Below are 111,707 nucleotides of genomic sequence, written 5' to 3'. Positions count from 1 at the left end.
ACTAACTTGACTGCTAAAGACAGGCTATACTAGGATGGGCTATGTAAAGCTGAAGGGGCTAAAAGTCCTTTCCCCTTCCAGAAAGCCAACAGCAGCCAGTGAAAAAGCATACCAAGGAGCATTTTAGTCTCTTGTCTGATTCCAGTTTCTGTGTATTTCCCTCTTGAGACGCAGTGAGCCATCCTCCCTTGCTTCTGTTGTCTTTTACATTGCCATAAAGCAGATTAACATGCTCTCTCCAGTGAGTGTTGTCTTCCCTGACAGTAACTCCAGAATGAGCTGGTGAGTGATACTGGGTGAGACCGAAGCTGCTCCAGGTGCTCGCTTTCCTGGTACTTTCTTCCCAGAAAGCTCCTTGTAACTAAGCCAAAACACCACAAGTGACTTCATTCTGCCCATGGACCCATACCAAAAAATGCCCAGGAAACTTTCCAGAATAGCTAATTTTTTTTTTTTCCTTGGGAATATTTTATTAGCCCCAGAAGTACAGAATGGACAGCCTTGTACCTCCTTCTTAGAGGTTTCTCTCCCCCACCTGCACCCTCCCCAGCCAATACCTTTTGTCTCTTGTAGGATAAGATCTCCAGATCCCTGTCTTTTTGAGGGCAAGTAATTGAACTGCTATTTTTCACAGCTTGCAAGAGAGTCCGGCTTGGACTCCAGGACAGTCTTCACCTGCTGTAGGTACTCTCTGGCACGTATCCCATGTAAATCTCGTTATCACAGTGCTAGAACGTCCCACTCCCTGCTGCCACTTGAGGACTACTTGTTATCTTGTAAAACTTCAGGGGAGACTGAGCGTACCACCTGAAGAGCCCATATTATTGAGTGGTAATGACACTCCGACTCAAACATTTGCTTCGCGGTATGCAGATAGAGAGTGAAGTCAGGTCTCAGATACAGGGTCCTTCCTGAAGGACCACTATTTGGTGATCCTAGCTTGACAAAAACACCTCAAGGGGTTTTCCTTAGGCAGTGGCCATAAAAATCTTTCTTGACACTTCCTTCCACTTTCTGCATTTCTCTTGGTACAATGTACTCTGCTGTTTAAGGTCAACTGAGCCAATTGATGTTTTCTGGGTCTGAGCAGCTACCTTTACACAGTTCTGCTCAAAAAAAAAAAAGAGTTTTGTTCAGGACAGTCCTCAGGTTCCAGCAAATATAGTGATATTAGGGTTTTCATTGCTGCTTAAGACTCTCAATTCTTATTAGTCCCCCAAGTTTAGGCTAGTGCTTCATTGTTTTTTCTCTGGCTCCTGCAGATGCTTGTGGCTTTGCTGTCTGGTTGTTTGATTCATTCTTTGTGATATACAAAAAAAAAAAAAATAGTCTTGTTCCACTTGCTGCTGGATCACACAGCATCTATGTAGCAAACTAGTAGTAGTTAAGTATGGTTAGCAGTTGTATTCAGAGGACTGCTGAAAAGCATGCTGATCCAGTCATCCTGAAGACTACTTTAGTATTGATGTGACTAAAGCACCGCTTGAATATGACGTCCATCCTTGACTGGCGTTAGATGAAAACAGGCACTGGGCAAAAGATTCAGTTTTGAAGCAGAGCCGACTTAAAATGAGGTGACTGAATGCTCTTCCCATCACAGCACACACAGTAGAAGCTGGGTTATTTCCATTCCCAGCGTGTCTCTCTTCTAACAGACTGACTCATTGTGAGCTTAAGTCATCATCGTTTTATGAGGTCGAAACACCGAAGCTCGAAAACTTGCTCATAATTACAGGTTGGGAAAACAGACAAGGCCCAGTCAAAGCTGTATTTAGTGTAAAACATCACTCCGGGTGAAATAGTTTTGTGAAAGATAGCTTCTTACCTCATGAAGATAAACACTTGTGCACTCTTAATTTTACCTCTCATTGGGTTAGGCAGAGAGTTCATGGTCAGCTAGAGTGCAGGGGACAACTTCAGTACAATTTGACTATGATGCTCCAGCGTTGAGAATCTGCTGTTTACTCACATTCTGCAGCCTATGTCACCCTAGAGTTTTCCCCAGTTTGGTGTTTCTCTTGCAGGGCAGTGGCCAAGCTATGGTACATACCGCTGCTGACAGCAGTGGCCAGGGCTAGGCCCAGACCTGTTCATTGGTATGTTGGTTCATTCCAAGCATCTGTATCCATGAAATAAACACTAACTGTCTTTCGACTGGAATTTTATATCATGTTCTGATACAGTCTAATACTTTAACAAAATCTCTAATGCCTTTCAAGAGCTTTTTTGAAATAGAGCTCATGCTAATTAAGCTGATTTCACACGTTAGGGCCATACTTACTTACCTACTTCAGGCTTTCTAATTTTAATAACAGGCCAGAAACATTTCAGGCTTTTAAAGTCTATTTGTTAGAGTTGGCAGAATAGAACTGCCCTTTAGGAGCACCAAAATAATTACCAAAATTAACAGTAATTGTTTCTTTTCCTTACTGGGAACTTTGTGTTCCCAGTAGCTTCCAGGTCTGGAAGAGAAGAGCTGACTCATGGTAGTTTGGCCCTGATGCTACTCTGAAGAAATGTTTTAAATTATCAGAAGGGCTGTGAGCCTTCCTGGTTTCCAGGACAGTCAATCTGAGTACTTTAAGCTGTTTTTTCCTCTGGTCTTTTTACTCCAGATGGAACTTCCCTCCTGGTCTGAGCTTCAGTCTTGTTCATACTGCTTTTGAAAACATAGTCCACCCTTGCTTCTGAGCTTTTGACCTTAGTTCTCCCCATGTTCTTTTATCTTAAGTAAGTTGGCCTTCCAGCAGGCTGCAACATTTTCAACCCCATGTAGATTTTTATTTAAGACTGTATGCTTTTTGCCAAAACCTCGTTTTCTCTTCTTTAACCTCATCATAAGAGGTCTGACCTCATTATTATTCTGTGATGTCTGTGGATGCTTCTGGCTCATCATCTCCCCCCTGCCCATTTTCAGCAATTTTAAAAGCATTTTCAATGAATGTAAAGAGTGACTATACCACAAGAGCTGGCAAGTAGACACTTCAGGGAGAAAGCAGCAAAACCTGTGTTGTATGTGTACTTACCATACACAGATGTTTCTTTAGAAATACCTAAGTCTTGCCCAGATTTTATTTCACCTAAACCCTGTCAATTACAGTTACAACTTTTTAAGGCAGCTCTTTTGCTTTAAGTAGGTAGAACAGAGTGAAGGTGCTCTCTGAAATAACCTTTGAGTAGAGGGAAGGAAGATAGGACACTCAGAAGTAGGAAGTCTTTAGGCCTAGGCCATTTTCCTTATAAATTTTGGGAGAAGGACATGCTTTTTCCTCGCTTAAGAAACTGAAAACTGTGTGTCAAAGATATTGATCATTCAGTTTTTTTCTCCCGTAGAACTTAAGTAATATTTAATTGGTGCTCAAGAGGAAACTCTTCAAAAGGAAGAACTGAGAATATTCTAAAGGTGGCAGAGGTTATTTGCATCAACACAAGGGAATGGCTCACATTTTTGAGGAAGAAAGTCTAAATTACTTGTGTGTTGCCTTGTCTTGTTCAAAGGGAAATGTTTTTAAAGCAGAAAATTTTTCCTGTCCTCACAACTGCTTAAACCACTGAGGACTATTAGTGTCTCAGAATTTGTTTCTGCTCCTATCCTCCATGGAATCAATTCTAATATAAACACCTGCTGGGAAAAAGAGGTGGCACAGTACCTTAAGGTTCTCCTTTCACCTTGAAGTTACTGCTAGTTATCTTCCCAAGTTCCATTTACCGAGCAGCAGGCCCTGGCATGTCAGTAGCTTAACTGCTTATTCTTCATTTTGCATGCAGTAAGAGACTTGTTTGCCCAGTTACTCAGAAGGAAACTGCATACAAATCCAAGTTGAACATTTCATGACCTTGCATGGTTCTAGAAATACCCAAATTTTAAGAACAAAGGAGTTCCAGCAGGTTCTTTTTTCAGAGATCTGTATCTTTAAGCTTCTGCTGGTGGCAGCAAGAAGACAGCAATATGACAGTTGTAGAGATTTTGTTTTTACATAATGCAAGCTGGAAAAGTGGTCACATAGTCTCAATTATTTAACTCTCATATTTTGTTGCATACAACATTCCTTGTAGCATAAAGGTTTTAACTAAAATACAGAGTTCTTTTTTAAAGGATGAATTCTGATAAAAATCTGCTGCTGTAAATTTTAAGCAGTGCCACTGAGTCATAAGTAAATTTATGTTGCTAGTGTCTGTTAATGCTGTCTTGTAATGGAAGGGTTCATTTTTACCTGGCTTTAGCTCAGATGAATATGTAGTCACTGGGGCTTGCCTTACTGTTAACAAAGGGAAACAGGCACCTTAAAGGGACAGATAAATCATATCTAAAAATAGTAATGTTCTTGTTCAGACCTATACAAGAACAGTGTTCAAAGGTATGGGTGTAGCATAAACAGCAGCAGCTGCTACCATGCCTGATACCTGGAAACTTAAACAGTGTAGACATTTTTCCAGCATTTTGCTAGCCAGCAAATTTTCAAGTGGGTAGCACTGTGTGACCCTGAAAACAATTTCTACTTCTCCACTGCTATACAAACCCATGCTGCTCAGAAGCCAGGTTTCACCTGCAGTGAAGTTTCTGTTAACATAGGCTCTATGCACAGTAGATTTTCACCCAAAGGCTACTATTGCCAAGTGGATTCATGCATGCACAAGTTTAGAAAATAGCAGGAGAACAGAATTACAGGAGACAGATCTTGAAAAAAGCAGTATTTATTTTAAAGTACAACCCAAAGTTGTATCCATAAGAAACGCACAAGGTATCTTGTATTTTCCACAAGTCTTGGCTGTGTGCATTTCAGTTCAACTTAAAAATGCATTCAGGTTTACAAATGTACAAACAGCACAGAAAGTGTATTACAGTCTCAACAGAATGCTCTTACATTCAGCCATTTTGCTCTTAAGGTTTTGTGTTGGTTTGGTTGGTTTTTGTTGGTTTTTTTTTTTTTTTTTTTTACATTCTTAGAACCTGTGTTAACAAAGACAGCCTTATTTTAAAAAAATACTCTGCATTTTAGCACAATGTGCCTTTTGATTTTAAATTAGAACTTGGAGGATAATACTGGAAAAATTTAAAAACCCAGACCGGTACTTTTCATAAAAGTATTGCATGCCAGGACTGTTTTATAGTTCAAATTGTTTCCTAAATAATGATGGCAGATAGTAAAACATGAAACCAGTGAAATTGTTCAGATTTACAGGCTTCAGCTGTAGTTGGGATTTGTGACCACACCCAGACTTTTTCAAGCTTATCTGCAATCTCACACTACCATATTGCAGGACAGACTTCAAAAAGGAGCAAGTGATGAAAGCATGACTTTCGGGGGGCGGGGCGGGGGGGCAGGGGGGAGGGAAGCAATGACCAGCAACAGCCTGAAAATGATGTTTCAAAAATTTGCATTCAGAATTGTATCATGACCTGGATAAGAGTTCTTTCCTTTTGCTTAACTTCAGTTTTCGTGAGGATAGTGTGAATTAGACCAAGGATCTGAACTTCTTCTTCCAATTGTTGGGCTCCAAATTCTCCAAGGATTGTAGGTCTGTCCCATGTCTTCAGCAGGATTGGCAACAGTGGCAGCAGTGGGCGGAGGAGGAGCAGTGGAGGAGTTTTCACTACCTATGAGATCAATGCCTGACAATGCATTTGTTGGAGTGGTGAAGGGAAGGCCACTGTTGAGATTACTTGACCAAATGGAACTGCTGAACGGAGTGGTGGACCACAGGCCACTTGGGTTGCCAAGGATCGACTGCAACAAAGACAGAGCCAGGTAAGTAGCAGTTTAGTAACCTCTATTTTCACCTTGTTTACAGCCACCCTGAAAGAAAAGTATCTAAGAAGCAGCAAGCCTGCTGTGGAACCCCTTCCATCTTCACTGCAACAGGGAGTTTAGAACTCCCTTTAACAGAGCTTGCCCCAGAGGAACCACACTACTAATGGTCACCAAACACGTCTGGTAACTGAATGGGCTGCAGAGTGCAATTACATTACAGGCTTTTAAGCTGTTTTCATTTGAGCTTATACATCCCCATACCATTACTAATTTAAGCACTACTAGCATTCAAGCTTTAACACACAAGGGCCAAAAAGCTCAAGCTTAATTAAACTAGTTAGAATGACATAGATAAACATGGTTCAACTCTCAAAAAACCAACAAATTTCAAGTTGTAATGGAAGGTAGCAGCAAAGTCTATTCCTTAATCCTTTTTTGGCTGTTTGCAAACTTATCTCCTTGTATTCAGACATATCTGTTTATAAATTGTACATTTTGGATGAACCTACCTGTGTTCAGTCCCACTGTACCTCCCCATATTCCCAGTATATACTTTTTCCCCCATCCAAAATTCCTCCAGATGAAGGGAGAGGGTATCGGAGAACTGGCCATTTGTCATGGAGTTCCAGTAAGTCTGTCCTGGCTCAAGACATCTGGAAGTCTGACAAATGGTCATGGTGCAGATGCAGGTGTGCTGCAAGCCATGTCACAAATGCATTTGGGATGCATAGGACAGGTACAGCAAGCCTAGAGAACACATGCAGAAATGAACAAGGCCCAGGTTTTGTCAACTGTTTTATTGAAGCCCAAACAGTAGCAAGCAACAAGCAGAGGAATCTAACCCATGGTGTGGTGGAAAGTGATACCCGGAAGCAGCCAAAGATGGAGATGAGAAAGGTTAGCATAACTTTCATGCTAATATTAGCACAGAACCTGCTACATGTAGGCTTAATGCACTACATACCTCAGTGCCAATAGATTTAATGTACATATGCTGTAAATTCAATTTGCAAATATACAGTAAACTTGATACATCCAAAAGGCAGTGGACTTGAGTGTGTGCTGTAAGCTACAAACATCTTTATGTTTGGATTTACTGGGTGGAGATAGGGCATCCCTTCCCAAGATCTCAGCCCTCAGAGAATGCACACTAAAGGTTAACCAGTATTAGTGTACTGTGCATCTGAAGATTAAAATAAAAATCCCTTTAGAAAAGTAAACAAGGTAAACTCTGAAAATGTCTTCATTTCAGGTTTTTATTTTGTCCCCTGGAATGAAGAAGATTTGTTCAGTCTAATCATACCTGAAATTGGTTGGACACCAACACATTACCAAATTGTCCTCAAATAATTTGATATCAAGGGTTGGAGAGGAATTTTGAGCATACTCAGGGGTTAACTGGGCCAACATCATTAGGACTCTCCAATGCCACTGAGAAGTTGAGCCAACTAGGGTCACAGTTTATTACTATTATATAATTAAATGGTTATATTTAAGCTATACAAGCATTAGACTACTAAGCCTACAGCAGGAAACTCATTCTACTGCTCGGACACCAACCCTAACACACTAAAAGTCCACTCTATTTCCTCCTGTGGGCAAAAGCCAGGAACTATTCCTATGTGTCCCAGAAGCATTTGAATGTGATAGAAAGACTCTTGCTGATAAAGTAGAAGCAACGAGGAAAGGAGTGGCAGAGAAGAGTACCTTAGATTAGGCTGCTACTCCCTTTTAAGGCTGGTGGAGGGAGGTACAAAGTGGCTGGCAGACAGAACTACACAAAGGGAAATGGAGGAAAGAGGAATAAGGGACTGTGGTTAGAAAGAAACTTGCAAAGAAGTACCAGCAATGCAGCAAGGCCTGAGGGGATATGGGACCCAGAAGTCAAATGTTATTTAGTACAGAAGCAGAGTTATGCATAAAATGGGAAAGCAAGAGGAATAAGGAAGGAGGATGATCAAAATCAACTCCCCAGAAACCTTCCTAGAAAAGAGGGTAACACAGAAGCCACTATACAAGTGCTGTTTGCAAGAACAGCTTTGGGTCTTGTGCCACAAAGAAGGAAAGGAGAGGGCCCCGGCCTGGTACCTGCTCTCTTATCTAGCACTTGGAGCAAGGAGGTTCAGTGGCAGGAATAGCCAAGTTTTCCTGTTATGGCTCACCATAAGCACTTGAAAATAATCACTATCATTAAAAAGGCTTTGAACATTTCAGTCTGTCTGCTGCTTCTTGTTTATTAAGTGATCTTCTCCTTGAATAAGCTCCTAAAATGCTTTTTTTTCTTTTTTTCTTCCTCAAAATCAAAGTATTTAAAGGGAGAGACTGACAATTCTTCTATACAGTTTCTCTGGCTTCCATCTCGATGCTTCCTGAAGCACACTTCCAAATATTTTTCAGAAGCAGCCAGGAAATAGGTTAGCAGTTAGGAGCTAGAGAGATTGTTCTGGTTGTCCCCAATCCCTCCTTCTATCAAATGCTGAGAAATCTGCTCTCCATGGGACAAAAAGCAAAAATCTCTCCTTATATAGTTTTAGTGAGGTTACAGCTATAGTTGTAACGGCATGACAAGGGTGGGATCAGTGAATGCGTGTCTATAAGAAGCTGTGTGACCTTCTTTGGCTTCCCCTGTCCCCTGCCTTCCCCTACTTCATCTGAACTGCTACCAGGTGAAGTAAACACTGCCTCTTACTCACTACAAAAACATTTTCAGAAGACAAGATGAAGAATGATTTCAGCTGGCACTGAAGACAGCTGTTGCAGTATAAGTTTTATTCTGACAGATAGAGAGGCACAAGGATGAGAGCAGTGCTGCAATCTGTGTAAAAGTTGTTTTTTCTTCTTCTTTGGCTATACTCAAGATGTCCATCAAAATTAGTAGTCAGTTTAAAGGCTTTGCCTTATGCTCAGTCCTTTAGTGTTTTTTCTAAGCTGAAAATAATACATTTGAGGTCTTTTAGATAAGTTTTTTTGACCTTTTGTTAATTTACAAGTAGGTGCAACACTGGATTCAAGAACCAGAATCAAAGTCTGAACATTACCATATTGGCTATTTTGCAACTGTCCATCAAACTGGAAGTGACAGAGGCAGTGTCCAGCCATGGCACAGGAGCAGAACAGCTCCTTCTATAATCCTGACGTACGCAGAAATGGAACACACTTTTGTTAAGTGCTGCAAGATGCTCTCGTGAGAGATATTTTTATGTGAAGCAATTTACATGGATTCATCATCCGCAAGTGAGTGGACTAATCACTCTTTGTCCAACAGCCATGTCAACTTAACTACAGAGAATGATGAATATGTATAGCTTCCCTTTTCCTTTATTCTTCAGTTGATTTTTTTCATCCAAATTTAAAAATCCTCTAAATGAAATTAGATGACAGATACAGAACAGGTTGGTAACAATAATAAAATGCTGTATTTGGACTTAATACTTACTGCAGTTGTATGGGTCGGGGAACTCGAACTTGTTGGCCAGGAGGGTACAGAATCTGTAGCTGAAGGATCCCAGATGGATGATGGAACATTATTGAATTCACTCCAGTTTCTCTGAACATCCTGCCCATAAGCAGATCGAGCTAAACCAAGTTTGCTAAACACCTCTAAAAATAAAATGAAATAAAACTGAGTACATTACTCTTCCTCTTTTTCCAAGAACCACAGCAAACTAATACTCTTCACAGTTATTTCCCATATTTTTCTAGCAGGTCCTGCTGCAGAATTGAGATTAGAAAAGATCACACAGTAATACAGACCTCATCTCACATGCCCTACATCAGACAGCAGCTACAAAGTTAGAATTATGGTTACAGTGGGGAAAAAAGGAGTTACATGCTTACTGTGTATAATTCAGTATCAGCCTATGGGATTTGTGGTTGCTGGTATTATTTACCCAAAAGCAGTTGGGGAACCAGGCAGAAGCACATACTGAGAGTCCTGACAGTTCCTCATAACAAGTTATCTGCAGGTAGAATAAACGACCAGGCTGAAGGAGCCTCTCATAATCACAGCACTTACTTGCCTTGCAGTGCTCCCTTCTAACTCATGGTACAGGCGGCAGCACTGGCTGTGCCCCAGCCCAGACCCCATCTCTGCTATGAGAAGGGGAGGGCGGCACCAGTGCTCATGGTTCACTTGGGCCCCATACACAAAACCGATCCCAGGCATCAGTCACTGGTGCCAAATATTGCTGATGAATATGATAGAACCCCACAGCAGCAGCTGCTCTCGATTGCAGACCCCCAGCATGTTTCAGTAGACATACAATTTTTTCAGTAGACATACAATCTGTTTTGCAAATGCCACAAAAAAAGCTTGCTTTGCTTATCATCTTTTGCAGGCACCTTAAAAACTATTATGCATCCCCAAACACGGTATGCAAATCTACGTAAGTACACAGAGCATCCATGCCCTACAATATAGCCTGCCTGCATCAAGGCCCATCTCAATAGTCAAAATTTGCCTAAATATTTAAATACAGGAATTAATTGCTCGGTTTAGTATGCATTGGTACATCATGCAGCTATACAAACACTAAAGGAGAACACAAGAGGAAAGCAACACAAGGGATAGGCCATTGCCTCATTTATAGAGCAATGATTTTATGCAGGCAGGAGTGCTCAGGAAACCACAGGCCTAGTGGCACACTTTTGAGACCTACAGTAAAGTTCAGGGGGAGGGATGGAGGAGAGGAAGACTAAGGAAAAAAACAAATCTCAAGAAATTTTACTGAAACTAAGAAACTTTAAAAAACAATTATTTCCAGCCCAAACAACACTCTAAGAGTTTCCACTAACTGTCTCTGGGCTGAAACACAGAATACACCACCAAATTTTTATCATGCTTTCCTACGTAGTCATTCTTTTTGGGGGCAGGGATGGGAATGCTGTCTGTACTTAGACCAGTGGAATGGAGACACACCATTTCTTTAACCTGTACTTGAATACAGAAAAATATTTGAAAACAAAAGACTCACCTCCAGTTAAGTTAAAAGAATGTCCAAATGCAGAGAATGAGTTGAGAGGCGTGAAGTCAGGACTGCTGGGATTGCTGATAGGACTCCACAAACCCGAACTAAATATTATAGAGTAATGGGAAAGCAATAGGCAACTCATTAACACAGTACTACTGACAATATTAACTTACTGACCTATATACAAATGTTATGTACAAATGTATATGTGTGTATATATATTTAACTCTCTCTCTATATTTAATGGGGATCAAGAGTTAGGAAATCAGCTTATTTTTGTTTTAACAAAAGATTTCAGTGAAATACCATTTTCTTGTGTATATACCCACCTTGGAGCAAGACACTGCTATAGACATAATGCTTTTTAATCTGTAGACTGACCTCCAACACGAACCTCAGAGTAGCTTTAGTATCAGTTTTTCAGAAAACTTACAGGGTCCAAGCCATGGTGATTTTTTTTTTTTTTTTTTTTCGACAAGCAGATAAAATTTAGAACCACTCAGAAGGGATACACACACTCACACTCTAGCTTGTGGGCAAGCTTCTTGAAAATACAGATGAGTTAACTGGAACCAGTGATAAACATTTACAAAAGCAAACCAAAACTCCACCCACAAACTTTGCTCAGAAAAGCAATTCCTCTGCGTATTGAAACTTGAATTCAAGTCTTTTTCCTATTCCAGAAAGGTTACCAAAAGCTCACTGCTTTTTACAACCAAGACAGACGTGCACTGCCACAACATGTCAGAAAAGACAGTGTGCCTTGGGGAACATGACCGAGCACAGCTATATTCTGCTCCTACTCATAACACAAAGCCCAGTGATAGTTCTGGTCTCAGTGTTAAAACTGGGAGTGAAAGATAGTGTTGTACAACAAGATATTCTGCCTGTAAACTATTTCAAGTGACCTTGGTACGCATTCCTCAATACTTAAAGAGCCAAGCTGATTTCTCATTGTTTGGATGGCGGGGAACACAAAACTGTTGAGTTACTTGGAGCGAGGAGGGGAGGGTGTCCCCATCACATGCAGAAAAAAAAAAAAAGGGGGGGTGGGGTGGGGGAACCAGAATGTATTCTGTCACTACCTTCAAAATGCCATTAACAGATTAACAGCTTAAAATCTTCTTTTCTAGGGGCCTAGGTATTTGCCTAAAGAATATAAAAACTACCTGTCAGAGCCATCACTGTCAACAACTGTGTGGGAAATGCTGACATTACTGGAAACATCCATCTTGCTTGGAGAAACCTTTGGTAAACCACTGCCACCTGCAAGAAAAAAATATATATAAAACAAGTGAAATAAGAAAACAAAATAACAGAATATTCAGGAAATATGCAGAAATATTTAGAACTCCAAACTGGTTCTAGTACCTGGGCTCTTGTCATAACCTGCAGCTACAGCAGCAAATGTGGGGTTACCATTCCTGCCTGGAAGAGAAGCTGCCTTTGCCAGCTTATGTTTGGTACCATTAGGCTGCTTGCTTTTCGTTTCACTTAAGGGGGAAAAAAAAGGTGGGGGGGGGGGAAAAAAAAAAAAAAAAAAAAGAGTAAGGTTTTGGACTTAAACAGTTTGATAAAAAGCAGCAATTTAAGCTAGCATTCATGAAAATGTTAACAACAGCTCAACAGTTCATGTAATTGCGCATTTTTCCAATCTACCAAGTCCTAAGCAACCCCAGGAAAGTATAAATAGCATGGTAAGATATGCACAGTAGTATCTGCAAAAAAGCAGTTTCCATTGGAAGAGGAAATGGGTCTGAGAAAAGGGAGATGCACCATATGAAGCACATGGGTTCCACAATGTTCTGTGCTTAGGAAATCAGTAGGAGGTGCAGATTTGGACTCACTTGCTGCAGCTGCTGTTCACAATGCTGCTGTAAGTGCCTCCTCGTGGCCCAAAAGCAAATGGTGCGGGAGGAAGAGATGGAGAGGCAGGTGTCGGCGAGGGCTGTCGCTGTTTCAGGAAAGCATCTGCATTCAGGGTTTGCAGAGAGAGTTTATAAAGGTTGTCTGTAGCTATAAAGAGAAACACAAACCATCTTCCTATAGTATTTACATTACAACAAGGGGTTCTCAAAATACATTTTGTTTTCAAGCAGTAATTCTCATTTCCTCAATTTCCCCAGCAGCTTCTGAATCCTGTTCATCACTGAAGAACTGCAGAATGGCCCGTGTTCTGCCCAAGTGGTTTTCAAACCTCCCAAATTGTACCCGATGCTATCAATAAGGCCTACAGCAGAAAATGGGAGCACAACCATGCAGTGAGAAAAAGATAGGAAGATCTTTAAACAGACCAAGCCTACCTACGGATATTAGTTGCAGAAGACTAATTCTGTCATCCTCTAGCAATTACTTACAGCTGCCAGCTTTATGAAGAGGCACACAGTCCCACTCTGGTGGTGGAGAATCCTTTTCCCCTTCTGAGCTGCTGGTGTTTCCTAGCTCCTGACCAGAACCACTGGGGAGAAATTTTGCTAATACTGATGGCCTGCTCTCCATTAACTTACTGTTTGGACCTATTAAGACAAAAGAAGAAAAGCAAGTCCATGGATGGTAAACTGAACAGCTTTCTTCGCACACCAGACTTAGAATTAACCACTCAAGAGGGGTTACAAACAACTGAATAAAACTCCTGAGGTATTTATAAAAAATAGCCTCACAGTACCTCTTGTTTTGGGGAGGTTTCTTGATTTAGACCCATTCGCCAAAAGGTGTTGTGTAGATATCTTGGATGGAAAGGTTTTGCGCTGCTTGTTTTCCAGTGGGGGAGTATAAGACAAATCCAAGGAACTAAATGAAAACAGAGATCCATTTATTTTTAAGCTCTCTGAAGTGCTAAAGGAGAATTTTTTTTTTTTTTAAATGTATATATATGCACCATACGGTCTTACAAAATCCTGGTCTCCTGTGGCATTCTATGTCAAACTTGTGCTCATTTTCAAAGCTATTCATAAGCAGAATTTTCTATTTCTCCTATATGCAACTCCATCCTTCCTAGCCCTGGCTCATTTTCTACCCACAGTGCTCCACACATTTATTAGGGCTCACTCACCTTCCAGGAGAAGCTTTCATCCTGGAGTGCCAGGATTACAAAACCTGCTTGATTATACAGAGGCAATAAGAGATGGCAACTGCCGTGTTTCTACTCTGCCCTCACACACTCTTGTTAGATCACATGCTCCTGATAATGCTATTGCCCTGAATGTACAGGATCATCTTTCAGTTGATGACATAAAACTATTCAAACCCACCACCAAATCCATTTGGCTATATATTGTTCTTTTTCTCCAACTATTTGATTATGTCTCTCACACTTTCTATGGAAGAACTATTTTACCCATTTCTTGCAGAAGAATTCCAAACCAGCTCTCATTGTGGCCTTTGAATATTGTCACATGTAATGAACTTGTGATTTATATGATAATGGAAAGTAGATAATGGTAAGAATAAATAGGATAAGGAGGAGACTTTGCCAGGCAATGTTTTCAGGAATATTTTGAAGAAAATAAATTTATACTAACTACTAATCCCAGTTAGTCTAGTATTAATTACAGCAACAGAGAAAACACAAGCCTCAGTTTGGTAGAGTTAACTTTTGTGGCACTTGGATACCGATCTGATTTCAGAATGAACTAGATACAGTAAGACTAAAGTTCTTCATTTTTCTGTTTTCTATCATCTGCAATCAACCACCTGCCAGTAAGGAAAAGGGACTGGCAGCAGCAGCAGCCTCCTTTAATAACATATCCAAGACTCTGATCTTACTCTATGATACAAAAAAGGAAATTGCATGGCTGTAATTTCACCAAGGGCAACTAAAGGCACTCACTCATGTTAGCACTGGCTTACTGTGCTGCCACTAGAAGCTCCTGTAGAAATATTAACCCTACTTTGTGTATGTGATACCTGTTACAGAAAGCTTAACATTGCTTAACCTGGTTTTCTTGTCCAGATTTAGTTCTCATTTACACACTGTACTCCCATTAAATAATTTATTATTTACAAGCTTCAGATATTCCCTGATATCAGGAAGGAAGAGGAAGCTGCTTAAAGGTATCTGCTGTTGGCATTAGACAGACTGGCAGCCACAACAGTTGAAAACACAGATTTTTATCGATCCATCTTCCCTTCAAGCACAATGCCTTCCCTACTAAAAAGCCTTTGTTATGCTTACCTGGTTTTCACATCTACAGGGATTTCTTTCTTGATACTTGTTAGCAGTTTTTTAGTTTTCTGTTTTACTTGGACTATTTCATTCTCAGGTTTTTCTGGCATAACTTTTCCCTTTTGTTTTTCAGGTTCCTATAAAAGACATTATAACAACAAGTTAATATTAATGAAAAGTGAAGTTCTTCTTGCATCACAACATACGTAGTACAAACAGAGCTGAGGAAAGAATGCTGTTTGAAAACATGAGCATTTTTGCAGCATAGAAGGTATCTTTTTACCTCTTAGTGAGTATACCTATAAAACATGGTATCTATTTTTGCTATTAGAGAAGTAGAAATCAAAATATCTAGCAAATTAATGTGCTTCAAGCAGATATGATGTTTGTAAATACACAGCTTCTCAGGCCACAGCCTCCAAATCTACTTAAAAGGATGCTAGGTCTGTACTGGGACCTATACTGCAGCTGTTGTACAGAGTCCCAGCCGTCTAAAACAGACTCTTCAACAAAGCAAAGAATATGAGCAACTTTACCATTCTTGTTTTTTTTCTTTAACCACACTTCTAAGACTTTCTGAATACAAGTATACTGTCAAATAGCCATCCTGAAAAATCAACGGTGACTTTCAAATGAAAACTTACTAAATTGTAACTTTTAAAATATATTAAATGGAATTCTTTTCTTTTTTTCCCCCAGCTAGAATCTCTATATTTTCCAAAGTTCAAATCTGAGACATGTCAAAATTTAGGCTTGGTTTTATTCTCTTTGTGATTACCTTTGCTTTGTTTGGTTCCCTAGCACATGCTTTAGGACAAAATATTTATGACAACCTGACCACTACACAAGTTGCTAGAGCTTTAGTTTATTACCTAGAAGCATGTAAGCCAAATGAGTAAAATAAAGGTAGGGGTATTGTCAAAGGTAATTAAGTTAACTGCCTGCTGACAAGTTACCACCAGTGAATGGATGCTTTGCAACTGATGAAATGCATGGGTTTAGCATACACCTTAATTATTGAGTAAAATTAGTGTCCATACTTTGGCGTTTTATTCTGCAAATAGAATAGGCGAGGGGCGTGCAGAGAGATAATTACCACAAGGCTGCTGACAACCGGTGGCTTATTCAAGCCACAGTCACTCAGGCACTTTCAGTCCTGAGACTCCATGATTCAAGCATATTCACTCAGAGGACCAAATTTTGTAGAGAAGAAGTGAAGGTACGGATTGGGAAAGTTGTTTTTTAATTAACATTCTTCCTTTGTTAGGTATTACAGTGTATATGAAAGCTGCAGGTAGGGTGGGGGGAAAAGAATGTATTCCTACTCTAACAGGTGACCCACCAGCTACACAGTAACCTCATTTTACGAGCAGTGCCGTACCTCTTTGAGAAGTGGTTCTGTATCTGGGTTGGAGGTTTCGGTTGTGGTTGAAGAACTGTCATCATCTGCCAAGGAATCCTTCAGTTCATCCTCCTGTTGCTTTCCTTTCCCTCTTCTATCCTTTTCTTCCCGCTTCTTCTGTGGCTTAGCCTTGCGCTGAAGTGTTTTCCCTTTCCCTAGGGAGATAAGGATGCTTCAGATTCTCAGCAGCAGTAGTCTGAGATGGGCTAGTTCATTTTAGAGGCTAACCCACATGATTAAGCCTCTGAGGTTTGTCATCTGTTATGATACACTGACTATTTGCAGCCACTTCACACCAAACGTGAGCAATAGCATCACACCTGAAGAACCCTGATTGGCACTGTTGCATTTATGCTCCTGAGCCTTACCTCCATTGCCTCTCTGTAGATGGTGGGCACCTGGCTACCTATAATTCTTCTCTGCTCTGTTCCTGGCATTCCTTTTAAATACTTTAGAATCCAGTTTCACAGTTTAACCATGTAAGACTAGATTTAAACATGAACTTCAGAAATTGGTACAAGCTTTATCATCTGAACAAATGAAGAATAATTAGTAGCATACTTGTCTGTTAAAAAAACACAACAAGTTGCAGTAAGACTACAGCAGATGAGAAAAATCACTAATAGTATTTGCCCAGCAAAGATGTAAAAAACCCAAACCCCAAAAACCTGAAATCTCACACCCAAGTATACTTTCTCCCCTTGACATATTCTATTCTTTGGGAGTGTACTATTCTAAAAGGTATGACTAAGCTGAATGTAAAATAACTTGGCATGACGCATTAAAGTGTTACTGCATCTCAAAGTAGGGAAAACAATGCATTAAACGCTGTAGGGGATCTTTAATCAATTTTCTTAAAGCAATCCACATACAAATAAATAATGCTACTTGAACAATTGATTGTTTTTCCTGCAATTCCTATAGGCTAGCTGAAATGTAGCATAGCGTAAGTTCAAAATGTAGAGGTTTAAGAACCTTTGATATCAAGCCAGAGGTCCCGGCTTGCAAAATAGGCAGGATTAGGCTCCTGGGGAGTAAAAAAAGTTATCAAAAAAAGCATCAATACAGAGAAGCTGTGTGTGCGTATATGTCATCAGTACCTTACCATCGCCTCTTGTTATTCTCTTACAGGATGAGAGCATTCACACTATTCTTATGTCTTTCATTCAATGTAATATACACCTTTACCAATAAGATCTTTCTGAGATACTGCCCTTCAGACTAAGCGTTCTCATTTGTAAGCCACACAGTGCCTGCATACAGCTTCCAGGGTGGACGCAATAGTTCACTCAAGTAAAGACTCAATTAACCTGTGCTGAATAAGTGGATTCAGCCCCTGCTGGGATTTGTACCAGCTCGCGTCAGAACCGAGTCTGGAAGCACAATGACAGCTGTCATATTTCATTTGGCAAGTTGTTTCTCAGGGAAAGTTTGTACTGAAACATGAATTTGCCTTCACTATTTTGGCAAATACCAGATACATATCAAAGGGCAGTGCCTTCAAACTTGCCTCAGAAGGTCTCGTTCTAAGATTTGCTTAAAATTTAGTCTACATTCAGGACTGCTAAACAGTTTAATGTTCGTCATTAGAAAATCTATTTAAAATGTTACCATGACATAAAAATACAATGTAAAGCAGCTGTTTAACAAAAACCTGGTGTAGGCTCTGCAGCAGTCTGCTAGGACCCAAGTATTGGGAAGCTGAAACAGAAGACTATAAAGATGGGAATCCTGCACAGGATATTATGCCAGCCAGTTTTAGTCCAGAAGCTGCTGCTTCTGCAAATGTTTGTGACTAGCTCTAGCTATTTATCTAAAGACAAATATTGGTGTGTGTATGTAGATCTAGATAGATAATGGAACTTCCCCTACAGCTTTACATTTTTAAAGAGGGCAAATGGAAACGGGCAAGTTTTATTTGATGCACTGAGCTTTTGACAGTCAAGTTATGGTTTACAGGTAATGTTGTGGGTTTTTTTATAAAGCTTGTCAAAAAAGAAGTCTACATGCCTGAATCTGATTTATTGATCTGAGACAAGGAAGAGGTCAAGAAAACTACCTGGATTGCAAAATATAACATAATATATTTTGCAATACAGAATATGTTTAAATATTCAGTATACCACCATGCCAAAGCACAAATGATGCAAAGCCTCTGTAACAGGAGGAAAAATGTGAATTTTTCCGAAGGAATTTGTAATCAGGAGAAAGTTACAAAACAGGAAAGTAACGCCAAAAAATGGACCCCATGTAAGTGATTAGGAACTAAGTATTTTATCATTTAATCAGCTTTTGAAATTGATAGACAAATCAACACAAGCACCCATCTCAAGAAAATGCATTTAAATATAGTTGAAAAAATGTAATCAAAGGTCTATCAACAGTTAGGAGCAACTGTTTGCTCACTCAATCTCCCAATACATAGACTACTAGAAATTACTATAGGTACAAAAATGTTAACATAGGTACACCATATTATTTGGATCAGGAATGTGCTTTTGAAACCAAGCTCAATGGTCCCCACATGCTGTGTAGCAGCTGCATCGTACAGCAGGACTGGAGCACAAGAGCTGCTTTCTTTTAAGGTTGAACTACAAATGGAAGATGCTCTCCAGAAGCGCTTCCAGCCCTTTCAGGCATTCAGTACAGGGACTGGATCAGTCCACCGTAAATCCACTCAGACATGCCCCATGAAGATGTTGCATCCTTGCTAACAGCCATTTTGCTTTCCAGAGCTCCAATACTGTAATATTTGCTAACATAGATGCTGCCTATGAAACCTACCTACAGTCATGCTGGAGTGTACTTGCTGGAGTACTATTTAGCCTTTATGAAATTAATAACTGACAAACTGGTCATAAATCTCATAGGATTAATTCCTCCAACCACATCCCCTTGTCAAAACTAAAAACAAACAAGCCCAGAAATAAAGTAGTATATTTCAGCAGGATGCCAAAACCTGTTATCACTTTAGAAACTCCACTTTGAAAGTCCAGATGCATCATTGCATCCATTCTGAGCTAATTAAGACCTTCCTGCTCATTACTACTTAACAGAGTGAAGCTTTCCTCTTTGGTGGTGTGTGATCATACAGAAGCTTCAGGGTTTATATGCTTTCCTGCCATTCATTTTCTTAACTTTATCTCTAATAAGCAACACAGGATCAGTACTGTTTATGTACAATGGTGGTGGTAGAAAAAAGTGAAAAATCACTTAGAAATAGACACATTAAGATTAAATTTACAACCATGTAACTGTGGGACACAACTGAAATGGCTAATACAAAAAGCATGATTGGAAGTTCTAATCTAACAAAAATTTTATAAGGAAAATAACTGACATATAATATTAAAAGTCTGAATGTATCTAAATGTATGAAATCCAGTAAGTTATTTTAAGCATTAGACAATCGAAAAGATGCATAAACAATTCAAATTCAACTCCAACCTCATGCAAAGATGAATGCAACTTATAAAGACAGGTGCTATATATTAATTTACTGACCACCTGACATCAAGGATTTTCTACAACTGCAAGTCTGGGCATGAAGAATTCCATTCCCAAACAATCCCACAGGGGTTTACCCATCTCTCTTCCCCTCCTCCCTTCTTCCCCATCTCAGTTTTTGTAACACACCAGGACAACTTCTTTTTCCTTTCCTCAACTCCCAGCCCCAAGTACAAATGACAGAGGTGGTGGGAGGGACGGATGTTAACCCAAAGGCAAAGGGAGTAGCAACCAAAAGCATCTTTCTTCTTCAGAGGGTCAGATGGCTAAATATTCACATGTGCTTCCATCAAAACGTTCCAAAAATTTTTGAGGAAGAATCACAACCTAGCATTGCATGGAGAACCTCACTGCCATAAAACAAATAAAGGAAGTGCTCAAGACACAGGCACATACAGCAGGGTAGGGAACAGCTGAGAAGCTATCACTTTCCATGCTATGAAAACATGACCTTTACAGTTGATTAAATCTTGTTCTGTGGCTTACATAATGAATCATCCTGTTAAAAAAAGCAGAATTGTATTACCTTTGTTTTTTGCTAGTGGAGATGGGGGCTGCTCTGTAAACACATCTGGGGAAGGGGATTCTGGGTGGTCAAAGTCTTTTTCCATAGTTTCTATGAGCCCAGTGAGATCTGAATCCTCCGAGCTGTGCCTTCTGCTGCTGGCACATTCGCCGTGAGGCGGGCTGAGAAGTGGTAGCTGTGGCAAAGCACTTTCAGTCTGTTGCTCTTGCTGCTGGGGCCCTGATGCTGGGGCTTGCTGGAGGGGCTGCTCTGCCAGAGCTGGTGCCTGCTGCTGCGTCGACTGCTGGTTCTGCCTTGTCCCCTTGGCTCTTTTGCCCGCGGCATGAGTCTGAGCTGTGGCACCTGAATCCAAGGTAAAGGGGCCTGCTCTGTTCACTGACTGCATGGAAGCTGCTTGTGCTGAAGTCCTATTAGGTATGTTTGAACTGGTTTTGGATTTGATGTTTTCAACATCAGGTGCATTTCTATTGCTGTGAAGGTGTGCTGTTGCATTGCATTGTTTATGATTCCCTGCACTGGATCGTGAAGACGAACTGCCTGCTCCATAGATCCCTCTGGATGAACTGTGATTAGAATCTGATCCAAGCGCATTCAAGCTGGAAGAACAACAAGTGTTTATACATACTCTACAATGTTTCCATTCTTCCACACAAGAAAAGAATCACTATGTCCAAAAGAATCCTTGAACTACACTGTTACTGGCATATAACCAACAAAAATGCCCCAAACTTGTTTGACAAGCCAGCAGCCTTTACCATTTCCTGTTCACTTGCTCACTGTACATATGAACAAAAACACAGTAAAACGACAGTCAATATATATGTTGGAAGGAACACTGAAAGAAGATGATTCATTTTTCTTTAACTTAAGACACCAAAGGTAGGAACTTCTGGCCTGCAATTTTTCTGCAGTCTATACCTTTCATTCTTGAGAACTTTAACAGGAAACTTGACAGGGTTTGGTTTTGGTTGGGTTTTTTCTTTCTTTCTTTTTTTCCAAAAGATGAATATTCTTCACAATCATAAAATCCATCTTTTTATCCAAGCCATCTTTTTATAAATAACTAGGAGGATCTTTATTCATTCACCTGTTCTAAAGAACAGTATTACTTTCTTACTCGCCTTACAACTAAAGAGGAAAAAAAAGGGGAGAATATCCCACAAAAACTCCAAACTTATACTTACTTTCCATCAGATGAAATTCCAACTATTCTCCTGAGATCAAGTGGCCTTCCCATATCAAAGGGAGGGTTTGAGGCCTCAAAAGACAAGCGTCTCCTAAATGGCTCCCAAATTCCTTGAGCTTCTAGATAGGCTGTTCCAATTACCAAGAGAAAGAGTACACTGCAGAGAAGAGAGGCAGTCATCTCAGTATTCTTAGTTTTGAGCATTTTAAGGTTAATGACTCTAATTGCACAAGACAAAAAGTTTGTATCTTCTACCGAAAAGCTGAAAACTGCATCTAAACCACAGCTTTGTCTGATAGAAACATGAAATACACAAGTCTAGCCTGATATACACATCACTTAACACTGAGAATGGAAGCTAGATGCAAGTCTGACATGCAGTTGCCAAGAATATTAATCCAAAATTAAAAAAAAAGAGGTATAATTAAAATATTAAAATGGCATCCAAGTGGTCACAGCTCTCACAGCTCGTTGGTGCAATTCCATTTTAAAAGCAGAGACCCTCTGCAGAGAATTGTACTGCTGCTCAGAGAAGTAAAAATGAAGAGCATTATTTCAAGGAGTTTTACAACTAACTGCATCTGCTGCAATACCGTGTTTAGGAGTTTCTCCACTTACATAATGCACTGCAGTGAACTATATTTTTGAATGAAGCAATAAAACTACTGCAGAGACCTTCATCGCACTGCTACCGATTTCATCTTCTAACAGGTGGGAGTTTCAGGGGAAGGAGACACAGTGACGATGACTAAAGCTTGCCTTGCCTATTACCCTAGAAAGTTTATGAGAAAAGAACTTTACATTAGTAACTTCAGTTTCTGTTCTCCCCCCTGTTCTGATTGCCAGTTTTTCTAAGCCAAGTGTATGAAAACCAGCATCAATTTACACAAAGGATGAGATACCTCTTGCTTAATTTTACCTAAAAAAATCCAGTCTAGATATCATCTTTTTAACTATCATCAAAAATACAAGCAACTCTGGAGACCAAGTCAGCTGTTGATAGCTGGCTGTCAGTGCTATTTTCCCTGTCGCAGGGATTAAAAAGGATTCTAGATGCATAACCAGATGGCAGAAGGTAGGAAAGGTAATTTTCACCCAAGATGTTAACAAGAAACAGAAAAGTTAAAGAAATAGGGGAGTTCTTCTGACAAGCTTACACAAACTGTTACTCAAAAGAGTAACACTTGCCCTGGGTGCCATGCCATCAAAAATGGAATTACCTTTGGGATGTAAGGAATAAGGTATAATTTCTTTTAATTGTTAATTGTGATCCATGATGCTATTTTAAAGTTTCACAAGACTGATACCAACAAGAGCATCGCATCTCTACACAAACTTGGGATGGAGTGGCAGGGTTTTGGTGGGCTGGGTGGCACCCTTCTCCCTCAGCCCCCCAGCACACCCCTCACAGTATCAATGCGGGGGTCCGCAGAGGTTGTACAGGGCAAGCTGCAGCAAAAGGTCACCTTGGTGGCTTCTCCTCCTCTGCCACTCCCTGGGTAAGGACTCTACTCCCTCTTCGTAAGCCAACTTTGGTGTTTTGATAAACGAATACCAGCTTTGAAATGAAAAACAGAACAAATCTTGTTCTGTGGTCTTTTAAACTGCACTTTCTGGTTTTGGTGTGGTGGGAGCAGTGGTGGTTTGGGTTTTTTGGTTTTTTTTTAAAAAAAATCATTATTAAAAAAAGAGAAATAGAACCAGCCTAAAGTGTTCATGTCATTTAAATTACAGAACAAATTAGTGTGAGGAACACCACATAGTGGGGAGTAACATGGTCTAGACACCCAAGAATGATCTTGGCACATCCCTCTTTCCTCTCACGGTTTTATCCTGGAGCACACACATGCCTAGATAGTAAGTTCTTCATAAAAAGGACTGGCTCCTTTGTCATGTTTGTACAAATCCTATCAAGTTGGACTTCAAAACTTGGAGCCACAAGTATGGTAACAATCCAAACCAATAGTGATTTAGGGAAGGCAACAATAAACACCAGCTTATCAAATTAAAAACATGAACTAGACAAACTCCTAGAGTTGTTCACTCCTAGAAATTAAGGACAGCTTTGCAACAATATAGAAGTATTGTTTTAGTGGCAACTAGCCAACCCCTACGTGATGGCATCCTAAAAGTTAGAGGCTGTCTGTGCACGGGATCCTTAGAATATTATGAAATTGTTACATTCGGACTCTTCTCTAGTTTGCTGCTAAGAAGGATGTTTTGGACTTGTAGGAAAAAGACATAGTGAGGGAAAGGATTAGTATTGTGTATTCTTTTGTATAATTAACAAATAAAGTATATATAACATTATCCATGCAAACTACCCTTAATGAGCTGACAAGCATTATTCACTTTGTCAATATACTGAAGAGAAACTAAGCTTATAAATTTCTAGCAAACATACAGAAGAAAACCACTTCAGTACTTACTCAGCACTTTTCTATGTAATGGAATATTAGTTAGGAAACAAAATTTCTTAAGTAACAGAAATTTTCCTGTTACTTAAGAAAATGCAGTTTCCTAAGTAACACTGCATTACTTAGGAAAGTGCTGAAGAGTCAAAAAAGAAAATGAAGCAGGCTGTAACTTTATCTTCTCTACTTTTTTTATCAATGCCTAGAAGGAAAGACAGCCTAACCAAACTTTTATGTGATATAGTACAGCAAAATGAAGAGCCAGTATCTTAATAAGAAAAAAAAAAAAAAAAAAAAGCAGCAATATTTCACATCTGTGAGAATGCTTTGGATTTGCAGCACACAGAAAGACCACTTTTTCATCACAGGTATCTACAGCAGCAATCCATCTCACACTAAGATATAAGCTTAACATTAATGAAAAACAGCATTTGTTGTTACTGATAAGTAACAACTTACACTGATAAGTTTCTGTGCTAGGGTTTTCTCTGGATAAAGGCAGTGGGGGAAAGTGTCTCACATCCAAGAGGTGAGCACAGGGACACATTGTTTATAACCTCAGATTTCAAATAAATAAAGACAAGTAGAGGTTAGACTAGGAAAACACAGTGGAATTTTCAACTCATATTTCAATCAGTCATAGCTAACACGGGTCTGCTGAGAAAAAAGTGCATTAATATGCTACTATGTAACCTCTGAGTGTGCAGTGTTGCAAACAATGCCCTTCAGGTTCTCAGAAATCCCATTATTAGTATCACCAGTTGTCTGTCACATACAAGTGGCAGCAAAGTTAAATTCATCCAAGGCACCTGCTAAGCTCATTACAGTCACTGCCTCCTATCTCTCTAAAGCACAATACTCCAGAAGGATGCTTAAATTTCTATGGGAATTCACAGTTAGCAGTGCTTTAATACCTAATTTGACTCAAGTTTGGCTTAATTATTTATCAAAAAACTACACATGACCAGGGTTAACAGGAATATGTATCTCACTTAAGGAAATAGGCCCATGCAAGAAGCATATTATTTTGTCCTGAGTTTGAGCAGAAAGTCAGTACTCCTCAGCCTTAAACTGTTTGCACTCAATCCATAGCAGCGTTTATTAATTTGTTCTCCTTTTTCACCTCACCCTATTTTATTTTACAGCAATTACAGCATGTACTGAATACATATATATTTCTCTGTAACCTGTATTCAAGCAGTAGTAGTTCGTGCACATATACCGGTAAGAACAAACATACACACACTACCTCATTATTCCTGAGATGATTATGTACAGTGCCAATTCCCAGTTGGGCCTGGGTAGCGCTTCTGCACATGTTGCTAACATGTGATATGGAAGGGATGCATTCAAGATAAATATGAATTCAGAGCCTCCTGCGGTGATCAATTTTAATTCACGTATGACTCTGGAAGCAGTGAAATCAGGTGTAAACCTGAAAACAAAGTAAAGCACATTAGAACTTTTCATACAAACAGCACGAAAGTTTGAGATAGTTTTTTTAATTTATGAATAATATAAATTAAAACCTTGACCAGTTACTGCCATGACTGGCACCCCAATCAAACATTTAGAACAAATAGCCCTAGTAAGTATGACTAATAATCATCCATGCAATTAACCTAAAAATACTTATGAGTACCTTTCAAATACCTCAGGATGTGTTTGACTAAGTTCATAAACACCTATGCTTAACACATCTGATACTAGATTACCCCTCATACACCATATGAAGATATATTACAACTGAAATTAAGTTTTGACCAAATCTGCTACAAGAAAGCTATGAATGCAGTAAAAAATTAACAGCAGCGGTAAGCAAGCAATGGAACCGACCATTATGTCAGCTATAAAGTTTTTAAACACTTCACCTTTAAGTCACAACTGCATGCCTTTTCAAAAACATCACCACTATGTTCCCATCTCATCACAAACTAAGTTTGTTGCAGAAATACTAGTGAAGTTTCACTGCCTGCAGTACCTCGTACATCCTCTTACAGAACAGAAGCATCTTCTGAACTTCTTAGATACCATTCTGAACAGTTAACTTTACATCCAAGCAGTGTTAAAAGATCAGGTTTTAGTGCAAAGATCTTTTACAATAAAAATTGACAGAATTAAACAATCATTATCATTAAGGCTACAGACAAAATATTCAAAACTAATATGCTGTGCATTATGATAATAATCCTTAGTCTAAAGGCTCTTTTCTACATACTGCAATGCACCAAAAACATATGTAAATCTACATCTCATGTGCATTCACAACCCAAATGAAGGAAATTTATAAAAACCCATATAGTAACACTATTCCAACTCAGTAAGTTATACTTACTGGATAGTAATAAAAGTAATACTATAGTCAGTCATGAAAACTTGAAGTTATTTAAAAATCAAATAGTGTTTGCAAGAAGAGAGAAAAATTTCACGCTTTAAGTTGTATTAAAAAAACCCCCGAAACACTCAAAGCTTAAGTAAAAAACCTCAGAATTTAACCAGAGTTTTCCTCCGAAACAGAATTAGGTATACAGAATTCCTAAGGTAAGACTCCATTTAGATGTAAGAAAAAACACTTACAATATGACAATGTCTTTAGAGGCATTGGCACTTAGTGCAAACTCATTACAGTTAACTACTTTAAATCCATATCCTTCACATGTATAGCCACTGATTTCCATAGTTTTCACATTAATCTGCAGCTGCCCTGTATTTTCCACTTTAAATGTTCTTCTCAGTGTGAAATTCGGTTCTTTGTATTTCATTTCTAGAAACAAACAGCAGAAAGTGGTTAGTGTTATGCTAAACAGATATCCTTCACTGTATTCATATTCTTCAGTAGAAGAGCGTTCTTGTCAGTATTCTAGCAGAAAAGGGGACTAGCGAGGCCCATGGAAATCTTTACGTAACCTGCAGAAAGATCTCTGAAACCAGATTCTCATCACTGTCAAGGAAGGGCACTTGTACAATTCCAGAGTACTCTAACTCATCAGGGAAAAACCACAAACCCCCAGACCTCCAATAGCACTGCTGCCTCACAAAAAATCATTTAAGCTGTAACATTCTTTGATGTACTGCTTAGTGTTGTGGTATTCTGTGAAAAGTCCCAGCATGAGGAGAATTAAAGCTTACTTTTTTGTGTCTTAAAAATAAAATCTGTGGCTGAGCTACACATATCTTATTAGCAAAAAAAAAAAACAAAAACAAACCCAAACCCTAAACCACAACATGTAAGAGGTAATGACTAAGCTTTACTTGAAGTTTTCTTACTCATCCTTCAAAAAAAGCAGAATAATCTCAGATAATAATTAACATGGCACCTTACAAATGTGTCTGGAAATCTGCAAAGGTAACAAAGCAGATTTAATACCAGAAACAACTAAACCTCTCTTACCAGTTCCTTTGGTAATACAGGTACTCTTAGCTCTCCTCTCAGAAGCAAGCCTGGGGCCACAAAGCAGAAAACCTCTGGCCCCAGAATAGAATCCAGCTGGCATTTAATTTTCATCAAGGAACATACACTACCTTTTTCCCTGTTGGCTATGTGCATACAGATTCTGAAGGTGTGAGGGGGAAAGAAAAAAAAAAAATACACAAAGTTCCATCTGTGATCCAATTTGACTTAAATTTAGGAATTAGAGATTATCCTAGTAAATGTACTAGGATCTTCACCTCCTCTATCTTGAATTTTAGTGGATGAAGGGCTTTTGTTTCATCTTTCCTAATTTTCAGGTTAAAATGAAAAAGGTAAAATATTTAATTCTCTGCCTAAATGAAGAAGCAATTTTAATGTATTTAAAGGAATTAAAATTTTGAGGCACTAGAACACGGGAAAAAATACTTCCCCACGTTTCAAGTTGTACATGTAAAATGTAATTTCTTTTCTGTTCAGCATAGTTGCTCATAAAGTACTCACTTTCTGAACAGTCTTTTAATAATGCTTCTGTGATTTTAAATCGTAAAGAACTTCCTGGACCAGGAGGTTTGCCTGCAACCTTCAAGCTCTCAGTCGTTCCTTGTCCTTGTACCATTACGGCATCTATTACAGTCAAATTATTTCTGTGTACAAAGAAAAGGGGGAAACATTCATAAAAGGATTATGCAGTCTACTGCTCCTGCAAGCTTCTCTAGAGACTATGAAGTAATATCTCAAATCTGGAGGACAGAAATATAAGCAGTTCCACGGATAATTCCCCACAATATGAAAGTAAATAGTGGGGGTCTCAAACACAGTGTTTACAAGACAAAAAGCTAAGAAATCACAACATAGTATACAAATAAAAACTCCAATGAGGTACTAGTTAAAGTTTATATTTCATCATCATATGAATGTATCATACCTGACACAAAAGTTGAATAGCTATTCAAACAGAGCTCTTTACTAGAAAGACTGAATTTGCATTGCAGTGTGATCTTGCAAATGGCATCTATAACTACAGTCCCTACTTTCAAGATAGTGTAGTACGTATTTAAGAATTCAAATCTCCAAGTATAATAGTGGATTATATATTTAAATTAGAAAGTATGTACTGAATGGAGTTTAACTACTGTAAAACATATCACAATTACATTTAAATTAAATCTTTCTCCAGACACATATGATTCTACAATTACTCTTGTAAAAGCGATAGTTTCTTATTGGCAGCCCATCACAAGTATGATCTTGTATATAAATAAAAAAAATCAGAAAAACTCACACTCATTTCAGAAATATCTATCATACCTGATAACAATTAACGATGAAACAGTTTTATTAAGAACTGGAGTGAACTTTACTTTGACAGACTTTCTCTCACCAGGTTTTAATATTAGGCTTAAAACTGAATGACGAGCCAGGCCCTTTGTAAGTCCTACAGTGCTCTGTAACGGCTGGACCTTAAGAGAGTGGGGAAAACAAAGTAACACTTTAAAAAATAGGAAATTTTTACATATAATTGACAGAAATTATATTATTTTAGCTAGAAGATTGGTCTTGTCATAAAGAAGTGTACTACCCAATGTTACATACTGGTTTTGTTAACCAGAAAGTCTGACAGCACAGGAATTTTGCCACTTATTAGTAAACCATCTGTGTTTATTTAGAAGCAGAAGAACATAGCAAGACAGAACTGAGCTCAACTATACACATGTGGATTCATAAAGCTCTGGTAGAAGAAAGAGTTCAGAAGTTTTTTAAATGTGTATTTTAAACACCAAATTAGCATTCAGCCATTACGTAACATTTTCTACCCTCAAAATGTTCCATTGTTAAAACATTCTTAGAATATTGTTTTTCCTAAGTAAAGGAAAAAAGGGGGAAAAGCAAACTTAAAACAGTAGAAGTATTGAAAAAAGGGTATTTTGCTAAGTTTGCCTTTAGATACTGTGCAAGCATCAAATCGCTAATCTAAAACTAATTGCAAATGGAGGGAAAAAAAGTATACATATTAGATGAGAAAAGAAAGTGTTCAGGATGTGGCATGCTCTACATGAAAAAGCACACACTTAAAGATGTCCACAAAACTCAAATCATTTAAAATAAAGAACAAAGCAATGGAAAACTCAATATTTTGCTAATTTTAGAACTACCAACCACTACACTGAAAAAAAAAATCCTGTATCAGTTAACAGAATGAATAAATGCATTTTCCTGTAACTTCCACAATCTTATTATAAAGTAAGCATACAGAAAAAGCGACATTTTAACTGTTACATTTGAAGAAATACTACTTTTCCTAATTCCCTGAAAATAGCCAACAGAAGCATCACATTCTTCACACATACTGATACCTAAACTTGAAGACATGTACAACTGAACTCCTAATAAAACATTAAAATATCTAAATTTAAAAATCTAAAGAATGTATCGAAATACTTACACAATTTCTGAAGACCTGGAACTCTAGAGTCCTCAGATTGAAATTAGTTGGCTTACTCAAATTAAACCTGAAACAGACATGTAATTTTTTTCCCCTCACATCAGAGAAGATAACATACTTGCACTTAAGGATTTTAGCACAAATCAAGAGCTTATGGTAGGACTCAAATAATATGCAGCTGAAAGGATCAATCAATTTTTCTTATTTCTCCCCCTTATACTTCAAGTTAAGGAAAGAATGTAAACATCATTTTAGCTTAGCAAAAAATACACATGTGCGTTCAAAGGCAATCAGCCTAGATTTAGTTCTCAACTGGCCTAATGATTCAAATTCTAAAAGTGGCCAAAACTGTAACTACCAACACAGCTGCCAGATATCGCGTGGATTTTTTGTAAAATGTATTTTGCTGTAGAGTGAGAATGGCGTAACTACTCTAAAACAATACTTACCGTTCTAACATTTTATCAACGAAGGTGGATGGGTTAGAATACAGAGCTACAGGAAGGAACTGAACATACACAGGAACGTCAGCTGGATTTTCTAGAAAAATTTCTTCTTCCTATTCAGAAACACCATTTTTGTAAAGTTTACATTGGGGTTAATGTAATTAGAAACAGTTGTTAAAAATGCAGTCCCCACAAAGTAATACTATCAACAAAATAACTTACTGATGAACTGTTTGTATTGGTCAGAGGGAAGCTTAGATGGCGTGGCGAGCTAAGTATGGAAGGCCAGGCCATTTCTGCTGTAATTTTCAACTGGACATCCTTCTGAAGATCTGTGTCTACTTCAAATACAGCATTCAGCCTGGAGAAACAGTTATAAAACTTACTTTACAGGAGTAAAATAGGAAAAGCCTGGAAAAACCAGAGTGCTTAAAAGCACCCTGAAAACAACACTAGTTTGAGAAACAGAAGGGTACATTATATTTATATGCAATTAAGAAAGCCATTGAGCTCTGCCCATATGTACTGCTATTAAAAAGCGCGACAGAAACCACCAAAATGTGCTACGTGAGACCAACCCAAAGATTCTAAATATGTTCTCTACTTAAGTATTGCTGCCAACATCCATCCATTCCAAGTTCTGTTATGGCCTATTTATGGATAAAGGTGAGCAGAAAATGTGCTAGGACTTACGCAATGCATCACGAATCTTTCAGTATTTGCATTTCCCTTAAATCACTGCTCTCTGGACAGAGACACAAATTTTATCTTTCATTAGGAAGTGCCTAGCCCTTACTATTGCAAAAGCAAATTTTGAGAATGTAACTGAAATTCAGAGCACTAAGAAATATAACCCCAAATACATTTCATGATTTGCAAAGGTATGAACAGTATATGCCTATACTCCTATCTAACAAATCTAAAGCAAATCTGGACTAGTCACACTTGGGGCCAGCTACTCTTTCCATCAGTGAATGAAGTTCTTTGCTATTAACCAACTTCTGCAACAGACTTGATTCCTGTTCTCCTACAAGCTCTCCACCATAAGCTGAAACAAGACTAACAGTATTGAGTTCTCCAGTCAGCTGAACAGATGAAACGCTAGACTTCCAACCTAGAGAAGCATTTTGGAGAGACTCCAAATGCCCAAGTCAGAACCCCTCTCTATTCAGAAGGAGCAGTTTCTCCTTTGCTTAATGCTACCTTAGATAGCTGGTTCATTTTAACTCTCTTTAAAAGCATTACAGATTCTAGATTATATATTATATTAAATAATATTAGAGCATTGTATATTCTAGCTAGAACTGCTACTTATTCAGAAGTAGTTTTTAACAGAATTTTCCTTTGCTGTCCTCTTACTGTAGGTGATAGGACGTTCTTGAAAGTTATCGGTGTGACTAAATAGAGGATTCTGTTCACATCAAATTTGTTCAGGAGTTACTAATATATCAGCATTATAACAAAAAAGTAATAAAGGAGGTATGCTTTTGTTACTCTATTTAGCCACATACAGTCATTTTGTTTCTCCACAAATACGCATACCTTTTTTGAAATGATAGTCTGGATGCTATCATCACAAAAGACACATGCACTTGCTGTTAATGCTAACTTAGTCTCTTGGAGATTAAATCACTTCATGTATGAGAAGGCAGATGTTTAAAAGGTATATTAGGAGCCTACAGAGTTTGACTTTTTCTAAATATTGAATAGCAATGATTAATCACCTTCTACTTAGCAAATCTCAAGGAAAAAGACCAGACAATTTGATATTTCACTGAAATGCAATAATCTCAGAATAGTAGCAATAGAAAACCTTATGAAATTGTAAGAGGGATACTGAGGTTAATACTTTAAAACAGATTAAGCAGGGATACTGCACAAAGAGTATAATCTGTTTTTTGGAAATTTCTGCAGAGTAGAGACTGCCTTGCTGTTGCCATCTCTTTAAGAACTGCAGCATATTCTAGTGAATAGTAACTTTGAGTGTTGTGCTTGACTTCAGGAAATTATTACTGGTTTTTAACTTTTAAAATGTTCTCTTTAAAGGTTTTGCAGAGAAGGCCAAGTAACTCCTTCTTGGCCCCCTCACAAAGAGCACTGCAATATTAAGAAATCTTGTATTTTATAACAGCACACAGAACTATTTAGTGATTCAAGGCCTGAGAAAGTAACAGGGATAAAATACTTACCTATGGCTTGAGTTCTCTTTTATTTCTGTCCATTCTTTGAATAAGTTCTCATGCAAATCCCAGTCAGAATCCCACGCATCTTCTTGCATTGCTACGCTGTGCTGAACTTTAGATTCCACTTTAAGAAATAACGTGTTTTTTAAACTCTTCATGCAAAAATCATTGCTTAAGGAGAATTTTTTTTTTTTTAAGATTTTAATTATAAAGTTGAATGTTACTTACGTTTAGATAGAAAAGGCAATCCTACATAACAATGATCTCCACATTGTAAACCGGGATCAAAATAAATATTTGCAATCTGCAAAACAGATAAGAGCAGATCAATTAAGAAACAGCACAGTAACTCTAATGACCAAAAAAAAAAGAAAGAAGATTTCTGATGACCACAGAAACTTAACGTATGCTATATATGAGAGAACTTGTAAACATGTAGAAATAAGGCATAAACAAACCTTTGATTTTTTTCCTGGCTCTAAATCTTCTTTATTACTTCTTAGCCTCTTATAATAAAACCTTACATCCTCTGACAGGGAGCGTATGTGTTGTATTTTCACTTTCTGAGAAAAGGAGTTCATAATGTTCAAGCTGTGGTGAACTACTTTCCCCTAAAGAAAAGAAAGGATGAAAAAACTCTGCAGGATATCCATTTTCCCTAGCATATATATTTATTTATGCAGGCTGGCAAAGACCACAGGAGAGCTGAAATGTTAAATTGAGATTTTTAACTATGCTATCTTAAAAAAATGATGCTTGTAACACTTCAGGGTAAGTTTCTGTGAAGTTGTATTCTTTCCTTCATCTGCTTCCAAACACAGCTCATCCCTCTTTCAAAATTAAGTACACCTTAAGTGTCTTGAAGAGCTAGGACAACAGTTCTGCTTAATCAAATCATTTTAGAAAAGTACCAGAGGAGGAAAGGCAAGAGAAAACTTCAGTTTTCTGAGCCTCCTATTACAAAAGGGAAACAAGCTTCTTGTAAGAGATCTAGTACATAGTAGCTAGTAATTAGAAACAACCTGAAAGGAACAGTAGAGCGAAGCTGCAGATTACAAACACTACACCTCACAGAGGGCATTTAAAAACATAGGTACAACCCTCTTTCTCACCCCCAATGAAATCAAGACACCAGGCATTAAAATTACAACATTTCAAAAGAAAACAGTGCAAGTTTTTTCCCTACACCTCTGCACCCTGCCTCCTCTTCTGTGCCAAACATTATTTTACCTTTTAAGCATAGAACATGTTGTTTAATTGTTTGTCACAATCAGAATCATTACAATGGTCAAGTTCTCCCCCTGCCCTCACTTGTAAATCAATGACTCTGTGGCCATGTTTTTCACCTTATCTCAAAACCCAACCCTGTCAAGTATAGAGTGAACAATAAATAAAAAACCAAACAAACAAAAAAGTGCAACTCAGGACTGGTGACCAATTATCAGATTTATATAAAATAAATGAATACAAACAAATTTAAATACCCAAGACTATCTTCTAATAAACATGACTAGAGTTTTTCATGTTCCCCTTAAATCAATACTTTCAGCTTTTGAAAAAATTCTCTAAGGTAAGGACTGCAGTGGAGAGATGGGAGAGATGCACTTATTGCAGGCTCAAAATTTGACTGTGGCCTCAGGAAAGAGTCACATACTGTAACAGTCTCAACAGTAGCAACTGCAGAGGGAAAGAAACTACAAAAATAAATCTCTAAACAGTATAGTCTTGTTAAACTGAATAGGAGGTATGTCTGAGCTTCATCTATGGAATCCCATGAGTAACAAACTGCCATCAATTGGGCAAGATAAAGGTTTGTTAAACTCTGTATAACAAATGAACAGTATCTTACTAAGACCCTTACACAGCATTTAGACATGAAACAGATAAGGGAAGAAGACTTTGCCCATCAGTAGTAAGAAAAGCAGAACAATGCTATTTAGCATACAAGTCCTCAAAGATGAGCTTTGATCAGGGAATTGTTGAGACGTGGCACTGTGAGCTAAAAAATGCCGTTATGAAGCAGAAGTCAACACAGCTAAGATCTGTTTACATCCAGACACTGATCTTTACAAGGCCTGTATACACTGTTAATGTATTACTGACAAACTTTGACAGAATACCAGAAATCAGACTTAGGTGCAAAAACACTAAAATTATAAACAGACGGCACTGGGAAGCAGGCAGCTGCAGGAGAATTCTGTCCTAGGTATGAACTGGAAAGCAAGTGTTACTAAAATTGTAGCACCTAGTTAGAGCTGTCAAATTTCTTTACCAAACACTGAAACAAGAAGAACTGATGCTATTTTAGGCTTATTTTCATAAGTAATGGAGGCATTACAGAACAACTAGATTTAACAGTATCATGAATTCAGTGATCACAAGTATAGTTTGAAATGAATCCAAGAACAAGGAAAAGTAAGTCTGCTGTCAATGTTCTCAAATATCAGAAGAGCTAAGTGATCAACGAACAGAAGTACTAAGTGAAGCTGACTGCCCTGAAAAGCTTGGGGCTTGAATACAGAAAACAGTCTAGAATCTTGTCAAAGGTGATAATTATATCTGAATCTACAGGTCCAAACAAAATGCAGGAGCCCAAAGGTCCCCTGAATGAGTAATTATAAACAAAAAACAAACAAAAAAAAAAAAAATCAAAGAAACCAACAACCCAAGCTTAGCAAGACCTAAGTACACTAAGATACACTGAGAAGCTCTTTAGCCATTCCAGTTAGAACAAAATAAAGGGAGACTAAAAAAAAATTCCTTCTTTATGGCCCAAAATGGAACAAAGTATTTTAATGTGGCATTCAAGAGGGACAATGATCTTGCCAGCAATTAGGATATACAAATTGGGATACAGAATATAGAAATTGCTTTATCTTTGGTGAAATAAAGGAAAGTGGACCTTTAAGTTATTTCAGTTTATCAAAGGCTTATGGAACAGTTCATAGATGAAGTTACACATACAGTAGTCAGTGTAATAAATATCTATGTAACAGTGAGGCCATATAGTCAAATAGGAAACATAGATCCTAAAGATAAAAAATAACAAGTGATCTTTGCAACTGTAGGCATGACTGTTTGACCTCAAGAGTAGCAAAAGACTTCAGAACAATTTGTGAAGTAGATCAGAAGGAAGACAGAATGTGTAATGGGGCAAATGTAGCAGTGATTTACTGAAGTCCTGATGACTTCCTATCTTCCTCTGATGAGACCTATTGCATCACTTGTTCAAAAATTATCATTTACCTACAAGGCATGAGATAAAGCATTTGATAAAGTGCCAGTGAAAAATTACTATTTAAGAGTACACTAATTGTAAGATAAGCAGGAGATACTAAGGAGCTATCGGAAAAGAAGGTGAGAACAGGCAGTGCTCTATGACAGATTGAGACTATGCAGGACAAGGAAACAAAAACCATTTCCACCAACATGCATGGAGTTAGTTTTATCCTTTCAGAAAACCGCCATCTCTATCTCCTTTTGCTACTTTTTTCCCCCAGTTTTTAATCTCTCTCCCTATGATTTTCCATCATATTACATTCCCCATTCATCAGAAAGTCACATGAAGTTCAGACTTCAATGAAATACCAATTGCAAAGTCAATATGCCTTTACTGCCCATGTTTCTATGGTTATGCTGGATGCCAACTGAGAATAAAGTATTATCTGGTTAATAGCCTGCTGTTTGAGTCTGTAGCCCTGAGCAAAGAAGCTGCTTTCAGCACTCACTGAATGAACACTACTGCAGGAGGAGGGATGAAAACAGCTATTACATACTTCTGCAGAGAGCTGTAGACCCACACAGCTTTCTTGCTTTCCTGTTTATGTACTCCACTTTGTACCCTCAAGAAGATCAACTTTCAGTGTGGAAACAATACAATAATGCTTTCACAGAGATCAAGGGCTTCTTATACTAAAACATCAGTTTATTAGCTGACTTTGTTGTCTTTGGCATTACACTTTAGGAATTTGAAAAACGCATTTGTGCAATTTCATCTCTCTCTTACTCTTGGTGCTAACTCACATGAATTGGTAACAACTAGGTGACCACAGCTACATTAGAATGAAGCTTCAAAGAATCAAGTTTGGGATCATATCAGTATTCCAAAATCCCATTCAAAGGGCCAGTAAAGGAGATGTAGGGATAACTCATGGCTGGGACATGCGGGGAGGCAGGAAGGAACCAAAAAATAGCAACAAACTGAATCATGACAGTTCAGTAGCACAATCTCTCCAGCAATTTAACATGCAACAATTCAAGACAGTGGTTTCTCTTGAAAAGGACAGATAAATAAAAAACACAGCAAGAAAACACTTAGTGCTATGACCCAACTCTTACGGGAAAAGAAGGTGGAAGAAAAACATGTTTTGGGGAGCAGGTCAGCGAGCCTACAGCAATCACTGCCTTCACTGGTATAGTTAAAATCTGGAAAAAAAAGAACAAGAAAAGATTAGAAAAAAAATACTTAAACTTCAGCCTTTAAATGTCTCTTCCACTTTTAAATTTCATAGAATATCCCCCCCCCCCGAAATTCTACAATTAATGTAGTCTAGGTTTATATACACATTTAAGACATGGAGACATGAATTAAGATTTCAACACATCATCATATTCAGAACAGTCACTCCATATTGTCAGGAAGCACACCTTTGCCCAGTCATACTTAGCACCATCTATATGGAACACAAAAGCACAGTTAAAATATAAGCTCTCCAATGGGGCATTATATAGGTCTCACTTGAATGGGGCTTACTTTGTTGGAAAACAGGAGGGTAACAACTTTAAAGTAAATGAGTATGAGGGAAGAAGATATACCAAACTTCTCAAAAACCACTAGAAGTCATGGTAAGACCTCAAGATGGACGTAGACATAGAAAAAGGAGTGTGGCAATGATTTCCTTTCTGTGTATTATTAAAGCTACCAATACAAATCGAGTAACTTGTAAGAACAAACAAGAAAATAAAAGTGCTTCAGAGTCTATAACTGAAGGGTCACATACATGTATGGATGTATTAAAAAAAGCCTAAAATCTCAGATAACTTGCAGAAATTAGCAATTTCTCATTTTCTGTAGCTTCATCAGAATCACACAATAAGCTGTATAATTTCCTGACTTCATAAGCACAGTGTCACATTTTTTTTCCTACATATATCACCCAAAGATATTAAATACAGATGCCATTATGTACTAGAATCTCCCTCTCCTGCAAAACAACTTAACAAGGCATATGAAGTTGAGAATTAACTGGTTGTTCCTTCTCTCCCTTACTAATCTTAGTGTAAGAACTCTGTTTTTTCAACTGCCAGCAAACTGCAATTTCTCCAAAACAACTTTCACATTGGGTTTTGACAAAAAACCCTCTGAAATTATAGCTCGATTTCAGTAACCAACAATGTACCAAAAAGCACGTTGTCAGCATGTGTTATTCCAAAAGATCCATGCATTGATGCTTTGAGAATGTGTCGAGTCATTGAAGAACCCATACCTCAAAGCATTAACTCAGATTTAAATGGGTATTTCTGAAAGCCAGATGAAAATTGTAGTGAAAGTCATTCTTCATTCCTTCAGAGAAGACACAGCACAAGTAGCATCACTGTCATTTGATGCAGAGTTAACTTGCAGAGATAACTTGACCTACAGAGGTCCCTTCCAACCTCAACTTCTCCCCGATATTGCAAATCTGTCCACTAATACAACTCTTAAAACTTCACGCTTAAAAATTTAACATATCATTTGGGCAACACCCATGAACATACAATAAATATACCTCATAATCTGTCGTGATTTGTACAGCTCCATCATGAATTCCTTCAAGTTCTTTCGCTATTAGTTTTACTCTAAACACAGCATAATAACCTGATGCTAGTATCACCTGTAAATGGTAGAAAAAGTCATCCATTTGCATTCCATTAAAAGGAAAGAAATTTCACTGAACAAACATACCCAACACCCTCTTATTTCTTTAAACTGAATCAAAATCCATTTGAAACAATTGTCAGTGGTAAAAAGAAGAATTCAAACACATGTTACTAACACAAAAATTATCTATTCCTTGAGGTGATAAATTCCACTCTTCCCAGATAAATGATGAGCATCATCTGAGGGCACAGAGGTTACTGTTTCTGAAGCTTCCCCTTTCAAAATCTAACAAATCTGAACATAATACTGCTTCTTAAAATAAATTTTAAAAATTATACATGCTTTATCATACTCAAATTCAGACAAAAATCAGGAATTCTTATCCTCCTGCCCCCTGCTAAAGTGAAACTGCAAGAAGTTGCACAGATTTGTCTCTTTTTTCCCCCCTCCTAAATCTAGCTTTAAGCAATGGATTCAAAGGATTACTTACTGAAGACTGATCGGATGCACTAGCATTTTGTAGTTCATGGTGGTTTGCAATTATCATTGTTCTGTTTCCCTTTTCGGTTGTTAGAAGTTCTATGGCCAAACCATCCCCTATAATATGCCAACTTTTTATAGCCAGCTTAAAAAGAACAAAAGGTACTGTTTTCAGTAACAACACTGACGTAAATTTTTTAAAAGGCAAACTAAAAATAAATCCATCCTTACCTCTATCGGATTGCTGTTGATGACTGCAAATAAAATGCTGCTAGCTTCTGTTGCACTCAATATGCCAAAATCTATAAATCGTTCCTCAGTTTTCGGAGGCAGTACAAAGTACTAGAAAGATTGATAAAGGTATTTTAGCATAAGATAAATATAAAATGTGCTGAAACTCTAAGCTCATTAACAAATGCATTAATAAGTCTAATACAGCAGTACCATGACAATCTCAAAATCTATACATTTTCTATGTAAAACTAAAGGGAACAAAAAAGAATTTTTCAGCAGTAACCAAAGCTATTTAAGGGAAGAACCGGTAAAATCATTTTGAAATTTAAAAAGCCATCCTCCCATAGATATAGAATAAAGAATTAAAAACAGTCCTATCAAGTCAGCCTCTAATTAGACTGAAGTAGCAAACCCCCCCCCCCCCCCCAAAAAGGAAAATACTTACATCTAAAAATCCTGTGTATGCTCGGACAGGTAGATGAAATTTAGAAGCATTGGTGATAAGCAAAATATTATTATCTATATGAACAGATGATGTGGAAGGCATAAAATGAAGTGTAAAAATATATCTGGATTCATTCGGTGGAATTAAGACAGGTTTACTGAAGTTCTGGACCTAGATCAGTGAACAGTGAAGATCAATGTTACAATTTAACAAAGTGCAGCACATTTAAACATTTACTATTAGGTAAAAACATTCACTGAAATGGGGCTTACTTTAAACATTGGTTTTGCTTCTGCTGGTAACACAACATCATGAATAAGGACTGCAAAACTGAAAGTGTTTGTTAGATAGATCAGTCTTTCCACAGAATCAGCAGCACTGTCACGGATGTGAAAGAGTGTGGCAGCATGATCAAATCCTAAATATCTATTAAAAGAAAACAGTATGAGAAAAATAAAGACTCTCCTCAAACATAAAGTGTTTTTCTTGCATAAAAAACTAGAATTCATTCAATCCAACAGCAAAAAAGGTACATAGCCCACTGCATGCTGAAACTGTATTATTAGCACTACAGGGACACTGATAATTAAGTAATTCAAACAAGATAAGAAAATAGTATTAAGATAGTTTGCAAATCATGCATATTCCTTATTAACCAAATCAGGCGTCTGCAGCAGAAAAGTTCTGAAAGGTAAGGTTTTTGTTGTTTCCCTTTAAAATACCCTGTCAGTTCTGTTGATAAAGTAGCACCTCATTTCAACAATAATTTTAAAGTCAACTTAGCCAGACATTGTAAATAAATAACAAAAAAATATGGAAGCATTGACAGTTCTTCCAAAATTTTGCTTAAAACCAAAAATATTTTCTCTACCCTTACTTCATATAGTGATAGAACAGCAAATGCAAAACTGGAAAAATTTCCAATACTGCATTTTTAAAATGTCTCATCTGCAGCGTTCAACTGATCTGAAAAACAACTCACTAATGTCACTTTGAACCCAAGCCTTGAAACCAGCTTATGCATTACTACAACTACCTCATCTACTAGTGTAAAAACAGAAAACTTACAACAAGTAATTGTAGTTCTAAATGAGCTCCAGATTCAGAAAACCTGGGTATCACCTCTTTATATCCCCTCTCCCCTAAGAAGGCTAAATTTCCTGCTACATCAGCTAATTTACAGCATTCAGTTTTTGAACTATGTTCAATTAGTGTAAGCTTACCCATCCAACACTTCTGCTTGATACGGTATTTCGAGTTTGGAGTAGCTCTTCTCTTTCGCTTTAACAGTTATTTTCCCAGAAGACTGTGATGCTTTTTTTGCTTTTGATGCTGTACACACAAGAATACAAGAAGTTTGTTAAAGCAGACAAAAAAAATGATCCATTAGGTTAGACTAGCATGAGTGGAAGAATAAAAGCACAGAGCTAGCCCAGAAATGAAGTATCACAGAAAAGAAAAATTGTTCTTAAAGAAATTTCAATAAGCAACTGACATGGAATAAGTCTAGGAAGCAAGAGATCCAAGTTCTGAATTCCTCCCCCTTAACACCAGTTAGTTGACCTGCCTGAGTTAGTCAGCCTATCCGCGATAGGGAAGCCTGGTTGTTCCCATCAAATAAATAACTTGGACACGTCCAGAGGATAATTCAGATCCCAGGTGAGCTGAATTCCCCACTTAAGAGTATGGAATACACCTGTCCCTCCACTAACAGAACAGAAACTTGAGATGGCTGGGCTCCTCACTTAGAACTACCAGTCAAGCAGGACTTTGGGCTAGGAACACAGCAACATTTTAATAACAAAGTAAACAAAGACATGGTAAACTTTACAGAAATAGAATCAGAATCCATGCAAGAACCCAAACTATACAAGCACCAAGAATGACACTCACAGGTCTGCTCCAAGATCACAGAACAAGCAATGTTAGCCTGGTAGCACTATCACCAGAAAAGTCAAGGGATTCAAATACTAGTTAGGAGAAACCACCAGCCCCTAAAGCCGCTGCATGTATTAGGACAGCTGAAATAGCAAATATTTAGGGCTGGCTGCATCACTGAAAAGAATTCACCAAGTCAATCCCTTAAACACATTAAGCACCTTAACTGGGTATTTTTCCCCAACTACCATTCCTTCCACGATGTTAAGTCAGTACGTCCTCATATAACAATTCTGTCCAGCTTCAAAATCTGAACATATTACCACCTCAGGTTGACAGAGTTCAGCTATTTCAGCGTTTATTTAGAGGCTAAAAACATACTTCACTCACCTTACAAGCCATAAGCTATTAAATACCTAAAGTGTTAATCAATAAATAACAATAATAAAAATCAATCCTCTCCTCTTTATCCATACAACTTCTAAAATTATGTCTACCTGAAATGAAAAACATTGCATCTATAAACTTCCATTTTTAAGCAGTCCAGGCAGAAAGACTTACAGCACCAACTAGTATCTTAAAGCAGTAACATCTGAGTAGGTCAACAGCATTCTGACAGTTGATTAAAATCTCTATAAAAATGGAGGTGCCTTTCTACAAATTGTCAGCATAGTGTTTACAGTCACACTATGTAGGAGGAAAATGACCCAACACTTCTTTCATAAAGATATAAATGAAAGTCAGTATTAGCATACATATCTTTGTAGGAAAGGTATCAGTAAAAGTTTTTTTCCACCTTCACCTCCCTTTTTCCATAATATGAATTCAAGATAGTAAAATAAAATAAGCCTGTTTTCCCAGTAAGGTTCTCAAGAGCATGACAAAGCCCTATTTCCATGGGCATCCCAACATAAAATGTATTTTTTTTCAGAAATAAGATTTTGGATTCTTTTTTAAACTTTGGAAGAATCAAAGGGCAATCCAAGGGATATACTCTCCTCTAATATACATTACTGTGAGGAACACGTCCTGGTTTGTTAGGATTTCTCAAAAACAAATGCCTGTTTAGACTAACAATACATTTTAAATAATCAGTGTCTTAACATAAGAATACTGCTTATATTTAATAGAAGAATTAAGAATTCCTTCTCTTCTCACCAGTATTTACCAGTCTAAGGTACTTGCTGATTATGATCAGAGACAATCCCTTCAGAAATAACTGAAGTTAGAAGAACTGTAAGCCTTTTCCAGGTAGGAAAATTCCATTTCCTTCTCAAAATTACAAATAACATTTTGTTAAGAGAGTGAAAATAATTCATGAAGTTTCAGCAAGTTTTAAGAAGCACTTGACAAGTTCTAAAAAGAGAGGAGCAGTACTTACCATCAAAGCTAATACTTGCAACTTTGGTATATTTACTTTCAGAGGCTTTTAACGTAACTGGCTTGAAATGTACTGTTATAGCTTCGTTCTGTGGTGTAGGTCTAACACTCTGCAAACAATCAAAATATGAAGCACTTGTAAATTTACCATTGTTAACACACTGTGCAGCCTTTGCATATCCTTCAAAGTGATACAACTGCAACTAGTTTTGGCTGAGTTCTTACAGGTCTGTCTTTCTTATAACAAAGCAGCATTATAAGAGGCTTTAGAATTTTTTTCAGGTCCTGCAAATTACTCAGTCAGTATGCAGGAAAATGGGCAATAGAGAGTTCTCCTTGGGAATGTTGGATGAAGTGACGGTATGGCCAGAAACATGTTAATACAAGAGAAAACAAGCTTTATTTAAATTAAGATTTATTTTTTATTCTTAATGCTGCGGGGTTACAATAGTTAGACTATTTGTTTCTGGTGCACTCATTAACAAAGCTGTTAAATGACCTGTGTAAATACTGGTGATGATATAGACATCCACCTTGTCTCTGATCTCATGCTAAGACTGCAGAGCTGCCACAGGAAAAAAAAAAATCAAGCGTATAGAGAACCATTTTGTAAATCTGAGATGACACGCATTCTATACCAACATTTTACAAGATCACCTTTGTATCTCAGAATTACTGTTCTAAACTAAACGGACAAGGTAAATTGGGCATTACTGGAATAGCAATTGTGTCAGTTATTAGCCAGAGCTGATTTGTAGAAATACTCATTGCTATGCAACAGGATTATGGATTCCATGTCAACATCTGAAGACTCTATAAAGATTGCTAGTAAACTCTTTATCTAGATTCCATGGAGAGAAACTGCACATGGAGCATTTAAACGCTCTTATTCTTGTTTTGCTTAAAATTAGGATGGCTGCTATGATTCCTCCTCCCCAGCTGTCTTCTGCTGTAAGAACAGCTCAGCTGCTCATGTAGCAGCTGTTAAGCTACTGCAAATTACAGGATGCTGCATTAAGGAAACTGAAATGAGTGCTGGTTTATCTTATGCTGGGCTGCAGAGGTTTAGCACCTGCTTCACAAGCAGCTGAGCCTTTCTTGGTCAGAGAGGAACAAGGCAGACAGCTAGTGGTACAAACCAATTACAGTTCTTCCAAGCTAAGCTGTCCTTGATTGTAAATTAAAGCCATAAAATCGTGCATACATAACTAAGTTCTGCAGACCACGTGATCCTTAGAGGAAACAAGCAGCACTGTTCCTGGAGCTAATGAATAATCTCTGTTAACTCAACTAGAAGTTTTGTATTTTGGATTTATAGTACTGACCTTTGTCAACCATCTGAATACATGTGCTGCAGATATTTGCTATTTCTCTTCACGAGTCAATTCATAATTATAACAATTTTCTTCTAATGAAATCCATACTAAAAAACTGATATCTTGAGGTGTCTTTAAAAAAAAAACAACACCCCTCTTAAAGCAGACAAAACCAAAGCTGTAATCAAGTTCACAACTTTTGCATGGCAGAAAGGATAACCATTTCCAGTACCTCTTTTCATGCAAAAGGCTGGTTTTTAACTACTGAAGTTCAAAATTATGCTGATTTCATTTAATAAATCAAATTGGAAATATTCAAAAGGACAGCCTGTTGCCAGAAAAATGGCAGGTTTCAGAGGTGCATCTCAAACTACAAGTGTAACAAACCTAGATGTATTTACTCAAAATGTCTACAGCTAAGGAATTTAGTTAAGGAAGGAATTTACATTGTTTTGTTGAAAATTTAACTACATCATGCACATTTCTCATTTGTTGCTTAATTACATGCTATAAAAGGAAATAAAGAATTAAGACAACTAAAGGAAAAACAAACATCCTCAAGAATCCTTTCAACTTCACTTTCCTCAAACTTTACCCTATTTCAAATAAAGCCCAAGCAAAACTTGTCCTGAGATGTGCCTTAAGAATCATCAGATATGGACAAGTCATGAGAATACATGCAAAACAAGTTCCATCAAGAACCTAATACCAGCAATTTTCTCAAAATCTCCCAACAGCAACTTCTGTAGGGAAGAAGAATTTAAAATAGACAATGCTTCAGTAACACATGGCTCTCCCATGGAGTGCCCCAGTCAAGATTCCCGACCCTGCTGTATGAAGATACATCCAATATTTAGCATAAGAGCAGAAAATGAGGACCTTAAGTGTTCTCTAGAACACAGAGGGGAGAGTAAGCTTTGTGCTATTGCAGCAGTTACTGGGAAAGACTTCAAAGGTTTACAGACTATCAGACTACACCAATTCTAATAAACTAAAGAGGAGAAGAGTATGAGTTGAAACACTAGCACATGTTCATCCACACTGTTTACCTGTCAACAGGCTCCCAAACATAGTTTTGTCTTGTCCACCTAATATATTGCTCTAAAGACTAAGCAGGCTGTAGACTTTTGCTTAGAGACAGTAAAGACACAGCTACCCTGCTGCAGGAGGAAAAGGCCCCGTGGCTACAGGCAGCAGAGTAAGGCTGGTTCCATTAGTTTCAGAACCACCTCTATACTGTTTTATTTTCTTTTACAGACAATTACTTTGTCAGTAATAACTTGGCCTTCACTTTAAACAGGGACACACCTAACTAACTAAAGTTCACTTTTACCATAAACCATCATCCAGAACAGCCAGGGAATGAACTACTACTAGATTTTAATCCTTTAAGGTAACTTTCCCTTGATAACTTTGAGATGCGTGCACTCAAATGTGCAGACTGAAAACATAACATGGAAGTAAACTACTTCTCCCAGGTTGGTAAGAGAAAAAAAATCTACTCTGAAGTATGTGATTTGTGACAGAAGTAAGTAAATGCTTTCTCATACAAACACTTCTTTTTTCAAACTGATAGAACTCAGCTTCAATATATGTCTGTCCTGAAGTTCCTGGTTCTTTGTGCAGCAAACATGATCAGGAGCTCAAATTTTAAAGCGTGTCTTTGCTTTTAGAAATCAAATGGGCTTAAACTGCCTTAAGGAAACACAAAATTTTCATTCTAGAGACGGGATAAAAAAAAGTGTTCAGCAATCTACATTTACTAGATTTTTGACAGCATGGCTTAATTGTTGCAGCATGACAACAGTTCATCCAGTCATGAAATAAACATGATTCTCCTTAATAATGAAGAAAACCCTACAAAATGTAATGAACAAGCTTTTATAGAGTTTTAGAACTCAAAAAAGAAAGTCAAGTGACTCACTCTTATTTCCTCAACCAATTCATTGGACCACAGCATGAGTAAGTACTTAAAGGCAGAACAACTACAACTCTGGCAACAGTAATAGCAGTCTCTCGTACACAGATGACCTGAAGATATTTAGTTCCTCCAGCACCCGGCTTAAATATATGCTAAATATAGCCTTGGCCTTTTCTTCTGACATTAAGATGAAATCTGTCACATAGCCCTGTCTCACTGCTTTTAAACCCTAGCTCTAAAGGGTCAGAAATCCATTTTTCAAGCTTCCCTAGAAGTAAGCTACTATCAAGTTCCTTCCAAAAGTTCTTTACTCTTGCTTACCACTTTGAAATTCCTTGATTGGCACAGCAGCAGAAATTCACACAGTGCTTCAAATGCTAGAAAGGTTACAAACTTCACAACAAAGCTGTGCCTTAATGAGAAGAACAATTGACTTGATGTGCCATACGTGACACATTGAAAAATACATATCTGGACCTATGTGGTAACTTTATCATTGCAAAAGTGAGTCCTAAAAGCTTTAAGACCACTAAATTTACCGCTTTGATATACCGTAAAAGAATAATTCATCTGGAAAAGTTCTGTCATAATATGTATAATGGTTATTGAATGATAGCCTTCCATTAGACTGGAGTCTATGGTCCAATTACCATAGCTTAAAAAAAATGGGTAGGGTTTTTTTAATGGAGGACTATGAATTAGGTACTACATTATTAGATATTAGAAGTGATACTGATGGTTTCAATATATGGTTATTTGCATTGTACTCACGAAGTATATTACACACTTGAAAAACAAAACAAAACACAAAACTGTCCCTATGCCAAAAACCTGGCAAATCTACAAAGATGGACATAAGACAGCAGACATAACTGGAAAAATAATTCAAGAAGTTTACCAACCCTTTGATTGTAAAAAATCATATACAGGTCTTTTTTTAAATAAAAACCCTCCATGGAAGCTGGTTTATAGTTTACAAGGCCACAAGAGACCTTACAGGATCATCTGACCTCATTAATGCAATAAGCATTAGAACTTTGATGAATTAAATTCTGTTTGCACTATACTGCGAGTTTCTCTCAGCTTGAAAATTATTACCGAAGAACTACTTAGCAAGCATTGCAATGGACTATTAATCACAGTGGAAAGTTATCCTTGTTACTAAACATGTGTACTGTTTCTAGTTTAAATTAATCTAGCTTGTTTCCAGTACCATATTTTAAGTTTTTGTTAGACTTCTACTATTAAAATACTATTCCCTACAGTGACAGCTATAAGCTTTAAAAATACAGAAATGCTCTCCAAGAGCTCAGTAAGAAACCTTTGCCAATCCTTCGGTCATTCTTCTGGCTCCTCTGGTTTCTTTTCAACACTTGAACACTTTTTGAAGTGCACTGGGACAAGGTATAGCTAGCTATACAACTAAATCTGGAAAAAAGGAAGACAGGAACGGGAGAAGGAAGAAGTGAGAAAAATAGTGCGCAATGAGAAAAGTTACAGAGGAAAAAGGTATGAATGAACAAAGGCGGACTACCAGACTAGAGCCAAAATTCTGTAATAAAAATAGAAAGTAGAAAATCCAAAACCTAGAATTCTGAAGCTGGCTGCACTTTACATGCAGCTGCAGTGATCTCACTGGAAAGGGCTCTAGAGCGTTTTCAGGCTTTTTTCTTATTTCAAGCTACAAAGCAGATAACCTCAAGAAAACAAGAGTCATTTTACAGTCTGCTCTTGAAAGCTACTCTGCTCATCTTAAAAGATTGTGTTGGGCAACCACTTTACACACTCATGGAGTGTGTGATGAGGACAATGAATCCCACAGACTCTGCATTAATCTCTCGTTCACTGAACAGGAGTTACTGTTCTCAAGTATAAAAGCATCCAGAGGCTCAGATATTGCAGGCACAGCCTATAAATGCTGAAACAGCCTTTCAAAGAAGGCTATAAAGCAAATGAATTTTACCATGCATATAGATTATTTGTCTTACTATTAAGTTACGTTTTCAGTCACACATCACCTAGCTTCTAATTCTGAACACTACAATAGTGAACCTGTGAATGATCAATTTTTATGAGAGAAAGTAAATCCAAGTAGAAAGTTTCAAATTGAAAGGAAATAAAACTTACTGTAATTGGCACATCTTTTGTTCCTGAATTTAATAAATGCAGATTTAAAATTTTTGGCAGATCTGTTAAAGAACAAAAAACACACCTGGCTATTAGGCTATTTTAACATAAGAACCTTATACAAAGTCATCTGCACTAGCTGGTTTCTCATATAAATCCACTGTTGTTCAGTGTTAAAAAGTTAGACTAACATGACAGTACAGCCAGTCAAAATAGCTTGTCCCAAGAATGACACACTTAACTACATTTTTGTGTATTAGTAGGTATTACATGCTTCAGCTAACCACTCGTATTTCTAACACATTAAGAAATGAACAGGCTAAAAATACTACAATGAATGATTTTGCCAGATGCACCAGTATTCAGCAGAAACTAATCTTATTTAAAAATCTTTATGTTAAGTTAAGTTGCAAGGAAAAGTATTTCAGAAGCTACCTTTTTTTAGTTGAAAGAAGATATATACTGTTTTTCTTTAGTAACGAGTCCCTTTTACAGTTTCAAAAGATACCTTCAGTTTTACTGCTTTCTGCCATATATATTTTTTTTTTCATTTCACTAAACAGTATTAATTTAAAATGTAAAGTGTTAGGCACAAATGTGTAAGTGGCACTTAAAAAAAAATATCTTATCATAAGTAACAGATTTGATTAAGTTTGCACACTTTTACTACTCCCTGTGTCTGAAAATTATTAAAACTTATGCAGATGTAAAGCAATCTTTCAAAATAAGTTCACAAATTAAGTAAACTGATAGTGGTTTTCAGACTAAGCCACGCACAACTGCGTAAGACTAATTTTATTACTAGACTTATAACTGGATGTGCAAACTACTGTTTGCTTGTACACATCTCAAGTATACTTGCAGGTGAATACATTTGTGCATTGTTATAACACATTGTTATTCTGCTTTTGAAACTCTGGCTTTTAAAAAGCATCATTCCACCAGCAACCCTAAATAGTACAAAGATAACTGGGCTTTCCTCTCCCCACCCTAATCCTTATAAATACTTTTGAGACCTGAAGTATAGTTTACCTTGCGTTCGTAGTGTACCAAAATCTAGCATTTCTGTTGATGAATAGATTCCTGGTGCTTTAAGAAAAAAAGAAAAAAAAAAAAAAAAGAAAAGTTACCATTTTCTTATTATACTAAGAGTTAATTAAGCTGAATAACCTAAAAACAGACAAACAAAATAACCCCAAACCAACAAAAAACCAACCACTTTTCTACAAACCTGTTGTAACTTCTACTTCAACAGGGAGAATGATAAATTCTGTGTTGTCTGAGGCATTTGTTTTTATTCTAATGAAGGCCGTATGATTATCTGCTTCTCTTGAAGAAAAGCTGGCTCTCATCACTCCTTTTGTTTCATAGGGAGGTATTTCCTGATAAATAATCAAAGCGCGTCTATGAGAGTGCAATAATTACAAAAAAAGCTGCCACACCAAAAAATTACAATAGAAGCATTGAGTATGACTGTAGTAAGAGAAAAAGCTGCAATAGCAGTAAGAGATAGGCTGCATGTTACTAAAATTACCATTAAATTTAGTAAGGGTAGCTGTAATCATCTAATATGACACTGATTAAAAATAGGTATACACAAGAGGACTTATGTCACATTTTATTAACTTTCGTCTATTAAAATTGTGGTAAAAAGACAGTAGACTAAATTGACAGCATCTACCAATAAACAAAATCTAGTCATAAAAATGTTATTGAGTGCAGTAATATCAAACATTGGTTTTGCATATTCTAATTGTTTTTTCTCCAAAGCAGACACAAGGCATACAGTTTCAGTGCTAAACACAAACTGAAACAGTGGAGAATTGCAAGTAGCCAGAAGCTTGTGGAGCTTCAGGTTTATTAGTCACCAAGCAATTTACAACAAAAAGTCAAAATGTGTTTTAGTTCCTGTACCAAGCCTGTTCCATCAGTTCCAATCTGCATTCGGGGTTTGAAAGAGAACTCTTTCTGTATTTGCTGGACACAGCTGCAGCACAAGACTAGCTTCAGAACCATAGTTGAATTAATAACACTGCATATTCTTCCCCATCACATTACGGAAGGGCTGGGGAACTGGGGTTTTCTTCTTTTTTTTTAAATAGAAGATGAAAACCTTGATTTGAAATTTGGAGCTTCCTCCACTTTAAATGCAAATAAATATGGCACAAAGCAGGAATTTTTGATGAGTAGTCCTTGCATCAGCTGATGTCTTTTCAGTTGACAGCTTCTTTCTTTTGTGTTTTTGATGAAGGAAACTGGACAGGATGTAATCCATATAGGTGCTGATTGTCTCATACATCTCTTCTGTGTGTTCTGTAGTACAAACTCATGCCAACCCATTCTGGACATCAAGCCGGCACGTCCACGGCACAATGACTGTAGATGTATTTTTTGAAAACTGCTGAATATCAAAGTAACTAGTTTCAACTGGTACTACTTGGTGAGTCCCTAAACGAAGAACATTTCAAGTTCTGTTTTCGCACTTATTCACAGACCTGACATAATGCAGCCGTTCATTAACGTTTCAAAGGATGTGATTTGACTCTTCCATATTTGTAACCAGGGATCCAATGTTTATCAGATCCCTGAAGTAACTTTGAACAGTGATTACAAAAATACTCCTGCATATGCAGACTGCTTCATCCATAACCCAAACAACATTTGGCATCAAAACAATTTTAGACGATTATCTACATCCATATGTCAAAGTATCATCCCATATTTCAAATAATTTCTTCTACTTTGCAGCTTTTTTTAACTGCAGTGCAGCTCTTGATGTAGCCAATACGATATAACTGAGTGTTTCCTCCTACTGGTTTAATTTTTTCTAATTGCCTTATTGTTTTGAAATAGCAATGGTTGATATGAAAAACAAAAGGATTAGTGCTGACTAGCATTAACCTGACTGCCTTTCCATGCAATACAGTGGAAGCTTTCACATGCCTGTCATCATTGCTTTAACTGGCAACCTGGCCTAGAGAAGCTGAAGAGCTACATGCTCTGAAAAGCTAGACGCTCAAAAAACAGAACTAGAAATAAACCAGACATTTAAAAATCTTCTATTGTTTGTGGCTCTAACATGTTCGTACTAATACAATACATATCTACCTACAATACATATGTATGTATGTACATACAATACATACCTACTAATGGCTACAGAATTCAACATTCCCCTTGAGTTCTTTTGACAACAAGGAAGGGGCTACCTTTAGAAGCACTGCCATTTGACTAAAACGGTGTCAAAACATTAGGACATTAATTTTTAAAAAATCTATTTCAATGTTTACATCTAACCCTCAGCATTTTTTAAAATGCTTGTGAACTGTATTCATATTCACTTGTTTGCAACTTTTGTATCTAAAACTAAAATACTGCTGTTCTCATGGACTTTCTCCAGAAAAGCCAGGAATTAAGTTTTGTGATCATACTTCTTAGCTCACTTGAAAATATCCTGGCTTTACTCATTACAACAGATGTAACCATCAGTGACTGTAAAGATACACTTGAGCAGGAGACAAGTTTTGGAGCCAAATGACTTTAAAGTCTCTCCTAGACAAAAAACAGTCATCAAAAAAAGGAATAATTCTAATTAAAGAGGAAAATAGGTTTTGTATCTAGTTGGACATTACCAAGTGTGATATACAGCACAGAGCCAATACTGTAGCTTCAGGATGCTTCTAAAATTTATTTCACTTAAAGATATCAGTATGTGTTACTTCAAAACTACATTAAGTGAAGAACACAACAAAACAGATTTAACGGGCCAGACTGTGAGTCCATCCAACCCGCTACCCTGTCTCCAGCAGCAGACATGAAGAGTGAAGAGTAACTGCAGGCCATGCATGTAGGAATATTTTCCAGAACAGTTTCCAGCCACTCTTGACTCATGATCTAGGGATTTATTGCAGCTAGACATACTGCTGTATTATTTAGTAGTTCTTAACAGATTCTTCTTCCTTAAGTTCATTCAGCTGCTTTTTCAACCCACGTAGGCATTCATAGTGATTTGCAGGAATGACTTTCTCAGTTTAAAAAAAAAAAAAAAAATTTGCATTTATTTTTCCTGTGGGTTAGATCCAGCTCACAGGCCATCAAGAGGACTACATTGTCCTGAATGCTTAGGCAGGTGTAATTCATTCTACTGGGAATCATCTTATTCCTCTCATTTCAAAAAAGCACAGCTCAATACAGGTGGCTTCTTTTAAAAAAACCTTTCCTTCAATTCCTATTACCATACAATTAACATACCCTGTTATCATTTCAATTTTTATGGGGTATTTATAATGATTAGATGACAAGAAGAAAAGTTGGTAAAAAAAACCCCAAACCTAAAATCATATAAAAATAAAACCTCCCCAAACAAGTACAATGAATGCTGCAAGACATGACTACTCACCCAGAGTTTCCTTGTACCTCCTTGCTGTCCTGTTGGAAGCTCTAAATGGAGATCACCTCCACTGGAATACATTTCTACCACCTGAGGTGGGTAACGGGAAAATGTTAGCACTCAACTTTAAAGGGATCCTGTTTTAGTTATCAGGTATTGTAATTACACACTAGTGTATACCATAAAGACACCTTATGCTGTGCAAAACAAGCAGAAGGAAGCTAGAAGGCATGCCTGAATTAAAAACACAAGATCTATTTTACTCTGTTTACTTCAGTATTTTTCTTAATTACCAGTGAAGTTTAATTCTTTATTTTGCAGTAATTATGACCATTTTAAAAATGGAAATTTCACAGTAAAACCTCAATTTAGCAAATTAAGATATCTGTGAGCATAAGCTACAATTTTTAGAACAACTGATTTGCATTTAAACAGAAAAACATTTATATAATATGAAAGACTTGGTCTCAAATAGCTTTACAGTTCAAACAGAATTTTAAGAAGTACCGAAATAAAAAAAAAAAAATCAGTTTAATATCATAAATATAAATGAGCATTTAATGGTTTTCTCTTAGGCTCACCTGCAAAGGTTCACTGTGAGGGTTATGTATATTTATTATAGGAGAAAAACTGCTATTTACAGGAACTCGTGCCCCAATAAATGGGCGCAGTCGGTAGGGGTTTGGTACTCCAATGCCAAACACCTAGTTCAGAAAAAGAAAAACAAGCTTAAGTAGCTGTATGTAATTGTTGCAGAGCCTAACGTGTGCCAATTTTAGTAATCTACCAAGTACTCTCTTCGATTAATTTTATGTATACTTCTAACTGACCATGTAAAACCAGTATCATGCTAAAGCACTGAAATAAACTGGTTTAGCGTGCCACTAAAGGGTATTTCTAATAGCTACTACTTACACTGACATATTTAGAACACAAAAAGTCAAAATAACATCTTTTTTTCTGATACTCTGAAACACTTGATACCAGCTAAAGGTTACAAAGATGTGAAATATCCTTTAATCATACCATTATGGAACAGACTATCCATATGGGAAGTGTTTTTGTTGTTCTCAAACTATTACCATGGTAAGAGTCATATTCTTTCAACAAAAGGACTTCTCTCACTTTTCAGACTCTTCTGTCTGGTTTATCTTTCTGAATCTCAGATGAGTACAGAGCTAAAGAATGAGCTAGATCACTGTAATGAGCCACTAAAATAACAAAAAAGTTGTTGGGAGAATTTTAAACCCTACATAATTTCATCAATCTGGCTTACAGTACTGCCCTACAGATATTTACAATGGTATACCTCTGTGTTACAACAAGCAGCAGGAATGGAAACTTCTTCAGCTGGGCTGATAAAAAAACCCCACCACTATTGTGCAAATATCTTGGATTGTTAAGCATGCCATAATAGATACTGCTCTGGTTGATTCACACTTCACAACTTTTTCTGAAAGAGTGTAATTCTCTTACCTGATAAGTAAATACCCCATGATTAGAAGTGTTAATAAATAAAGTGTTCTCTACATTTCCCACTACTCTTGCGAGGAAAACTACATCAAAGGATGTATTCCCTCCTGGAAGAATTTTCTGGAAAAAAAAACAAGCAAGCAAGCAGAGGAATAAACAAAACTGTTTATTGAAGACATTCCACCCTGCAGATGAACATAGCTTTTGTGCTACGGAAGATCTCCGTGTGTTCCTTATGGAAAACTGAAGTTAGAAAGTCTACTGTGGATTTGGAAAAAAAGAATAGAAGTTTTAGACAAATTAAAATGTGTAACAAAATAATAAAAATACCAATACTTTACAACCATTATCTAGTGCAGGATCATATTTAATTTAATTTTTATGTTGAATTCTGAAGAGTTCAGCTTATCACAGAAATATTTTGGACTGGCAGTTTACAGAACATTGGAGAAAGGCAATTCCTACAAGACTTCCATAAGTGAGAAAGGTTGCTTATAGACAGGTTTTCTGAAGTTTTTAGTGTTTGCATGGTCCCTGTTAAACCACAGGCCCTGCAGACAAAACTGAAACTAGAGGACTGTATCTGACAGCAATGTGGTTAAGAGTTAACCCTGCTGACACCATGCTTTTTAACTTGCAAGTTCCTGTAACATAATTGCAGTAGTCATAAGTGCATTAGAGTGACTGCTTCACACTAACACAATTTTCCAAAAACTTGTAAGAACAGCTTGTTCCTGTATGTGCTTTAAGGCAATGTACACTTGGTCACTTCAGCAACAATGGAGATCTGCTGTTAAACTGTCAGTTACAGTATACACTACCAACATAGTCAGAACTCCTATGCAGTTTTCACTCCTCTTCTAGTAGGGTTTGTGTGTGTTTCTGTGCTCAGTTCAAATTTGCTTGGTAACTGATGTGAGAATCAAGAACTGCAGTATCTTAATACGTTTAGGTACGTAATTATTGCAGTAAGTAGCTCATTTAAAGAAGGGAGGGAAATCAAGCTCCCATTTGGGGTGGGAAGGGGGAAGGAAAAACTAATTTTGAGAAAGCAGAATAACTTACCCTATTTTGAAAAAATGATGCATGAAAATGTGATGTTGTAGCAGATATTGATACTAATGTAATTGTTTCTTCTGAGCTAGGGTTGTGTAGGTAAACTTTTTCCATTTTTGGCATTCCAACTGGCCTGCCGAAACAGAGAGAGAATATTTTTGAAGTGTTAGAATTCTAGAAAATAGAGCATTGGGCTTTGTCCCATTAAACCAGACAGGAACATAACAGTGATAAACACTGACAATAGAACTTTGCATTAAATGTTTTTTCAAGTAACATACGTAAATTCTACCTTGAAGAATTACTTAGTTAACATCTTTTCCATTTTTTTATTCATTACTTTTCCTGAAGGCTTACCTAACATTGTTATCATCCTCTAAGATGACACCTATCCAAAATGAAATTCTATTTTTCAGGTTTTTACTTCAGAGTCAGAAGAGGCAAAGTTTTCTATTCCTGTCCTAGAACTCTACATAATTATCTTAAGAAAGTTGCACACAGCAACTTAAACAGAACACACTCTAGACAAAAGTCTAAGCGCAATTTTTTTCCTGATAGACTGTAAGTAGTCTTACCCAGAAGATAGAATTTTTCTGGTATTCTGTTTTATATGCTCTACAGAATTAAGTACACAGACATGTGCAGCAACAACTATTTTATTTGTATATTGCATTTGAATTCATACCTTAAGGAAAAAAAATAAGAAATGCTTGAGATAAATTCTAGAATTTACAAGTCTAAAACACAGAAGTCAAACAGTTAAACAGCAGCACACTTTTTCAGTAACAAGACATGCTAACAATTTATTCCACACAAGCTTTAGGCTTGTTCCTTTTTGCTTACAACAGCTGACGTGACAATAAATATTTCAGTTTCACCAATTATTTTTCAGACTTTGGTATCTCTTCAGAATTTTTTTCATGCCTTTTATCACATATATGTTAAGTATCAGCACCAAAGCACTAATAAAGCATGTAGATTACAGTTTGCTCCAAATTAAGTTTTGGAATTCAAAAAAGTTAACTCTTAACTTTCAGGCTACACGTATCCATGTAGCACTCCCTCCAATGTCACCTGCTCCAAACATTGCAAGGACCGCAAAACTATTGCTAAGAATTACTATCTGTAGTACCTGAAGTGATGATGACCAGTAACAGGCAGTTGTTCTGCCATCCTCAGTTAACTTTAACAGGCCAAATTAATAAGCACTATTGTAGTTGCACAGGTTTTCAACTTGGAGGGGGGTGTGTCTCAATAGATAGAGCAACATAAGTTTGCTGTAAATTAAAGGTTGCATTGAATGGAGGATTTATTGACAGTAATCAAACTATACCACAATTTACAAAGTGACTGCGGTAACAGACAGAATCTCCTAGTTATGAAACATGGGCTAAACAGATAGATGCTAAAGACCATGATATTAATTCAAAGACACAATTATTAACCTTCAATAAACTGCATCATCACTAACTGTAGAATATATCTGCACTCTACTGCTGTAAATCTCTTTGCTTTGCTTGCTGAGTCCTCCTAATTCCATGTCTCCCTCACACATTTGATCCTTCTTTCACTGTCAAAAAAAAAAAAAAAATCTCATTTTGACTTCTCTAACTTAACTAGTAATGAAGACAACAATTTATCTCCCCACCTTTTAAAACCCATACAAAACCTAACATCCGGGTTAAACCATAACATAAAAGTATTCGTATCTGTTGCCAGTATACATGGGGATATTAGAAAGGGAAATGGTTTATCACCTGTGATGTTTTGCATTAACTGCTGTAACTGCTACACTGTTGATCAATGGAATCAAACAGTAAACCTATACACCTGTTCTCCATTTGCTAGGGAAAAGCTTATCAGACCAGAGGAATTTAAATGAGAGCCAGCCCTCCAAAGTTCCCCATCTCTACCCCACACCCAGCAAAAAAAAAAAAACAAAAAAACCCAAACAAAAAACCCACCACCAAACAAAAACACCACCCACAAAAACACAACTGAGAAAGGCATATCTACTGATATGGAGTTACCCAGCACTCCCTGAATTCTGAACCCACTGCTTCAAACACACCTTCACTGACATCAGTACAGATGGGCTTGAGTATTTTATCTGCTTGGTAACTGTGAAAGGCATAAGCAAGCTTTTATAACAGTCAGCAATTTCGCAGTGAATTTGTTGTTTAGAGAAAGTGGTCATGCCTTAAACAAATACTCTCTGATTCTACCAACACCAAAAAAAAAAAAAGAAAAAAAGAAATAAAATAGTCCAACTCCTCTAACATTGAAGAAAGCTCTTTCAGTCTCTTCTGAGGATCAGCTGTCTGTTCCCTAGTTCTCACTGCAATTTCTCATTCTCCTCAGTGGAAGACGTGCTCCCAGCACCTTGTTGCAACTCTTTTGCTTGCCACAGTACAGTTTCTGGATACTTCTCTTCCCCAGATCAGGTTCAGTAGCTCCCCAAGAAGGGGAAAACATACTCCTCCTCTATTACAATGCACTCCAACCAGTCTTTGTAAGAGGAGCTTAGGAGCTGAAAACAAGAATCAAGCAGAACAGTTCCCACCAACCACAACAGCAGGAAGCAAGAGAAGATGAGGTAGATTTTAAGCACTGTATTACATGTGAGCAAACGACATGAGTAGCTTATCACCTGCAGTCTCTACAGCCAGCCAGCTGTGTACTGAAAACCTAAGATCAGAGTTGACTTAAGTGATACTTTTTATGATGCATAATGTGTAAAACACCACAAAACCAAGAAAACTACGTTGAATGAACCGGCAATACTGAAGTGCCAGCCTGTTCCTGTCAGAAAAGTAGTTTGGAAGTAAAACTCATTATCCCAGGAAAAGTTTCAAATATTAACGATATTTTAAGACTTTCACGCTTTTCCGGCTCTGAAAAGAGGGGAATATAAGACACTATATTTGAGAGGCTAAAGCTTATAAAAAACAACTAGTAGGGAAGCAGCCATGACAGACATCACAGTTCACTAACTTCAGATTCCAGACTAAACCACCACAGTATAATTATAGGTGATAAATGCAGAAGTCACTAAAAAGGAATTCTGTTGCTAGGACTATGGTTTATTTTACTATTTTGTTGACCATTCTGATTTTGAAACAATGAGTCCAGTATTATGTTTTGCTCGGACACAGCTTTCCCTATATTTTTTAAGCTTGATGTTAGCCAAATCTACAGAAATAGGACAAACCTCACTTGCTTTTTCTGCTATCAGACATGGTAAAATCCAGGTAAAGCAGTGTGCACCAGACACCTTTAATGAACCTACATCCCAAGCAATAATCACATAAGGGATGCTCTCCAGGCTGCAGATTATCAAGCCGAAATGATCTGAACAAGTATAGTGTTACCTGGTATCAAATTTTACAGCAGAATTTCCTGGAGCAGTCACAACTAGCATTTTTCATTGCAAGAAGCTGGTGCAGACATACACCTTCAGGCAAACATGAACTGTCAAAGCACTTAAGATTTTGCTCCTGATCTGTTGTCCCTGCATAATGCTAGGTCCACCTACACTGATAAAAACCAGATACCACAACCTAGATGCAAAGATGGTAATTAACAAGGGTGAGGTGCCTGTTCAAATGGGTAAAGACAACTGTGTTCACGTTCTTTACTGCTGCAACTCAACTCTTTCCAAAGTCTGAGTTAGTATCTGCAGTGTATTGTAAGCATGTCCTTGTAATGGAATTCATTCCTGCTCTAGGGATCAAGAGGTGGATTATTTTAAAAAAGGAAACCGCCTCCTGCAAAAAGTTGGGGAGATGAGTCCTTGATTCATTGGCTCAAAACTTGACTTGCAAAAATGTCTAGCTACTCACTGGGAAGCAAATATGGATTGAGAAAATGCCTTTTAAAAGAGCAATTACATTTATTCTTACCACATATACTTTAGACACCTCTGTAAAGTGCTCACTTGATTTATGAAAACTGATACAAATCTATTACTGAAAAGCAAAGGATATAAATTCAGCAGATACATTCTTCCTCTTCTGTCTCCTATTGTTTCTAATGAGACCGGAGAGAGAACTGAAGTCAACCAACAGCTTCCCACTTACATTTTGGAATGCTGGGAATATAGATAAATATACTCAAGATTCAATTCAGGTAAATTCCTCATGAATTTGAGAGTTTAACACATGTTTTTCCCAAGTATTTTTTCCTTTTAGCATCTTTGGCAACTGCTGAAACAATTGTAAGACCAGTTGTCACACAGCATATCAAAAGCTTCACATGGGTTAAATCAGTATCCTGTGTCAGACAGGAGTGAGTAGCAGATGCCTGGAAGGCAGAAGTGTAACAATGTGGAAAGCATACAAAGTCAGGTGCGCAGAAAACTCTCCTAGCCTCTAAATACATGCAGCTTGGGAATTTCCTGAACCAATGCAGATGGTTCTCCAGTCAGAGGATCAGAGAGAGCGAGCTCCATCAATAAGAACTTGGGTGTTGACTTGTAATGTATCCAGCTACTTTTAATGAAATGAAATGAGTTGGTCTTACAAGGTTACCTCTATAGAGACTGAAAGGAAACGCCTTTTGTACCCCATCCTGTAGAAAATGCTAGTCCCTTACGTGAAGGAAGCCTGCATGATGTACAGACTAGAGAATTAGTGACTACAGCATTCTTCCCGTTTCACATGAAACTGTATGCATCACTGGTTGAGTGACACAGGCAAGTTGCTGTTTTAATTGAAGTTAGAGTAACAGAAGCACATAAGTCTGAGAATGCAAATGTGTCTCTAACTCAGAAAAGTGAAAGAAAAGAGAAGGGGTTTGGTTTTGTATATGTACTAGCCTATAGACCAATTGTTTCTCAGCTTCCAGATTTCACTGGCTTTCAACAAATCAAGAAAGTTCTTTTATATTACACTTGACAAAAAGTTAGTGTCCATGTAACATACTAAATGGAGCAAACACCCCATTTTATGTTAGGAATCTAACTTAGATCCCATACAACAAATCACATCTTTTCCAAACAGTTAGCAAAACCCCATATACAAAACACCAGTAGTAGAATCTTATCCAATCATGTCACCAACTGTGATCTGAATGAATCTAAGAAAGTAATAAACTATTATTTGCTTTGGCAGCATTTGCAGTCTAACATGACATGCGACCAAAACCAGAGGTAGATCTGGACTAAATATCAATTTACTGTCAACAGTTGTTACATTTAACAAACTCCAAGGCAAATAAAAATTTCCTTTTGCAACATTTTTTAAAAACACCAACAATCTCAAACTCCCATACATTAGAAGTGTATCAATTGTACTGTGTAAATATTTGGCTGCACATTATAGGTACCTTATAGGTCCTTTCACCGTTTGTGAATATACTTGTTTAAAATGTAAGAAAACTAGAGATTTGGATAAACTCTCCAGTTGCTAAAATTCTCCACTATTTACTGTTAAGAGATTGGAGTTCTTGAAGAAAATAGACCAATTTGCTAAACTTATGCTAACCTTACGTTACTTGAAGTAACATAAGGTCTCAAGACCTGCAAGAAGGTCTCAAATATTTGAACATTACCAAGCAATTGCTTTCAAGGTCAGCTCAAGCTTTCATAGAATATCCTGCCAAATACTAGAGCTCACAAACAAGAAACATGAAAGTGTTACAAAAAATCCCCAAGGAAAACATTTCAAAGGAAATGCAAAGCAAGATTGTTTATCAACAGAAAACCAAAAGACAGATTTTTCAGAATGCTGTCCTACCAACGAGAAAACTTTGACTAGAGAATGGGACCTTGCTCAAATTGAGTGAAGCAAGAACCTCCATTCACCAGAGAAGTATATGTTGATCAAGGATTAAAATATTACTTTTGCTAAAAGTATTTCATACACTACCAATCATTTCTATGAAGCAGGAGTAAGATGTCAGCTTCATCTTTAAAATAATTCCACATTTTAAAATCTTGATGGTAAGCAGCTCTAGCTGATATTGTGTTAGTATCCTAAAATACTCAATACCTGTGCTCCACTACCAAAAGTTACTTCTACCAAAAAAATTGTGAAGTACTTACAAACTTTACTTTTGATATAGTCAGAGTTGAATTAACACAGATGAAGGCAATGTATCAAGATCTATGAAGATTCAAGCTGTCCCACAAGGCAGGTGCAAGAACTGAATATAAACTGCCCTGCAAGAGTATTCTTCAGTCTTCACCCAGATGGGCCACCTGCAAGAGCTCTAATATGAAGACTTGTCTCAAACACAGAAAGCCATATAGGTAATGACTGTTCTGCCAAAATAGCCTCTGAGCAACCAACTCCCAAAGCTATGGATGACGACGTAATGGTTACTGTTTGTATGTTGGAACACCTCAATTATTCCATTCCCATTTAACAACAGGGGAGAGTAACAGATTAAAAGAGATTACAAGGAACAGAACACAGCTAGGAATAAAGGCAGCTAGTTGTGGAGTTGGTTTTGGGTGAAGGTTTTTCTGCTGCTTTGTGTACTTTAAAGCCCCGAATCACCAATATCCAACATGTTGCAGAATTTGTGCCAGAGGAAGACTTTTATTGCTTTAGAAATACAAGCAGGAGGCTTTCACATTAAATAACCAAATGAGTATTCCACTTAGTCCAAGCAGTCCCCTGGAGCAGTGATATGGGAGAACCTGCCTCAGTTCCACCCCATTCCCAGAGGTTTAATGTATACAGAGAACATTTGGGATCTCTTCAAGTGAGCTAAGGATTTGTATATCCTAACATAGAGCATACATTTACATTTCCTTTGACAAATGTGAGATTACCTGGACTGCCTTCAAAGTGGTAGATTATGGTAGTGCTTATTTTATATTAAAACAGCATTAACACCCCCCTCCCCAACTGTTATAAAAAAGATGTATAAGGACACTGTAATCTTGTCCCCAGGTGGAACACAGGAATTGTCTACAGCACCTATTTATCAACTTAATACTGACTTTAATTTTCTGAGATCCCTAGATAAAGTAACTTTTAATAAATATTATTTCTGCTCAAGTTGGCATGTTTTTGAAACATCTGATTAAACCCACACACTCTTAGCAGACCAAAAACGTCACAGGAAGAATGGGCTAGCTTACAACTGAAATTAGATGTTGCAACTTTCTTAAGTGTAGGAATGATACATGTTGATAACTCAGCATAGACATGAACTTTGAATAAGATTGCTCTATTAAATGCTACATGCTACCTGTTAACAAAACACCGTTTAGGTACAATACTTATTCAGAAACTAAATATGCATTTTATGCCTTTCCTAAAAACCATTATTACCAATGAAAGAAAAGCCAGAATTTGAATGTGAAAACCCTATTTTAAAAGGCAAAAAAGCCAAAAGCTTCAATCTGCTTTATTTGACTTCCAAGGAGCTTGGCACCTGCAGTTTGTTCCCACCATAAGGTTGAGTTACTCACCATTTCTCAGAGTTGGTTCACTTTTATTTAAATTCCTAAATACAGGTTTTAAACTGAACTTTGGGGCTCTATATCTAAATCTTTTCTAAAACTGTTTTTGACATCTTACTGAAGTTTAATAAATCAAAAGACAATTTCTGCCTGAGGTTGTGACCTAAACTACAACAGATAAATTATCATATGCTGTTAGAAAAAAAAAATAAATAGAACACATAATGAACCAAGATCTAACACACAGGTTCTCTATTTTAACTGATAGAAGGCAGTGACCCCCACTGCAGTTCTGCACTTATTGTACAGAGCCCTTCTTAAAAGTAAGAGATTTGCACTACTTTAACAGTATACTAGATCTACACTATTTCTTCAATGCTTTCAGCTCTGACAAGAACAGCTTACCTAAAAGCCAAAATATTACGAAGAACAGCTTAAAGTATTTATGATACTGTCTGGGATCTATTTTTAGCAAAACAAAAATTAAAAAAAAGGCATCTTTGGAAATCCACAAAGCAAAGAAGTACATGTAGCTTTCTTCAGATAAGCATGCAAACTATAGATGACCTTTAAAAGCAAGACATTTCAGAGCACTTCAACAAAACACCTTATTCATATTAGAAAAAGGTGTACAAAATACAATGTCAAATTCTGTTATTAGCATGAACTGAAAATTTCTACAATTTTAAGAGAAAAATCACTTAAAACCAAATCAATAGGTAAGTTTACAGTAACTCTAACAAGGAGCAAACTGCTCTACAAGTTTGAGTTTTTACTGCACTCACTAATTTGTTAACTATAACCTAATTTAATTATAGCAAAGATGCAGTACAGCAGGGCTTATCACTAGGTATTTTACTATTCAATTTAGAAGCTAAATATCCTCTTATCTAGGACCAGTTACTGACATTACAAAAAACAAAACAATGAAAATGCACAACATGAAAAGCTAGAGATTCTGAAATTTTGAAGGAATAAGGAAGAGGGGACAGAGTGATTTATTATGTCTTTACATAGTAGTAAAAGTTACAATTTTATTAGACTGTGCACAAATAAATTCTGTAAAATAAGGCATTTTCATAGAGCTTTGCTATTTAGTGGCATTACGTTTGGTTTTTTGTATAAAGGTTATTTCTGGAAAACTACTCTATGCAAACAATATACAGTTACAGCCTCTCTTCTTTCAGAAACACAGAAGTATACACCATGTTGTATCAAACATGCACAGAGGCTGCATCCATGTACACCAACTCCAGAACTGATTTTTGATTTTGACTGTTAACAAGAATGTTTGTAGCTACCTATACAGAGTAACCAGTTACTGGTAAGAAAAGTTAAGACTGAAGTAGTTCTCAGAGGAACTGATTACAAACAGGTACATTGTTGAAATTGTTAAACTCCCTTCCTCCTACCTTTCTTTTATCTTTCAGAGAGAAGTCACAGGTAAGTTTGCTGTAAACCATTACATTCAGCCACTGAGAATCAAAACAGCAACCAGCTGCAAGGTGGAGCACGGAGCTAGGTTCCTGAAGGCTGTTTGTTCTCCTTGAGGCTGTTATTTTCACAACTCTACATTACTGTTCTAATAACTGCAGATCCACTGACAAAGTTTTTTTTCCCCACCAAAGCAATAGTAAAATGGACATACTAGAACAGATGCTGTCTGGACATGGGTTATGAACAAGCAGAAAGGTAATCTCACCTCAGTACATTAAGTTCCAGACTTAAAACTGTTTCCACTCTGCAGAGCATCTGTACAAGTACCTAAAAAGTAAGTACAAGTACCTACACTACTAAAACCATGGCAGCTGATAGGTCACTACATGATGTTTAAGACCGAGTACACTGGCTCTCTGGAACAAGTAGGTCAACTACACTTACGGACAACCTATCAATGCAATTTATGTGTACAACCTTCTCCATCAGTTTTAAACGCTCTTGAGATTTTTTTTTCCATTTGTCTAACTAAACAGATCAAAAGACTTTTCAACTTACTGTTCGTGGAAATCCAGCATTGGTGGCTCAAACCGGAGAGGTCGGCAATTTCCCCGATACAAGGATACACTGCAAGAAAAATTAAAATCCTGTAAAAGATACTGTTAAATGATACATTTTTGCTCCATCCCCATACCAAACTGCCCTTTCTTAGCAAAGTGTTCATTAATACTAATAATAGAACAACTAATTCAAAAGAAGAAACTGCCTGACAAACTTGTCCAGTCAGAATACTGTAATTTTACCAGCCACTTACATGATTATGTGGTCTCTCCAAGAAAGGTTATGCAAGAGTATGTATCTTGGAAATGGACATAATTGAAGTGTTAGTTTTCCTCTATATAGTCATGGCTAAATGAAACAATAAGCTAAATAGGTCTATCTCATCTTTCATAGCAATATCCAAACATCTTCCTCAATGTATAACAGTAATTTACATACACATTATGAGTTTCTATCTACATCTATACTAGTACATGAACAATCTTGGACCCATTTGATGGTACTGAGGCCACAGAGGAGAAAACAGCCCATGTCTGTGCTGTTAAAAACTCATAATCTCCAGTAGACAGCGACTCAGCTCTAGAAACTTTCCTTAGCTTTGCCTATACTAACCTCCCACTGAGAAGTCTTTAGGAGAATGCTAGTAGATGAAAACTAAAACTTAGATACCACTCAAACAATCCAGCAGCGAAGACAACAAAATATCTGGAAACATTCTCTACTACTGTTTATTTTACCAGTACAGTTATATAGAGCACAATCAATAACCCACAACATAAGTTACAAGAAAAAAATACAAAGCAGCTTTGTTGACTGAAACATTTTCTTATTCAGAATAATGTGACTGTGACCACACTTAAGTATCTCTGTAATTCAGTAACACTTTATTTTGGGATGAGTAAAAATCACATTCATACAATAAAACATAAAACAGGGAGACAATAATGTAAAAAGAAATAAACAGGAAAGGCTAAAGAATGGCTCAAGATCAATGGCTCACAAATGGCTCAAGACCAATGGCTTGCTTTCTTCTTTAAATGCTTCTGTTTCTGATACTAAAATAGCACTCTTGGTTTAGATCATTGTTTTCTGACTTTGTATCAATCCTAGACACCCAAAACCAGAGCTGCAGCCACATGCAGCTCCACAAACCCAGCCAGGGCTGCAGAACCACCCAGCTCTGCCTCAACAGAGGGAGAAGCCAGGAGAGGGAAGATGCCCTCGGACAGGCACAGGTGGGTCACCTTATGAAAGCTGAGGCCTTGAACTCAATCTAATTCCATCCAGCATACTTCCAGGAAAACTAATTCTTGATCAAATTCAGATATCTTTCCATATTCCAGAACTACTTCAACAAGGAGGCTATTTACAGGAGTAAAAATTTAAGACTAGGGTATGAAATCTTAACTGTATTCTCTGATAGCACAGATCTGGGCAATGACAACAGTGTAACAAATCAACAGCTTTTTTTATAAAAATAAAATGTCTCAATGACTCACTCTAGTACTCCACAACTGAATCATCACACTTCAAGTATAATACACGTGTAATAGGGAGATCTATGCATGCTGATCAATTTACAGCTCTCTAGGTTTGGATGTTGAAGCCTCTTCAATACCACTTAGAGCTCAGTTGTTAAAAATAGCTTTATCCACACAACAAAAGTAAAACACTATTGAGGCAAGAGTAGGCATAGTACAGTCAGCTTTAGTGTATACTTATATGTGTGTGTGCGCACACACATACATGTGTATATATATGTGTGTGTATATATAGATCACAAAACAGTAGAAGCGAAGGTGTAAGACACTAATAGGAAGAACTGTATTCAGATCTACAGAAAATTACAATTTTTGCTACTATTAAGTGCTGCTGCAACTCATTACAGTTGTCGAATAAGAGAGAACTTGGGTATACTTTCTCAGGCTAAAATCAAACCTCGTGGAAAAAGTGCTCAACAAAATGAAATTTATAGAGACACTGGACATGAGAGAGTAAAGTTGGAAAATCATATTAGCAGTGATATTTTGAAAGGATAAAACAAGTTGATAATAACTGTTCAAAGTGATCACCTCACTTTTCAGAGTTTATGGTCCACTTTTAAAAATCATTTAGAGTGCATTTTTAAACTGAAAAGGACAAAAAACTCACGTACCTCCATTGTCAAGATAACACTAAACAGAGACTACCCTTCTTCAATAATGATTTTTAAAATAGTTCTGTCAGTTTCTTCCAATTTCAAAACTCTGAACAGTCAGCCAGCACCTCTTTTTTTTATTGGTAATTATTGGTAAAAGGACATATCAATTCCTTTTATGGAAAAGTTACCAGAAATATTTACAGTATTTACAAAAGCGATAATGAACATCTTTATTTCAAATGCATTGAGAATACAGTTAAGAGTAATTGACCTAAATTGAACAATCAGGACATACACAATTCTCCACATACATGAAAAGTTTAAGCAACATTTTCTCAGACTGCATAGCTGTATTATCCTGGATAGCCATTTAGACAACACAGTATTTTTAAAAGGCTAAAGGTTGGTAAAGGCAGCTACATCATAATGAATGCCAACTATTAGAATAAAAGCAACAACTGTAATAAGGTTCAAATGGGAACAAGCAATATTGGAATTCCCAAACTTCGCCTACTGAAAGGTCCAACATGAGTCAACTTGCAGCAGACTTACAAAAAGATGTTAATGTCTGCTCTGCTGGGCACTTGCTCACTGAAGGCTGGATACTCCCATGGGTAGGGCAACTTTACAGCATAATGACATTTAAGTTAATTAGTACTGTATGCATGTAGAGCTATGGCTCCTGGTCTTATATCAGAATTTAAACATTTTCCTTTCCCTACCCCTCCAAGTTTTCCAACTTTCAAAGTCAAGAAGAACAACATGAAAAGATGCATGTGCATGAGAGAGGACTACTGACATCTGCTAACAAGCTACAGCAGACCAAGAATTGGCCAGGAGTCATGTGAACCTATGAACCAGGAATGACTAGTTCCTGCTGATGATTTAAGACAGTCCCGACACTTTTCCCCTTCTGCAAGGATTTTGATTTTAAAAATAAGACTTGAGAGTGAACTATACACAGTCCCTGACACAATCATTACCCTCACCATACCATCCACTCTGTCATCCAAGTGAGAGGGGCATTTACCGCAACTACTAACTACTGTACTGCTACTACCCAGAAGCAACCTACTACCAGATGCAATTCACTGAACTGCAACTTCATGTCTTAATAAGGTTAGTCACAGATGCAGTTATAAAGATGGCCAAAATATCAATGCCTGGAAAGACTGTAGGTGATATGGATGTCCATCTGTGCTAAGACACAATTTTCTTCTGTCTAGGGACATTCTACAGCACTTCTATAATGTTTTGCTGTTTATCACAGAGTACTAGGCACTCAATTTTAAATAATCCATGCACATCTCTGCATTTGGAGATTAAGAAAATGCTTGTCAAATATAGTATTTAAAGATTTCTGCAAAGTTGGGCAATAACTGTTTTTCTATAGCCTCACTTTACCTTTCCAGCTGTCTGGGATTTCTAGGGGAGGTCTGTGCTCTGTGGAATCTTATCTTTAATTGCTACCATGGAAGATTCAAGTCTAAGCATTACTCTACATGTATTTTTCCCACGTTACTTTACCAGTTGTTTAAAGGGTTTTATTTCCTCTCCTGTGCCATAAATTGTCAAGAAATAAAGACAATGGCATTAAATCGTCAAACAGCAAGAGATCTCATGATTTTATTTAGCAACACAAACTCTTAGAAAGCCACTACTTTGTTATTTCTATTACCACAAAATTAAATGAAAGTGTGTCCAAAAATAACCACGTGAATTTTTAAAATGACAGGCAAATACCTCACAGTGGGTACTTTTTTGTGCCACAACATCCTTAAAAGAGCCACCTCAAAGACAGAACATTTTTGGCTAAAAGAATTAACCAATCACATTTCCCTGGGTGCATCCCTGACTTGTTAATATTTAAAAATAAGGCTGAGCTGCATATATCAGAAAAAGTATTTAAATTTTTATAGTTATTTTAGAAATATGGGTATTAAACACAGCCTCAGTGAGAAAGTGAACTCCCACAAAACATTTGGCCACTTTTGTATCTGGCAGTAGCCACTGCTGTAAGTGCAGATGAATAAAAAGACTAGCAACAAAAGTTTTTCATAAACTACACCCAGCCAGTGGTTGGCTCGGGTATGCCAACATTAACCCTCTATGAGGAAAACATACTCATGATGTCAGACATTAAACTTCAAAGCTAACACTTCCTGAGGGGGTTGTCTGGGGAAAGGGTGGGGAAAGAACAGAGAGAAGCCTGAATAGATGCACTGTAACCTGACCATGGGCAAGAACAAAACAAATTAAATGGCTAGTTCATTTCCCTCCTTCCAATTAGTGTTAAAAAGCAGATCAAAGAAGTGAATAAACTGTCTAGATAGGGAAGAAATATCTGCAAGCTATACCAAGGAGATATAGTCTCTAATAAGGACAATGAAAGACAAGTCATCTAGAGAAGTTAAGCATGTGGACCATGAACCTTTTTAGCAACATCATTGGGGGGAAAAAAAAAAAATCACCTAGAAAAATACTTAAAAGATCCATGTAAAACCAATAATGACGGAGAGAGAAGGAAACAGACAGACAGCAAATTGGGTATTTACTTTGTAATATGGCACTGAAGAGTTTGCAATGCAGATCTTTATCACATCGTGATTGAACCCCAAATAAGCCAGCGCTCTGAAGTGGAATGGACTATTTTTCAAATCTGTAAACCGGTGTTTTATTAGAACACACTCTAGAACATTGAAATTTCAAACACAGAAAGTGATCCTCTTAGATGATAAATTAAAATAAAAAATCCTGGAAGCATATCTAATCCATGTCTTCAGTCTCATTCTCAGGGACCGCCAAATTCAGTTGTTTCCTGGGAGACAAAAAAATTGCACATAATCCCTATGTCCCAGTAAAGGCACCTTCTTTCTGCCATTGAAATTCAATGATTTAAACAAGATAATATTCCACTTAAACTATCTCCATAAAGTCTGACACCACCCAAGACGCAAAATACACTAATCATGGTTCTCATAAGTTCAATTGTCATTCCTAAATTCAGGTTTTCATACTTGCAATCTGACTGACATACTGCAGCGCTCACCTACAGCCGTTTAAGTTCCTGTCCACAGCTGTGTCCCCTACCATTTTGCAATCCCCTAAGAGCTCATGGAAGAATGCAACAAAAACCCACAGCACACCACCAATCCATGTACAAACCCATCATTGCTGGCAGGGTAAAATAAGTCACTGGACCATGAACTGCAGCAGGTGAACCACAGGCACACATACTCGCTTTCTCTGTCACAGGAGAGAGAATCCTTGGCAAGAAGGACAGGTAAACAACAACGGGGATACTACCATCTTAAACCACTCATGTTGTTTGTGAGTTATGAATGACCAGAAGTTCAGTTGATTTAATATTACAAACCATGACAGGGAAGAACACAATGATCACTTAGCTCTAGGTACTTAGCTTACAGAAATGCAAATTTTGGAAGTTAATATTAGTCGTACTGCTCTGTAACCTATTTGCTTTGATTGTGTTCTTCCGGAAGTATTAAGGATCATATTATTTATCTTTCAATATAGAACAGAAGTCCAATAACGAAATTTAAGAGATTCTTTTACTGCCGTGCAAAGTCTCAGTCCACTACAGGGTAGTGAGCTTCACACAAGCAGTTTAAGATAGCAAAATGGGTAAAATCCTTAGTAAATCAATTATTGAAACTGCATCATTTTAATTTGATCTTTAAAAAACTATTTTATTTTATCTTAACCAAAATGTTATGATTTGTATGATTACATACAGGAGAATTATATTCAAGTAACTCTAAATGCATTGTAACTTTACATGTGGTAATTCATTCTCCTACCACAGTACAGTTACACACATGGAGGTGTGTATATAGTATGTGTAAGCAGTTAACAGAGAAACCAGTACTGAATACATCTTTGGAAGTGATTACTTATGGGAGCAGTTTAGTGAAATGCATATTCTGCTTGCTTAATCCAATGTTAACAGGCAAGTAGAAAACAAATAGTTTAGTAAAAGAATCAGGTCGAAAGTTTAATTAGAGGAACTTCATAGATGAGAAATAAACAGGCAGAAGTCCTGAAGGGCAGAGAGGGGCCTCTACTGCTGGGGAAGGGGAAAGAAGACAGATTCAGGGAAGGTACAGCAATATAAAGTTTCAAGTTGTATGAAGAATGACAAAGTTAAACTTTTTTAATTAAAAAGCAAATGAGAAGTTCGTATAACACAAGATAGACAAAATTCACATTACCATAGTATACAAATTGTCTCAAGCTTCAGATCAAAATATGAAGTAACTACCTCATTTCAATACATAATATTAACTCTTCTCTTTTACATTATCACAATAAAGACAATTTGAATTTATGTTTTAATTTCACCTGGAATGAAAGACCTGCCACATCCTCATAAGATTCTTCAGCACCTTCACGTTCACTCTTTCCCCTAGAACCCTGAATTCCAAGTATACTCAGAAAACTAGTACTAGAAAAGCCAAAGTCTGCAATATTTTCATACAATTCAGGAGATTTACATTGCAAGATTTAGGTCCATATCTAATCAGAGGGCAGCAGAAACTGGTGGCAAGTGATACAAATAGCATCAAGGCTTTTAAGTGTAAAATGAAAAATGTTGCTTTTCTTCCAGAGATTTTTCAAAACTTGTTGCAAAGAGAATGCAACGGACAGACAAGGGGGCAGGGAAGAATCTATCGAATCATAGAATCATAGAATCATTTCGGTTGGAAAAGACCTTCGAGATCATCGAGTCCAACCATTAACCATGCCCCCTAAACCATGCCCTGGAGTACCCTGCCCACTCGCTTTTTGAATACCTCCAGGGATGGTGACTCAACCACTTCCCTGGGCAGCCCATTCCAATGTTTGACAACCCTCTCAGTAAAAAAATTTTTCCTAATATCTAACCTAGATCTCCCGAAAGTAACATCATAAAGTTTTTCTTCAAAAGGACCCCAAGAAATTTTGAAGCAAGTAATCAAACCCACTCATTTCTCAATAAAACTTCTGTAAAATGATAAAAAAAATCTACAAGCAGAGCCTCAGTTTACCCCCTCTTCATTTACACAGAATTACTCTGTGGTATACGTTACAAAGTGAATTAAAGAATTCTTCCATTTCTTTTTCCATATGTGAAGTGATTTAGCTGACCAATATTAAAACTTGTTTTACATTTTAGTTTAAATTTCCTCTCTATGAGACAAATAATTGAAAAATTATACATTTGTATTTGATCTCATTTACGTTAAAACTATTATTCTTATGAAAAATATCACAAATCTCACAATAGGATGGCTGTTTTAAACTTTTAGAAAATCATGCTTACCTTTTCTGTTGATATGAACTGAGGCCTATAGTTGTCTCAGTCTGTAAAAGAAAAAAATAATTTTAACTTTAAGACACTGACAGCATTTTATTACCTGTGGGGAAAAAAACCCCAGCAACTGTAACAAGTTAGTAGATCAGATCTTGAAAGACAAAAGAAGAAGTTCTGATCTGGAGCAGAAAATGCAAATTGGCTTTTTCCAATTACTTAAAAGAAATTAAGCCTCTACCAAAAGACTGTTTGGCCCTGGACAAGAACTGCAGTCAGTTCCAGTGGTAGGAACTCCTACAAACTGTAAGACAAGTAGCAACTTAACAACTTAAAAATTGAGATGAGGAAAAAAGTCCAGGAAATTATAACATTGTAGGGAACAAAAAGAAAACCTAGCATAGATGTAAGAAACAAATTACAAAGAAAAGCATATAAAACAAATAACAGTCAAGCAATTATCTCACCGGTGTAATTTAACGAACTAGAAAAGAAAGAATGCTATAATCTCCGTTGGATTAGGAAACTTCATCTCCTTCCCTACTAATGATCTTCTAGCCTTTATTATTCATACCTTTACTACCACTCAGCTGGACATTACAGCTAATTACCTGAAAACAAAGAGGTTAGGTTGTCTAGGAAATTCCAACTAGTTTACCCTTGTCTAAGAAATCCCAACTGGCTTAAAAGGCTGCGTATGAAATGTCCTCCTGATTCAGCTAATGTTAAAACCTACCTGACTGAAACCTTCTGTCTTCCCACAGGATTTGGGGATCAAATCAAGGATTTCAATCCTCCTCTTAAAAACATTTCACGGCCAAGACAAATATTTATCTTCTGGGAGCAGGAAGAAAGCTTACAGGTCAGATAAAGTCTGTGGTGCACCTTGGCTCATCTGACACAGTTCACCTCTAGTATAAGGATGCTGTTTGTTTGCAAGGGGAATGCGAATTTTTCATATCTCATTTCAGAACTAAAATCAAGTCCCTCGGCTGGGCACTTCACTGATGTTTATTTCAACTACAAATTACACTTTCTTTCCTTGTTTTTCCCAAGATAAAAGTATTTTTTCTAAAAATAAATTTTTAAAAATTATCTTTACTTAAAAATTGGTTTAGTGACCCTCCAATTTGCATCAAACTAAAGAAAGCTGGAAGTCTATTATTTACCATTGTAAAACAAAGCTAATTTGTTTGTAACTTGAGGATTCATTTGCAATTTTAAACGTCTAAGCAGAGCATCAGTTAGCTTTTTTGTTTTAAAACCTCTGAAATAGAGGGGCAGACTGCTGTGCTAAAGGGACATTGCAGGAGGAAGGGGTTCACATGAAATTACACTTTGCTGTACAGCATGATCAGTGCAGTTTTTCCTCACTGAACAGAACGCTAAGAGACAGCGTAAGTTGTTTTATATTGCCAATTTTATTATAATTTAAAAATCAGCAAGTTTTCATTTAAAGTCTGCAAGCTTTCATTTAAACTTAGGTATTACATTTGTACTGTAATTAGGAAAACAGGACATTTCTTATTTTTTTATTAAAATACACTGGCTTGCAAATGTTTCCATTAAGCTTTCCTAGCTAAGGTATACTATGCAGATATTGATAAGCTTTTAGTTCAGCTTCTTAATTTCTGATGTCACCCTCCATTTTCTATTTCCAGTAAGATATAAGTAAATACTTACAACCTGCAGTGAATTGTTTCAGAATAGGAAGAGAAATTCAATTAAAATTAACAAAAAAAAAATTTAAAGTCACTTTTAGTTAACTGATGAATGCTTAAGATATGGAATGTTTTGTATCTAAAACTTCCTAGGAAGTACTGCATAACGAGTTAATTGATTAACTCCAAAATCTAAAGAATTTAATCAGAAAAAACTGATCTCTGCCTTCCATACCTTATTTTTTCCTCAGACTGAAAAGCTGAGAGCAAACCTTCCAGCTTTAAACTGCCACCCATTAATTTCTCAACTTAAGAAAATAGATAGGAAACGGAATCAAAGTGAATCAGCTGAAAGTATCTTCCCTCCATCCAAAGAGGACTTGTGCTGTCAAAAGCTCATTCAACATTTCATAGAAGCACTTGTTCAAAACATTAAGCCAGTTCACAATAGCATGATTTTATAAGCCCTACATAAAATACATATTGCTTGAGTATTTTAAAAATTGTTTTAATAAGCTTCAAACAGCTACTTATAATTACATATGCCTATTCTTATTATCTACTTTTCTATCATAAATCTGACAACCATGAATCACTGTCTATCTGCCTTTCCCATTTTCTTTTTCTTTTTTAATTTTTTATTTTAAACTACGTAACTATTGCCTACAGCTTGCAGATGTACCCATTCTCTCTAAAAGCACACCAGACTACACCTGGCTCTGCAAGAGGTGCTGCACAGCCTACTCAATAGAAACATACTAGTGCTTGCTTATGAGGACTAAACAGCCCGAGTTACTTGACTGCAGCGGAGAGGGATGCTGATCTTCACCACAGCCAGCTACCACTGATATAGGCTAACAGACAAATTGCTCAGTAAGTCTCAGCATTTATGAGCTTTCTCCACATCTCTGATGCATGTAGCAAGTGGTACACTCCAAGTGTTGATAATGAAGTTTTGGATCTGAAGATCTATGCAATACAATCAGTAAGGCAGATGTACCCCAAAATGACCCAAATCCATTTTGAGTGTTTTCTCTACTAACCGAAATCATCTGCTATTCCTCCCTACCAAACAACTGCACATATCCCTCTCTTCTTTACATAGTCATTTAAAGTCATTCTTCTGATTTCACCAGTTCCATTCTTCCATGCTGTGCATTCACACCACTGACTTTCCTGACTACTGGAGGGACACAACAAAAATTGCTAAGACAGTGTTCCTGTGAAATATTGTTACACAACTGTAGTGGTTTGGGCTGGGATAGAGTTCATTTCCTCCATAGTAGCTAGTATGGGGCTATGTTTTGGATTTGTGCGGAAAACAGTGTTGATAACACAAGGATGTTTTTGTTACTGCTGAGCAGTGCTCACACAGAGCCAAGGGCTTTTCTGCTTCTCCCCTCACCCCACCAGCGAGCAGGCTGGGGGGGCACAAGGAGCTGGGGGGGGACACAGCCAGGACAGCTGACCCCAACTGACCCAAGGGATGTCCCAGACCATATCATGTCATGCTCAGCATGTAAAGCTGGGGGAAGAAGAAGGAAGGGGGGGACGTTCGGAGTGATGGCGTTTGTCTTCCCAAGTCACCGTTAGGTGTGATGCAGCCCTGCTTTCCTGGAGATGGCTGGGGAAGCAGTGAATAAATTCCTTATTTTGCTTTGCTTGTGTGCATGGCTTTTGATTTCCCTATTAAACTGTCTTTATCTCAACCCATGAGTTTTCTCACTTTTACCCTTCTGATTCTCTCCCCCATCCCACCGGGGAGGAGCGGGTGAGCAGCTGCATGGGGCTGAGCTGCCGGCTGGGTTTAAACCACAACAACCACCAAACTTACTCTATGAAGCTAACAGGTGTGTAAACTAAACACCCTGCGTTCCTTACCAATGTCCTTTAAAGTGCATTATTTGCTACAATTAAATACAACCTTCCTTTCAGTAACTGATTTTTCTTTAGAAACATAACTAAAGCACATAATTAAACTACCAGCAGTTACCTGACAGTCAGATGATGGAGCTAACAGGTTCAGAACCTATGACAGGGCAACCAAAATAGTCATTACCAACACTGTCCCATCCTTCACAACTAGCTTTGGCTCTAACAAGACAACATGTTCTATTAAGTTTGAAATTATTCAGTAAAGTTTGTCATCTATGCTCTTAAGCATCGTAACTGGCAGTCAATACCCCTAACATCAGCCTTAGTCTAAGACCCCACCCAGGCCAACTTTTAGACAGAGGGCAGTGGAGATCAAATTTAACTCCAGAAACAAATGGAAATACACATCATTGACAATAGCTGAACTACTACATAGCCATGGCTGTAGTTAACTGTTGGGAGTTAAATTCCATGGCTGATCATACACTCAAGTTTTCCCTCCTATGTTCTGAAATTTCAGATTTTCTATGAAAATATTAGTCTAATATCTGTACCTAAAGTTTAAAATCACAAATCACTTTGGTAAGACATCATAGGTCTGAAATATAATTAAGAGCAAAAATCAAAGATCACACTTGTAAGGAAAAGCCTGGTTTTTTGCATTCAGATGTCTGTTAAGTGCAAGCAACATGACAAATTAATTTCAATGACTTTTTGTGTTTTGAGCAGGCGGTTGTTTGCTTTTTGGTTTGTTTGGGGGGTTTTTTTGTGGGTATTTTGTTGTATGGGTTTTGTTTTGGGTTTTGGGGGGTTTTTGTTTGGTTTGTTTTTGTTGTTGTTGGTTTTGGTTTTTTTTTTTTAAATCAGGGTCGATCAAGAGCAAAGAAATAGCATACCAACTTCAGCAGCTCATCAACCATAGCATCATGGAACTAAACCAAAAATAAATCTCATGTGGCAGTTTCTATAATTACCACTCATTTTTATCACACGTCAATCTTTAGAGTCGTGCAGTAAACAAAAACATACAAATGTGTTCAGTTACATGTTCTAAATACTTTTTTTAAATTTGATCTTCAAGTAAAACTGTAGACCTACTGTGCTGCATTCTGGCATGCTATTTTTCCTGTGTGACTGCACAAAACTGTCAAACAAATGCCAAGAACTAAAACCACGTACCAGATCAATCCACTATTTAAAGTGCAGGTTTTGTTGAATACTGCTGGTTTATCAGGTAAAGAGAAATAAAATTATGCTTTTTAATAAATACAGTTGGTTTTTTTCTCCTGTAAAGGATAAATCTCTAATAGAGCAGCATTAGCAAAATATGATTTATAGGAAAATTTTATTAAATCTTATCTGTATGGGAGAAGTATTACAAATAACAAAATACTACCTTGCAATGTACAGATCAGGAAGAAGGCTGCATGTGCACACTATTAATATTTCAAGAGACATAATAAGGTAAGTTACAGGGGAAAAAAATTAAAATGGATTAATTTCCTGATCCAACCAACTGCCTAACAACAAAAACTAAGGTCAGCACAGAATAAACAGTAGAAATATACAACTGAGTGGGGAAAAGAAGCGGGAGAGGAAAAAGTCCTCCCAAAAGGCTGTGTTCAGGTCTTGGAGATAGATGATTTTTAAATTAATGATTTTTTTTAATTTAAAGATAGCATATGCATTTAGGCTGTTGCTACTAACAGTTCCATGTCTTAATTTCTATCTTATATAACCCTATAACCAAAGGGATTTCAGAGTAAAGATCTTGAGACAACTTGCATGCAGTGAGTTAGAAAATTTGAAGGCAGTCAGTCAGCACCAGTTTCAAGACTTGCAACAACTTCTCTCCAGAGGCTCGAGTAAGATTTCACAGAGAATCTGTACCTGAAAGCACACCTTACAGACTCAGTACAGTTGTGGCACGACACAAGACAACAATCTTGTGCACATGGAGAATCAAAAACGGCACCTTACAGTCTGAAGGCGGTCTCTAAAGGCATACCCATGGTTGTTAACTTTAGCCAGAAAACAAAAAATCCCACCGAAAAACCCCTGACCAACCAACAACAACAAAAGAGGTTAATTTTAATGCCTCACCAGTTTGTTTTAATAGCTATTCTTCACTTCTTGGTAAGAGGTCATATTACCTAGCATTACATTCAGTCATCTAAACATAGGCATCTGCCGCCACTTGAGATTAATGTCCTAGGGCAACCTGCCTGGTCTCAGACTGACATCCAGAAGGGCACACAGTTTCTCCTGTGCGCTGTGCCATAACTGCCAGGTCCACGTAGATGTCCAAGACAGTCCAGGACATCTCAAATAGCACTGGTTACCTATGTCTAAGCAACTGATTTAAAGCCCCAAGTCTTAAACAAGGATGGCAGGGCTGGTGTGGGGGGAGCAAAGCAGGGAGGCCCTCTTAATCATGACCTGAGGTTTCTGGACACCAAATACATTTCTTTAATGTTACCAAAATTCTCAACAACCAAAGCTTTCTGTATTCCTACACAAGAGTATCCACACTAATTTAAAAGACTCTTTCAGTCTGAAAGACTCTTTAAGAACATTTTACATACTGTTATTGTATAGTAAGGCTGGCTCCTTCTTGTAGAAAAGCTATGTGCTGCTTGCTACCAAACATTGAGAGACAGCTACAAAACCGATACGTAGATGGCAGCTTAAATCTTCATTGCTGCATTCATGAGCTCTATGCTATAAGTAGGTTAATTAAAAGAAACATAATTAATGATGAATATCTTGCTTAAGGTAATGAAGAAAATGAATGCTGTAATCTGAAAGGTAGCTGAAAGTGGATTTAACTGAGTCATTCTTGCCATGCTCTTTCATGACCCAAACTCACAAAAGGAAACAAAAACATCAGTTGACTTTAGCTGATGCAACACATGCTGTTGACATAGACTTTTCAACAGTCACTTACTCCTGGGCATCAATTAATTATTTTTAAACTAAAGCCTGGTGATGGCAATTCTTCCTGTACAAGAAGAAACTGCCATTTTTTTCTGAGGAGCAGAAGGTCTTCAGCTGCTCACAAGCAATGGCAATGAACTGAGACAGCTTTTATTCTTTTATAAAAATCACACACAGTGGAAAGAAGCTCCAGAGGCCATCTAGTTAACCCTTGCTCAGGGGACGTCTGGTTAGTGCAGGTTGTTCACAGCTTTAGGCCATTGAGTTCTGGATATCTCCAAAGATAGAAATTCTACAACTTCTTTGAGTAACCTGGTCCAGTGTTTGATCACCCTCAAGTTTAAAAGCTTTTTTTCTTACATGGGTTTGGAGTATCCCATGCTGAAATTTGTGTCCCAAAGCCTCTCATACTTCCACTGTGCACAATGAAAAATCTGGCTCTTGTCAACTCTACACTGCCCACAGCAATTAAGTTTTCCCCTTGGTCTTCTCTTCTAAAGGCTGAAGAAACACATCCTAACATGAGAAGCATTCCAGCCCCCTGATCATCCTGGTACCCCTCCACTGTGCTTGCTCCAGTATGTCAGTGCTTTCCTTGTACTGGGTAGCCCAGACCGGACACAGTACTCCAGCTGCAGCCCCACAAATGGGGGGGGAATCTTCCGGCTCCACATTTGTTCATACAGTTCAGTAGGCTGGGGGCCTTCTTTGCTACAAGGGTACACGGCTAACTTATGTTCAACTTGTTGTCCACCAGGACCCCCCAGGTCTTTTCTGCAGTGCTGCTCTATAGCCCATCACTGCCCAGCCTGTCCTGTTACACAGGATTATTCTCTCCCAGGTGCAGGACTTGCATTTGCCTTAGCTGAATGTCATAAGGTTCCTGTCAGCCTGCCAAAGTCCCTCTGAATAGCAGTCTTCCCTTCCAGTGTATCAACTACTTTGCCCAATTTGGTAGCATTTGCAAACTTACTGAGAGCACTCTCTATACCGTCATCCAGGCTGCTAATGAAGACATTAAGCAGTACTGTCCTCAGTACCAAGCTCCATCATGGGTAACAGACTGCCAGCTGAACTTTGTCCTGTAAAGTACACCCGTCAAGGTCAATGGTCCAGCCACTTTATTACTCACTTACGTGGTCTGTATCTTAGCAGTTTGGCTATATGGATATCAATGGAGATCATACCAAACCCCTTTTAAAAGTCAACATAGAATATGAAAATTTGAGGTAATAAACAATCAAAAAAATTTAAACTTTACACCCTGAAAACAGTATTGCTGATACACCAGAACCAAATGGTTGCCACTTCTGTTAAGATACTACTCTACCGTGCCATACAGAATGAAGTACAGATCATGCAGCAAATACTAAAATTCCTCCAGTAAGAAATCAGCATTGCTGATCTGCATATAACTCAGTCCTGTAGCTTCCTTGTGGCAAAGCCACCACAAGTCATGTTAAGGTTCTGTCTATTTGACATTTAGGACCATTGTAATTCTCATTACCAGCTTTTGTGACTAGCAGTTTATGAACAAAGACAGCAAATATGTATTAAGTATATATAATCACACAAGTTTTCTTTTTCCCCTATTTTAGCTATTCTGCAAACCAGTAAATATCAGCAAAATAATTTCTAGGAGCTCACCTGTAAAAAAGCATTTCATATACTTAAGATTATTGCAGCAAGTGTAAGTGTAGTGAGTGATTCATGTTATAAGAGAATTTGACTGAAGAGTCTTACCATTTTCCTTTCTCATTGTAGGAATAAGCTACTTTAAAAATACTACTACATAAGCAGAAGTACTTTCCAAATACTTAGTCTGAATAGAAGATTGCTCGCTCTGGAAAATAGTGGCCCCAACTACATTGTGCAGAACATTCGATACCCAAGGCAAGAGCTCTCACAATAAATAGAATGACCTGCGAAACGGTCCTTTATGAACTAAAAGCAAATGAAAACTTTGCTCTGAAAAATAAATTTTACTTTACTGTTCACTTTTCAAAATAAAGTCCTCAAAAAGTGAGACAGTATGTTGGCTTAACATGAAAGGATAAATTATTAAAAGTAACAGTTGTAGATTATTTCAGCACTCCTAATATTTGCAGATGACATCATCGCTGGGGGCTTGAAGCATCTGTCACGTCTGGACAAGGGTTCAAATAATCAGGACACACGGAGGAGATGGCCTGACACCGACAAGGCAAAGTTCAGCTGAAGGAGAGCTCAAATCTAAAACTGGGAATAACTGACTAAGTGGTACTACACAAAAGAATGTGTCTGGAGAACATAGTGAAATACAAACTATATGAGCAAACAAAATGCTGTCAAAAATTTACAATTCATTTTGGAATTACTAAAACAAGTGTTATTATGCAGGGAAGCAACTACTCCGTCCTTTCTCAAAGCCTCAGAGTACTAATGTCCCAATTAAACGCTACACTTTAAGTAGTGTGCAGACAAAAATCCAGTAAAGAAAGTTACAGGGTGTTTTTAAAAATTTGCATTAAGAAGCTATAGGTGTCTTTTAGTACAAAATTATTGTTATGAAGATGGGAAAAAAAAACCTAACAAAAAAACAACAGGAGAAAAAAAGCAGCAAAACGAGCTTAGGCCTGAAACAAATATGTACATAAGGAAACCTGTGAAAGTTAATTCTCTAGAGGTTTTAAGAACAGAAGAGTCAAGCATCTGCCAAGGGTAGTCCATCTACACACAACACTACCTGAAGTGAGGTCCATTCCAACCAAACCTATGACTCTGAAGTGCCAACCAATTATATAGACATCTGCAAATTGCCTGCTATTGAACAAAAAAACCAAACCCTATATTGCATTGAGCAATGGACAATTTACATTAATACAATTCTTACCCTGTGTTCAGGATCTAAATAAACTATTTGAAGAGTTCAAAAAGTTGTTGAGTCCTTAAGGGGACTGACTCATGTAAAGAACAGACAAAATTAGGAAATTCTCTCATTATTGTTATTTAATCCATGGGCAGAAATAGCACACATTTATTTAGATATAAACCTTTAATCTAAACATCTATGCTAAAGAATAAAATTCTCACTTTTGTTCTGTTAAGACAGAGGGCAAAGCTTCATGGTGTAGCACTTTCTAACCCACGTACCGGAAGTCCACACACAAAAAGTACAGTCTCTACCTCACTACTGTTACCCACCAGCATGAACTAATGAAATTTCCATTGCCAGTTTATTTTTACTAAATGCAAGGGGTTTTGACTTAAATATTTAAAGACTTCTGTTTTTTCAATATATAACTGTTTTAAGTCACTCTGCTCAAACCCAGTTTTCCAACATTTCATTTATCTTTTACAACAAAAGTCCTAAAATGTGATTGAAACGTGTAAGGAGTGTTTCACCAATAGTATGTAGTCCAAGTAAGTACAAAAAACAGTATCAAGAGGATATACTCTAACTGGAGGGAGGTGGCGGGAATCCCTAATGATTAAATTATGTAAGACTCAGCATTTGATTTGCCTTGCTTTGAAAGCAACTCCTTCAAACAAGAAAAGGGCTTGCTTCCACTGTAAAGAGATCACATTCGGGGGGGGGGTGGGGGGTGGGGTGGGGAATAAACCAAGATTCGAGATGGCTTTGATACTTCAGTGATTATTAATTACTTTATGCACTGAATTTTTTTTTAATATTAAAAAAGCAAAAAAAAATCACCTGAAGGCGACATAACATTACACAATACTGAGTTACTACCACATCATCATGTTTGTGCTGTAATGATGGATTACCTAAAATCAAACAAACATTTGTGAAAATTTACAGAAAGCCTGAAAGAGAAACATTCAATGACATTACAGTAGGTTTAAAACTTTAGTAACTGCTGTTCACAACATGTAAATCTAGTTTTACAACTATGTATTTGCTTTGGTTGTATTTTTTAATTGCAGTAAGTAGTCACAAGAGGTCACCATATTAAAATCTACAGGAAAAAAACCTAATAAATTGTAAGCTAGAGAAAACATGCTGTATCATTCTGATTAAAAGGAACTGGTTTCACTTACATAGGTATTTTTGGCTTGAGAGCCACAACCGTAATATAAAACATATAAACCATTTATTAGAAATTTTGTCCCTCTCGCTTTGTTTTAAATCAAATATTCAGCAGTATATTAGGATAACTGGCAGCCAAATGCAATCCAAAGCACTGCAAAGTTTATAGTGCAGCATCCAGAATTGCTTGACTTTGTCCCACCATAATACTTAAACTAATTTTCCTGTATCTGTTGCATCTTGCAATAAAGTTGGAATGATTAAAAATCTGTTTTACTTTTCCATCTTTATATGAATTATTGAGGTGGTTCACAGCAGCACCGTTACTTTCTAGTCCTGAGAACTATAGTGATTAATAGAGTGCTAAAATAAATAAATAAGTTAACTTCAGATTTGTAGGATTAATTTTAATTAGCCAAAAAAGAGAGAGAGAATCCTGGGGATAAAACCACCTAAAATGTAGAATTCAACTACATCATTTTTATCTTAAAAATTGGGCCAAGACCTGTCTGTCATTTTTATTAAACCACTGTTGTCAAACAAAATATATTCTAATAGCATATGTAAAAGAAAAGAAACTAAGCCTAGGGATTTTTTTTTCTCTTATATTTATACTGATATGTGGTATCTCCATGCAAGTTAAAGACAGATTCCCAGTCAAAAACTGCAATAATTCAGACTGTAACCACTATATGGAAAACTTCCACCATTCTACTCTATGTCCAAAAATAAGCCTACATAGATATCTATTATGACAATGTGTTTAGCACATGACATCTGAACAACTGTTTAATGAGGAACCTGGGGCTTTTTTGTTAGCTTGTTTGATGGGTTTGGTTGTTTGGGGTTTTTTGGCAAGGGGGGGGGTTGTTTGTTTGGTTTTAACTGCAACCTTTTCTGTCACCAGTTTAGATCATTTTGAAGGTTCTTATCCTTTTACATTATAATCTTAAAATCTATAGTAAGTTATTCTTGATTTACATTAAGGACCAAGCAGTGGAAGAAGGAAAAAAACCCAACCAAACAAAAAACCCAAACACCTTAGGTAGGTGGTGGAAAAAGAAAAAAACAGCTTCATAAATCTGAAACAAATAATATTATCATGAGCCCAGAACTATACAGCTTTTATATTTGTTGACTCTTCCAGACTAGATAGGAGGTAGGAATTGTAAATCAAGCACTGCACTGGTATCTAATGAAGTTAAACACAGTCATATGCCATGTGTTCTAATCATTTAAACAATCCATTGCTTGCTTTCTCCTCTCCTCTCTCTCAACTACCAGAACTAACATCATCAAGGAATTTTAACAAAAGATATTGCCAACATAAATACAATCCACAAAATGCATGCATATGAAATTCTAGTCAATAGAACTTCAGAACTACATAGCTCTAAAGTATCGAGCCATGTTGCTATATATTTCATCCCTACTACTACCACCACCTCAAAATATCAGCACATATTCTTTAGCTAACTTTTTGTCTCTTTTGACTCACGACAAAAGAAAGCTGACAGGAATGGCAACATTATACCTGAAAAAATCCATATTTGCAAGAGCAATTACCTCACTGCAGTAATTTGAACTTTCTTTAAACCCAGTGGCGACTTGGTCCCAAGGGCTGCCTTTACATTTCAGAATCTTGCAACACTTCCCAGTTCCTCTAGTTGTGCTATCCAATTGCATCCCAACTCTACATCAAGATAAGTCTTAAACACAAAGCATCTCCCATTTTTTGTAAGGGGAAAAAAAACCTGGACAAACAGACCAGACAGAACCTGTGGTAAACTCCACCAGTTCCCCAACACAAAAGATTAGGGAACCAGAACCTCAGGACACACCAAAGCATACTGTTGAAAATAACTCTAGAAGGTCCAAAAGTTTTTTGGACTTACTTATTTTTGATCCTTGTTTATTTTTAAAAATCCATTCACCCATGAGTTTCAAAAAGCTGCTATCAAAAAGCAGATGAAACATTGCTAGTTCAGATGATTTACTCAGACTACGTACCTGCAATAGGTCTCCTTCATCAAAACGTAGCATTTCTATTATGCCATCTGACTGGATGAAAGCTGCAAAGAAAAACAATAAGTATCTTAACAGAAAAACATTTTGTTATTAAATTAAAAAGAGCAATTTAAACATCTAAAATCTGCTGTACCCGATTTTGTAGATAGAGCTATGACAAACCAAAACAACAATGCAGAGTCTAACAGAATACCAGACACAAATCTGTGACATTAATTTTCCTCCAAGAGTTCTAATTCCAATATGTTCATATTAATAAGTACCACACTTTGCAAATCAGCCTTTTGGCATAAAAATAAGTCTAAAGTGAACAACTTCTTTTAGGTTCCCTAAAAAGACTGGCTGTACCAAGCTAACTCAGTACTTCAACCAATATGACTGACTGGGTACCTAAACAACTGAGTTTAATACATCTAAGCCCACAAAGAATTCTGACATTTACAAGCACAATTTTAGTTGCATTTATACACCTAAAATCTTAACTGTACATCTGGAAAGCCTTGTTCACACTGTTCCCTAGTCCTCAGCATGGCAACAGCTCGCTCCATCTTGACAATAACGTAATAAAACTTGAAACAGTTTAGAAGCGTTTGCACCATATGACTAAACTCCATGAAAAGTTCACACCTCAATCACATATAGGATCCTCAAATTAAGCATTCCTCCTCCACTCACTTCCTCTAAATGTTTGGTCAGGCAATTGTTCTTCAATTCCTCTCAAAATGTAGGGAATGCTACTTTCTTTTAAAGACAAAGAAATAAGGGCATTGCCCTTCCTGCAAAACACAATATTCTGTACAAGAATGAACATGAGTTAAAGGGGAAAGAAAAGTTCAAAGAGGTCTAAATTTTACTCCACAAAAGACTATTCACACACACACAAAAAAGCATGTCTTTAGGATAAAATACAATAACCTCGAACCAGAAAATTGCATTAAAAAACCCCTATAAATAACTCCTCCCCTACCCTACAACCTTTTTCCATAACTACCTTTACCATTCAGCCAGATGAAGTTGAGAGAGTGGTAACACACCCCTCCTTCCACAAAAAGGAACAACTTCAACAGGAAGAAGTTAAAGATTTCCCAGCACACAGAAGCATAGTGAGTGCTTCTGGAAGATGGAATTTGAATCCCACTCAGAAAAAGGAGATTTAAACCTTCATCTCCCACTTTGAAGGTCAGTGTTCTAACATGAACAATTATTGTAAGGTCAGCAACATTGCCACTTGGCTTTACAATGTTTTAAAAGAAAAAGTGACATTACTTTCAGAAAGCAAAAATAAGAAAAAAGCACTCTCATCAGACAGGAGTAAAGGCACCTACCACACAGAGAAACACTATTTTTGATGCATATTTGTCTCAAGCATTTCCTCACTGGCTGCTTTAGTGACACCTCACTCAGCACCCAAATTTCAGTCTGCTACTTAACATACCAGTGTTTGCAGATCCCATTCTGCATCCCTGACTCCCCTCATATTTTGATACCTTCTCCTAAAACGTACAAACTCCACAACCTTGCTTTCATATGACCAAAAGTAAAAGTTAATGTAAAACAAAGATTGCTGCTGTCAGCTCCAAAAGTCTCTTTTGGTATGCAAAAAAACCAAACAAATAAACAAAACCCCTAAACAACTAAATTTTATACAATCACCTTCCAAGCTACCATACCTCAGAATTCTAACGTTTAGTGACACAGGCTGAAAAAGCAGCCCATCTCATGTGGAAGTGTGAAAATCACCACAGAGCAGAAGAGGTGGAGCTCAGACTATAAACATGATGCACGTCCTGCAATATTAAGTGGCATGAGTGGTACTAGGCAGACATGTCAACAGTATCTTAGAAATACTTTTTTTTGTGTGTATTTATTGTTATTACCTTAATGATTTCCAGAACAAACAAAAGTCATCGTTAACCCAAGAACTGGGGGTTTGGTCAATTGTTTATATTGAAGAACTATACAGCACATAAGGCAAAAGATTAAAAAAAAAAACAAAACAAAAACAAAACAGCATTTAAACAGCTGTTATGAGATCAAGTCCTACAGCTTATGAAGAATCGGACTTTTAAAATTTAAATTACTGGAGCATGTCTATCAGTTTAAAGTTTAATCCTAGAAACATCCTAGAAACATGGATTCTTATCAATTTAACTGGCACTACATATGGAAGACATTCAAGTCACTGTTTAATTTTGTCTTTAGAATCACTCAAAAAAACCCTATAAGTGAATTGCAGTGCAAGATGTAAGAAAACGAAGCTTTGACATATTAGTTTAAAAAGCAAAGTATGACAGTTAATCACAATTTCATAGAAATATCATGCCTATCCTCTGTGCAAAAAAAAACAAATTACAGATTAGCTGATAGGGAGGGGAAATTCTCAATTTTTAAGCTAGGGAGAAATCCAGAATGAAATTACAATTTCTCATGTTATTTGATTTATTGCAAGTTTAACAATCACAACTTAATAAAAGAATTTGTCAATACAAGCACACCTTCCTAACAGTCAAAAGGAATTGCACCTCTGACGTTGGGCTTTCAGGCATTCTTTCATTTTCTAGCTTTCTGCTTTGGAAACAAAGAATACACAGCACTTGACTGTGACATCAGGCACAAACAAAAAAATCATTAGAAAACAGCTTTTTATATTCATAATTTATCAACAACCAGTAAAACATAAAAGGGTATTTCATCAATTCACAAATTCTTAGTATTTTCCCAAGGCTTTTTTCCCTGTTTTAAATATGATACACTGTAGGTACAAAGAGCAGAAAGTAGCAACAATATCCACAAGGATAACACACACAGAAGCTCACAGAAACTAGTCAAAGCTTTCTACTCAGGCAGCTTGAATGCAGGCAGCCCTTCTGTAAACCCCAAACACTCTCAGCCACTCTTCAGTTACTTCATCTCTGCTGCAACTTATGAACAAAGCAACAGATGTTACAGAACATTTCGAGTGGGTGACACTGTTAAATAGAAGTGCCATTCATCATTATATCATTTAAGAAATGTTTTCAGAAAGTAGAATGACAGTTAGTGCCAGGTGAAGTCAGACGCACTGCAAAGCTTGGCTGCTGGCCATTTCGCAGCAGTCGCATCTCAACTGAGGCTGTGATGAAGTTTCTGTGGTTATACCTTTTCCTTTGTTTTAGACTAACTTTCAAGCCTTTGTTTCTACTTTATCAGTTATTTCATCAAAGCAAGGAAATGACAAGTAAATACGTACACCTTCGCGAGACGAAAGCTTGTTTTTGCAACTGACTTCTCAGACTCTCAAGTCAGGATGAAGCAACTAGTCACCTCATTCAAATGAGGCAAAGCCAATTACATTTTAAAAAAGCTCCACTGACGAGTCATAAAGAATCACCCAAATCCCTGTAAGAGCAGCTCTCAAACTGTCCAATATGAACCACAGCGAGGACAAAGGCTTCTTCAAAGTGAAACGCAGACAGTGCCCAAAGAGCAGGCAGAATGCTTCCTTCTGGGTGTTTGCCCATTCCAGAATTAGAAGCAGTTGCTCACCATTTGCACTTCTACTACCTGAGCTAAGTAAGTTCACAAACTTCTGCAGTGCAAGTCCAAAAATAGTCTTTTCTGTCCTTTACACAAAATATGTATGTCACCAATACAGAATAGGTTATTACCAATGCCAAAAGACTGCAAGCAATTAAGTATGAGATCACTTGGGCATGCTTTATTAGGTGAACCATTCCCCATGCTGCAGAGGAAGATGACTGTTCTGCAAAGCCCCTAACAACTTATCCTGGAAAAACTTCTTCCCAAAGTCCAGGCTGATACCACCATGCTCCATTATCAGTCTAATACTGTAGCCAACACCTTAATACTCTGGAATAGTAAACTGCAGCAAATGAAGAACTGCTGACTGTGCCATTTCAGTCAACCCTGCCACATGACTAGCAACTGCTATGAGAGGGGCACTACATAACATTCGGGGTAGGAAGCATTTCAGCTGTTACAGCATGATCTGCCACTGCACAAATCAGCAGCCAAGAAGCCAAATTACACATTAGGAAAATAATTTCTTCCTGACTCTACAGGCAATTTAAGCCCTGCAGGCTGATTATAATAGTTATTAGTCAAACTTTAAATGTTATTAGCATGCTCATGGCCCAAAGAAGGAAAAGGATGAAGATTCATATCCACAGATCACAAGGCCAGAAAAATCAGTCTCCTTTCGTCCTCACCTACACTGAACAGAATATTTTATTCTAAGTGGTATGCACAGATCCCTCTCAGCAGAAAATGTTTATCCTTTCAAGCACCCGCAAGAAGCAAATTTATCAGATTCATGAGAATCCGTGACAATTTCAGTCACTCTCACTACTAGGACATTAAGTGATTTCAGGGTCAAGTTTTTCCAGCTTCTAGCTTGCATATCCTGGTTTCCTCTTTTCAGACAGAAGGTCACTGTCAACCGAAGTGACATAAGCAACAGCAAACACTAAAAATACTGTAAGTTTCATTTTCTATTTGTTTTCAATTTACAGCCTCTAAAATGCACCTTCTTTGCTTAAGTCAGCTTTACTATGAAAAGCTCATAAATGATATCAGAAAAAGACTATGAATGTAGGTCCTTCCACTTGCTCCAAAACACCTTTTTCTACAGAGAGCATTTTCTAAGCTTTTACAAACTCTTTAAAAAATGGCAAAACAAAAACCACCACCACAGCCATAAACCCTGCCCCCCAAACCACAGTGTAATAACACTATCTAGTCATTATTACCAGTAGATTTCTAAATGCTTTCCCCAGCTTTTTCCAATAACATCACAGTGCTTGATGGTAAACACCTAAAGTAACAAAAATGGAAAAAATAGTGGCCTAAAGAGATACTGAATTCACTTAAATTCCTCAAAGCTTAAGCAGCATCTTCTCACAAGTTTATATAGCTAGCAGCCAAATTTCGCTCAAACACATTCCTATTTTAATTCTCTGGTCCAAGCCTTTTGTATTTTAGCTTAAAATCAGAAAAGTACAGACCTATAAAGCATCAAGTAACAAGAAGAAAATCTAAGTCCTACGCTTCTCCAAAGTAAACTGGAACTTAATATCAAAAATCACTTTAGCTAACACCAGTCTTTAGATATGCCTGAATTACACAACAGAATAAATTTGCATGTAATGTGAGACCACTGAATATGCCAAGACTCTTGGTGCACAATGATAAAAAAAATTCTCCATGGTTCACAGGTTATGAGGCCTACTCTGACTGAGATCTGGTTTTTAAGGTGGCTTTGCAAGTTTTCTCTTTCATTTAGCCACTGACAATTTCTTCATTTCAATAGGAGTGTATATTTGGCATATATGCTTAGAAAAACCACTATTCTGAAATATTACTTAGTTCTGGAACAGCTACTCCACAACACAGTGCCTTCATTTATTTTTATGTTAATGATCATTATATATCCTCTTACATGCTTGTAAGAACTGTTTTCTCCCTTAACTCATCTAAACCAATTTTCTTATAAGCTGTATTTATACAGTCCAGTATCATCTAGTCTATGAATTTTCTCCACATTCTGGAAATAGTGTCCCAACTTATTAAAATAGGGACAGATCAATTATTTAAATCTCTCCTAATTTACACTAAGTTTTTTAAAAGTCCAGTTTCTAACCCTTTGTCTTAATGACTAAGCTCACTTCAAGGTAACTATAACCGCATGAGCCAATTACAATGTGCTAAATGTCAGTTGCTCCTGTCTATGTAATTGTAATTATAGCATTTGTATCACTACCGGTTAAACAGCACAACTAAAACTGGACGAGTTGGTTTTAAAGCTTTGACTGTGAATTAACTGCTTATGTGCAATCACACAACTTCAATCATCCTGAACAGTGGAAAACTGAGCAGCATGTGAAATACAGGCAGGTGGATGTAGAATGATAAAATAACATTATTACAAAAGGAAAATAACACTGTAAAAAATTAAATACCACACAGACAAAGGAAAACTATTACGCTGTAATGCACGCAACCATTTTTATCGGCTTCAAGAATAGAAAGTCTGGTGAGCCTCAAGAAACACGTCCTAGTTCAGTGTTCAACACAATAACAGCTGTTTAAAGAAAGGCCTGTTCTCCAAGATGGGAGAGTCAGTGTAGCTATCAGCCTGAGTTTCTGCCTACATCACAACAGGTGACTGTTCACTGGAAATGTAAAATATCATTCTCTTATGAGCCAGCGAATCTCAGGCAAGAGGCTCCGAGAGCAAATCACTAGCCAGCACGCTTCCTTTCCAGCTAAATCCTCTTATACTTACATAGCAAATTCACTTGTTTCTTTTCCAGTAGTCCATAACAAAGGGAAATTAATCATTTTTTCAACAGACCTCAGGAAGAGCCATCACAGCCAAGACAGTAAATACACACAAAGTAGTAAAGATCACATGCAAAAATAACTCACTTTGAAGTCTTTTTACATAGAAACATATTCATTCTTTTTTCTTTATTAAAACCCCTAATTACCACCCCTTAAAAAGCCAGCTTGCCAAATTTTTATTTTCTGTTTACATATTACAGGCTTGAAATAGAAACATTCCTAGATAATGCACTTTAATCATCATGTGAAATGAAAAAGCAATATATTAAGCTAAATAACAAAAAGACAGAATTTTCATTAAAAACCTCATTTTCTACTTCTGATTATAAAAAACCTATTTTTATGACTTTACACAACACATACTCAAATAAGTTCATATGCACCAACCTATGCCCAAGTTAATACAAGCTAAACAGAGACAGTAGATCACTTGCACTGCAATCCCTGAGCGCACAACTCACTATTCCACAGTAAGGGGGAAAAAAAAAAAAAAGGTTAAATAATTTGTATTTTACTGCACACAAGAGCACAAAGTTGAGTGTATACACTGTTACCCAACTAAGTCTGCATATAATCTTTCGCTAACTTACTTGTGTGTCATTTCTGACTTTAGATACAAGGCAAGCTTATTTACACAGCAAGGCCCTTTCCTAGTAAGGACAGCTGTCACATTGCATTCATCCACTCATCTCTTTTCCCCTTAGTTAAGGCTGATGCAGATTTTTAGGAATTCAGTGATCAATTCAGTTCTTAAAGCCAGCCACAAAACAGAAAGTGACAGCACAATTCTGATTCAGAACACAGGCCCTGGACAGACAATGAAGCTACCGCTTAGTCTGAGAAAGGAAGAAAGTGGGTCTCTGTCCTGAAGACATAGTTCACACGTCTGGCTCACGACATTTGTTTCACGCTTCAAAAGATGGTGCAACTGCTTGAAGGTTTCTTTTACAGAGTTTGCAGTGATTGGATGTGTTGTGTAATAGATATATCCTTGCAATAAAACTATAGAAACATACCTAGAAACAAAAAAGCTCACTGAAAGGAACACATACTATACCTAGCAGTTTGCTTTTATTTAGTTATTCTTTTAAAAAAATTACTTGAGATTATTTTAGATGGACAGAAAAAAGAATCACACATTATTCAAATACCTTTACTCTCAAATGCTTGTTCAGTACCCAGCCTGTATTTCCACCTTACAGAAATTTGCATTTTCAGCCACTTCAGCTAGAGCAATTTTTATTTTAATCTGACTTTTTTTGTAGTAAGAGTTTAAAAAGTTATCTGCCATTGACGAAAACAGTCTATTTCAGATGGCAGCAATAAATATCATAAAACTTAACTTAAAAAAAAAAAAAAACAAACCCCAAAACCAAATACTACTTTAACGTTTGCTAGATGCTTTAAAATAGGTATTAAAAACATTTGCTTTAAGTTGGTGCTTTACTTTTAAACTTTTCAATAATTTCATCTGTTCCTCCAAAGATATTTAATTGCTGGCTCCAAAATGCTTCTCAGGAAATAACATCCTATTCTGTTTTTTCATGAAGGTTTCATAGGGGTGTATGAATGAGAAAACTTCCTTTTAAATAAATTAAAAAAATAAAAAAAAAAAGGAGAAATAATTCTCTCATCTGGAGAAAGACTTTACCGCACATCATTTTTAAGCCAAAGAGAACAATACTTCTGATACTCATGGAATCTTCTCATAACTCATTTAAAGAGAGGGAAAAAAATTGAAAGGAAGTTAAAGAGAATCCCAACATCTGCAAATAGCATCCTTTTTTCTGGCTTTGGGCCATACAAATTATGGCTTTTTATTCTTTCTAATGATGGCAATTTTAAATATTTTAAAACTTCAATATGCTAAATTAGGTTATACATCTATAAATTTGTCAGTATTGAGCTTGTACAGATATAAAATTAATTGGAACTAACCTCAAAAACAAGATAACCTGTCCTGCAATTAGAGAGGGGGAAAGCAGCAGCCCCTCCAAACTATTCTTATATCTTCATCACACTTCAGCTCTCATATTTTAGATCATAAACTTCTAATTGTGGCAATAAGTTTTACTACTTGCTGCAAATTGATGTGTGCAGATGACATGGACTTACTGGAATTCTAACCTTTTCAGCACATAGAAACATTTAATACGTAGTCTACAAGAAATGATAGTCAGTTCACAGATTCTGCAGCCTCAGGAGAACAATGCATTAACTGACAATAATTGTAACTATTACCATTAACGTCAGCCTTCCAGACTTGCACTCTTAGGAAATTAGCCACTGAACAGACCCACAAAACCCACTTACTCAAAAAAATGGCTTGTGCCAACACAGTGCAAAGACCTACTGAAAAGGTACATCCACGCTGATTAATGACCGTAATAAACCTACACAGAGAGCAAGAATTGTTCTCTACGCTGTAGAAAAGAGGAAGGAGGATGGGATTTTCAGAGTTTCCAACCCCCCCCACCCCCCCCCAGAACAGGAAGATGACAGCAGCAGACGGATACCTCCCAGCATCTAAATGTCCTGCTGCAGTGTGAATGCAATCAGGTAAGACCTACAGCTTATGCTCTGTGGACACTGCTCAGTTTTCAATCCCTACTCCTACCTTGCTACCTGCTAGAGGATGCTTTGTAACACTGGTCTTAACCAATGTTATGACACAGAAACAGTGGCCTACGGAGTGATAAGAGTTCTGCTCTCCTCCCTGCCCTGATCCTCTCCCCCTCCCCCCTGTTTTTTGTTTAGTCACTTATCAGCGTGGAACTGCATGAATTCATAGAACAACAAGGGAACTTGGACAGCACATTAATTTAGATTTTGCTGCATAACACTTGCAACTTGTTTAAGACTAAATTACAACTGGAGATGAGAATTATTGGGAAGAAGGAGCACAGTATCACCACCCTCGCTGTGCTCGTGTGGCAACTGTTCCACCAGTGTCCACTGGAAACAGCTATTAAGCCTGGAGGACAAGTAAAAGAGCAGCAAGATAATGCTTAATCAGCTACCATAGGAAGTCTATAAATACAATGATCGAAGGTCAAGAAAAGGTACGAAAAGCCTAACATTAAAGCCCTAGTATTAATGATGTAGCAGTAATGCTACTTATTGATTGTTCAGCAAAGCAGTCTGCTGACTTGCCATGGGGGAACACAGACCAGCAGGAAAAAGCTGGCCACAACATCTGATAAAGCCAGAAAAGAAATGGGTGGAAAAGAACAACTGCAGCAAGTTTTCAAAGAAAATAAAATATAGGGCAAGAAGAGTGAAACAAAATAGGAGAATTCCTGTTTTGGGGAAAAAAATCTGAAAACATTAATAAGAAATTAAAGGTGCCAAGTAGGCATATGGAAATGAAATGCTTAAGTATGTTTAACCGCAGAAATTCACCTACCCAAAATACCTTGGAAGCAGTTACCCCTCAGAAGTAAATATTCTCTTCTGGTCAGACTCTTTCAGAAACTGCTACAATGGCCTAGGTTGACACCCTGCGCAACACAGATCACAATTTCACCCAATGATTCTAAACCCCTAGGTTTAGTTGCAGAATAGGTTTTGAAGAAACACCCAGTTCTACTTTAAAGACTGCAAATACCCAACATCACTAAGTGGTCCCTTAACAGTCAGCAACAGTCAATTATCTTCACTCAAAAATACTTCTCCTTTCTACTTTGAAATGCTTAGCACCAAGTTTCAACCTAAATATGCACACCTTTGCTAGATTAAATGGCCCTTCAGTATTAGAATTTCTTTTTCCCAATACAGGTACTTTCAAAGCACAATTAAATCATACTAAATACAAAATTTTTTTATTCCATTTCTGAGTTCCTTACTCTTAATGCCTTTTTCCCTAGAGAAATTCAATTTAATCAACAGAAGAATTCATGGGACTCATCAAGTACTGGACTGGAACTTTGATCAAATTTTCCCTGATGAACTGGAAGTTTGTTTCAGTCTTTTCTCCATCAGATAATGATATTCAGTAGTACTAATTGGCAGAAGATTCAGTCTCTGTCAGTGAAAATGATCTTTCCTTCAGCATCAGACATAACCAGGTTTCCCCCCAAACCAAGGCATTTATTCATCTTTTCATTATTTTGGAAGATACAGTTTAGCCAAAGCTGTTTAGGAATATCATGACCTAGTTAAGCTATATGAAAGGCAACTGACAAGCTGTATATAAAAGCAGCTATATCATAATATAAAAGTTCCCCACACACCTCCCTTATCCTGTATTTAGGAGCAAAAATTTAGAGGGCAAGAAGTGTCTGTGCTTTCTATCACCAAATTAAGCAGCATGATGCCTGGGGACAAGGGTCTCGCTAGATAATGGTCATTTATGCCCATTGATGGCTCCACAGACTTAAGTTACACACATGTCCAGAATACCAAAGTAAACATCCTAGAAGAAAATGGTTTCCAGTAAGGACTAAGTAGGAACAGCCAAACTTGGCAACATCCAATATCAAGATCTTTCAGTATTTTCTCAGATATACCAGTTGCACAGATTGTTAAGTATTAGTTTAATACATCTTGTATATTAACATGTCAACCACAATCCAATCTATTGTTATATTACCAGCAGCTAGCAAAGGTGGAAACTAATGGCTATGTTAACCTTTGCATGAAAGACGGCATACAAATATTCCTGTTGAAAGAAACTTTTCAAGAGAAAGCACGAAAACTAGGGGACAAATAAAGCGTATGCGATTCATGAATACAGAAACAAGGAACAGCCGACAGGGTCTTTTTTTTATTCAGTGATGACATTTCTTTAGTGATGCAGCAACACACGAAACTTCCCAGATCCAATTACAACTCCGCTTCTATCTAAATAATACCTAAATTACTACTACCATAGCACTGATTTCACCACGGAGTTACGCGGAAACACAGCATTCTCCCCTCTTGCGGATATTCCCATCAGTTGCAACAAAGTTATTGCAACTTCCAACCCAGTTTTTAGGATCAGGAGGGAGATCCAAAACACAGAGACACAGCAATTCAGAGTGGAACAGACCTTAAGATGTCATCTAGCTCAACCTTCTGCTGGAGCACGGTGAACGCTGAATTTGGATGGTGTTGCTTAGGCTTTTGTTTAGCTGGGCCCTGATAAGCTCCAAGGTCAGAGATTCCACAACCTCTCTAGGGAATCCGTTTTAATGCTTGACTTGCCCTCATGGTGAAATACGGTCTCATTATGTCAAGCCAGAACACCGTAGTGATCCTGACCAGCAGACCACGATACATGGAGGAGTTAGTGATCCATGCAAGAGCTAACCTGAGCAGGGCCATGCCTGTGCTGTGCAGCATGTACAGGCTGGCCTTCAGGCCGGTGCTGTGTGGCACGTACCCGCTGGCTGCAGGATGAGCTCAGCCGGCTCACTGTTAACAGGGGAGCCTGCAGGCAGCTCCTACTTGGTACTGGCAATTATGCCACCTGGGTGGCCTTGCCTTTATCTAAAAGCGTAACTAGAAGTTCTCATGTAAGCATCCCTTCAGCTTAACAGTAGAAATTATTAATAGAGTTGTTTTCTTGTAAGGAAATCCAACAATAGCTTGAAGGACCAACAGGGGCTAACCCTTTCTATGGACAGGGTCTGCACAGTATGTTGCACATGGACTGGAGGCCTGTTTGATGCTGCACAACTCAGGGTTCCCAGCATCAAAACAGATGCAAGATTATCTATATTATTCTCTCTTTATAGTGTTAGTTCTAATAAATAGCATTTTCAATAATATTTTACAGTGTCTGAGTGCCTTTCTTACTTGGATCATCACAGACCAGCACGTCCTGGCACAAAACAAACTTTCCCTGTTTCACTTTATGACCATTGTCTCTCAGGCTCCTGCCATGCATCTCTGTGAGGAGTCTGACTCCATTTTCTTCATAATGTCTACTTTGATATTGGCAGGCTGCCACAAGGTCCCTCCAAAGCCTCATCTCCATGCAGCTCTGGGTCCCTCAGCCTCTCTTCATAGGTCATGTGTCCACCAACCATCTCTGCGACCTTCCAGTGGGACAGTACAGAGCAAAACTGGATGCAGTAGTTTAGGTGTGGTCTATTAAGTGCTGAGTAAACAGGAATAATCACTTTGTTCAGACTAGTGGCTGTGCTCCTGTATGCTGCCAGGGTACGTTGCCGACTCATGTATAGCATTTCCAGCTTGTATCCCATGCAAGCGGTTATTCTGTCCCATATGAAGGGCTTCCCATTTGTCCTTTTTGGATTTCATGAAGGTCCTGTCAGCTCATTGCTCTGTCCTGTTTAGATCTCTCTGAAATGCAGCCTTGCCCCTGAGCATACTGACAGTTCCTTAGATTTGGTACACTCCAACTCCAGATCAGTGACAAACATATTAAGCAGGACAGGTCCCAGAATAGAGCCAGGAGGAACTCCCTGTAACCAGCCTCCAAGGTAGAGCACGAACCACTGCTGGGACCAAACCCAAACCCCCTGCAGTTTATCTAGTTGCCTGGATAGTTTTTATCATTATCTACAAATTCTACCTGCAAATATTTGTACAGCATTTTTGTGTAAATCACTGATTCATTAAGACTTTTTCTGCATTGCTAGATGATTTCATATTTATTTACAAGCTTCAGATAACCAGTTTTTAAATTCACTTAACATACTGTATCAACATCTCAAACAGGGGACCCAAAAAACCCCTACTGGAAGCAGATTTCATGAAAAATAGCTGATTTCTTTATCTCAATATCGGTATCTTCTACCATCTTCAATCTGAGCCAGACATTTTCAGTCTGCAGCTTACCTATTACAAAATTAAAGAAATTTCATAAGCCAGTCACATCAAACTATGCTGAAGCCATCAAATTTCACACTGAGGAAACTACCGTGAGATGTTTCCAACAGAGTATATGCCTGTAAGGAAACAAGAAAGATTTCTGTTTTCAAAAGCTAAAATTCCCTCTTTAAAAACCTTCTCTTTGAGAACTCAGCCATCTTCTTCTTCAGTACCACCCTCCTCTACAAGGACCCCTATTCTGCTTCAGATCTATGGATCTAAAAAGTCAAGTTGATGAACAATGGGTATAAGAGGTTTAGTGGAAACAAGTGTTTCCAATTATTTAAATCAGTACCATGCTTGTCTACAACTTTGTCTTCTATTCTATCATCACTCCCTCAAATGGTGATTTAACCTGTTTAACACCACTACCAGCTGTACTTCCTGACTTAAATAACTTTAAAAAAAAAAACAAAAACAAAAAAACCAACAACAACCTATAACCAAGGGTTGCTTGGGATATTTTTAAGTTTAAGTAACTTTAAAAAGTCTGTGCTCATTCTGTTACACCAAATCTGTACAGTCCAACACAGATCTAGATGTTCAACTGAAAAAACCCCTCAGATAAGCCTCAAGATACCATTGTTAGGACAGATTGCTTTATGAAGAATAGTTAATGGCTACACTGATCAAGTAACTTTAAAAACCTAAGCATGTTGTATTACAGTCAGCTAAATAGTTCTATGAAATAACATTGTGTAACTTCATACAGTACACAGACAGAAGGAGCTGTTAAGTACATAGTTTCATTTCCTGTACACCTCCTTCCGTTAAATTTCATTCAGGTATCCTTAAAACCAATTCAATAACTACAGTAAAACTCCCGTTGTTCTCGGATGGTTCTCTATCGCTATGCATTCCAGGCAGTAGGAGAACTATTAAAAATGCTTCTGTGACAGTCTTAGTGAGAGGATAGATCTGGTAAGTGTAGCAGGAAAATCTTAAACTAGTGTAAAACTCCTCAATTCTTTTCCCCTTTTCAGAGAGTGGAATTACATTGCAATCCTTCAGCTCTTTGCTATTTCCCCATTACATCCAAGCTTTTTAAAAAGAGAGAGAGCATGAGTGCACACAACGCTGGTTTAGTCCCTTTAATATTCCAGAGCACAAGTTATCCAAGCCTGCTAATCCAAAAATGTTAAAAACAGATTTTAGAAGTGTTAAATGCAGATGCTGCATCACATCCTTGCTACAGTCAGTAAATCACTAATTATTCCATGTAGACAGTTCAGAAAACAGAAATAACCAACACTCTTGCAGCACATGTTCAAATTTTATCAGCTGCCTCTAACAAACCCCTATCTGACACAGGATCATTCTTTGCCTGTATTTATGACTAGAAAGATAAATACCTCCCCTTTAACTCTCATGGTCATTGGTTCCTTTGGTTTCCGAAATCAGGCATCTACATTTTCAGTTTACAAGTTTTACGAAATGGAAAAAGTGAAGTTGGTGGCAAGAATTACTGCCTCTGTATCTGGACTGTTTGTTAACAATTCCTCCATATTAGAAAGGTGGGTGACAGTGAGCAAACTAAGTTGAACTATGTTCCTATTTCCAAATTAACAAGGTAGATTACTAATGCCAAACAAGTCAATCACAAAATAAAGGCCATTCCAGCAACGCACTGAGATGCTCCCTATGCAAGAAAAAATTCTGCATCCTCTGTCTTGGTATTAATAATTTAAAATGCTGAAATGCTAAGACAAATTTTTAGAAAAAAACAGAAAGGATTTTTTAAAATAACTGTCATTTAAACTCAAATGTGGTGACTACCACAGGTGAATGGATCGAATCAGTTGCTTCCGTAATAAGCACCCAGCGCGCTCACCTTTTGGAACCACAGGATAACGCAGGCTGGACATGACCCCAGAGGCCTCCAGCCCAACCGCCTGCTCAGAGCGGGTCCAGTCAGAGCAGGCTGCTCAAGGTATTGCCCAGTCCAGTTCTGAGTACCCCCACTTATTACCACGAAGAGTGCAGATTTACTTCAAATGCTGTCTTTCAGAGAAAAAAGGCACCTTCTCGCAGCTCCTGTTACACCCAGGTAAGTTCATGCTGTAGACTGACAAAGTCAGAGGCACCACACTGGATAGCAGTTACTAGCAAGAGAAATAAAACAGATCTTTACTGACTTTTATTCCTGCAAACCTACAAACATAGGAACAAACCAAACTGGTTCTAGCCTGCGCTTCTGTCACACAACTTTTACTGTTGGTTATGCATGAACCACAACATCCACCATTCACTGTCAAACTCCCAGGTGATTTACCACGTTTACAGTTTGAAAGATTCTTTATATTTATAAACTTAGTAAATCACACCACGGAATCATAACATTTATCACTTTATTTCAAAACCTACCCAGTTTTGCTTGCTTAAAGTGACACACAGCAAATGCCCAAGCTTTACTGCAAACAGCTGAAATTTTAACATGCGCAGATGTAGCCAAGCAACCCATACTGCAACACTGGCAATCACCTGACGGAGGTGAGGGTACCTCAGTCTGCCTCACACATGCAATATAACTGGACACTGGTGAGGGAGAAAGAGATGCAGAGGAGGGAATAGCAACCATTTCGAGATTACACAGAAGGTCACGCAGAACACAGGGTCTCAACTTCCTGTCCACCGCATTACAGTTTTTCCTTATATTTAATTTAGGCCAAAGGTTCTGCAGACAAGTATGAGACCTTTCAATCCAAGCACATGGTTAATATTTATCATTCACAAGAGCAAAGACATAGTGCAAATCTAATCAGCTCTCCCATACTTAAGTTTCAAAAACAAAGTGAGATTGCACGGTCAATTTTTATTCACTGTGTTTTCCCCACACTGTTCATGACTTTGATGTGCTACTAGAGTGTTTTCAGTTTGATTGAGGTCATTCTTTCTGGATAACATTTTGATTTAAGTCAGGGTCAAAACATTAGCATTAAATAAAAGGTAGCATGCTATGTATTAGTACTGACAGAAGTGTATGACAAACAAGCAGTATATGTGAAGAGGTTTTTTTATAATGTTATTTTAAACATATAAGCTTTCTCCCACATCACCTTCCAGCATTAGTCTACTTTCGATACTCATATGAAGTATCCTGGATTGCCATTTTAGATACTGGTAAAAAGCAAAAAGGAAAAGCTACTTGCCTGAGATTAGAGAGAATAACAAAAATGGAACTCTAGCATCCCAGTGCACTGTTCTACTGACATCTCCCTTCAACTCTTCCATGATTATTTTACCTATCATTTACACTTAGTAACTATCTTAAGTTTCTAGGATGTTAGCAAAGAATGTGTCAAGCTTTAGAAAAAACAAGAACATTTTGCATTTTCACTGACCTTAGATGTTTAAATAGAATTTTTTTCCCAGATCCAGCACCAAGATGTAACTTCAAAAGCTACAGTTAGGGACTGAACCTAGTCTAAATATCAACCTTGCTCTAATTGCACTGATCTTTTAAGCAGGTGGGTAGGTAAGAGAACTATCTAAATAGTCTCAGCAGGCTTTCAGTCAGCTGGCCAAATAAAAAGGGATTAAAAAAAAATGGCTGCTGTATAAAATAAAGATTTTTTAAAAATACATAAATAAATATAAATTAATATAAATAAAGGAACAAACACAAAACAGTTCTCAGGTAAAAAAGCATGCTGATGATAGACATTTGTCTTCAAAATATTTTACTGACCATAGGGTTTATGGCATTACTATGGCTTCCTTCAACCTGAAGCCCAGAAGGCTGTTTTATGTCATTCCCCCCGCCCCGCAAAAAAACCCAACATCTCAAAAATAAAAAAAAACCCACAAACCAAACAAAACCCAAAACAAAAACCACACATGCTCAAATATAAACCGAAAGTTGTCCTCAATCCATGTGGCAATACAGAACATGATAATTACACTAGGAAAGGATGAGCCTACAAAAAGCCCGAAAACGGTATGTATTTGTAAAAGAAACTCTTGTTATTTTTGCCTCTCCTAAATGGCAAGAGGCTCTTTGAGACTGAATGCACAATTTTTTTCCTGCCATGTCATTCTTTTGCTATGGGTTCACAGGTTTCCTCAGTGAAAAAAACAAAAAATTGTACAACCTTCTCAGTCTGACTCATTCCTCAGCAATACAGGGGCACTGAGGACCCAGCTAGACAAAAAAAAAAAAAAAAGTTACATATCAGCATTTAGTCTGAAATTGATGTTTTAAGTTTTTTTGGCTAGTCCACATGCAGTTTTCTCTGCTCTCATATTTGTTCAGATACCAGATACTGTCCACAAGTTCTATTTCTCTAGCACAGAACGGTATCACTGTTTCCCATGAGTTTGATTTACAGCTGGTATACACAAAGGATTTCAGTTTTGCTTTTAGACAAATGGCAAAGCTGTTTATGTTACATCTTCACCCTCAAACTCTTTAACTAAGATTGGGGACTAGAAGCAGTCACGTCAATCTGGAATAATCCAGCATCAATCTTCTTCCTACTCATGACAGCTCCATAAAGAACTGCTTGCTGCTCCTTCTCCACAGAAGCATGAAGCCAGCATATTCTTCTGTGCATCACCTCCATCTTTCCCCAGTCTCTCCTCATGCACATGCAAGGTAAGAAGAAAATAGTGTCCTCCACCTTTATTTTTCACTTTGAGATATTCTATCTATTCTTCCCTCACCCCTATCATTCATCTGAGCCCCTGCTTCTATCATTTTTTTCTGTAGCAGCTTCTCTGGAATATATACTGCACTGTGTCTTACTACAGTCACCTTTGACTCAGCAGCGTAGAAACAGTACAGGAGCAAGAAGAATGCACAACCTCAGTTCTACTCCCTCTCCACAGCTTCCTTCCTGCAGCTATAGTGAAACACGTATGTCCACATTTGGGAGATGGAAAGGATATTCGTAGCTATTTCCTCACTTTCAGATTACTTTTTTTTAAACTGTGTCTTCCTATATTTAACCTGACATCCCCTGGTAGAAGCTAAGGCACTGAAGGACAGAGCCTGAAAGACCCTCCCCTCCTTTCTTCTGAACTACTGTTTCATTTGAGCCCCTACCTTGGTCTACAGGCCCACTGTCCAAGCTGGTCCTTCTCCTATGCTCAGTTACTGCCCCTTGCAGACTGACACTTAGCTTGTAGTTTAAGATCAGTGGGACTGGATCTCACAAGTCACTTTTGACTTTGTCTTGCTTTAAAACTCCACTGATCTTTTATCCAGGTTATAAACAGGCATTGCACTCAGCAAAAGGAAGACTCCAAGACAACAGTATTCAACATGTGATCCACAAATGCAGATAGTCAAGGAATTTTTCTAAGGAGTCCATAGAAGATGAATTTAAAAAAAAAAAACCAAAACCCAAAAACAAACAACAACAACAAAAACCCAAAACACCAAACCAAGACTTATTAGTGAGCTTAAATGAACCACTCAGACTACACTCAAGCAGCAGAAAACTTGGGAAGAAAAAATGAGTGTCAGAAATCAGAAAAGACTGAAGGAAAAAAAAAAAAAAAATCTGTGTTCTATATGAGAATCAAAAATTTCAAAGTGACAAAAGTGTTGCTGGGATAAGTTTTAATAGACTATATCTATAGAAGAAAATGGTATAAGTACAAACTATTCCATTTTCTTGAAGGACTTCAATCATACCTGTTCAAACTCTGTGAATCTAAACCTGCCTTTGTTTATCTAGGAATGACAAGGAAACCCACAGAGAAAAAACAGTATCTCCTTCACAGATGAACAGAGCCAGACCATGGCCTCAGCTGTCACAACTTTTAGGGCATGATCCAATTCCATCATACCAGTATACAACAACACTGATAAATCTTATAAACTCATATAAGCTATTACCTGTAAAGGAATGCAATCAAAATCAGAGTTAAAAATAGGCATTTGTGAAGCATTTCAGCTTTTCTAGTACCTCAATGCATGACAGACTGAACTGATTCTTAGAAATTCTCATCTATAGTATCTAGGGATACTATATCTTCTTTACACTGTTTTCCGAATGTTAAATTCTCCAAAGACAAAATGAAGTGAACAAGAGTGGCTGTGACACAAAATTGATTGGGTTTTTTTAATAACCTTAATATCAACATCATCGTATTTGTACAAACAGGTTACTAGGAATTACCGAAATGGAGCCCTTCATTAGAAAATGAAGGGTGTATCTACATTTATTCTGATGCATCCTAATAATGCACGTATTTCTTCCCTCAAGTCTGGTCTAGAGACATGACTACAGCCTCCTTACTAAACTCCTATTCCATACCCTTCTTATTCTTTTTTATTCTTATTCTGTTTCATCCTCTCGGACCTCATCTGGCCTGATACATTTCAATCTTCATCTAATACATACTCCTCCAGTGCAGCAACTTGCTTGAAAACTAAATTCTCATCTCAGCTTAAGTAAATCTGTTTCACATACTTCTGTCATATGTTACAATTATCTGCTTCTTTTTAACACTGCCACACTTTAAAGTAGACCTTGAGTCTGCACCTTGGAAATGCTTGAAAGCCGTTCTCAGCAATGCTACAGAATATGCTTAGGTGTTTCGCTCAGGGCTTTTTCTTCCCTTGTTAAACCACAATGAAAAGACAGTGTGCCAAAAATCAAAGACACTACAAGTTTAAAAGTCCCCGTCTGACTTTCGCTAAAGTTTAGAGAAAACGCCATCGACCTCGCAAAGGCGTCAGACACCTGTCAGAAGTTCGGGGAGGCAAAGGGGGTCTCGCTGTCACTTCCAGCGTGCATTTTCGCCCTTTCTCAGGCAGGTTTGCGCGTCTGTTTGGCTTGGCTCGGTCTCCAGCTGGAAGCCTGCCGCAGGGAAACCAGCTCGACGCGAGACAGCCTTTTTTTTCTTTTTTTTTTTTCTTTTTTTTTCCCTTTTTCTTTCCCCTCTCTCCTTTTCAAAGGGCAGCTCCAGCTCCATCCCCGCCGCTGTCAGGGAGGACAAACCCCACCAAGTTCGCCCCAACGTCACCGACCGCCCCCCCCCCGCCGCCACCTCACACACACACACGCACAGAGCCCCCCCGGCAGCCGGGGCGCGGGGTGGGGGGGCGCGGACACACACACACACGCATGGCGGGCAGCGGGACGCCGCGGCCCCCCGAGGGGGAAGGGGCGGCCAGGCCGGGAGCCTCACCAGCCGCCCCCCCCGGCACGCGCCCGCGCCGCCGCCCCCCCCCCCCCCCCCCCCTCGCCGCAACCACCGCCGGGGAGCGCGCGGGCCGCGGCCGCCAACGGCCCCGCAACCGCCGCCAGAGGAGGAGGAGAAGGATGGGGGGCCGGGGAGGGACAAGAAAGGAAGGGAAATCTGGGTCTCACCTTCCTTCTCGGCCCGGGCCGTGTGGAGGAGCACCGCCAGGGCGATGCGCAGCGCCGCGCCCCGCCAGGCAGCCGCCCAGCTGCCGGCGTGAGGGAAGGGGCAGCCGGGGCAGCCGGGGCAGCCGGGCGCCGCCGCCGCCGCCGCCGCCCCCGCCGCCTCCCGCCGCGCCGTCATCGCGCTGCCGCAGCCGGTGCGGGTCCGCCGTGTCTCCGGCCGGGCCGCGGCGCGCGCGCGAAGGAGCTCGGGGAGGGGAGGAGAGGGGCGGGGCGGGGGGGAAGGGAGGGGCGGGCACCCCGCAGCGCGCTGCGTCTCCTGACGCGTGTGTCACGGGCGGGCGGGGGAGGGAGGGAAGAGGAGGCGGCGGGGGGGGGGGGGGTGGCCAGCGCCGCGCGCGCCCGCGGGGACATTCCACGGGAGCGCGCGCACACGTACACGGAGGCGCGTACCTGCGGCCGCCCCGCCCCAGGGGGCGGGGTTACCAGGCGAGGGCGGAAGCAGGTGCCATTTTAAGTGCGGGCAAGCCGCCCCCTTTCTCCTGTCTGGGGCAGAGAGTTTGGGAAGGGGGTTGTGTTCGGTTTGTTTTATTTTTTTTTTTAAATATGGCTTTAGGTCTTCTGCAGGTGCTGACTGTTCGCGGTGGGGTCGTGCCGCCTCTTTAGTACTCTCCCCGCCTCTTGAAGGGTTGGGGTGTCGCCGTTATTGTTCCCCTACGGAGGGCATCGGCGCTTCTCCTGCCCACATTCAAGATGGTGGCGGGAGGGTGACGGCGCGCGGGGGTTGGCCTGATGCGCCGGTGGGCGGTCCTTCCCTCTGGTGGGCGGGGCGGCCTGCGCGCGACGCCCTGCGGCCTCGCTGGCGGGGCGGGGCGGCGGCGGCCCCGTCCCCCCCCCCCCGTCCCCCCCCCCCGTCCCCCTTCCCAGGGGCAGTCGCCCCTCGGCGGGGACGTTTCTCTCCGGTGTTTGTGTCCTTTTCCCGGGCTTTAGCTTCCCGGCCCGCGGCCGCGCTGCTGGAGGCCCGGGATGTCGTGGGGCAGGGATGTCGGTAGGCCTCCCAGTGAAGGAATCCGGCCCACACCCCCCCACGTCCTCGCCGCTGCCGGGCCGGGCCTGTCCGCACACACCCTCGCCAGCAATAAAATGAGATATTGCACGCCTGAGGGGTGGTGTGAGGCCCTGTGCTACAGCAAGGGCGTGATACCCCGCGTCTGCAGTTGGCGAGGAATGACATAGACCTGTCACCGTCCGTTTCGGCGTCATGGTTGGCCATGGGGCCTTGGTGAAATGCGCGAAGCAAATTTGCAATGGGGGAGCAGGCATCTTGTTGCAAGTAGGAGGTTGGTATCTGTCAAGTGGATGCGATGTTGCCCCAGCAAATGGGTGCGTTTCGGCAATGCTGAAAGGAGCTGTGGGACCAGGCGTGCGGTGTGGCGAGGCTGCCGGTAAGAGATGTGAACTGTGGCTGTCGCTTGCTCAGGGTATATTGGCTGTCCAAGATCAGGACTGATACTGCCAAAGTCATCTTGGATAAAGCAGCAGAGGGAAAAACGGTTTCTGCTCAGTGATGGAACTGGCTTAGCTTTTTAGAGTAAAAAGCTGTATGCACCCATGCTCTCTGCTCCTTAATCATCCATTTCGCTATGTGATCAACATGTTACGTTGGGTTTGAAGTGCTTGAATGCATGGTTGAACTTCAACTGTCACAACAGTATAAGAGATTTGGATAGCGTAATAGATCCAGAGTCTCTAAAGGGCCGACTAATACACAGCCTAAAAATAGTAACATTTATTATGGCTCTTACACAATCATAACATACACTGTGCTTTATTGTCAGAACACCCCAAAGATGCCTTGAAATTCTGGATACTGTTGTTTTCTTGAACTATGGCCACAGCATCAACTAGGTTTATTTTCAAGGGAGAAATGGAAAGTTGGAAACATTGGGTCAAAGCCTTCCCCAGCAACAGTAATCATTTCCAGAAGATGTGCGAGGAATCAAGTTAGAGGCTTCTGTATAATTACTAATCTTTCACAGTTGCATAATCTTTTGACCACTGCATTGAAAAAGGACATACATGAATCAGTGACTTAGGAGCATGAGTCTCTGTTCACAGTTCTCAGAACCACACAAACCACAGTAAATATAAAGGCCAGTCATGGCTGTAAGCAGAAGCCCACATGTTGACTTCTGTGGGGGATAGGTATGTACATCAAAGAGCATAATCAAATCTAAGTAAAGAACTCAGAAAGACAAACAGCAGTTAGTGCTGCTTCTTTATTACAGTGGACCCTGTATGATCTTGATTTTACCTTCTTAACTAGGCTTCTGCTGCACACGCATTACTTTTCTGGAAAAAGAAGTCAGCTATTTTCTATTTGTTGTATTTCAAATCCAGTGTTGCACAACTGAGCAGCCAGACTTTCTCGCTCTAATTCATGCTGTAGAGCATCCTACCCACTAAAATGAATGGGAACTCTAATGAAACTAAGATGTAAAGATGGCAAAATCTGCCTGGGAGTAAAAATGGAAATGCCAACTGTGCTATTAAAAAAAAAAGGCAATGATATAAATGAGAGAACAACTGTGAGTCCTACCATCATGGTATGTAAGAATGTTAAACCTTACAGCATCAAAATATGGGCGATTTTTAATTGTTCTATACACAGAATGTCTTTTTAAAAAGATATTATTAGATGTGTAGAAAACAAATAGCTCGCAGTACATATTCTCCCTTTCATCTTTGTCCAGAACTCCCACTGTTTTCTGTGCAGGAAAAACAATACAATATGGTTCAATGTCTGTAAATGATAAAGCAAGAAGCGTTCTGTTAATTTATTTCTGAATTAATCTGGTTTGTATTATTTCATACATGTTTGAGGCTCTTCAAGATGCTTGGTTTATGCATGCAGTACATATAAATATTAACATTTGGATATGGCAGTATTGCTTGAGCCTATTGAACAGTTTTGAAAAAAGCAATTCCTATATTAAAAAATCCACTTCTTATAATAAACTATGACAAGACATAGAATATAGTTCTTATGGAAATGTACTTGTGTTGATAAACGGAAGTTGCATGAATACTTAGGCACTTAAGTTCAACAGCTGACTGACTCATCAGATGAAGAAATGCCTTGTTCTACTGGAGGAGACATCAGAAAGACTTTGAAATGGAGAGCCATACTCTGAATTCTGCAGCCATTGTCTGCTTTGTTAGCATGATTCCAAAAACAGAGTAAATTTAACACCAGAATAGGTAGGGTCGGTCTACCTTCAGTCTTACCTACCATCAGTGGAAAGGTGTGTACTTAAAGACTGCAAAGTTTACTGAGCTATGGTACTTTGAAGTATTCCTCCTAAGCACATCCAAGTGTCAGCATCCAACTGTCATGGAATTTACATTCGTGGGTAGTTTATACTCCTTTTCTGGACAAGGAACCAGAACTGCTGAGATACAGATGTGCAGTTTCTGTCCTGCCACCTTTGCTATGGAGGCAGAAACTTCTGGGAGACTGGCAGAGCAGTTACAAGCTGTAACCTCTTCAACTGCTGGTACTCATTAGATGTTATCTGCCTGACAGACTCCAAAAGCAATAATCAAATGTTTGAATCACCTTGTCTCACCTGCAGGGGGTTACCTCTTCCGCAGGACATGGATCAAATCCAGGTGATGTTGCACTTGAATAAATGAGATATGTTTGTGGGGTCCCTTTCTCAGGTTCTGCTGGGAGGACAGGAACTCACAGTGGGAAATACAGTCTCTTAAATTGGCATTGAGATTTCTGTTGTGAATATGCCCCAGGTTACTTTCTCTTCGCTTTTGCTTTTACCAAATGTTGTACATTGTGAATTGGTTGAAAATAAACCAAGCAAAGAAAGAAATGGGGAGAGAGGAGGCTGTTGGATCATCCAATCAACTTTTCTGCTAGTACAGACTTACTTCTGCTAGCTTGTTTATTAGTATTTTTCAAATTCTTTTTAAAATAACTAAAAGAATTCCCACCACTTCCTCTGAAAAATTTGCACAAGCACTGCTCTTCACTGCCAACAAGATTTTCTGATATTCAGCCTTTCCCCACCCTCTTTTCATTTACTCCTACTTTTTCCCATATGTATAAGCCCAAGTATTTCCTCCCCATCCTTAAGGTTTGCATTACTTAAGCATTTGCTGGCTGGAGACATGCCTCCATCTACCTCTGCTTTAACAAAACTGGATGTATTAAGCTCTTTTAACCTTTCTCTATAAAACCACTCTCCCAGATAATTCTTGCTGCTGTTCCTTAAATTGCCTCATTTGCCTCGACATTATGATGGATTGCACAGAAACGATGCACATACCAGCACTGAGTCTGCTGGGGAAAAGTTGTCCTTTCAGAAATGTTTCAATAAGCTTGAGCTGCCAAAATGAGTTTGCATCACTTCAGCGCTTTGCATCACTCGGCTACATTTTTGAGCACACTAAAACTGGGTTTACCACCCTGTGAATCTGTGGTGTGTCTTTTACTTGCTAATACTTTGCAGCTCTGGTATTCGGCTGGACCTGTGTGCTGAAGGCAACTCTGCAGCAAAGACAAGTGGCTCAGGGCTCTCCCCCACACTTCATTGTCCATGCCAGCTTCAAGTCATTGGAGGGCTTGGTTTCCAACATTTTATTTATGGCATTGTGAAACTTGTGCATGAAGAAAACAGAGTAGATATGATATATTGGGGGTTTAATATTCAAGATTGTCTACAAGACTTATTTTCAGTGAACCTTTGTTATGTTTTGCTTAATTACTTTATTTTCTAGATAAACAGTGGTAAATTTGCTTTTTTATTACTTGTTTTACTTCTGTTTTCTGTTCACTTAATCACACGTGTGATCATACACCTAAATTAAAATCCAAGGCATGTCATATAATTTTTGTTAACCCATTGAGAAAAAATATTCTTCATTTCTTTAAGAATTTTACATTTTATGAACTAAATGTAATAATCCAGAAATTGCTTTCTCAGAGAAAGGAATGATCACCTTCTGATCGGGCTTGTCATTTATGATACACACTTGTCCAATGAGAGCCTGCTTTCAGCTTTGCCATGATAAAAACCATGACACTCTGTGTGATTTTGGTTTACTGGTTTCCTCTAATAAAAGAAATGATGGAGTATTTTGCTGGCAATAGTGCTAGCTGTAGTATCACTATTGTAAACTACGATGTGAATTGTTGCTGTGGGTACGTACCTGGAAAGTTGCATGCAGTAAGTATTAGCCTCATTCATTTGACCATCACTTCATGTTTACCTACTGCTACATCAGTGCCATGCAATTGCCATGTCATAGCCCCTCTCTCCTACTGTGATCCTGGCACCAGAGTGGTCTGGTCTGATCTGGGATGACCTAATTAGTTGCATCTGGTATATAGGTTTGACATATAAAAGGTGAAGGCACCCAGAGGAAGCTAGCTAGAAATGAGAGTTGTGTGGCTGTAGTATAGTGACACAAGCTCTCCATGCTGTGCGACAGACCACTATTACTTGACCTAATGCATTATCAGTGTCCTCATGCCCTATCCCATGCGGTGCTATGCACTGGGACATAAAGAACTTGGGAGATATAGCACAAAGGGCTCAATCCCACTGCAAAGTCCAACATAGCTGAAGACGTCAACACCAGGTTAGCTCTGTGAATAAGAATACTGTCAGTGAAGGGGACTGCTCCTGATCGACCGTGTGTTTGTTAGATGCCTTGCTAGTATGCTGCAGACTTCCCAGATTCATTCCCCAAGGGTGCAGCAATACAGCCCCCTTTTGCTGCCAGCACAGTAGTACTGCCTCCTCAGTGTTTGGCATTGGCAACCTGGCACAATTTCTGGTGTAGCTGACAGGTACTTTTGTGTGACAGCAAGATGTGTGATATTTATTCCCCCTGTACTCCACACTGATTCAGCAACGCTGGAACTTTGTAACCCAGGACTCCTCTCAATAGTCTGGTAGAAAACCAAGACTGCCGATGTGGTATCGTAGTGTGGTACCCACAGAATCATTCTAGGTAGCTGCTAATTGTGTTGTAAATTCTGTATGTTCATTTTTCTGCTGGAAGAGGAGGCATCTAGTGCAAAACCACCCTTGACTGCAGAAACAATCCACTGATGCATTAGAAAGACAGAGGAGAGAGGAAGAAATACAAAATGAATGGGTCTGAACAGAGTGCTGACCAGCCAAATACCCTGTTCAGCCCAAAGATACACAGACTACATTCTTAAGTTCCTAAAGCTTTTCTGAGTGTTGAAACTTCTTGTTAAATCTGTTCTTTCAGTTAAATGGGATTCTACCAAAATGCTGATATACTCAGCTATGTATATCTTTTCTGATAAGTACATCCAACAACATTGCAATGATGTGCCACTGCCAAAGGGTATCCATGCCTGGGTGAAAAGATGTTAGCTAATACTCAGACTAGTGAAGTGTGAGTGATTTTCATGGCAATTTGAAAATGATCAGCACACTTGATCATTTATCCAGTTGTCTTCATGCAGATCCAGAAGCCCAGCCACAGACACCTCCATCTGAAATTCTTGGCCAGAGTTTATTCAGTCCCAGATTACCTGCCAATGCACATGGAACCCAGATATCCCTATGGCATAGGAGGGCATTTATGCGAGGTGCTGTTGATTTCAATTCACAAGCTGAACAGAGCAATAGATGAAGCATGCAAAGAGGGCACACATCGGGCGCTGTGGATTCCAGTTGCTGCCTGGGCTCCTGATCCTCAAAGAAGGAGACCGAAGTCAGAGACATCTGTGCATGGAGATCAACTTGCAGGATGAGGCAGGATGAAATTCTGATGGTAGAATTTGATTAAATGCCTTAAAGTTTGAAAGC

The 111,707-nt window shown here is 38.1% G+C and overlaps 1 protein-coding gene across 3 annotated transcripts; it reads right to left on the bottom strand.

Annotated features, from left to right (window-relative positions):
* Positions 1 to 4,679: 4,679 nt before the first annotated feature.
* On the bottom strand, positions 4,680 to 105,037 carry TMEM131 (transmembrane protein 131). 3 transcript variants are annotated; one of them, XM_052773629.1, is made up of 42 exons: positions 104,848 to 105,037; positions 84,344 to 84,405; positions 71,843 to 71,883; positions 64,377 to 64,445; positions 54,977 to 55,100; positions 53,915 to 54,031; positions 53,020 to 53,142; positions 52,448 to 52,528; positions 49,280 to 49,430; positions 49,081 to 49,137; positions 48,049 to 48,110; positions 42,686 to 42,794; positions 40,650 to 40,758; positions 39,699 to 39,852; positions 39,427 to 39,597; positions 38,979 to 39,089; positions 38,758 to 38,892; positions 38,176 to 38,280; positions 36,746 to 36,832; positions 32,866 to 33,018; positions 32,636 to 32,711; positions 32,414 to 32,531; positions 30,447 to 30,585; positions 30,228 to 30,337; positions 29,779 to 29,845; positions 28,644 to 28,795; positions 27,837 to 27,979; positions 26,501 to 26,687; positions 25,173 to 25,358; positions 21,508 to 21,666; positions 20,324 to 20,919; positions 16,270 to 16,445; positions 14,898 to 15,025; positions 13,389 to 13,513; positions 13,081 to 13,239; positions 12,571 to 12,739; positions 12,095 to 12,216; positions 11,893 to 11,989; positions 10,727 to 10,824; positions 9,190 to 9,353; positions 8,792 to 8,884; positions 4,680 to 5,729 (listed from the first exon to the last, which is right to left on the bottom strand). In XM_052773629.1, exons 1-42 carry the CDS (start codon positions 105,020 to 105,022, stop codon positions 5,433 to 5,435), a joined length of 5,757 nt encoding a protein of 1,918 aa, XP_052629589.1. In that variant the 5' UTR covers positions 105,023 to 105,037; the 3' UTR covers positions 4,680 to 5,432. The 3 variants fall into 3 exon arrangements, with proteins under 3 accessions (XP_052629589.1, XP_052629591.1, XP_052629590.1); XM_052773631.1 differs by lacking the exon at positions 104,848 to 105,037 and adding an exon at positions 99,357 to 99,405; XM_052773630.1 differs by lacking the exon at positions 8,792 to 8,884.
* Positions 105,038 to 111,707: the final 6,670 nt, after the last annotated feature.

Source organism: Harpia harpyja, chromosome 22 (assembly GCF_026419915.1).
Source record: "Harpia harpyja isolate bHarHar1 chromosome 22, bHarHar1 primary haplotype, whole genome shotgun sequence".
Classification (NCBI taxonomy): domain Eukaryota; kingdom Metazoa; phylum Chordata; class Aves; order Accipitriformes; family Accipitridae; genus Harpia; species Harpia harpyja.
Note: the sequence above shows the minus strand (reverse complement) of the source record. Positions and strands in the feature narration are given on the sequence as shown.

What these genes read in the sequence shown, in the direction of transcription:
- TMEM131 (XM_052773629.1), bottom strand. Translation starts at nt 105,022, where the DNA reads ATGACGGCGCGGCGGGAGGCGGCGGGGGCGGCGGCGGCGGCGGCGGCG. An exon ending in TGCAAGTATTAGCTTTGATG is followed by an intron (nt 40,759 to 42,685) that starts GTAAGTACTGCT and finishes TTGTGTGTACAG; the next exon opens with CATCAAAAGCAAAAAAAGCA. An exon ending in GTTGATAAAATGTTAGAACG is followed by an intron (nt 29,846 to 30,227) that starts GTAAGTATTGTT and finishes TGTCTGTTTCAG; the next exon opens with GTTTAATTTGAGTAAGCCAA.